Source organism: Pinus tabuliformis, chromosome 3_2 (assembly GCF_031772625.1).
Source record: "Pinus tabuliformis cultivar Carrire ecotype Pingquan chromosome 3_2, CPIR1, whole genome shotgun sequence".
Classification (NCBI taxonomy): domain Eukaryota; kingdom Viridiplantae; phylum Streptophyta; class Pinopsida; order Pinales; family Pinaceae; genus Pinus; species Pinus tabuliformis.
This window is the reverse complement of record NC_142302.1, coordinates 921746379-921890557: the sequence shown is the minus strand read 5'-3', so window position 1 is coordinate 921890557 and position 144179 is coordinate 921746379. Positions and strand designations below refer to the sequence as shown.

The 144179-nt window shown below is 37.7% G+C and overlaps 1 protein-coding gene and 3 pseudogenes across 3 annotated transcripts; 2 read left to right on the top strand and 2 right to left on the bottom strand.

The window, feature by feature from the left end:
* The first annotated feature begins 7858 nt into the window (after nucleotides 1-7858).
* On the top strand, nucleotides 7859-9752 carry LOC149183642 (thiol protease SEN102-like). The gene is made up of 4 exons (XM_089415023.1): nucleotides 7859-8198; nucleotides 8669-8904; nucleotides 9285-9416; nucleotides 9522-9752. The coding sequence occupies exons 1-4, from the start codon at nucleotides 7859-7861 to the stop codon at nucleotides 9750-9752; spliced, it is 939 nt and encodes a 312-aa protein (XP_089271149.1).
* A 49391-nt stretch (nucleotides 9753-59143) lies between these two features.
* Nucleotides 59144-69814, bottom strand: LOC149183641 (alpha-bisabolene synthase-like; annotated as a pseudogene). The gene is made up of 13 exons (XR_016257198.1): nucleotides 69680-69814; nucleotides 69286-69595; nucleotides 68726-68912; nucleotides 68540-68631; nucleotides 62106-62225; nucleotides 61897-62011; nucleotides 61702-61802; nucleotides 61043-61272; nucleotides 60837-60949; nucleotides 60590-60688; nucleotides 60208-60423; nucleotides 59989-60131; nucleotides 59144-59888 (listed from the first exon to the last, which is right to left on the bottom strand). The product of XR_016257198.1 is annotated as an alpha-bisabolene synthase-like (transcript).
* A 744-nt stretch (nucleotides 69815-70558) lies between these two features.
* On the top strand, nucleotides 70559-124197 carry LOC149183640 (benzaldehyde dehydrogenase, mitochondrial-like; annotated as a pseudogene). The gene is made up of 7 exons (XR_016256789.1): nucleotides 70559-70721; nucleotides 119992-121022; nucleotides 121107-121227; nucleotides 121895-122023; nucleotides 122340-122401; nucleotides 122518-122669; nucleotides 124142-124197. The product of XR_016256789.1 is annotated as a benzaldehyde dehydrogenase, mitochondrial-like (transcript).
* An 8928-nt stretch (nucleotides 124198-133125) lies between these two features.
* On the bottom strand, nucleotides 133126-133716 carry LOC149183639 (rac-like GTP-binding protein RAC2 pseudogene; annotated as a pseudogene).
* Between the last annotated feature and the right edge of the window lie 10463 nt (nucleotides 133717-144179).

Below are 144179 nucleotides of genomic sequence, written 5' to 3'. Positions count from 1 at the left end.
GACCTGTCATGAAAAACTGAATTCTCAGAGAGTTTAATACAATTATCGCAATCCCACTAGAATATTTTGCATCCAAATGGCCTCACATGCTGCTTGAATGACAATGATGTATTCAGCCTCTGGTGAGCTAAGTGCAACTGACCTTTGTTTCCTACTGTACCAAGAAATTGCAGTTGAACCAAGGTTGAAGATTCCTTTAGAAATTCTCTTCTGGTCTGATGTACTCCCTGCCCAATCAGCATCCATGAAGCCCTGAAGCTTCACTCCCTCTATCCATCTGTACCACAATCCATACTGAGATGTGCCTCTGAGGTATCTCAGCACATGCTTCGCTACCTTCCAAAACAACTTGGTAGGTTGAACAATAGCTTGACTCAGCTGGTTCACCGCAAAGCACAAATCTCGTCTTGTGTTCACTAGATACATTAGTGAACCCACAAGCTGTCGATAAAGAGTAGTAGCTGCTACCTCACCTGAAGTAGCATCCTCCTTCCTCCAGTTGCTAGCTAGAGGAGTCTGCATGGGCTTGTAATTCTCCATGTGGAAACGCCTGAGTATCTCATCGGCATACTTGCCTTGAGACACAAATACTTCCCCATCCTTTTGCTACACTTCCATGCCTAGAAAGTAGTGCATGAGGCCCATGTCTTTCATCTCAAACTCTCTTGCAAGGTCCTCCTTGCAAGACTTGATCAACTGATCATCACCTGTCAAAATCAGATCATCAACATAAATTACAATGATTAATGGCTTACCTTCTACCATGATGTGGTAAAGGTTCACATCTGCTTCACTCTTATTGAAGCCCAACCCAATGAAACAACTGTCGATCCTAGTGTACTAAGCACAAGGTTCTTACTTAAGCCCATACAATGCTCGCTTGAGTCGGCACACATGCGACTCATGATCGAAGGTCTCAAATCCTTCAGGCTGCTCAATGTACACCTCTTCCTCAATCTTGCCATTGAGGAATGCAGTCTTCACATCCATATGATGGATCTTCCAACCCATCTGAGCTGATAGTGCCAACATCGATCTGATAGATGAGTACCTTGGTACAGGAGAAAATGTGTCATTGTAGTTGATCCCCTTGACCTGTGAGAAACCATGGGCAACAAACCTTGCCTTATGTTTCTCAACATTGCCATCACCTACCTGCTTTACCTTGTAAAGCCATTGGGAACTCACCACTGACTTGTCCACTGGTCTTGGGACAACATCCCACACACTGTTCTGAATGATAGGGTCGTACTCCTCTACCATAACATCAACCTAGAATGGTTGCTGCATTGCTTCCTCGAAAGAAGAAGGTTCGATCGCTACACACTCCCCAATCAGGGCCATGTAACCAGTGTACCGCTTGGTTGATATCTTATGTCTGCGCTGAGAGGATGATTGTGCCACATTCTCTCGTGCATCTAGCATCAACCTGTGAGCTTCCCTTGAGCATTTCCGCCCATCTCTAGAAGACTCTGCATGAGTGGATGTCTCCACTACCAGATCCTCTCCATGCAGCTACTCCGCATCATTATGAGGCTTCGCCTCCTTTGGAACCAAACGTTCCTCCTCTGCATGCAACTTGAGCTCCCTCTCAAGTGATACTCGCATGGATTTCTGCTCGTCGAACTTCAAATCTCTGCGCAACATTGTCTTTTGACTGGTAGGCAAGAACACCTGATAGTTGTGGGGTGTATTAGTGTAGCCCACAAGTATCCCTAACTCAGCTGTTGGATATAGCTTCTTGTCGGTATCTTTGGTCACATGGCAATAAACCAATGATCCAAAGATCTTGAAGTGACTCACATCTAGTTGCTTCCCAGAAAAGGCCTACATTGGTGTCTTCATCCCCAGTATATGGTCCAGACTTCTATTCTACAATATACTGTTGTATTGCATGCCTCGTCCCACAAATGAAGTGGTAGGCTTTGGTCATGCAACATTGCTCAAGCTACTCCCACAATCGATCAGTTCTTCCTTTCAGCCACCCCATTCTGCTATGGGTTATGGGGTGACGTGAACTCATGTTTAATTCCTTCTGTTACGCAGAGGTCCTTAAACTGCTAGGAGATATACTCTCCACCCTTATCTCTTTGCAAGGCTCTTATTTCTTTCCAGATTCTTTCTCTGCCAAGGGTTTGAACTCACAAAACCTCAAGAAGGTCTGATCCTTCTTTTGCATAAAGTAGATCCAACATCTACGAGAAAAATCATCAATAAAAATAACATAGTAGTTAAGCGCGCTTGAGCCAGAGGAGTTCTGGGATGGGTGACCTCCTGGGAAGTCCTGGTTACCGGGTGCAAGCCCCGGAAGTGATGATTGATGCTATGTGATTCATTTCACTAGTTTCAATCCCACTTCTTCACCCCTGTGAGCATCACCCGATGCAATGAGTGTTAAGTGAACTATTCAAAAATTATGAGAAATTAGTCAGTTACGACTACCTCTCATGGAAATGGTCATACGTGAATGACTTACTTAACGCAGTTGAATCCCAAAATTATATCTAATAGTACCTTTCTTTAGTGGTGGAGGCTATAGAGAATGGGCCACATACATCGGTGTGAACTTGCTCTAGGATTGCTCCAGCTCTACTGTCTCAATCTTGAAAGGAATATTTCGCATACTTACCCAAGGTGCAACCTTTGCATGTATCCACTCGCTCTAGTTTTCCCTTGGGTAGTCCAGTAGAAATTTGTTGCATGATCTTCAAGGCCCCGTGGTGCAAGTGGCCTAATATTCTATGCCATATCTTGCCAACATATTGGCTTTGCACCACCTCTGCTTTGGAACTCAATGTAGCACAGTCATTTACGTCTAGCTTGTAGAGATTCTTTACTAGAATCCCAATTCACTTGGTCTGTCCAGTGCTGATATGCCTCAGGAATTCCTTTCCTTTACTAAAGACTACATCATAGCCTTTATCTTCTAGCATAGCAACAGACACAAGATTCTTCTTCAAACCCGGTGCATACTTTACATCAGTGAGAGAGAGAGGAGCTCCATGCTCCCTCTGAAACACAACTGTACCTTCACCTGAAACATGGTACTTTCCATCATTGCCCATCTCGATGCGCATCTGGAGATCCTTCTCCTCTAGGGTACTAAATAGATTCTTGTCACCTGACATGTGGAATGAAGCTCCATTATCCAGGTACCAAACACATCCCACCATGGATGAAACCATGCATGTGATGAGAGAGAAATCCAACTCAAACTATGAGGCCAGTGCCTCACCATATGATCCCTTCGAGGATCCTTTCTTGGATTTCTTTAGTGGACAATTCATAGCATAATGGCCCACCTCATGACAATGAAAGCATCGCACTTTTGATTTGTCAAACTTCTTCCCACCATGCGAAGAACTCGATTTGGGATGGGACGCCTTCCCTTGTCCTCTCTTAGATTTACTCGCTAAGCTAGATTTTCTTTATCATCTTGTTTTGATGAAGATCCATCTCTGGTGCTTCTTCTTATCTCCTTCTGCATCAGATCCAACCAAAGTAGTTCCCAATCTGGTAGTTTCTCTCTTCCATTTACCGAGTCTTGGTAGCTATGCTAGCTCTTAGGAAGACCGAGGAGAGCAAGACTCACCATGTCATTGTTAGCAGTCGTGATCCCTACACTTCCAAGCTCATCCCTACAGGTGGTGAGATTGGTCAGGTATGTTGAGATCGTGTCTCCCTTTTCACACTTGATTTTCTGAAGCTTGTCTTTCAGCGCCAGCTTCCTTTTATCGTTGTTGTTCTGATATAGATCCTTCAATGTTTTCCACATTGAATACGGTGTCTCCTTCCCATGGAGGCTCGAGACAATGTTGTCTCAAACTCCCTCCAGGAGGATTCTCCTTGCTCTAGCCACATATTTATTCCATTCTACCAATTCTTGGGCATTAGCTGCTTCGGGCTTGGGGACTTCTTGATCAATGAATTCCTTCAAACTATTTTCCTCTAATACCACTTCCATGCGATCCTTTCAGGCTATATAATTCGAGCTACCATCAATGGCATACTCGAGTCTCAAACTGATGAACGCCATTGGTGAAATTGAGATGTGATAAGAACTTGATTTCTATAATCAGGAACTTGAAACTTAGAACTTCTCCCTTCTTGTATATTGTTCTTTGCTTTGATCACCTATGCTCTGATACCATGTAGAAATTCCCACTGTAGATCACCTGATAATGCAATATACTAAAGCAAAATACTAGATCTACTTCTACAACAAACTTTGTGGAAGCTTAATAAATTTGAGCAAGATCAAATAGAACACATATAACAGAGAATGAGAAATCATATGCATGAAACACAGAAGAATACTCTGGGAAAGCCTCGACTAAAAACCCCAATTTTTGCATTATCATAAAAGTGAAAATAGTCTGGATTACACAAAGCCTTAGCTTCGAAGCTATCCAACTCTCAGTACAAAACCTCAATACAGCTCACAGACTGAATAGACACAACATATGCATTCCCTCAATCCTCCAAGCCTCCTATTTCCTTGCACAGTTTTTCTTGGGATTCAATGATGCCACCCGTGTGAAGTATGGCCTCATACAACTCATTGAACTCAAAAATAACTACACAATCCTTAAGGAATGAATTCCTTCTGCATGCAATAGATATTCACAATGGAATCTTCCTGCAACTGATAGTACATTGTCCCACCATTTGATCTCAACTAGGTCTCTGACAGAACTGACATGCATGCATGCATTAACTAATTGAACTCATAATTAGTTCCTCCAACTGTTGGAACTAATCTAACTGGACTTAGCTCAGTTAACTGAGCTAACTAATTACAACTTGAGATTACAACTCATCCTTATCTCTTTAACTAAGGGATAAATTCCTCAATCAAAGGAATAACTGTTGCATGTCCTCACACAGACTTCGTGTTTGGTTTTCCTCAACTAATTAACTCAATATGAATTAATTAATTATTTTACAAACAACTGCTAAGATCAAATTCAAATTTTAATTCACAATTTTAGTTCACGGATTAACTAAAATTGGAATGTATCCTGAAATGCTATTTATAGCAATGCTATTTTTAACACTTTTATATTTAGCATTTCTTGTTGCTATTTTCAACAAATTGCACTAACAATAAACATATTGACTTAGTTTCATTAAAAAAATTGATTTCTCTTAAGACATATCATTTAATCTCATGAACCTTTTTCCTAGGTATTGAGATCATGTTCTTATAGAATCATTCTGACATTTTGTTTTTCATAAGATCAAATTCTTGGACTTCTTTTATGTATTTTTCCTATGGAATCACCCTTTTGAAAGAAATATATCTTCCTTTAAGCTAATCTTTACTTTGTTTGAGCCTACCAAACACCATTATTTCTTACTCTCCTCTCATGAACTAACCTAAATTCCTTCTCCTTTTCCCTTTTAACCATCACAACTTTCAAAATTTGTTCAAATTTCAGTCCCCCAATGATCTTAACATAACAATCGATCATATTCTTTTATTGGTTGTACATGTTTTCTTCCTCAGTAGCTCCGCAACTTTTCACTTTGTTGTCATATGCCTAACTTCTTGTCTTCCTACACAAAAACGTTTATGTTTCCCACATACACAGTTATTTTATGCCTACTTTATCTATTCTTTCCCTTCTTACCATTATTCCTACTTCACTTCTACACACTCAATACCTATAAAATCTATATTTTCATGTACATATAGGTAATCCTACATAAATATGAATATATCAATAATCACCTATATGTGAATCACTTATATGTGTCTATCATGGGGACAGAGAAAAACAACATTATCAATACAACTTATTTGTGTTCTTTCTATTGGGCATGCATCGGATTTGTTATTGTGTGTTTATTAATATGTTTTCATTCACAAAAATGTGTGTTTTACGTGTCTCAACTCATTTTGCATATGCATGATTGGGTTATTTCATAGTTTTGTAATAATGTTATCATCCATATACTCAATTGCATGGATACTCTACTCATGTTAGCATTTATATTCCTTCTTTAATGCATTTTTTTTCCCTAGTCATATAGAACTATCAAGGATATGGAGAACATTGGTTTTTACCAAACATGGGTGGCTCATGTTAATTTTTAATGTAATTAAATTAACAAAATTATTTGTATTTTAGGAATCATGTGTGACTTATGGCTTTCATTTGAATAATTAATTAAATTCACCTTAATTAATTAGTTTGACATTTTAGATGTGAGATTCATGGTTTTTTTAAGTATCATTATTTATATTAAAATCTCATTATTAAACAACTTTATTGACCAAAAACCACTTCTTTTAAAATCAACATATATTCCATATTTCAAATATAATATCAATATACATTATATTTGATTTCTAAATCCAGAAAAATAAATAAGCTTTAGAATTATTTCATAAATGTATTTACTTTTATTTTATTACTAAAAGATACATCCTTCCTACTTAGAAAAGGAAGTTTTTAGAAAAACATACATTGTCTATCTACCTTCAAGTGGGACCCATTAAATTCAACTTTGCACTATTGTTGCAATGTGCCTAACTTCTTGTCCTCCTACACAAAAACTTTTCTATTTCACACACACACTTATTTATCCCCACTTTATCTATTCTTTCTCTTCTTACCTCTATTCCTACTTCACTTCTAGACACGAATTACCTATAACATCTACTTTTCACATACATGTAGATAATCCTTCATAAATATTAATAAATCCCTAATCACCTATATGTGAATCACTTATATGTGCTTTTTATAGGTCATCTCCTTAATCACATTTATGTGCATCACTTATATGATTTTTATATATGTCTATCACTAGAGAAAAACAACATTCTCAATTCATTTTGCATATATATGATTATGTTATTTCCTAGTTTTGTAATAGTGTTATCATCTGTTTACACACTTGCATGCATACTCTACTCATATTAGCACATTGGTTATTACTGAACATGTGCCCTTCTTGTTAATTTTTCTAATTAAGAATATTAATTAAATTAACTCTATTTTATAATCATGTGTGACTCATGGTGCTTCAATAGTTAATTAAAGTCATATTAATTAATTAAACCAATTTAATGGAGTCCCTAATTAATTCTATTTTATAATCATGTGTGAGTCATGGTGCTTCAATAGTTAATTAAAGTCATATTAATTAATTAAACTAGTTTAATAGAGTCCTTAATTAATGCTATTTTATAATCATGTGTGACTCATGGTCTTCAATAGTTAATTAAAGTCATATTAATTAATTAAACCAGTTTAATGGAGTCCTTAATTAATTCTGTTTTATAATCATGTGTGAATCATTGTGCTTCAATAGTTAATTAAAGTCATATTAATTAATTAAACTAGCTTAATGGAGCCCTTAATTAATTCTATTTTATAATCATGTGTGACTCATTGTGCTTCAATAGTTAATTAAAGTCATACTAATTAATTAAACTAATTTAATGGAGTCCTTTTGAATGTGAGATTCATAATTTTATTAAGTATTATTATTTGTATTAAAGTCTTATTAACTCCACTAACAACCACTTTTAAAAGAATTAAATTATATTCTATATTTTAAATATAAAATAAGAATATACTTGAATAAAAATAAATAAACTCATAGATATACTTACTTCATACTACATCCTTCCTAAAGTCAGGAAAAAAAGTTTAAAAAAATATACTATTTTCTGTCTACTTACAAGTGGGACCCATTAAAGTCGCATAATGGCACTACCAAATTTGGCTTTCAAAGCGTTTGTGTGATCCGCATTGAAACATGCTGAAACAAATTTGATACTGAAATTATTCACGCTTCCTTCTACCCTGAATAATATTTCACCATTGCTGCCGTGAGACGAGTTATGGCACGAGCGACCCTGTTTCTATTTCTGTTCGTGGCAGCCTTGTGGGCTTTATCGGTGAATGCCTCTCCTGCTGGATTCACAGACAAAGACCTGCAGTCTGAAGAAAGTCTGCGACTCCTTTATCATAAGTGGGTGCTTCAGCATGGCTCAACCAGAAATACATCGGATGAGCGATTCAAAATATTTGTAGAGACTGTGAAATACATCGACTCCGTGAATAAGAAGAATCTGACGTACCATCTTGGGTTGAATCAGTTTGCAGATATGACTGACCAAGAATTCGCTTCGGCCATGGGATGCCTTAAGATTAGGAATATCGCATACAGTGGAGACATGAGTAGAGTGAAGAATGGATCATCCATGTACCAGAACTTGCCACTAGCTTGGGATTGGAGATGGGGGGAGTAGTAACTCCAGTGAGGGATCAAGGGTATTATTGCGGTATGTATGATGAGAGAAACAATTTCAATTAAGATATTACTATTACTAGATAGAAACATTAGGTAAATGGTAGCTAAGGATCAGCGATCAGGTTCCATTTAGATACAATTGACAGAACATAGAAGTACTGAAAAATCTTATGTTTTTGAGGAAGCCAAAATTTGTACAGAACATAGAAGTACTGGAAAATCTTATGTTTTTGAGAAGCAAAAATTTGTATAGAAAGACAGACCAGGGGATCTGGTATTGAGTAAGTTTTTGAATTTAGAAACGGAAATGTGTGGCGATCAATACCAATATTCTTTTCTAAATTGCCTGCCGATATTCTTCACAACTCATATATTGTCCATTTTTTTGGCCTTGCAGGATGTTGTTGGGCCTTTGCAACTGCAGCTGCTATAGAGAGTCTCCACAAGATGAATACGGGAAGATTGTTGACCCTATCGCCGCAGCAATTGGTTGATTGCAGTGGCAATGGAAACGGTTGCGAGGGAGGGGACTTTCCCGCTGCCTTCAACTATGTCCGAAAGAGATGGAATGGAATAGGCGAAGAAGTATACTATCGTTACAAGGATGACCAGCAACCGTGCGATGACGCAGTGGTACTAAGATAGTTAGATCCCGTTGAGATGGAGTTTAAACGGGTTAGGATTTGTATAGTTAGATTCCGTTGAGATGGAGTTTAAATGGGTTAGGATTTGGATTGGTTTTATAATTTCTAATTATTTTAAATTTTGAAGGGCTTTTGGAATTATTAGAATCATTTCCTGTTATTTCTTTTAGGAGAGGTTTTAACTTTTCACAACCAACCATATTTAAAATATTAAATTGTATGGACTCTATATAATTAGGTAAATAAAATATTTTAGAAATTTTGTTAAAAAATTATTAGTTTTTATAAATAACCATATATTATTTATAATAATAACTTCATCTAATTTGTAAGACAATTAAATCATTGTTTTGTTTTATTTTGATATAGCTTCCTCTCGGAGCAACTATTAGGGGTTTTAAAGGGGTCTATGGTGAAAACAATCTCCGACGACAAGTATTTACGGGACCTGTAGGTGTAGCGCTAAAGTTTCTAATTAGAGATATCAAAAATTATCGTGGGGTAAGTGGTTATGATTCTTTATATTGTTATTTTTCCAGAAAAATAAGAAAGAGACGAATAATCTAACAAGTGTAACTAACAAAATTTTGTTTGTTTGTTGCGCAGGGAGTATATGATGGTAGATGCAGCGAAGATTTTGACCATGCAGCTGTAGTGATTGGATATGGAGAGGAAACAGAAATAATTGGGTGTTGCAGTCGGATAAAAAAATATTGGATAATAAAAAACTCTTGGGGATCCTATTGGGGAGAAAATGGATACATGAGAATTAAACGAGGCATTTCCACAGGAGAAGGACAATGCGGTATTGCTTACAGGGGCGTCTACCCATACTAATAATGCATTGGCATTGAATTAGGTGTGGTATATACCCATATTAATAATGCATTGGCATTGAATTAGGTGTTGATCACATTATCAAATAATGATAGCAATTGGGTTGACAAAAGTTTGACAAATTACTATACAATAGTGTGAAAATTTACCTTTTATTTTATTAAGCATAGGTAAAATAAATTCTTAATTTATTTTGTAGAAGTTTAATACTTCACTTATATTATTGTATTGCATTATTGGTAATATATTAAAATAATTTTAATTAGAAATTTTGTTGTGTTTTTGTAAACTTTAAATGGAAGTATGAAAAGAATAAAATGATGAAAACTATTCATGTCAGTTCTAAATTTAGATTTATTTTCAAAAACAAATTAATTTAGCTGTATATTTCATTTATGTATTTTTTTGTTATTTTGTTTTATTTTCAATTCATTTAAAAATATATTTATAATTTTATGACAAATAACTTGCTATTGCCTTTAGAGGTGCTCTACAGTATAGGGGTAAATAATATATGCATAATAGTTTGCAAAGAAGAATGTGGAAAACGTGTGGACGTAAAAGCTAAGAAAATATGTAGTTTTTCTTGTAAAGAAAATATGTAGTTTTTCTCTTAGAATGATTACATGTAAATCTTGTGTGTTAAATGTCAAGTCACTTGTCATTTTCTTGAAAATGGATATGTGCTTAATTGCATTGTGATACTAGTTAATTTCTAAGTTTCTTGTGAAATAATGATGTGCTTCTAGGCACATAGATATTCATTTCTAACTTTCTCAAAGAAAAGCGTATGTTTTATATACACATAAATATAGTTTCTTTTTAGAAAAAGTGTGCATACTTCATGTATGAAAATGATGGCTTTTATGAGAGATCTCTTGAAAATAAAAATAAAGATTCTTTCCTTAAAAGACACATATTAATAGTGTTCATACAAGAACAAGAATCCATACTTGTTTCATGAAACGATTATGTGCATTGAAGTAAAATTAATTTGTGTTAGGAAAAACACATGTTGCATGCACATAAGGGTAGCTATTGTGACATAGGAAATATGATTTGGTGTGTACATAGAGGAAGTATTATGTTGACTTTCTTGTAAATAATAATAAACGATGTTAACTTTAGATGTTAACTTTCTTGGAAATATTAATCTCTTGAAAAAAGTGTCTTGCTAGATGAGTTGGATTGATTTCCTGATTTTAGTGCATAAAGGGTTAAGATAACATTGTTATTGTTTTTTTATTTTTAAGCGTAAAGATGGGTATCTATAGTAATTTCTTGAAAGAGATGCATGAGAAACTTACATATAGTAAGATAGAGAAATGAGGTTATAATGATTTCCTTTAAGAAAGAAGTATGTAATTTGTTACATGAAATGAAGGTAGTATTCTAGAGAAGAGAATATAGCATACATCAAAGAAGCGTTATTATGATAAGTTATGGGATGCACTAAGGAGTAGCCATTGTGTTATAGAGGTATGTTCTTTGTATGGATAGAACTATTGAGCCATATTTCTTTAGGAAAATGATATGTGATTACTTTATGCTAACGTAACTATTATCTTAGTTTCTTGTTGAATAAAATGTGTAAGCACACGAGATTTGTGTTAGCTTTCATTAGAAAGGGTATACATACGCATGCAGGAAGAGACAACAAGTTGTGTTAGTTTGCTTTACATGTTTGCAGGCATCAAAAGTAATAGCTAAAGAACTAGCTCTTTTGATAAAGTTTATGTAAATTTCCATGTAAGGAGATTATAACTGATGTTGTAGTTAATCCCTTCAAAGGAATGCCTTACTGTTTTTCCCTCTAAGAATATGTGCTTATGCGAAGGGAAATATTAGTTAATATGATTATTTATAATTGTAATCATGATATCAATGTTGGCAGGAAAAGATTATATTTAACATTGTGGCAGGTATAGAATTAATGGTCCATGCAGATGAGTACGAGTTGCGGGATTGTACATAGATGGAACAATCATGCCATAAGGATGTAGCATGTCGCGATATGTAGTTAAAGGGTTTCATGGAAATTGTAATAGCCTTTAGCTAGTTATGAGACATTTTAATGATATTTCATTGTAATATTTTATAACAATGGATAAGGGATGGAATCTCTTATAATCCATTGAGTGAGGGGTGAAAACCCTCACGGGCGTTTAATAATAAGATTAAATGTTTGTTGGTTTTCACGCTACAGGGTTTCCAGGGTATATCGGTGTTCAATGGTGTGATTGCCTTTTGTGTTAGATTGATGGTGTTAAATTCTTGATGATGTTGATTCCTTATTAATGTGATAGTCATAATGCCAAGTATGTGATTAATTATTATGGTTAAGGAAATCATGTAATGGATGCAAGGTTCATCAGCTAATTTATGTTATTGTACTACAATAGAGAATGTTATTGTACTACAACTATTGTACTACAATAGAGAATGTTATTGTACTACAACAGAGGTTGACAATGGTTATGCAACTTATTGTCCTCTATTGAAAATTACTTTATGTACTAATAAACATTATATCTAATGGATAATGAGGTGGTTATGCAACTTATTATCCTCTATTGAAAATTACTTTATGTACTAATAAACATTATATCTAATGGATAATGAGGAATGTGGAGTTGTGATTTGGATAATTACTTGAGGGTAAATTGTATAAAAAAAAAAAATCTAACTCCCTGCTTTTACATGTGAGGTTACGGGGAATGTTACAATGTAATGTTTAACATTTAACATTTGGGTCCTATTGAGAAATCAATCTAATTATTATTATGTATAAACAAAATATAAATTTAAAATATGAAGAGGTTTGCAAACACTCAAAAAAGAGGTAATATGGTAAATACATAAAAATATATCAAATAGGATAAGAAATCAACATCTAATTGCCCCTAGAGGGGCTCAACAGCCTAGTATGGGTGTAGATCTCACATAAAAATGTAAATGTAAATGTAGATGTAGATGTAATGTTTAACATTTAGCATTTGTAATCTAATGTCTCCCCTATTTAAAAATCAATCTAATTATTGGTATGTACAAACACAATATAAATTAAAAATATAAAGAGGTTTACGAACACTCAAAAAAGATCTATGGTAAATAAATAAAATATAAATAAACTAGAGGTATGGTAAATAAATAAAAGCATAAATAAACTATAGGTATGGTAAATAAATAAAACATCCCTTTATATTTACAAAAATTCAAAATGTATGTTTTGTTTAGGTCAAGCCTTTGGGCCAAATACCATATTTATAAAAGAGGTATGGTAAATAAATAAATATAAAAGAGGTATAAAGAGGTATGATAAATAAATACAAATATATCAATTAGGATTAGAAATCAACAGCTAATTATATATCAAGCCTAAACTCAAAAAATATGTTTTATTTAGGTGAACCCTATGGGCCAAATACCATGGGTCAAATAATTATTAATACCATGGGCCAAATACCATATTTATAGAAAAGGAATAAGGAGACATAATAAATAAATAACAAAATAAATCAATTAGGATTAGAAATCAACAACTAATTATATATCAAGCCTAAACTCAAAAAATATGTTTTATTTAGGTGAACCCTATGGGCCAAATACCATGGGTCAAATAATTATTAATACCATGGGCCAAATACCATATTTATAAAAAAGGTATAAAGAGGCATAATAAATAAATAACAAAATAAATTAACTAGAGGCATGGTAAATAAATAAAACCTATTTATACATACTAATAGGTTTTATTGAGGTGACCTCTATGGCCAAATACCATGGGCCAAATTATTATTAATACCATACAGAAAAAACATTATTAACCCTGATATTAATACCAATATTAAATATATTATTATTAAATCTAATATTCATATTAATATATTATAATATTAATATTATTAAATTTAATAGCTTTGGATTAATGCAATATTAAATTTTTTATAGTATAATATATATTAAAATATCATGATATATATTAGCTCTAGATATATATGGGAAGGAAGAACAAAGACACAGAGTGATAGAGGTGGAGAGATAGGGGGAGTGACAAGGGAGAGATGGAGATAAACTTAAGGATAGGGGAGAGGAGAAATCAAGAGGGAGATGAGTGAAAGATGTAGAGAAGGGTAAGAGAGGGAGACACAAAGATGGAGGGCGAGAGAGAAGGAGAGAGAGAGGGAGATAGTGAGATGATTGAAGAGTGGAGAGAGAGAGAGAGAGAGATGGGGTAAGAGAGAGAGGAAGGTAGGAGAGAAAGGGAGAGAGAGGAAGGATTAGAGAGAGGAATTGCAAGAGAGGAGGAGAGAGGGAGGGAAGAAGAAATACATAAAGAGTGAGAAGTGGTGGGAGAGGGAGTGACAAGGGAGAGATAGAGAGAGAGAGAGTATGCTTATGGGTGAGATAAAGAGACAAAGAAAGAGAGATATAGAGAAGGGGGGCAAAGAAGGAGAGAGGGATGGATATAGTAACATAGTTGGAGAGAGAGAGAGAGGGAGGATTGGAGGGAAAATAGAGAGAGAGAGAGAGAGAGAGAGAGAGAGATAATGATAGACAAGAATTTAGAGAGAGGAGGAGAATCATGGGGGAAGAGAGAGGATTGGAGGGAAAAGAGACAGAGTGATGGGGGAAGAGAGAGGGAGGTAGGAGAGAAAGGGAGAGAGAGGATGTATGAGAGAGTGGACTTGAGAGAGAGGAGGAGAAAGGGAGGGAAGAATAAATACATAGAGAGAGAGAAAGGGAGTGACAAGGGAGAGATGGAGAAATAGTGTGTATGTTTGGAGGTGAGAGAAAGAGAAAATAAGGAGAGATGGCGCGAATGGGGGAGAGAAGGAGAGAGGAGAGAGGGAAGGATATAGTAACATATTTGAAGGGTGAAGAGAGAGAAAGAGATAAAGAGAGAGAGGATGTGAGAGAATGGAGAGAGGGAGGGAGAGAGAGATGGATTTGGAGGGGGGGAGAGGGAGGTAAGAATAAAGAAATACAAAGAGAAAGGTGGAAAGAGAGAGAGAGGGAGTGATAAGAAAAATGCATAGAAAGGGAGAGAGGACAACAAGAGGGAAGAGAGGTAGAAGTGGGGGAGAGGGAGAAAATGGGAAGAGAGAGAGAGAGAGAGGGAGGGAGAGATAGATAGATAGATTGGAGAAAGAGCATGTATGTTTTGGGGGTGATATAAAGAGACAAAGGGATATAGAGATATATATGGAAAGTGAAGAGAGGGAAGCGGAGAGAAATGGAGAGAGAGAGAGGGAGGGACAAAGTGATTGATAGATATTGAGTGAGAGACCACGTGTGTTGGGGGGAGTTGAGATAGAGAGACAAATAAGGAGAGATGGAGGAAGATATATATATGGAGGGGGAAGAGAGGGAAGAATATTTATTGCACTACATGCATTGATTTTAGTTTATATGGTGATTTCTAATGCTATTTCATTGCTTGCACTAGATGCATTGATTTTAATGTAGATGCTGATTTCTAATGATATTTGATTTCTTGCACTAGATGCATTGATTTGAATGTATATGATTTATAATCCTATTTGATTGCTTTGACTAAATGCATTGATTTCAGTGTAGATGGTGATTTCTAATCCTATTTGATTGCTTACTCTTGATGCATTGATTTCAATGTAGATGTTGATTTCTAATAATATTTGATTACTTGCACCAAATACATTGATTTAAATGTAGACGATTTCTATTACTATTTTATTGCTTGCACTAAATTCATTGATTTTAGTGGAGATAGTGATTTCTAATCCTATTTCATTGCTTTCACTATATGCTTTGATTTCAGCCTAGATGTTGATTTATAATCATATTTCGTTACTTGTACTAGATGCATTTATTTCAGTGTAGATGTTGGTTTATAAACCTATTTTTTGACTTGCACAAGATGCATTGATTTGAGTGTAAATGTTGATTTCTAATCATATTTGATTGTTTGTATTACCTGCATTGACTTCAGTGTAAATGTTGTTTTCTAATCTTATTTCCTTTCTTGCATTAGATGCATCGATTTTAGTGTAGATGTTGATTTCTGATTTGATGTAATTGGATGTATGATGGTACATTAACTTTAAGCTGATTGGATTAATATTGTGCATTGATTTCAATGTAAGCATAAAATATTATTGACAATGTACATTGATTTTTGTGTTATAGTAATTCAACCTATTAATATTCGAGAGAAAGAGGAACAAGGTATGATGTTTACTATAATATCTCGAGCTAAATATTTAAATGGTTTATGATTTAACCTGTCCTTTTCATATAATCGATATGGAAAGACGACAAAAGTAACAAGGGTGACAATAAAATTAGTAGAAGAAAATAGTTTGAGATTAATCACCTATTTGTAATTTACTATATTCTTATTATTCACATTTTCTATCATTCAACACTACATTCAAAGTTTTAATTTCATCATTTTTCATCATTAAAGTTAATCAAAATATTTATCATCTCAACAACCTAAGGTAACTAAGAAAATTTAAAATTAAAATGACTAGATTAATATGAGACATATTTAAAATATTTAAAATATTATATTAATATTAGATGATTTTACATATTATTGATTTTATTTGGCCTCACATGGCTGAAACCAGCTTAGATCCATGTTAACTCCAGATCTATCAAGTGCCAAGAGGGATAAAATCTCTCGAGGTGAAAACCTTTCCTCAAGTTTTGCACTCAAAAACGAGTTTTGCACCTCAAGGGATTTGATTCCTCTCATTGCTTGTTATTTAACAAGCCTATGGGCCAAATACCATGGACCAAATTATTATTAATACCATGCAAAAGAACATTATTAACCCTAATATTATTATTATTATTATTAAATTTAATAACTTTGCATTAATACAATATTAAATTTGTTATATTATAATATATATTCATATATTGTGATATATATATATATATATATATATATATATATATATATATATATATATATATATGGGAGGTAAGAACAAATACATATTGTGATAGAGGTCGAGAAATAGGGTGACTCACAAGGGAGAGATGGAGATAAATTGAAGGAGAGGGGAGAAAAGGAATGAAGAAACAGATAGAGGGGGAGAAGAGTGAGAGAGGTAGAGAAGGGTAAGAGAAGGAGAGGGAGACTTAAATATGGAGGTGGGAGAGAGAGAAGGAGGGAGGGAGAAGGAGAGAGGGAGGGAGATAGTGAGAGGATTAGAGGGAAGAGGGATATGGGGGAAGAGAGAGGGAGGTAGTAGAGAAAGGGAGAGAGACGAAGGATGAGAGAGAGGACTTCAGAGAGAAGAGGAGAGAGGGAGGGATAAATAGATGGATTTCGGGGGGGAGAGAGGGAGGGTAGAAGAAATACATAAAGAGCGATAAGTGGAGAGAGAAAGAGTGACAAGGGAGAGATGGAGAGAGAGTTTCTATGTTTAGGGTTGAGATAAAGAGAAATAGAAGGAGAGATGGATACAAGGGGGGAGAGAATAAGAGAGAAAGGGAAAGGAAGGAATATAGTAATATAGTTGGATAGAGAGAGAGAGAGATAGAGAGTAGGGGGCAGATTGATGGAGGCTAGAGAGAAAGGGAGAGAGAGGAAAGACGAGATAGAGGACTTCAGAGAGAGGGAGAGAGTAATGGGCCAAGAGAGAGGATTGTAGGGGAAAGACTAAAAGAGAGAAATAGAGAGAGAGATGGGGGAACAGAGAGGGAGGAAAGAGACAAAGAGAGAGAGAGGAAGGATGAGAGAGAGGACTTGAGAGAGAGGAGGAGAGAGGGAGGGATAGAGAGATGAAGTGGGAGGGGGAGAGAGGGATGGTAGAACAAATACATAGTGAGTGAGAAGTGGAGAGAGAGATGGAGTGAAAAGGGAGATATGGGGAGAGAATGTACGTGTTTGGGGGTGAGATAAAGAGGAAAATAAGGAGAGATGGAGAGAAGTGGGGGGGGGGCAGAGAGAGAGACAGGCATATAGTAACGGAGTTGGAAGGTGAAGAGAGAGAGAGAGAGAGAGAGAGAGAGAGAGAGAGAGAGAGAGGTGGGAGAGAAAGGGAGAGAGAGGACTTCATCACCTCTCAAAGGAAGGACTTCATCTACCTAAGACTTGCAGTTTCATAGAATAAGTACAAGATGATAGTACTATGACTTTACCACTATTTCCATTTGATAATTTACGAGCTCTTTCCTAACTTGTGTTTTTCTGAGTACATGGAATTGTTAAGTGTAATATTTGTTTTAAACTACTTGGTTGATAACTACTTTATATTATGAAAGTTATGGATCATTCAAGGTCTATAGAGAAAAATGATCTATCTCTAGATGGTGTTCCCTGAATGGTGCGTTGAGCACTAGAGTAGTATATTTTTGTTTCTCATATATATATATATATGGATCATTCAAGATCTATAGAGAGAAATGATCTATCTCTAGATGATGTTTTCTGAATAGTGCATTGACCACTAGAGTAGTATATTTTTGTTTCTCTCATACATACATACATACATACATACATACATACATATATATATATATATATATATATATATATATATATATATATATGATTCTCTCTCTCTCTCTCTCTCTCTCTCTCTCTCTCATTGTGTGTGTGCATTTTAGGAGTTTAATGCTATTATATTAATTGACGGGGTCATTTCCACCAAGCTTATTACATAGAAATTAATAAAATTATAGATACTACAAAATATGGAAAATAAACAACCCTATCACCTTCAATTGTCATTTTATTTGTAGGATATATGTTATTCATTTAGCCACTTGCTAAATTCGATTCAATCAACAAACATAGTGAAATTTATTTAATATTCAAATGTGATCTACTTACCACGGATATATTACTAGCGTTAATAAATGTTGCAAGGAATTGTGTAGAAATTCCCACTGTAGATAGCCTGATAATACAATATACTAAAGCAAAATACTAGATCTACTTCTGCAACAAACTTTGCAGAAGCTTAATCAATTTTAGCGAGATCAAATAGAACACATATAATAGAGAATGAGAAATCATACACATGAAACACAGGGGAATACTCTAGGGAAAGCCTCAGCTAAAACCTTGATCTCTGTATTATCATACAAGTGAAAATAGTCTGGATTACACAAAGCCTTAGCTCGGAAGCTCTCCAGCTCTCAGTAAAATCCCTCAATACATCTTACTGGACTTAACTCAGTTAATTGGGCTAACTAATTACAACTCAAAATTACAACTCATCCTTATCTCTTTAGCTAAGGGATAAATTCCTTAATCAAAGGAATAACTATTGCACGTCCTCACATAGACTTCATGTTTGATTTTCCTCAATTAATTAACTCAAGATGAATTAATTAATTATTTTACAAACAGTTGCTAAGATCAAATTCGAATTTTAATTCACAATTTTAGTTGAGGGACCAACTAAAATTGGAATGTATCCTGAAATGCTATTTATAGCAATGCCATTTTTAGCACTTCTATATTTAGCATTTCTTGTTGCTATTTTCAAAACTCCTTCTCAAAAAGAAAGGGATTATCGGTCACCCCAATCCTATCTCTATGGAACTCGAACTTGCATTTTGGCAATGCCTTAGTCAAAATATTTGCATCATGCTCCTCGGTCGAAACATACAGCAACAACATGATCCTCTTCACCACACAGTCTCAAAGATGATAGTAACATATATCAATGTGCTTGGACCTGTCATGAAACACTGGATTCTCAGAGAGTTTGATACATATATCGCAATAGATCATAGTTAGATCCATCATTTGACCAAACAATCCCACTAGAATCTTCTGCATCCAAATAGCCTCGCATGTTGCTTTATTAGCAACCATGTATTCAGCCTCCGCTGAGCTAAGTGCAACTGACCTTTGTTTCCTACTGTACCAGGAAACTGCCGTTGAAACAAGGTTGAAGAATCCTCTAGAAGTGCTCTTCCGATCTGATGTACTCCTTGCCCAATCAACATCCGTGAAGCCCTTAAGCTTCACTCCCTCTATTCGTCTATACCACAATCCATACTGAGATGTGCCTCTGAGGTATCTCAGCACATGCTTCGTTGCCTTCCAAAACAACTTGGTAGGTTGAACCATAGCTTGACTCGGCTAGTTCACCATAAAGCACAAATTTGGTCATGTGTTCAATAGATACATTAGTGAACCCACAAGCTATCAATCAAGAGTAGCAGCTGCTACCTCACCTGAAGTAACATCCTCCTTCCTCTTGTTACCAGTTAGATGAGTCTACATGGGCTTGCACTTCTCCATATGGAATCACCTGAGTATCTCATTGGCATACTTCCTTTGAGACACAAATACTTCCCCATCCTTCTGCTACACTTCCATGCCTAGAAAGTAGTGCATGAGGCCCATGTCTTTCATCTCAAACTCTCTTGCAAGGTCCTCCTTGCAAGACTTGATCAACTGATCATCACCTGTCAAAATCAAATCATCAACATAAAGTACAATGATCAATGGCTTACCTTCTACATGATGTGGTAAAGATTTGCAGCTGCTTCACTCTTATTGAAGACCTGTTAGCCTCCTGCTGCAGCAGGTATTCATTTTTCATGATTGACATTTTTACATGCCAAATATGTCATACTCTGCAAGCTGCAGCATTCCATATTTCCACAATAAGAAATGAAAGTGTGCTGGTCCAAATGCCACTGCTGTATTCTATATTTGAAGAGTTTTCATTTAAGGGAGTTCCAAACAGTCTAATCTTGGTCTCCCTAGGTTTCAATTTCCTGTTGTATAATATAGAGAATGCATCTGTCCAAACAGCTAAATCTTGGCAGATTTGTAGATAAGTAGAGAATCAAAGGGACCCAACTATTTAATCTTGGCCCTGGCAGAAATAAGTGTAGATTTAGATAGGAAAAATTGAAAAAAAGAAAAATTGTAAAGCTAGGTCTGCAAGTCTAAATGCACCCACCCATAAAAAGAAGAAAAAATGTTAGAAAAGTAGGCTGGGTAGGTAGCTGTGTGGTTGTAGAATGATAATGTGTGATCAGTTTTGTGGTACAAAGTATTTTATCTTTTCAGATCACAGTGCAGGCAATTTTATGCAAAAGGGCTCAAAGGTGAACATCACTAACTCCCCTTTCTTCTAAACTCCCCAAAGCCACTTACTAACTTCCCAAAGAGGTCAAGATCTGCTTGCCTCTTAGTCTCATCATACTCCATATCAGTTGCCTTGGTGAAGATCTGCTTCACTCAAGGATCTCAGTTCTCTACAAGTCCTTTTTCCCAAATTTAGCCTAAGGTCTCTGACCTTAGCGCTTGTTGGTCACCTTCATATTAACTACTAACAGTATTATATAAATCCCCATCAGTTTTCCCATTCCCCTATTAAACTATGCATATAAAACTCCCCTGTGTAAATATTCCCTCCCTGGCAATATAGCCATATTTTTATAAAGTCCGGGAAAAAATGGTCCATCTGGGGCTGTTTTTAGCCCATCCGAGTCACAGCAGGGATTAATCTGACCCCTGGTCAGACTAATAACCTCTTCCTTAAACTCAAAAACCCTCAGAAACCCACTTTTTATCCCTTTACCCCAAGTTTTGGGCATACATTGCTAACCCGTGCTCAAAAAACCCATAAACCCGCCATTTCCTAAGTCTAAACCCACCGCGTGATATATTTAAATGGGAATATTCCCGCGAATATCCCCGCCCGCTAACCCGCCGCCGCCTCGCATCTACCGCCAACCATTGGATCTTCTGCTCCGCAGATCGACGGTGGGCGAGCCGTCCCATCTCCAAAACACCTGAGCTTTAGTGTCCGAGAGATGGGCGGTATTGCCACCGTACCTCCCACCACGCGTCAAGCGTTGGGCCATGGCGGAGCCCTCTCCCCCGAAACCGCCTTTGTCCATAAGTGGTGCACCCAAAACCGGAAACCGCCCCTACCTGCGTCACCCGCCTACCCAGTAACGTCACCCCCCTGCCCAGTCACTATGTTGAGTCACCTGCCTGCGTGGCCTCCTCCCACGTCATTGCCACGTATCCCTGCCACCGTACCTGCCACGTCACCATCCGTACATGATGACGTCATTCTAAATTCATCCCGCCACGTCGTCCTGCTGACGTCACCCGCCGTACAATGTCACATCATGCTGATGTCATCAGCATCTTTTTGGCGCAAAGGCCCGAAAATCGCACTTCGGAGCCCCGGAATCTGATTCTGAGGCAGTTTTTGAGAATCTTTTCATTCTGCGGCCCCCAACAAGCGCGAAAGACGCCGAATGACCCATTTTTCCTCGCGAAGCTTGCTGGAAGGAGCATAAAACAGTTTTGAAAGAAACAGAGGCCGAACAGCGGCCATTTATTTGTGAATAAGACCCACATAACCTCAGAACAGCATCAATTTATTGCCGAAGGGTATCAGAGGAAGAAGGAGAGCCGAAGAGTATCAGTCGAAGATTTTTGAAGGGCTCGAAGCACTTAAACATTGATGAGCCCTCCAGAAAGTCAAATCAAGAGGAGTAAGCCCATCCTAGCTCTCAAATAACAGTCAGAGGCATTTAAAAACTGTTGAACAGCAAGGGTGCAAAGACCAATGCACAGTTATAACAGATGAAGAGCACAAAGCCACCAGGACAGATATTAACTCATTTTGATACAGCTGCCCCCAAGAAAGCTCAAAGATATTTTCTAGCATTTATTTCTAGATAGGATTAGGTTAAAATAATCAATTTTCTGTCAGACCTTTTAGGTCGGCTGTAATAGATAATTTTGGATAAATCTTCCCTATATATACCACCCTCTGTATTGTTTAAAGGGTCGCTTGGTTGATAGTTTTTCAGTGGAGACTCACACTGTATACCTGATATGTTTTCTGTAATCAAAGACTGCTGAAAAGCTTGGAGGAAAGACTGTCTGCTCTGTGTTTAATGGTTTCAAGAAGTGAATTTGGAATTCATGTGCTGCAACATGACTCAATAAGTTTTCCTATGTCTGTTTTTTCCATTGATATACCGTCTAAATAGCAGGAAGAAAGAATAGCTTAGAATTAGTTTAAATACTCTCTATGCTCAATTGCTGTTGTTTCTTTATGTTTTCCCCTGGATCAGTCATGAATATGAATTCCCTTCGGCTCATATTTCCCCTAATCCATTCATCTTTGACAGTTTTCTAGGAATTCTTAACTGCTCCTAGATAGAGCTCATTCAATTTCCCCCTTTAAGCATAGTGAGAGATCTTTGTTGCCTCTCATTCCTTATCCCTCATTCCATCCTTTTAAGCTTTAAGTGTTGTTTCATGAGCAGCTACCTTGCTCCTTATTTCTCTTGTGACCAAGAAAACGCACCAGTAGTCCAACTCCTTGACTCCACGCCCAATGGTTTGAAACTTCCAGACTATGCCTTGCCTCTCTGTCTGAAAACATCAATTTTCCCACCAAAAAACAAAACAAAAAACCCTCTGAACTTGAGACCTAGCCTAAAATCCTTTTTAAAAACAAAGCTAAATCTAAAAGAGAGAGCCCTCTCTGATTACAGGTTGGCTAGAACCTGCAGTCCAAAGTTGGTCTGTGGTTACCTCGTCCGTATCCTTTTTCGGAGCTTAAGGACAACCTGAGTGATAACATAATGGCGACTCCACTGGGGATCTTCCTCAGATAATTTCACAAAGTGTCACAAAGAAAGTTGGAAAGCTCCACCTGGAGGAACTAAACCTTCACAACCATTTTTCAAGTCTAGTTCTAGTCTTTGATGGTGGACAGAGATCAGGCACTCAAAGTTAATATATCCACCTGGCGACTCCACATCATCCTCATAATAAAGACTCCACCGGAGAAATGAACCCAAAAGAAATTTTTGAGCAGATCAGGCTTTTGACCTGGATTATTATCCAAGAGGTCATGTTCTTTCTCCTCCATAAAAATTTTTTGTACATATTGTTTGAGCTTGACTTTTATGTTTTTCCTGTAGAAAATGTCGAAGAAAGCCCTCCTTTCACATTAGAACAACAACCTCTAAATGCTGTTGATGCTCACCTTATAGTCAAGGGGGACACTACTGTCAAATCAAATCATCCTATCCCTGTTCACACCGAACCCAATCATTTAGCCCCTGTACACAATCCCCTGCCTCGTAAGGTTCCTGATAGATATAAGCCACTCATTTTGCCTCCTGTGCTTAATCCTTTGCCCAAAAATCATCCCACGTATCTCCTAAGATTTGATGGAGAGAATGGAGTTACTGCCCAAAAGCATATCCAGGCTTTTGACGATTATTTAAACATTTTTGAAGTAGAAGATGAGGATGTTAGTCTTAGGCTGTTTGCCATTTCTTTGCAAAGTGAAGTTTGGACTTGGTTTAAAGCATTGCCTGAGGCAAGCATCTCAAATCTCCAGCAGTTATTCAAACTCTTCCTTGATAGATGGATGATCAAAGTCAATTTACTTGCACTCATAGAAGAATATAATCAGTTAAAAAGGATTCCAAATGAATCTGTTCAGCAATTTTCTGACCGATTCAATCAAGTTTATCATTCTATACCATTGAATATAAGACCTCCCCCTGATTTGGCCCTATTACATTATCCAACAGCATTTGATCCAAAAATAGAATTCCATCTGAGAGAAAGGAGCCCCTCTACTATGCAACAGATGCAGAACATGGCAGTAGATGTAGAGGTCAATCTGAAAGTTAGGGAGGAGAAGTTGAAAGCAGAAAAAGGGGATGAACTTGATATCTTTGTAAAGAAAACAGAGGAATTAAAACAGATGTGCACAACAGAAGTTGAACATTTAGAGCACCAGAACAGATTTGTTTTGCAAAAGGAAAGTAATGATATACATGCACAAACCTGCCACAAAACAGATGACATATTCATACTGCCATACATAATGGAGCAGTCTGTTGATATAATGTACGAATATAACAGCTTCTCTTCCTTCAACTGTTTGCCCAAATATGATCGATATGATGATGACTGTGAACCTAACGACCAAATCAGCCTTACAGAGGAGTCAGACATTATTCTGGCAGAAAGCTCAGTTCAGGTTCAGCTGCCTGAACCCAAGGATCAGAATGCCCATCTCAGCCATGAAGAAAAGGAAGAAAGCGCAGAATGTGTTGATTTCAGTGAAGGAGCTTTACCATTTTGTTTCAAGTCTTTTCAGTTTATTAGGGGAAAATATCATGCCATTAATAATCAAGTGTCACCATGTTCTGGTAGTGATCAGCTAGAGGAAACTCCAGGCCCTACTCCTAAAGCATTAACACTATATTTGCATCCCCAAAGTGCCAGTGAATGTCAGATTGAGGAAGACTCAGAAATGGCAGCATGTGACCAGATAATCCAACTAGATTCCCTGCCATCGGGTTTGCAACCATCTCAGATATTTGAAGAAGAAAAGGAGCAGTCAGCACAAATTTACCAAGTGCCATCTGAGCCAGTTTTCAAAGGATTACAGCTACCATCCCATGTTTTGCAGAATTAATCTGATGGTAAACTGCGTGATGAGGTAAAACACTACTCTTCTCCGCTAGTAGTCTGCGAACCACGGTATCAAGTGGTTGATGATACCTCAATTCTAAAGCATGATAGCTCTCCCAAAATTTTTTACAGTTCTTTAGTTCAGTCCAACAATAATGTATATATGCTACAGGACCCTTTTGTACAGTTTCTTATTTCAGCAAAGAAGGTCAGTAGCTTCCTGATCTTCTCAAAGATTAATAAAGCCATATCAGATTGCAAGATCTCCATTTCAGGTAACAGCAAGCACAAGCAGCAGGGGCCATTCATATTTATAATGCTTAAGTGGCTGCATTGGCTGTTTCATTTCACCTAACGGCAAAGTAAGTACTGGTTAGGATAGGTAGGTAGGATTAATAAGGCAACCGGCCAAGCAAATTTTGTAGAATACAACAGCAATTGAAAACAAGGCAGTCTGACCTGTTGTTCTTGGCTTTTCACAAGGAAAAGCCATCCCCAAGTGGAGCCACTGTTAGCCTCCTGCTGCAGTAGGTATTCATTTTTCATGATTGACATTTTTACATGCCAAATATGTCATACTCTGCAAGCTGTAGTGTTCCATATTTCCATAATAAGCAATGAAAGTGTGCTGGTCCAAATGCCACTGCTGTATTCTATATTTGAAGAGTTTCCATTTAAGGGAGTTCCAAACAGTCTAATCTTGGTCTCGCTAGGTTTCAATTTACTGTTGTAGAATATAGAGAATGCATCTGTCCAAACAGCTAAATCTTGGCAGATTTGTAGATAAGTAGAGAATCAAAGGGACCCAACTGTTTAATCTGGGCCCTGACAGAAATAAGTGTAGATTTAGATAGGAAAAATTGAAAAAAAGAAAAATTGTAAAGCTGGGTCTGCAAATCTAAATGGACCCACCCATAAAAAGAAGAAAAAATGTTAGAAAATTAGGCTGGGTAGGTAGTTGTGTGGTTTTAGAATGATAATGTGTGATCAGTTTTGTGGTACAAAGTATTTTATCTTTTCAGATCACAGTGCAGGCAATTTTATGCAAAAGGGCTCAAAGGTGAACATCACTAACTCCCCTTTCTTCTAAACTCCCCAAAGCCACTTACTAACTTCCCAAAGAGGTCAAGATCTGCTTGCCTCTTAGTCTCATCATACTCCATATCAGTTGCCTTGGTGAAGATCTGCTTCACTCAAGGATCTCAGTTCTCTACAAGTCCTTTTTCCCAAATTTAGCCTAAGGTCCCTGACCTTAGCGCTTGCTGGTCACCTTCATATTAACTACTAACAGTATTATATAAATCCCCATCAATTTTCCCATTCCCCTATTAAACTATGCTGCATATAAAACTCTCCTGTGTAAATATTCCCTCCCTGGCAATATAACCATATTTTTATAAAGTCCGGGAAAAAATGGTCCATCTGGGGCTGTTTCTAGCCCATCCGAGTCACAGCAGGGATTAATATGACACCTGGTCAGACTAATAACCTCTTCCTTAAACTCAAAAACACTCAGAAACCCACTTTTTATCCCTTTACCCCAAGTTTTGGGCATAAATTGCTAACCCGCGCTCAAAAAACCCATAAACCCGCCATTTCCTAAGTCTAAACCCACCACGCGCTATATTTAAATGGGAATATTCCCGCGAATATCCTCCTCCGCTAACCTGCCACCGCCTCACATCTACCGCGAACCGTTGGATCTTCCGCTCCGCAGATCGACGATGGGCGGGCCGTCCCATCTCCAAAACGCCCAAGCTTTAGCGTCCCGGAGATGGGCGATATTGCCACCGTACCTCCCGCCACGTGTCAAGCGTTGGGCCGTGGCGGAGCCCTCTCCCCCGAAACCGCCTTTGTCCATAAGTGGTGCGCCCAAAACCGGAAACCGCCCCTACCTGCGTCACCCGCCTACCCAGTAACGTCACCCCCCTGCCCAGTCACTATGTTGAGTCACCTGCCTGCGTGGCCTCCTACCACGTCACTGCCACGTATCCCTGCCACCGTACTTGCCACATCACCATCTGTATATGATGACGTCATGCTGATGTCATCCCGCCATGTCGTCCTACTGATGTCATGCTGATGTCACCCACCGTACAATGTCACATCATGCTGACGTCATCAACATCTTTTTGCCGCAAAGGCACGAAAATCGCACTTCGGAGCCTCGAAATCCGATTCTGAGGCAGTTTTTGATGAGCGATTTGCGCCTGCAAATCGCTCATCGTTAGATTTTTTAGGCCTGAATGGGGAATCTTTTCATTCGTCGGCCCCCAGCAAGCCCGAAAGACGCCGAATGACCCATTTTTCCTCGCGAAGCTTGCCGGAAGGAGAAGAAAACAGTTTCGAAAGAAACAGAGGCCGAACAGCGGCCATTTATTTGTGAATAAGATCCACAACACCTCAGAACAACATCAATTTATTGTCGTAGGGTATTAGAGGAAGAAGGAGAGCCAAAGAGTATCAGTCGAAGATTTTTGAAGGGCTCGAAGCACTTAAACATTGATGAGCCCTCCAGAAAGTCAAATCAAGAGGAGTAAGCCCATCCTAGCTCTCAAATCACAGTTAGAGGCATTTAAAAACCGTTGAACAGCAAGGGTGCAAAGTCCAATGCACAGTTATAACAGATGAAGAGCACAAAGCCACCAGGACAGATATTAACTCATTTTGATACAGCTGCCCCCAGCAAAGCTCAAAGATATTTTATGGAATTTATTTCTAGATAGGATTAGGTTAAAGTAATCAATTTTCTGTCAGACCTGTTAGGTCAGCTGTAATAGATAATTTTGGATAAATCTTCCCCATATATACCACCCTCTGTATTGTTTAAAGGGTTGGTTGGTTGATAGTTTTTCAGTGGAGACTCACACTGTATACCTGATATGTTTTCTGTAATCAAAGACTGCTAAAAATCTTGGAGGAAACACTGTCTGCTCTGTGTTTAATGGTTTCAAGAAGTGAATTTGGAATTCATGTGCTGCAACATGACTCAATAAGTTTTCCTATCTCTATTTTTTCCATTGATATACCGTCTAAATAGCAGGAAGAAAGAATAGCTTAGAATTAGTTTAAATACTCTCGATGCTCAATTTCTGTTGTTTCTTTATGTTTTCCCCTGGATCAGTCATGAATATGAATTCCCTTCGGCTCATATTTCCCCTAATCCATTCATCTTTGACAGTTGTCTAGGAATTCTTAACTGCTCCTAGATAAAGCTCATTCACTTTCCCCCTTTAAGCATAGTGAGAGATTCTTGGTTGCCTCTCATTCCTTATCCCTCATTCCATCCTTTTAAGCTTTAAGTGTTGTTTCATGAGCAGCTACCTTGCTCCTTATTTCTCTTGTGACCAAGAAAACGCACCAGCAGTCTGACTCCTTGACTCCACGCCCAATGGTTTGAAACTTCCAGACTATGCCTTACCTCTCTGTTTGAAAACATCATTTTTCCCACCAAAAAACAAAACAAAAAACCCTCTGAACTCGAGACCTAGCCTAAAATCCTTTTTAAAAACAAAGCTAAATCTAAAAGAGAGAGCCCTCTCTGATTACAGGTTGGCTAGAACCTGCAGTCCAAAGTTGGTCTGTGGTTACCTCGGTCGTATCCTTTTCCGGAGCTTAAGGACAACTTGAGTGATAACAAGACCAACCCAATGAAATAGCTATCGATCCTGGTGTACTTAGCACGAGGTGCTTGCTTAAGCCCGTACAATGCCCACTTGAGTCGGCACACATGTGACTCACGATTGAAGGTCTCAAATCCTTCGGGCTGCTCAATGTACACATATTCCTCAATCTTCCCATTGAGGAATGCAGTCTTCACATCCATCTGATGGATCTTCCGACCCATCTGAGCTGATAGTGCCAACATCGATTTGATAGATGAGTACCTTGGTACAGGAGAAAATGTCTCATCGTAGTTGATCCCCTCAACCTGTGAGAAACCACCGGCAACAAACCTTGCCTTATGTTTCTCAACACTGCCATCACTTGCCTGATTTACCTTGTAAAGCCATCGAGAACTCACCACTGAATTGTCCGCTGGTCTTGCGACAACATCCCCCACACTATTTTGAATGATAGAGTCGTACTCCTCTACCATAGCATCAATCCAAACTGGTTTCTGCACTGCTTCCTTGAAATAAGAAGGTTCAATCTCTACACAATCCCCAATCAGGGCCATGTAACCAGTGTACCGCTCGGGTGATCTCCTCTGTCTGTGTTGAGAGGATGGTTGTGCCACATTCTCTCGTGCATCTAGCATCAACCTGTCAGCTTCCCTTGAGCATTTCCACTCATCTCTGGAAGACTCTGCATGAGTGGATGTCTCCACTACCGGATCCTCTACATGCAACTGCTCTGCATCAATATGAGGCTCCTCCTCCTTTGGAACCAAACATTCCTCCTCTGCATGCAACTTGAGCTCCCTCTCAAGTGATACTCACATGGATTTCTACTCGTTGAACTTCAGATCTCTGCGAACCACTGTCTTCTGACTGGTAGGCAGGAACACCCGATAGTTGTGGGGTGTATCAGTGTACCCCACAAGTATCCCCAACTCAGCTATTGGATCTAGCTTCTTGCCGGCATCTTTGGTCACATGGCAATAAACCAATGATACAAAGATCTTGAAGTGACTCACATCTGGTCGCTTCCCAGAAAAGGCCTACATTGGTGTCTTCATCCCCTGTATACAGTGCAAACTTCTATTCTGCAATATACTGCTTTATTGCATCCCTCAACCCATAAATGAAGTGGTAGGCTTTGGTCATGCAACATTGCTCGAGCTGCTCCCACAATAGATCACTTCTTCCTTTCAGCCACCCCATTCTGCTGTGGGTTATGGGGTGTCGTCAACTCCCGTTTAATTCCTTCTGTTATGCAGAAGTCCTTAAACTGTTGGGACACATACTCTCCACCCTTATCGCTTCGCAAGGCTCTTATTTCTTTCCAGATTTTTTCTCTGCCAAGGCTTTGAACTCACAAAACCTCAAGAAGGCCTGATCCTTCTTTTGCATAAAGTAGATTCAACATCTACAAGAAAAATCATCAATAAAAATAACATAGTACCTTTCTTTAGTGGTGGAGGCTATAGAGAATGGTCCACATACATCTGTGTGAACTCGCTCCAGGATTGCTCCAACTCTACTGTCTCAATCCTAAAAGGAATATTTCACATACTTACCCAAGGTGCAACCTTTGCATGTATCCACTCGCTCCAATTTTCCCTTGGGTAGTCCAGTAGAAATTTTCTGCATGATCTTCAAGGCCCCGTGGTGCAAGTGGCCCAATCTTCTATGCCATATCTCGCCAACATATTGGTTCTGCACCACCTCTGCTTTGGAACTCAATGGAGCACAGTCATTTACCTCCAGCTTGTAGAGATTCTTTACTCGAATTCCAATTCGCTTGGTCTGTCCAGTGCCGATATGCCTCAGGAATACCTTTCCTTTACTAAAGACTACATCATAGCTTTTATCTTCTAGCATAGCAACGAACACAAGATTCTTCTTTAGACCCAGTACATACTTTACACCAGTGAGGGTGAGAGGAGCTCCATGCTCCCTCTGAAACACAACCATACCTTCACCTAAAACACAATACTTTCCATCATCACCCATCTCAATGCGCATCTGGAGATCCTTCTCCTCCAGGGTACTGAATAGATTCTTGTCACCTGACATGTGGAATGAAGCTCCAATGTCCAGGTACCAAACACATCCCACCATGTATGAAACCATGCATGCGATGAGAGAGAAATCCAACTCAAACTATGAGGCCAGTGCCTCACCATTTGATCCCTTCGAGGATCCTTTCTTGGATTTCTTTTGTGGACAATTCGTAGCATAATGGCCCACCTCATGACAATGAAAGCATCGCACTTTCGATTTGTCAAACTTCTTCCCACCATGGGAAGAACTCGATTTGGGATGGGATGCCTTCCCTTTCCCTTTCCTAGCTTTACTCGCTAAAGCTAGATTTTCTTCATCATCTTGTTTTGATGAAGATCCATCTCTGGTGCTTCTTATTATCTCCTCCTGCATCAGATCCGACAAAAGTCGTTCCCAATTTGGCAGTTTCTCTCTTCCATTTACTGAGTCTTGGTAACTATGCCAGCTCTTAGGAAGACCGAGGAGAGCAAGACTCACCATGTCATTGTCCCCTGTCGTGATCCCTACACTTCCAAGCTCATCCCTATAGGTGGTGATATTGGTCAGGTATGTTGAGATCGTGTCTCCCTTTTCACACTTTATTTTCCGAGGCTTGTCTTTTAGCACCAGCTTCCTCTGATCGTTGTTCTTCTGATATAGATCCTTCAATGTTTTCCACATTGAATACGGTGTCTCCTTCCCATGGAGGCTCAAGACAATGTGGTCTCAAACTCCCTCCAGGAGGATTCTCCTCCCTCTAGCCATACATTTCTTCTATTCCACCAATTCTTGGGAATTAGCTGTTGTGGGCTTGGGGACTTCTTGATCAATGAATTCCTTCAAATTGTTTTCCTCTAATACCACTTCCATGTGATCCTTCCAGGCTATATAATTTGAGCTACCATTAAGGGCATACTCGAGTCTCAAACCGTTGAACACCATTGGTGAAATTGAGATGTGATAAGAACTCGATTTCTATAATCAGGAACTTGAAACTTAGAACTTCTCCCTTCTTGTATATTGTTCTTTGCTTTGATCACCTATGCTCCGATGCCATGTAGAAATTACCATTGTAGATCACTTGATAATGTAATATACTAAAGTAAAACACTAGATCTACTTCTACAACAAACTTTCTGGAAGCTTAATCAATTTGAGCAAAGATCAAATAGAACACATATAATAGAGAATGAGAAATCATATGCATGAAACACAGAAGAATACTCTAGGAAAGCCTCGACTAAAAACCCCAATTTCTGCATTATCATAAAAGTGAAAATAGTCTGGATTACAAAAAGCCTTAGCTCCGAAGCTATCCAAATCTCAGTACAATCCCTCAATACAGCTCACAGACTGAATAGACACAACATATGCATTCCCTGAATCCTCCAAGCCTCCTATTTCCTTGCACAGTTTTTCTTGGGGTTCAATGATTCCACCCGTGTGAAGTTTGGCCTCATACAAATCACTGAACTCAGAGATAACTGCACAATCCTTAAGGAATGGATTCCTTCTACATGCAATAGATATTCACAATGTAATATTCCTGCAACTAATAGGACATTGTCCCACCATTTTATCTCAACTGGGTCTCTGATAGAACTAACATGCATGCATGCATTAACTAACTGAACTCACAATCAGTTCCTCCAACTATTGGAATTAATCTAATTGGACTTAAATCAGTTAGCTGAGCTAACTAATTACAACTCAAGATTACAACTCATCCTTATCTCTTTAACTAAGGGATAAATTCCTCAATCAAAGGAATCACTGTTGCATGTCCTCACATAGACTTCATGTTTGATTTTCCTCAACTAATTAACTCAATATGAATTAATTAATTATTTTACAAACAACTGCTAAGATCAAATTCGAATTTTAATTCACAATTTTAGTTCACGAACTAACTAAAATTGGAATGTATCCCGAAATGCTATTTATAGCAATGTTATTTTTAACACTTTTATATTTAGCATTTCTTGCTGCTATTTTCAACAAATTGCACTAATAATAAACATATTAACTTAGTTTCATTAAAAAAATTGATTTCTCTTTAGACATATCATTGAATCTCATGAACCTCTTTCCTAGATATTGAGATCATGTTCTTATAGAATCATTCTGACATTCTGTTTTTCATAAGATCAAATTATTGGACTTCTTCTATATATTTTTCCTATGGAATCACCCTTTTGAAAGAAATATCTCTTCCTTTAAGCTAATATTTACTTTCTTTGAGCCTACCAAACACCATTATTTCTTACTCTCCTCTCATGAGCTAACCTAAATTCCTTCTCCTTTTCCCTTTTAACCATCACAAATTTCGAAATTTGTTCAACTTTAAGTCCTCCAACGATCTTAACATAACAATCAATCATATTCTTTTATTGGTTTTACATGTTTTCTTCCTTAATAGCTCCTCAACTTTTCACTTTGTTGTCATATGCCTAACTTCTTGTCTTCCTACACAAAAACGTTTATGTTTCCCACATACACAGTTATTTTATGCCTACTTTATCTATTATTTCCCTTCTTACCATTATTCTTACTTCACTTCTACACACTCAATACCTATAAAATCTATATTTTCACGTACATATAGGTAAGCCTACATAAATATGAATATATCAATAATCACCTATATGTGAATCACTTATATGTGCCTATCACGGGGACAGAGAAAAACAACATTATCAATACAAATTATTTGTGTTTTTCATATTTGCCATGCATCAGATTTGTTATTCTCTATTTGTTAATATGTTTTCATTCACAAAAATGTGTGTTTTACGTGTCTCAACTCATTTTGCATATGCATGATTGGGTTATTTCATAGTTTTGTAATAATGTTATCATCCATATATACAATTGCATGGATACTCTACTCATGTTAGCATTTATATTCCTTCTTTAATGCATTTTTTTCCTTAGTCACATATAACTATCAAGGATATGGAGAACAATGTTTTTTACCAAACATGGGTGGCTCATGTTAATTTTTAATGTAATTAAATTAATAAAAATATTTGTATTTTAGGAATCATGTGTGACTCATGGCTTTCGTTTGAATAATTAATTAAATTCACCTTAATTAATTAGTTTGACATTTTAGATGTGAGATTCATGGTTTTTTTTAAATATCATTATTTATATTAAAATCTCATTAATAAACACTTTATTGACCAAAAACCACTTCTTTTAAAATTAAGATATATTCCATATTTCAAATATAATATCAATATACATTATATTTGATTTCTAAATCCAAAAAAATAAATAAGTTTTAGAATTATTTCATAAATATATTTACTTTTATTTTATTACTAAAAGGTACATCCTTCCTACTCAAATGAAGTTTTTAGAAAAACATACATTGTCTATCAACTTTGCACTTTGTTGCAATGTACCTAACTTCTTGTCCTCCTACAAAACAATTGTTGACCCTATCACCGAAGCAATTGCTTGACTGCATTGGCCAAGGAAACGATCACAACGGAGGGAACATTATCGATGCCTTCAACTATATCAAAAAAAGAGGGCGAGGGATAACTGAAGAATTTTACTACACTTACAAGGCTGAGAGGAAAAAAAGTTGTGTTGCTCACAAAAATATTGGGAGGAAAAAAGTTGTGTTTCTCACAAAAATATTGGATAATAAAAAACTCTTGGGGAACCACATGGGGAGAAAATGAATACATGAGAATTAAATGGGGCATTTACACAGGAGGAGGAAAATGCGGTATTGCCTTGATGGGCACATACCCATACAATTAATGCATTGGCATTGAATTAGATGTTGATCACATTATCGAATAATGATAGCAATTGGCTTGACAAAAGTTTGGCAAATTACTATACAATAGTGTGAAAATTTACCCTTTATTTTATTAAGCATAGGTAAAATAAATTCTTAATTTATTTTGTAGAAGTTTAATACTTCATTTATATTATTGTATTGCATTATTGGTAATATATTAAAATAATTTTAATTAGAAATTTTGTTGTGTTTTTGTAAATTTTAAATGGAAGTATGAAAAGAATAAAATGATGAAAAATATTTATGTCAGTTCTAAATTTAGATTTATGTTCAAAAACAAATTAATTTAGCTATATATTTCATTTATGTATTTTTTTGTTATTTTGTTTTATTTTAAATTCATATATATATATATATATATATATATATATATATATATATATGTATATATAATTTTATGACAAATAACTTGCTACTACCCTTAGAGGTGCTCTATAGTATAAGGGTAGATCTCAGGTAAATGTAAATTGAACAACATGTAATGTTTAACATTTAACATTTGGGTCCTATTGAGAAATCAATCTAATTATTATTATGTACAAACAAAATATAGATTTAAAATATGAAGAGGTTTGCAAACACTAAAAAAAAAGGTATGGTAAATACATAAAAATATATCAAATAGGATAAGAAATCAACATCTAATTGTCCCTAAGCCTAGTATGGGTGTAGATCTCACATAAAAATGTAAATATAAATGTAATGTTTAACATTTAACATTTGTAATCTGATGTCTCCCCTATTTAAAAATCAATCTAATTGTTAGTATGTATAAACACAATATAAATTAAAAATATAAAGAGGTTTACGAACTCTAAAAAAGGATGTATGGTAAATAAATAAAATATAAATAAACTAGAAGTATGGTAAATAAATAAAACCTTTTTTTTTTATATTTACTCCACACGTATGGTAAATAAATAATAGTATAAATAAACTAGAGGTATGGTAAATAAATAAAACCTCCTTTATATTTTATATTTACAAAAACTCAAAAAATATGTTTTATTTAGGTGAAGCCTTTTGGCCAAATACCATGGAACAAATAATTATTAATACCATAGGCCAAATACCATATTCATAAAAGAGGTATGGTAAATAAATAAATATAAAAGAGGTATAAAGAGGTATGATAAATAAATATAAATATATCAATTAGGATTAGAAATCAACGTCTCATTATATATCAAGCCTAAAATCAAAAAATATGTTTTATTTAGGTGAACCCTATGGGCCAAATACCATGGGACAAATAATTATTAATACCATGGGCCAAATACCATATTTATAAAAGAGGTATGGTAAATAAATAAATATAAAAATGGTATAAAGAGGCATAATAAATAAATAACAAAATAAATTAACAAGAGGCATGGTAAATAAATAAAACCTATTTATACTTACTAACGATCAAAGAATAGGTTTTATTGAGGTGACGTCCCCAAATTATTATTGATGATGATGATGATGATGGTTAACGTCCATTGAGACCAACTTTCGTCTATCAGACCTAAAGACACAAATTATTTAGTTTGATTTAAGATTTTATTCCTATGCTCAAAAAGCTTGGAGAGAAGCCTCCCAAGCTCACTATAATTTTGACATCTTAAAAGGCTAGGAAGGTCAGTATTGCGACAAAGATTATGAAATTTGGATCTAATGTGGTTGTATGCAGGGCACTCTAAGGGAAGTGGTTTTCATCCTCAATGTTCCTATTCTCAAAGAGATGGCAATCCTTTTCATCCATGGTGTTTTAGGAATTGCCCAAACACCTGTTTCACTATGGAGCTCATGAAAAAACATTATTAACCTTGATATTAATATTACTATTATATATATATATATATATATATATATATATATATATATATATATATTATTGATAAATTTAATATTCATATTAATATATTATAATAGTAATATTATTAAATTTAATAGCTTTGGATTAATGCAATATTAATTTTTTTATAGTATATTATATATTAAAATATCATGATATATATTAACTCTAGATATACATGGGAGGGAAGAACAAAGACATAGAGTGATAGAGGTGGAGAGATAGGGGGAGTGACAAGGGAGAGATGGAGATAAACTAAAGGATATGGGAGAGGAGAAATCAAGAGGGAGATGAGTGAGAGATGTAGAGAAGGGTAAGAGAGGGAGACACAAAGATGGATGGGGAGAGAGAGAAGGAGAGAGGGAGGGAGATAGTGAGAGGATTGAAGAGTGGAGAGAGAGAGAGAGAGAGATGGGGGAAGAGAGAGGAAGGTAGGAGAGAAAGGGAGAGAGAGGAAGGATTAGAGAGAGGAATTGCAAGAGAGGAGGAGAGAGGGAGGGAAGAAGAAATACATAGAGAGTGAGAAGTGGTGAGAGAGGGAGTGACAACAGAGAGATGGAGAGAGAGAGAGTATGCTTAGAGGTGAGATAAAGAGACAAAGAAAGAGAGATATAGAGAAGGTGGGCAGAGAAGGAGAGAGGAATGGATATAGTAACATAGTTGGAGAGAGAGAGAGAGAGTGATGGGGGAAGAGATAAGATTCAAGGGAAGAAAGAGAGTGATGGCTAGCCAAAGGTATACTAACTGGTTTTGCATTATGCATATTAAAACTTTTCAACACCTTTTCTATGTACTCACTTTGATACAATGTTAATTTGCAATTCTTCCTGTCTCTATTTGTTCTCATACCAAGGATTTGTTTTGCAGCACCCAAATCCTTCATTGCAAATGAGTTCGCCAATTTTATTTTGAGCACATGTATTTCCTACATGTTAGAACCTGCAACAAGCATGTCATCTACATACAATAACAAAATAACATAACTGTCATCATTTTTCCTTTTGAGATAAACACAATGATCAGAGTGACATCTAGTATAACCTTGTTTAGACATAAACCTGTCAAATTTTAGACACTACTACCTTGGAGCCTGTTTTAAGCCATACAAGCTCTTCCTCAACCCGCACACTAGTTTCTCCTTCCCTTTTACCTCATATCCTTGTGGTCACTGCATATATATCTCTTCCTCTAAATCCCCATGGAGAAGGGTTGTCTTTACATCTAACTTCTCAAGATGCAAATCTTTAGTTGCTACTAGACTTAAAATAGTTCTGATTGAATTCATTTTAACAACAGGAGAAAATATCTCATCAAAGTATATACCCTTTTTCTGTGCAAACTATTTCACCACAAGTCTAGATTTATACCTTTTTCTACCTCCATCTTCTTCCTTCAACTTTTACTCTGCAATGTAGTTTTACCTGCAGGCAACCTGACTAAGTCTCAAGTTTGGTTATGTGCTAAGGAGTCCATCTCTTCTTTCATGGCTTTCTCCCACTTCCTCTTGGTTTCTACCTGCACTGCTTCTTCATAACATTCTGGTTCGCCAGAATCTGTCAACAGTACAAGTATCGTTCAAGGGGTCTACTTTTATGGGTAGATCTTATAACACCACTTTCAGGTGTTTGAGGCGCTTGCTTCTGTTGTGGTTGTTGTTCTGGCCATTGATCATTTTGATTTTCAGGCACCATCACTTTTTCTATGATCTCATCAAGCACTGTGTATTCTCTGTTTTCTTTTTCTTGTTTCTTTTCCTGTAGCTGATCCTTATACAAAACCTTTTCATTGAATATGACATCTTTGATCCTAATGATTTTGTGCTTTTCATAATCATAAAAGCGATGACCAAAATCATTAACACCATATCCAATAAAGGTACATTTCTTTGATTTTGCCTCAAGCTTTGTTCTATTTTCTTTATTAATATGGACAAAGGCTTCACAACCAAAAGTCTTTAAAAAAGAGTAGTTTACCTTTTTACTTGTCCATGCCTCCTCTGGAATACCACCATCAAAGGAACTTGAAGGCCCTCTGTTTATTAGATAAACAAAAGTATCTACAACATCTACCCAAAATTGTAAAGGCAATCCTGCATGCAATCTCATGCACCTTGCACGCTCCATGATTGTCATGTTCATCCTTTTTGACACACCATTTTCTTGGGGTGTTCCTGGAACTGTCTTCTCTCTGCGAATTCCATTCTCTGAGTAGTACCTATCAAAATATTTGTTGCAATATTCACCTCCATTTTTTGATCTGAGACACTTCGACCTTTTTCCTATCTCATTTTCAACCAAAGCTTTCCATTTCTTGAAAGTATTAAATACATTAGATTTAATTCGAATACAATAAATCCAGGTTTTTCTGGTTGCATCATCAATAAAAATAACATAATAATGAGAGCCACCAAGATATGATACCTGAGCAGGTCCCCATACATCTATATGCACAAGCTCTAATTTTTCTCTCTTATTTTATTTCCCAACTCTGAGGAATTTAACTCTCTTATGTTTTCCATAAACACAATGCTCACTGAATTTTAAATCAAAATGCTCCAAACCTGGCAAAAAATTTCTTGAGTGAAGAATCTACATCTCCTTCTCACTCATGTGCCCAAGCCTATGATGCCACAATTTCGTATCTTCTCCTATAGAGGTTAAATAATTAATAGAATTAGAAATACCATTGCATAAATACCATGTACCAACATTTTCTCCTTTTACTATTATCAGGTATCCTTTAGTGACCTTCAAGTTTTTATCTGTAAAATTAGTCACATAGCCTTCACCTCCCAACTACCCTGTTGAAATAAGATTTTCTTTAGATATAGAACATGCCTTACCTCCTTCAATAGCCATTGATTTCCATTCTGTTGTTTTATGAAAATTGTACCCATTCCAATGATTTTACAGGGTTTATCATCACCCAACCGAACCTACCCAAAATCTCCTTGAACATAATCATGAAAATGTTTCCTATTAGGTGTGGCATGGAATGGGGCCCCTGAATCTACCACCCAGGCATCAATAATATTTTATAAAGAAAGAATCAAAGAATCTTGCAACACATATTCAAAGCATGATTTTTTTCTTGCAACACATCTCCTTGTTTTCCCTTCTGAGACTTGTAGTCTTTCTTCAGGTGTCCTTTCTTCCCGCATTCCCAGTACACTATCCCCGATATGGACTTGGATCTGCCTTTCCTTGACTTACTGTGATATTCTAGGCTCTTTCCTATTTCCATTTTTCTTCCCCTACTCTCTGCAGTCAAAGCATTATATGATGTCTTAACAGAGCTTTTCCATCGCATTTCTTCGCCAAGGATTGCACCGACAACATCATCAAACTTTAAAGTACTAGATCTAGAGACAGAGTTACTAATAGCCATAACTAAACCATTCCAACTTTCTGGAAATGAGCACAGAAATAACGGAGCCCTAACTTCATCATCAAAAGTTACCCCTTCTGAACTTAACTGACTTGTAACTGTATTAAATTCATTTAAATGATCAGCAATAGATCCACATTCTGACATTTTCATTTTAAATAAACGCTTCATAAGAAATACCTTATTTGAGGCTAAGGGTTTCTCATACAGTTTGGCCAATGTCGACATTAAACCCTATGTCATCATTTCCTTTGAAATATTAAACACTACCGACACCACTTGGCATAGTCGTATTGTTCCAAGTGCCTTTCTGTCGAGAATATCCCATTTTGCGTCTGTCATACTCATCAGATTCTTTTCCTTTCCGCTCAATGGTTGGTATAGATCTCCCTAATACAAATAATCTTCCATCTACATCTTCCACAGCTGGTAGTTTTGGCTGTTAATTTTTTCGGCCCTAAACCTACCATCTTTGGCCATTGCTCCCACTCGAACCAGGAACCCTTCTCTCCTGCAAGTTTATCAACAAAATAGACCTTCGGATTTGATACCAGTTGCTAGAAAATTATATATTATAGAGCAATGGAACACATAAAATATTGCAGAAATATAAACATAAAAACTCATAAAACAAAAGAGACACAGATATATGTGGTTGACCCAGTTTGGGCTACGTCCATGGAGAAACAACCAGTCCTTCCTTTTATATTATCCAGCAAACTGAAGAGATACAACCTCCAATAGATCCGCTGTAATTCCCCTTTTCTCTCAATTGCCTCTCTCTTCCTCACTCAGAATACATATGTACATAGACGCAATACAATTCCCTCATATATAGCGAGGGGTTGCCTTCTAGGGCAAAAAACCTAAATTAAACATAACTTATATCGTCAGATCTCTGCGTAATGAACGGCCCATATTCACTACGAAATTACAACATTTTACAAGGCAATTTTACATCTATTTTTAGCTTCGGGGGGGTTGCCCCGATCCCCCTGCTAGCGGGGGCTCCCAAAGGTCGTAGCCTCCACCCCTGAACCCCCCTGTAGTGAATATTTTATGGATGGTGTTGCGGCCCTAATACGAACAGGGGTCCAATGTGGTGGTACATTTGAATACAAAAGATAATCAGTCTCCAGACCCAACATTCGTTAACCAAAAAGGCATAACCAACAATTCGAAAAGGCCCCCCTTGGCTTTGAAGGCAGCTTAAGCCTGGTTGTTGATGAAGTTGGTTGAAATATAAAGAAGGAAACAATGTTACATGTACAATGGGAAGCCATGATTCCTAAAGGTTGATTCAAGAGGGAAATGATAACCTCTCACTGAAGATAAGTAATTTTTCGATTTATTTTACTTTTTTATGTCTTTACTTTTGTTTAGATTTATTGATTTGATGATTGATTATACTTCCTTCTTGTGTATTTTTCTATTTGGATACTTCTAAACTCCTAATGAGAATGCATCCTTCTTGAGAATCATCCAAGGTGCGGGAAAATACATCTAGTGCAGGAAGAGAAGAACTATAGTTTCCCATGACACGTAAGTGATACAAAGTGCAAAGGTATTTGAATGTTATAAATATGTATTATAGATTGTTTCAATTGCAATATTGGATGGGAGGCTAAGCCCTAAGGTATTATGGGAATATCACCTTCACAAATGAATCATCTATGCATATGAAAGTAAGATTGATTTATGGTACATGTCATATATTGAGCACTTGATATTTGACAAGTATATTACATTTTAGACATGATGGATTTCTTGATATTATGAAACAAGCTAGATACATTATTTTTTATATATGGTGACTTGATACTATTTTTAATGATTGTGATAAGCATGATAACTTTCATTATAAAAGTGTAAGAATAAGGTTAATAATGAGGACCTTCTTATTAGGTTTTGATAATCTTAGTAAATTTGACATTGTGGTAAATCTCGATTCCATGTCTAGATGGATGGATAATGTAATAAAGAAGTGTTGTTGTGATTATGATCCTTGAACTATACTCCTATTAGTTGTTCTAATTATTTGACACTAACCATTGATGAATGTTTGATGTCATTTTCATATGTGATGGTGAAGTAGTTGATGTTGATATGCTATATGGAGCAGGCAATATAAAGTCCTATGAGCAGGGATGTTTTAATGTTTGACTTACTATAGACAATTTGAATGTGTTGACTAAATTTGTGCTTGCATGGGACTAGAATTTTCATTTCAATATGTTATTTTGATTTGATCATTGAAGTTATTATATCTAAGTATTTGATAATAGTTGCAAAGGTTTAACAATATTTGGCTTGTTCATTTAATATAGATGAGAAGCATTGGAATTTTGACATGATGCTTGATAGTTCATACATACATTTTGGCTTACGAATTGACTAAATTCATAGTGACAACAGGTTAGAGTTTTGATCATATTTGGTACTTGACAATGGTTATTTACCTTGATGTGACATGATAGTTTGGGCATAGTGACTCTTAATGATTAACATTGGTATTGGCACATTGGTTGAAGTGTAAACAATTGTGATTTAATATACAATGAACTCACAATGAATGTATGCATTTTCATATAGTGACAAAAGTGATTTATATTATAAATCATAATTGTTGACAAGGAAAATAGATAACATTGTTGTAACCTGGTATTTGGGTGTGAGCTCTTCATGGCACCTCATCCAAAGAGTTTGTGATATTGGCAAAAACTTTTATGGCTTCGATATTAGTTTAGATTTGGAATCTAAGGCTTGATAAGTTGACTTAGTTGATTTGATTGCATGGTATTAATTTGTGTGAGGCTGAGTATATTGTATTGGTCAGTATAATTTTTGTAGATAACATTGTATGCTTTGATAGCCTTCATGAGCATAGTATGTCTACATTGACAGTTACCTAGTGAAGCTAGGAAGACATGTTGATCCAAACATCTACTTCAAAGTGGTGCAAGGTATGAATTTGATTTTGGTTTTTCATGTCGATGGTCTATTCTTGACAAGTGATGAGGCTCTAGCAATCAAAGCAAGAGGGAGTTTTCCTCTAAAATTGAAAATGAATAAGATTGGCATGATGAACTAATTTTTGGAGTTTGGAATATATATATGTATAAGCTATTAAAGATTTTTTTTAAAGTAGAAATGCAAATCCTTGGACACTCTAATTGAATTCCAAGAAGTTATGCAGAGATATTGTTGAACTTGACTTGGTAACTTGACCTTTGATTCAAGAATTGATGTTCCTTGTAACATCCATCTAAATATTTGTGTTGAAAAGAACAACTTAATTTCAACAACTTAAGTTAATTCATAATTGATTTAATCCTAAACCTTTCTCAAATACCTTTAATGAGTTACTATTTTTCATAGTTAAAAAAACAATTACCTTAAATTTAATAATATTGGTTACTATATATATTTGGAAATGTTTATTGTATTGGATTTTTATTATATCATCACTACATACATCATCTCACAATCCTAATAACAAAACATTGAATTTGAAAAAAACTGAATTTTTTAACCAAATCAATTTAGGATCTTTTGTTTTCTTCACTATTTCATCATCATATTTTATAATATTTTCAGATCCAAGATATTAAAGGATTCACTCCATTATGTTCTCATAGTATGTAGTGATTTTGGTAGATTCATCAAAGAAATAAACCCATATCATACAAGATATATTTTTAAATAAAATAATATTTATGCCACTAAAACTCTATTATGCAATTTTGTTTCCATCTTTGAATATTTTACAGCTCAATAGATTTTTTTAATTATGCACTCTCCAATCTTATTTTATAAAAAAATTAAGTCTGAGATGAAGGATTCATTCCTAAAGTTATAATAGTACGTAATGATTTCAACATACTTTGACAAAGAACAAAACCAAACCATACAAATCATTTGGTGTCACGGTTTTAAATAAAAAAATGCTTACAATATTAAGCCTTATCAGGCAAAGTTCTAAATGGTAGAAATTATGCTTGGCCACGTGTAATTATCCCCATGATATTCTAAATATGTGATCCATGTATTTTTATTAGCTCTTTAATAATGCTACAAATTTATAAAAAAAATGGCATGTTTTGAATCGGTTGACTATCAAATTTATATATATATATAATATTGTTAGAATGATCAAATATATTTAAACATTATATTAAAAATTTCAAAATGAAAAGAAAATATTTTTTCTAGTTTCCAATGCTACTTTTCACTTTGGGTTTCACATCCCTCTCATTAGTTTGAATCGGTTATTTAATCATCACCCTAATCATGCATTGAATTCAATAACCAATGGTAAATACATACAAACACATAATAATCAAGGGATATGTGAATTTTGTACACAATAAATTTGTGAAAGGAAAATTGTGTTAAATGAGAACATTCTTTTATATATTTTTATTTTACTTATATCTTAATGTTTTTATATTTAGTATTAATAATAAGGGAAAGCGCTGCAATGTAGTTAGTCATTGTTTTTATACTATGTTTTTCTTTCAATATGATGAAATAAAACTATATTACAATTTTTTTTAATGTAATTATAGGGTTTAAAATTTTGATATAAGAATAAAATGATGCAAAAAATTATATTATATATGCAAATATGACATACAAAATGAACTAGTTATAAAATTTTTATGGACTTTATGCCTCTAAAACCTTGCAAAAGAAGCATAGCATATTACAAAAATGATTGTGTAATAAAAATAATTGATAAGGTGTAAAAATCCATCAAACAATGTTATATATTATACCATTAATAGGTGGAATACAAGAATTTAATAGTGCTAAGTAGGAAAGCGTGTAAGAAAGCAATTACCTGGAGCAGTACGTGGGTTGAACACGGGTTGTGGGGAATGGAGGTGTACAAAATGAATTAGTTAGAAACTTTTTTAGAGACTTTACACACCTAAATACATGCAAAAGGAAACATAGCATATGGATGAAAAGCATGGTGTACTAAACATGATTTATAAGGTGTAAAAAACCATCAAATAATGATAACTAGCATTTGCACCACATGTTGCAAAGGAAACGTCGTAAGGCAATGATATAAGAAACAATAGCATAAAAGAAAGAAGTCAAAATTTTATGCAATTTTGTTTCTTTACTGGTGTTTCTTTTTTATCATATGTTATGTTTTAGGGAGATTCCAACCAGGGTATGTTCAAAGTGAAGGATTTATGAAAATGCTCTTCATTAATATTCTAGAACCTTTATAAGTAAATGATTTAAATCAAACATTTCATAACAAAGTAAATGTTCTTAATTTAGTTCCTTGTTGCTTGTTATCCTTATTTCCCTAGTGTAAAATGTCCAAACTATAAAAGAATGGTATTATTTTTTGTCTCTTAAGACAATTGTATTTTATCTAACTCAATCATTTTCATAACCTCAACTAGGTGCCCATCATTCTCAATCATTTTCATAACCTCAACTAAGTGCCCATCGTTCTCAATCATTTTCATAACCTCAACTAGATGCTTACCATTCTCTTTCCATAGTGACTCAATGTTATGAACCAACTCAAGAAAAGATAGAAAAAATAGATCAACGCCTTAGAATTCAACCTCTTCGAGGGGGCAACCTCCTTTACATTACATAAATGAACAATTTTTGGATGATTCAAATGAAAAAACCTCCTTTCTATATATAGGAGTCTAAGGAGTCACAATATAATCCAGCCGACCTAACAATAATAATATAAAGCCACAAAAATAACAATAGAGGGATTCTATGGGGCACAGTAATAACAATATGGGGGCAATAGGGGCACAACAATATTAATAAGGGGTATAACTACAATAGTAATGGGGTAATCACTAGTATTATAGGGACCCAACATGCCCCTCTCCTTCAAAAAAGTGTTGTCCTCAACGCTTGAGTAGTTCTGGATACTTCTGCATAAAATTCTCATCCTCCCATGTGGAATCTTCAGCGGATAAGTTCTTCCACTTGATAAGATACTCTGAAATTGATCGATTTCGTAGCTGTCGAGTTCTTGTTTCTGTGACTGCTTCTGGTTCCAATATAATTTTTCCTTCCTCGTCAAGTTCTGGCAATATTGTTTGAACTGGGAGCTTGTCGCCTATAACCTTCTTTAAACATGAAACATGGAAAACTGGGTGCAATCGAGAAGCTGCAGGAAGCTCCAATTTGTATGCCATAGTACCAATCTTTTGCAACACCTTGTACGGACCATAATACTTTGGTGATAATTTATTATCCTTCTTAGCTTGCTTGAGGGACATTTGCTTATATGGTTGTAGCCGTAGGAATACCCAATCACCTACATCAAAACTTCTTTCACTGCGATGTTGATCTGCCTGTTGTTTCATTCTATTCTGTGCCAACACGAGGTTATCCTTTAAGAGTTGGAGGACTTGTTGTTGATGTTCGATGTGATGTTCCACTGCCTGAACCTTAGAATTTTCTCTTAAATATGATGTGATGGATGGTGGTTGATACCCATAAAGTGCCATAAATGGGGTCATTTTTGTTGTTGTATGGAAGGAAGTGTTATACCACCATTCAGCCAGAGGCAACCATTTGACCCATTGTGTCTGTTTATCAGATACAAAGCAACGAAGATATCCTTCCAAACATTTGTTTACTATCTCAGTTTTCCCATCAGATTGAGGATGATAAGATGAGCTATGAGCTAACTGAGTACCAAGACAAGAAAATAATTCTGTCCAAAAATTTCCAGTGAAAATGGGATCTCTGTCACTTACAATAATCTTTGGGTTTCCATGTAGCTTTTGAATTGTTTCCATAAATGCAGTAGAAACTGTACTGGCTTTAAATGGATGTGATAATGCACAAAAGTGTGCATACTTGGTAAGTCTGTCAACTACCACCATGATGACACTCTTTCCCTCAGACTTGGGTAAACCTGTGATAAAATCCATTGAAACCTCCTCCCAACGTTGGCTTGGAATGGATAAAGGTTGTAATAGACCCGGTGTCTTAATTGTTTCAACTTTATTTTGTTGGCAAACCAAACATTCTGCCACAAACTTTTGAATATCTGATTTAAGGCCATCCCAAAAAAATTCCTTCTTAACCCTGTGGTAAGTTTTTAAAAATCCTGAGTGCCCTCCTAAGGGAGAAGTGTGCAATTCCATAAGAATCTTTTGTTTTAGCTGGGAATTCTTACAGAGGTATAAGCGATCTTTGTACCATAACGAATCATTTTTTCAGCTAAATGTATCAGACGTACTGGAATCTTGTTGTAATTTTCGAATAAGTGCCCACACTTCTTCGTCATTCTTCCATTCCTCCCTTGCTTCGTTTATCCAATCTGGTTGGATAATAGAAATGGCGCACAACAATGCTTCCACATCCTCATCCTTTCTTGAGAGTGCATCTGCCACCACATTTTGCTTCCCTTTTTTGTAGATGATTTCAAAGTCATAACCCAACATCTTTGTGACCCACTTTTGTTGCTCTTCAGAGGATAATCTTTGTTCTAAAAAGTATTTAAGGCTATCATGATCCGTTTTTACCTTGAAGTGTCTTCCCATTAGGTAGGGTCGCCATTTCTTAAGTGCATGGAGTATTGCCAACATTTCCTTCTCATAAATAGCTTTGCTTAAAAACTTTCCCTTGATTGGACGACTTTCAAAAGCAATGGGTCTTTCATCTTGCATTAGAACAGCACCAATTCCATTTCCTGAAGCATCACATTCCACAATAAAGGTTTTTGTGAAGTCCGGTGTAGCTAAGACCGGTGCTTGGCACATTGCCTCTTTAAGATGTTCAAAGGCCTTTGTTGCTTCCGGAGTCCATGAAAATGCATCTTTCTTCAATAATGTTGTTAGAGGTGCTGCTATTCTCCCATAATTCTTAACAAACTTGCGATAATACCCTGTCAACCCAAGAAATCCTCGCAGATGCTTTATGGATGTGGGGATTTTCCATTCCTTAATGGCTTTAATTTTGCTAGGGTCTACCTTAACTCCTTCATGAGATACAATATGACCCAAATATTCCACCTCCTGGACTCCAAAGAAACATTTGGATCTTTTTGCATATAATTGTTTCTCCTCCAATAGTTGTAGCACCCTGTCAACATGTTCAACATGATCCTTCCAAGACTTGCTGTAGATTAGTATATCATCAAAAAATACTAACACAAATTTTCTAAGGAATGGTTTGAAAATTGAATTCATCAAACCTTGAAATGTTGAAGGTGCATTGGTAAGGCCAAAAGGCATGACCAAAAATTCATAATGACCCTCATGAGTTCTAAATGTTGTTTTCGGAATGTCTTCAATCTTCATTCTGATTTGATGATATCCTGAACGAAGATCCAACTTGGTGAAGTAAATTGATCCATGCAATTCATCCAGTAATTCATCAATGACAGGAATGGGGAACTTATCTTTAATAGTGAGCTTGTTGAGCTCCCTATAATCCGGACACATGCGCCATGATCCATCCTTCTTGTGCACCAATACTACTGGAGCAGAGAAAGAACTTTGACTCGGTTGAATTATACCAGCCTCTAGCATTTCTGCAACCATACGTTCAATTTCACTCTTTTGGACATAGGGATATCTGTACGGCCTGATGTTTGGAGGAACACTTCCTGGAATCAGATGAATAGCATGATCATGATCACGCATAGGTGGGAGACCTTTGGGAGTCTCAAATACCTTGGAATGATTGTCCAAGACTTTTTGGAGATCTGGAGAAATAGATGATTCCAATGTGGAAACATCTAGCGAACATAATTGTGCAATTACACCTCTTTGCTCCTTTTTTAGAAGCTTTGTCATACCATTAGAGCTGATTATCTTTCCTGGTTTCCCTGCAATACCCCTTAATTCAACTTCCTTTCCTTCCGTAGAAAATTTGATGAAAAGTTCTTGAAAATTAAAAGCTATTGTACCCAAGGATTGTAGCCATTGGACTCCTAGTACAACATCAACACCTCCCATTGGAATGGAAAGCATTGGGCTAGTCAATACATATTCTCCCATGGATAGCTTGATATTATGGCACTTTCCAGAGCAATTTATTGTTCCTCCATTTGCAATCATCACTTGACACTCTGGTGCTGGATATAGGAAGCAATTCAATTCTTTTGCTACCTTACAATGAATAAAATTGTGGGTGCTTCCTGAATCAATCAACACTATTACCTTTTTCTTCTTGATTTGTCCTTCTATCTTGATGGTTTGAGGAGTGGTAATTCCTGCCAATGCATTACAAGATATGGTCGGATTTATTTGTTCTTCATCTAGGCTTTGTTCCTGGAGTATATCCTCTTCTTTTGACCTTTCTTGCTCCTTTTCTTCTTCCTCTTCACAATCTATGTAGAATAATTTCTTCTCAGCACACTTATGACCTTTAGTGTATTTGCTATCACAACTGTAACAAAGCCCTTTTGCTTTTTTTTCTTCCAATTGTTGTGGTGTCAACCTTATAGGTTGTGGAAGACTAGGGGCAACAACACTTCCATCTTTATAGTTGTGAGTGGTATGCTTCCTGGTTGCCATAATTTTGCTTTCCATTTTTCTTGCTAACCTGAATGCCTTCTCTAATGAATCAGGTTCCCAAAGGCGAACATCATGTTGGATATTATCCTTTAAAGACCCTATGAACACATCAATCCTATGCTCCTCTGGAATATCTTTTACCCTTATGTTCAATTTTTGGAACTCCTCAATGTGCTCCATTATTGAACCCTTTTGTTTGAGACTTATCAATTGGCTAAAAAAAGTGTTGCTTTTTGTATCCTCATAATGTGCTATCAATTCTTCCGTAAAAATTGCCCAAGTGATAAATTTTTTACGAGAGCAAAGCCATTGATACCATACAAACTGATTTGGTTCCAAATATAAAGTTGCCATACGTACCTTTTGTGTGTTTTGCACATTATTGAGATCGAAGAATTGCTCCATCTGTAATATCCATGTGGCGGGATCCTTGCCATCAAACTTCCTCATATCGATTTTTGGAATATGGTGAGTCTTCGATCCAACATTAGAGTCTATGGAATCATGATTAACATTTCTTTTGTTCTCATCATGAGTTTCCTTTAGTACCCTTTCACCCTTAGTGACCATTTCTTGTAGCAACTTATTCATATTTATCTTCAATTCTTCCATCTTATCATCCATGCCATCAATTTTAGCGTCCATGCCATTCACCTTAGCTTCCATGCCATCCATCTTATCTTCTACGTCTTTCTTTAAACAGTCCATCTTAGATTATACACCTTTCTTTAAACCATCCATCTTAGCTTTTACATATTTCTTCAAACCATCCATCTTAGATTCTGTTCCTTTTTGTGCAAGGGACAGTTGTTGCACTTGGTCTTGTAATTTTGATATATCATGTTACATTTCTTCCTCTTCTTCATGAGTCATGCTAGAGCTTTCAGGTTCCTTACTAGGTGTTTGCATTTTCTTTCCTCGGGGCATCAGTTACCGATAATAATGCTCTACTATGCCCTTTGAAATCCTTCAAAATAAATTTTCAAACCAAGCTTAAGCAAAAATTTAAGAAAATCTACACACCTTTTTTCACTTTGTAGGAGCTCGATATTGCCTCTGATGTATCTCTGTACTTTCCAATCATCTAGTTCTGAATTTCTGAGCTGTAGTAGCCCTCTGTGTCCTCTTTCCAATGCCACAAGTCTGACCCAAATTGGATTCTCCAAGGAAGAGTTATGTGAAATCTCCCACAGTGACTTGCTTATAGACTAGTTCAGTAGAGCGAACTTGTAAAACGTGCCACGAGTCACTGTTTCGACCTTTGGATCTGAAACATGCATACAACAAACTACAGTCCGTCCTCTTTCTGTACCTTCTTATGAAATTTCAATCCGATCCCCAGAGAGAAAGTTATGACGATTTTCCCCAGGTCACCTGTTTTGAATGTAATTCAGGAGTCTGCAAAAAGACCAACTTCCTCAGATCATATCTCCGCAAATATCGCGCGAAAAGATCTGAAATTCAGACCAAAGGTTCAGCGCGATTTCTTCTCAAATGGGTTTTTTTTGCGACTTCTGAAACGTCACAGAAAAAAAATTTATAGCGAAAATGCCACGATGACCTGTTTGGAGCAGCGAAACCCTAGAATCCAAAGCTCTGATACCAAATGTTATGAAACCAGCTCAAGAAAAGATAGAAAAAATAGATCAACGCCTTAGAATTCAGCCTCTTCGAGGGGGCAACCTCCTTTACATTACATAAATGAACAATTCTTGGATGATTCAAATGACAAAACCTCCTTTCTATATATAGGAGTCTAAGGAGTCACAATATAATCCAGCCGACCTAACAATAATAATATAAAGCCACAAAAATAACAATAGAGGGATTCTATGGGGCACAGTAATAACAATATGGGGGCAATAGGGGCACAACAATATTAATAAGGGGTATAACTACAATAGTAATGGGGTAATCACTAGTATTATAGGGACCCAACACTCAATGTGTTTAAATGCATTTCATAAATTTGGTTTAATAAATGTTGGAAGAAAACCAATATATTTCACTTTGTAGAAAGGAGTGTACATTGGTTGGGGTAAAATTGTATTGCTCTTACCATCTGATGATGTCATCTAAATCTTGAATCTTTCTCGCCACTTATGAATTCCCCATTCTAATTGTTTTTTATCATGATGATATTGGCATCACAATCCTTGTTCGTGAGAATATCATTTAATAAGTCAATGATAAGTGGCACAATTGGTTCCTCACAATTGTGAAATTCCCCATTCTAATTTTTATTTGACCATGATGATATTGGCATCATAATCCTTGTTCGTGAGAATATCATTTAAGAAGCCAGTAATAAGTGGCACAATTGGTTCCTCACAATTTTGAAAGTAAAGGACAAATTCATTCACATTATGTTTGAAAACTTTATACTAAGAGTTTTGATTAATGAAATTTTGTATCCTCTCCTTTTGTTGTTTTAATTTGTGTCATCTCAAAAAAATGTTTCTCTAATAACCTATGTTATTCCTATCTTAATAGTGACATTTCCATTAGGTTTGCTTTCTTGAAATTAAGCACAACTAAGTTTGTAGTTTCAATTGCAAATTTCATGCATCCATTCCAATTTTGTTATAGAAGGAAAAGATTCCTAAAAACTATAAATGAATCCTCATCATGAAAGCTAGGAGGTAGCTCATTAATCAACTGTTCATCCAAGGTGTCATATCTATTTTGTTGGTAGCTTCACCAATGATGCCTAAGCCTCATGTTAATACATTAATACTTTACATGGGAAACGTGTGGGTACTTTTGTTTAAGGTTGATGTATATTGGCCTTGAATGATATTATATTGAGCCTACATGATGGTAAAAAATTTATATGCTAGAAATTAATAGAGAACATTTAGAACCAATTTGCCTCTTATTCGTATGTATATATAAATCCATATATGTTTGTTCCTCTTCGACTGATTTAGATCTAGGTGAGGGAATCCATAGAGGCAAACATGAGATCATGGCTAGGGGAATTTAAGTGGCAAAACAATATCCACTATGTAAACTCTTTCTTCCTAGAATCTAGGAAGACATTTTGGATATAGATATTTAGGGAGGATGAATAAAAATTAGCGTTGGTTAAATGGAGGTTGTATCGAGCTTCGCAACGAGCATCGCTCAAACATACCTACATCTTCTTCCGGGAAGATTTAATGCTCACTTCTTTCTTTCTAGAGATGCAGTCAATTTCATCTTTTTAATATCAGCATTAGCAGTTTCCTCCAGACTTAAATTCAGAGTCTCCGCAACAAAAGCGTGCAATTGTTCAATTTCAAAGTTCCCACAAACTATAAACCAAATGAAGAAATAAAAAAATGACTCACCTCTTTTTTGTAGGTATTGTAGATGATTTTAAGCAAGAAAGTTTTGCCCACACCCCCTCTACCAGATACACCAATTACACGAGCTTCATGACGAGCATCACCCAACCATCCTCATCATCATAGGTTGCAGTGAGTGGATTGTTTCTTTTAGCATTTGTATTTAATTTCATTTCATGTCAGCCTATTCTTTACTTCTAAATAGGATTTAGTTAGGCTACATTTCATATTGCACACTTGCATTGCATTATTAGTTTCATTTCATTTTTAACCCATCAATCCTAGATTATGGTAGTTGGTCCATAACCAACGGGCTTGCCATTTCAATAGTTGGGCCTTTTGCCCAATAATCCTATGAAGTTGACAAGGAACATTTTCCCATGTCAACAAGACCATAGAAGAAAATCAAAGCCTTGAGATATAAATCTTTTGAGATAATGGATAAGGTAAGAAATATCGCTTATAGAGTACATGCCCCATGTTATATGTGCATTTACTTAGTAATAAATGTATATAAGATAATATAAGTTTATTAATGTCTGCCAAATGACCAAACTAAGCAATGAGATTGTTTAGTACAAGAGTGGCAATAGAAAATGGGAGGTTTGTCTCACTGTCAAGGGTGAAACTCTATCTCGGTACAACAATGAGAAATTCAATGGGATTATAGTGATCAAGGTTCAGTATAATCACAAGAAGGGTCTCTCTCTGTCAAGGAGGTATATGATTAGAACAAGGCGCAAATAATTTATGGCCACATCGAGAAGCTTGCCATTGCTTTTGGTTATCAACAGATGCCTAAATCAGCTATCCAGATTACCAAGAACCTTCACGTTTGTGGGCACTGCCACAATGCCACAAAGCTCATTCTGATGATCACCAGGAAGGGAATTGTTGTGAGAGATGCAAATTGTTTCCATTGTTTCTCGAATGGACTCTGTTCTTGCACTGATTATTGTAACGCTAATTTCAAATCATCTCATACAAAACCATGTGACTGCAAGCATAAGAAATTACTTGCCTTTTGTGACAAGCATGTGTTTGATAGAGAAAAATGGACAAATGCAAAAGCAGAGGGGATTAGTAAAATATTTGATGTGTATCAGTTTTTGTTCGGTGTATCTAGGGTGCATACATAGCAAAAACAGACCTGGATAGTTAGTGACATTTTCATAAGACATATTGAATTTCTTCCTGATTCATTTCTTCATATCAGACATAATTTTACAAAAAATGTCAAATATACATTGAGTATAGTATTGTTAGCAATTTGCATAATGCAGTGTTGTTGGGTGGTATGCCAATGGTGACACATCATGTGATCATATGTCATTGATATAGACGGTATTTCTAGCATAGTTATTTAAGGTTGCATGTTGAAGATTTCAAGAGAAGTTATGCATGATATCTTCTACATGCCCTAATATAATTCACCCTAAAGATGCGAAATTTATTTGACAAACTGATTTACCTTGGACAATGTGATTTTATATGACAAGGAATGCATTAGGCTTAACATTGTAAAATATCTCATAACCTTTTCCAATATACTATAAATCAAGGCCAAGGAACACTAACATAGGAAATAATAAACATGCGTAGAAGCTAGGACATTCATATAAATTTGGTGTCTAACCACTGAGAACATATGCTTCATAATCCATTTGTCACATTTGGTTCATTTCAATGAATTAGAACTTGCCACAACTCTTTTGTCGAGGCCTAAAAAGAAAGGGATACCTAGAAATTTAAAGATCTACCTAAATTGAATCTACAACCAACTTACATTAATTAATTTAGAATCTCGTTAGCATTGTTTATATGATATAGTTTTGTTCCATGGAATCTTAAGACCCTAAGGATATATGAAAAATATCTAGGAATTTCATCACATTTTCTAAACACTCAATCTCCTTTTTCTTGTGAGGAAGGGGGATCATTTGCAAAGTGAGCATGACTTAGGTCTTTGACATTTGACCCAAGAAATAGATATTTTTTCACCTTACCTAGTGAACTTTCCAATCTAACAAGTATCCGAGAGCCTTTATTGAGAAAGGCCATGACCCGAAAAATTGAAACAAAACAACCCAATATTAAATAAAATAGTTCATTATTATTTTTTCAAAATGATAATAACGAGAATTGTTGATTTTTAAAATAACAAATTTTTAAAAACCAACAAGAAGCACAATTGATATGCAAAGATTATATGACTTCTAAACGTGCTTGAAATCTTTATTCCACTCAAAAAACCTTTTAATACCATTTAGTAAGTTTTGTATCAAATTTCTTAAATAAACACTTATAGACATAATATATAGAACGGTAATCCATTTCTATCTAAATTAGTAGGGGAGGAGCTCTTACTAATTAGGTAAGAATAAACTTGGGCCCTAAAAATAAATCTCTTGAGACATAATGTGGAGCTTCAACATATGAAACAAAACACTAAAATAAGAAGACAACATTGTTTGATTGATCTTCGAAGATAAACATTATTAGTAACTTGTCATTAATTTCCATATGAGTAGAAACATCTTTGAACAAAACACTAATCATTATTATAAAGTTTCTTCAAATCTTAAACCTTATATTTTAGATTCAATAAAGTCTATCCTTAAAGTAAATATGATCACGGTAAAATTTTCTCCAAATATTAAGTATATTGTATCCTAGCATTTAAAAAAAAACTTTATTTAATCCTATCAAAACGTTATTCAAAATCTATCAATATTAAAGCAACATTGTAATCAAAATTCTTCACCTAATACATTTCCTCTTAACTAGGAATGAGAGTTCCTAAAAGAATAATATCATAAAAACAAAGCCACTTTGATAAAAAATAATCACCGAGGGTTATACATTTAAAATTTGTTAGAAACATTAACTAATCCATCATATGGCTTGGGAGTATATCTATTAAGACTAAGACCTCTAGTCAAAGCGCCACCAAATATAGACTCTTCCTAGAATTTCAATATATCCTCTTTGGTAGAATACAAAATTTTTATAAGATGACATGAAGCAATGTAATGGCTATACAATTCACAGTAATTTATGATTTGGCTTTAGAACAAATTTATAAAATCTGTACTGCCAAATATAGCCTCTTCATAAAATTCTGCCAGACCATTTATAATTAGAACAAAATTAGTTCGATAAACCCCTGAGGAATACCATTGACAAACCAAAATTTCCCTAATAACCTGCTCCCTCTTCCAAAGAAAGAGAGTCAAACAAGGTCTTCAAATCAAAAGGCTATCATTTGGAAGAAAGCGACTCTAGAAGTTAGACAAATGTTGCCACTTTTTTGGGTTTTTTTTTTACAGAATCAAGAAATACTAATATTATAACATTGTTAATTAAATTGTGTTTTCAAATTTCAAAATGAATAGATTCAACAACTTGCAACTATAATTTTCCCAATTTCTAACTAAATTTCAAATAAAATCAAGTGAAAATTCAACCTAAGAAAAGGCGAAAAAATTACCTCTTTAGACTACAACCTATTTTATCTTGAGAGTTAGTGAATAATTCCTCGTCTCAAAAGATTGCATAAACCCCCTTTAGTGCTCATCCTTACGCACTAAGCCAAACTCTTAGTCTTCACCCATTTCAAATATCCTGGTGATGTGTCCTTAAATTGGCTTTAGCTCCATAGTGGTGGCTGTCCTCGAATTCCAATTATCAGGGTTATTTTGCAAAGAACTATACACCATATAAAACGAATTATTTTCGCTCTATGCGTTATGCATAGGGCAATGATTATTTCTCAGAAATGTCCAGTAAAAGTTCTGGTATCATTATGAAAAAGTTCATATTAGGTGTCTCCGTCAATTAAAATAAATTTATAACTGATTTATGTCTCTATTCAGGGTCTTGTTAAAGAAATCAAGTTTAGATAACAGTGATCTATAATAATTAGTGTGTTTGGGAGCATCTTGAAGTACCATTTTATCCTTTTTCTGTAATCTATGCAAAAATATTTTACTTTTAATTTCCTCTAGATTTTTTTGAGTGGAAAAATAGTGCTAATAAAGCTTTTGCCTAAAGTTAACTTGTTCATCAATGGACAGCTCAGAACTCTCACTGACATGCTTATGATTGTAATTGTGCTTTTGCAACTTTTGCAAAATATACGCCCCCTACTCACCACTTCTAAGTGGAAGGTCACGGAATTGAATGGTGCTAAAGGTAAATAAGAATGGTCAGCTCAGAACTCTCACTGACATGCTTATGATTGTAATTGTGCTTTCACAACTTTTGCAGAATATACACCCCCTATTCACCACTTCTAAGCAGAAGGTCACTAAATTGAATGGTGCTAAAGGTAAATAAGAGGAAGCCAGTTCAAAAAACATTTGTTTGAAATATTTTCCACCATTAAAGGATGGTGTAAACAATTCACCCATAAGAATATTCAGCCTTATTTCTATGAATAATGCATTAGCATTGCCTCAAACTCATGAAGAAAATTCACAATATAACGACTTTAAGTTAACCTTAGTTTTAAGGTTCTCACCTCTAGCGGATGGCAAATCTGTTAGAACCATTTACTTTGAGAGTTTAGAATTCTATCATATCTTAAGAGCTTGGAACAATTAGATGAATCCTATAGAAAATGAGGCTTCCAAACACATTATGTCAACACTAAAAGGGGGTGGGGTTTGACTGCAATCAAGTGGCCAAGCTAATACAAGAATTGTAGTTATAGCTAGACTTGAGATCTTTCTTCCCACGGTATTTGAAGAAGATTACCAGATCAACCGCCATCTAAATCATTCTAACCCTGCCACAAATATGTTGCCAACGAAAGGACATAAGCTCATTCTTGCACTACTCAATATCTTTGAAATAACATGTAGCTGTCATTTTTATCAACTCGATTCTGAGTTTCGAGAACAGACACTTCGATCTAATTTTGCCACAAAAAATGTCTTCACTGTCCATAGAAATGTTGTAGCTACACAGGCAGCATTTCCTGCTCACAACCTAACAGCACCACCACTGCCACAACTTGTTGTTAGGGTTATTCACAGATGTATCTCCTATCCAGTCTGTCACAGAAAGTTGAATAACCTACTACACTGAGGCAATATTCTCGACTTTTCTTTGTTAAATGAAATAGTTGACTGGTTGAAATAGCTGCCACAGTTAGACATATATTCGATCTATTATAACCGATGTTTCAGATGAGAGCAATGAATGATCAATCAAGTCAAGCATACTGCGGTATGAGTGATATTATGATTTCGAATGAGTGAGTGATAGATACATATATTTATTTATACATTTATTTTTTAGTTGTTGAAGTTTAGATTTAAATTTTTTTTCCACGCTATGTAGTGGTGGATGCATAATAGGGTACTTGACATTTGAAAGATTTTCACACACTTGTAAGCTATAACATGTACCATCTAATGTTTATATATCTCCTTTATTCTCAATGCAATAATAATTATTTTTATTATTAATAAAAATAATTAATATATAAATTTTTTACATATAAATATATATAAATATATTTAAAATTAAATTAGAATTTTTTAATTTATAAAAAAAATAGTTATAATTAAATTACTCATTAATATCATATAACCCAAAAATCATTTAGATCACCACCAAAAAAATCATAAAATTATAAAAAGTTTAATTTAAAAAAATAGTTAATCAATATCACGTAATCCAAAATGATCTTAAAACATTTCACATCAATCTCACATAATCCAAAAAAATAAAACATTTTACATTACATTTGATTATTGAATTTTTTTAATTAATAAATATAATTAAACAAAACAAAAATGATCTTGAAATAAATCTCAAATGAACTTCATTTGTATAGATAACGTAATTAAAAAAACAAAATCTAAAATAAAACATTTTAGATTACATTTGATTATATAATTTTTTTAATTAATAAATATAATTAAAACAAAACAAAAATGATCTTGAAATAAATCTCAAGTGAAATTCATTTGTATAGATAACGTAATTAAAAAAACAAACTCTAAAATAAATTATTGAAATCTGAAGGTCAATCTCAAATGAACTTCATTTGTATAGATATCGTAATTAAAAAAACAAAATCTAAAATAAATTATTGAAATATGAAGGTCATAGTGCTTATATTTTGTTTTTGCAGTTTTGTATGGGCTTCTTTCGCCCTCCTGATGTTTCTCCCTGATGTTTTTCTATGAGACAATGATGGACTAATCTTTTTCCTTTAATGGGATGCATCTGCTTTTATCCCAGAAGCCTTCCTGTCTCTTCTGGACAGACGGATGCTTCATGTGATCTTATCATGCATATGCTGTATATATTGCCTCAATATAAATATTAAAGCTTTTCTTTCTGAAAAATAAATAAATTTATAATTAAATTAAACATGCCGAGATTCTAAATTTCAAGCCTCCTCATTCAATCAATATATCTTAATTCCATTGAACGTCTGCGTCACTCTGTGAAAGCTCAGACTGAAACAATTCAGGGGGTGATGTATGCACATCTTCATATGGAAGGAAGGTGTTCAGACTCAAAGTCACATCACAGCAGGAAGGACCATATGAGTTACAGTGGCAAGGGTTCAATCAGACACTCTTTGATGTAGTCCTTGATTTTTGTTTTAGAGATGCCGAAACCGTCTCCTTCCTTGAATATCACCATCGTCACTCGAGTCTCTTCCATTAGCATCTTCTTGCACTCGAATGGGATGTCGACATCCGATGTGTCGTCGGGCTTCAGAAACTCCCACGTCAGCTCCTTCACTGCTGGCTCCAGAAGGCTGTACATGTAATTCACAGCCACTTCCTCTGTACTTCCAGGATGTTCTTTCATATAACATTCAATACTGGACGCCAATTCTCCACGAGCCTTCTCAGCCTTATATGTATGTATGTCGTCGGCCAGGCGAGTAATGATGCAGTTGAGCTCTGTGAGAACACACCTTCCTGGGTAATCTAATTGCTCCAATGCCTCTTACGAAAGGATTTGCCCTTCCATCAATAACACTCCACTCACCAGAAGTATACGTTGGCCGATGGAAATGATCCCATTCTTTATGTATTCCTCCAAGCTTGGCACGTACTCAGATGCTAACCATTCAGCTTCTTCTTAATACCCCATAAGATATTCCTCCCACTGATGAATTCAAGATTAAGATTATAAAAATAATTACAATATTGATGTCTGCACAGTAAGTCAGTTAAAAACAATTTACAAATTCATCCGTATTACTTACTCCTTCTCTGAAAAAGCTATTAAAGCAATTCGCGCCCCTGTAACTTCTCTGCCTCCCGAACCACTTCGTGAACAATTTCCTAAAATATTTTGTAGAAGAGTTTCATATAGTCTGGAAGGCTTTCTGTCAACTAGAGGTCCCATCTGAAGAGCCAACATAAGATAATTAGGATGATACACAATGTCAATGTAGATGAAGATGGTTGCAATAACATCCTACCTTCTGACAGCCTCAGTGAACAACATCAATTCATCAAGGGTTCCATATGTATCATACATATTATCCAGAACAGTATTCAAGCAGGCTACTTTTGAAAAGAGGAATCTGCATTTGGCATATTGGGGCTCATACGTGCCCGCCGCTACTATGAAGAAGAATTCCACGGGCCTCACTCGACCGAAGGGTAATAAAGGGAACTCCGAATGTTTAAACCAGCTGTGGAGAAGAATCAATCAAAGAAGGAATTAGAACAAGTTTCATCATTCAAAGAAAGAATTATAAGAAATTTGAAACTGAGTAAGTAATTTCTGAGTAATTAAAATAGAGTGGATATATACTACATTCTGGAATAATAGCATAAATAATTAGGTTGGTTTATTACGTAGTGACATGCTTCCTCTCTTTTTGATTAATTTCTTGGATAATGTTGAAGCCCAGTTTAGCCAATTCTAAAATCTTTTGGTTGTTTACTTTGGGCAGCCTGAAATTGGATAAAAATGGAGCACCTATTCAATCTTATTATTATTATCAGCCAGGCACTAAAGGAAAGAACCTGCAAATTATGCTAAATTTGGGAAAAAGGATGAAGAGGAATTATGAAGTGAAATTGAATCTGGGGTCTCACTTACTTATAAACACTTTTGGCTAAGCGTGCATAATCTGAACTATACCCTTGACAATATCTCTTTGCTTCTACTCTGGAAACACTGGCATGCCAAGAATTCTCCAACTCGTATTGAATCTGGCAATGGTAAACAAAATATTAGAAACTCATTCAATCTCTCCCGTGGAGAAAAACAAATAAGCGAGTCGACATGTCTGGACATTGGGTTACCTCTTGGCTTACGTTTTGCTTGTTGTTCCATGCAGTGAAAATCTCACTTTTCTCAAGAGCCTCTCTTAAATATTTTGTGGCAAAGTCTCTAGCTTCATCCAAAATAGTTTCTCCAGGGAATGCGAGTTAGGAAGCTCTATACAGGCTCAACATGCTTGCTACATTTTTGTTAAATTGACTGGTTGAGCAAAAGAAATGCCTATCAGCATCTTTGAAGTTGTCCAAAATAACTGTTAATACGACGTGCAAAGGTTAGAAGAGAGAACAGAAGATGATGTTGATTTAAAGGTTAAGTCATATTTTCCTAAATCTCTGGAGCACTGAATTCTCTATTGCCAATTTAGGGAATGTTCTCTATGGATAGGAGGATCATTTTTATGTTATTGTAGATTTCTCTTAATCGCCAGATTCCAAGATATTTTTGGAATCTGGAATAAATAAAAGTTTAGCATGAACAGAAATAATTCTAAAATCTGTCATGGATATAAGTTTAGCATGAACAGGAATAATTATGGAATTGTATAGACAGGAATGAGGTCAATTTTTGACATCATTCCTGTCCCTGCCATTCTAGAATCTTTCAGAAAAATATACATACTATACCCCTGGGGATTTGAACTTCTACCCTTTTGTAAAGAAACGCAATCCATAGTACCCACCTGGAGTTACACTGTACCGATGCAACAGAAGAAGTCGAAATACAAAAGCAGTGATCTCAAGATCTGCAATGGGCTTCAGACTTTTGTTCCAATGCCTGTATGCAGGACATGTCATAAATGTTACGTTGAAGGATTTTTCAGAGAAAATGGGGAAGGGAAGGTTAGTGAAATTAAAAATTTTATGATACCTGTAAAACACAATCGAGAATTTCCTTGATTTCCTTTTCAAAGTGTCTATCGATTCCAAGGCGTACAATATTATCCACCATTTAGAGGCCTTCCAGCAGATCCACAGGATACAGGAAGGGAACTGCAGTATGCGTAGTTAATTAAATTTATTGAATTTTAAAAAGTAAAGCAAGGATAGGGCCAAGATGCAAACAACATGAAACCTCCATACATACCAAAACTGCCCAACTTAGTGAGCAAGCTGTTCAGTAATTCAAGGCATTTGATGTCTCCAATGTGCATGAAGATGCAGGCAGTAGAAGCAGGTGAGCCTGAGAAAGACCCATCTTGGCTTTTGTTGGGAATTTATGAAAATTCCATAACAGACAGACAAAAAAAATGCTCTGTTTTTATACTCTGTTTTAACACAAAAAACTCAGAAAAACAGAAAAAAAATCGTTCTCTGCCCTGGTGTTGCAGCAACGTAGTTTGGTGTTGCAGCAACGTTGTAACTGGTGTTGCAACAACGCAAAAAAAATATTTTCTGAAAGCTGAATTTCGACAGTGCATAGCAAAAGGGTAGTTGTATTTATGTATAATACTTCCTCTAACATAGGGATTTCTACAAGGCTACTTTAAAGACAGTTCAAAACTTAAAAAAGACTTCAAGCTGTAAACAGAAAATACATTACTGTGTCTGCACTGCTGTGCATTACAGAAAACAAAATACTCTGTCTCCTCTGAAAAATCAACAGGCTGTTTTTCACTGCTGTGTCTGCACTCTGCATTGTTGTGACTGCACTCCTGTGCATCTACAAAACACTCTGTTTCTGGTCAGAACTAATGTTGCTGTAACACTCTGTTTCATCTCAGAACGCTGCTGTAACACGCTGTTTTTTTTTTAACATTTTACACTGCTGTGTGTAAATTACATTCATACATTCACGCTGCTGGATACAAAAAAAACTTCTGCATTGCTGTGCATTACAAAGAGAGCTCTGTCTCTGTTCAAAAAAAACTAACACACTGCTGTGTTTACACTACATTTTTCAGATTCAACAGAAAACTGAACTTTACATTTTTTTTTACTTGCCGTAAAAGCAAAGCTATACATGTGAATTAAAATAAAATAAAATTAAAAATCCTACCTACATTTACTGACTACAGCAATAAATTACCATCATTCCGTGAGTGACCACCATTCCGTAATAAATTGTTGTGTAATGGCTGATTTAGGAAAAGACTGGAGCTGCGGCTGTTTAATGGCAATTTCATCAATGTAGAGGTATGGCTGTTGATTCATCAGTACAGGAGTATGGCAAAGGACAGGCCCTGCAGTTGAAAATAATATTTCAACACTCCCCTTTAGTTTCAACTGCTGGGTTATCAGTCATACCCAGACATTTCCTTAAAAATTCAAAACTTTTCTGTCCCAAAGGCTTGGTTAGAATGTCTGCAACCTGCTCCTGAGTTTTGCAATGTAGTAAGACAATTTCTCCATTATTTACCAACTCTCTGATATAATGAAACCTTGTGTCAATGTGTTTCATTCTCTTATGAAACACATAATTTTTGGATAATGCAATAGCAGAACTGTTGTCACAATAAATCACAGTTCCTTTTACCTGCTCTTGGCCTAAGCTCCTTAACATCCTTCTCATCCAAACTGCTTGACATGTTGCTGATGTAGCTTCCACGTACTCTGCTTATGCTGTAGACAATGCCACAATTGGCTGTTTCTTGGAAGCCCATGAAATGGCTCCTGAACCCATATGAAAAACATAACCGGAAGTGCTTTTCCAATCATCTACACTTCCAGCCCAATCACTATCAGTGTATCAAACTAAATTTGAACATTCTGAAGTAGTATATAAAATTCCAAACCTTTTGGTACCTTTGACATACCTTAAAATTTTTTTTGCTGCCTGCCAATGTGCTTCCTTTGGCCTCTCCATGAATCTGGAAATTAAACTAACAGCAAACATAATGTCAGGCCTAGTAGTTGTTAAATACATAAGGCTGCCAACAATACTCTTGTACAAACTAGGATCAAAATCTTTGCTGCTGTCTTATCTGCTGCGTTTTAATCCCATTACTGTGGGAGTGATCGCTGCTTTGCATTCTTGCATGTTAAATCTGCCCAACACTTGATTTACATATCTAGCTTGTGAGATAAAAATTCCTTTTTCATTTTGATCTACTTCTATGCCTAAGAAGTATCTCAAGAAACCCATGTCAGTCATTTCAAATTCCTCTTTCATGACTGATTTAAAATTCTCAATGAGCTGATCATCATTACCTGTGAAAATAACATCATCAACATATAAGACAACAATTAAAATTTTACCATCCTTTTCTTTGATGTAGACGGTGGGTTCTCCTTCACACTTGTCAAATTCATTATCCAATAGATAGGAATCTATCCTGCTGTACCATGCTCTTGGCGCTTGCTTCAGCCCATAAAGAGCTTTCTTCAATCTTCACACTTTGTGCTCTTCACCTTTCTTCTCATAGCCTAGAGGTTGTTCAATGTAAACCTCTTCCTTTAACACTCCATTTAGGAATGCTGACTTCACGTCCATTTGGTAAACTTTCCACTTGTTTTGAGCTGCTATGGACAACACTGCTCTCACGGTCTCCATTCTTGCAACCGGTGCGAAAGTCTCCTCATAATCTCTCCCATATTGCTGCTTGTACCCTTTGACAACCAGCCTTGCCTTGTGTCTTTCTATTTTACCTTCAGCATTGCTCTTGGTCTTGTAAACCCATTTCACTCCAATGACTTCTTTGCCTTTTGGTAGCTCAACCAAATCCCATGTTTTGTTTCTCTCTATGGCATTCATCTCCTCATCCATAGCTTCTATCCATTTCTTATCTTTAATTGCATCTTTGAAATGAATAGGGTCTTCAACATGACAATATAAAGAAAATAAAGAATTCATACCTTCATTTGCTGCTTCTTGTTCATAAATTTCATTTAAATTTCTGAACTTCTTACCTCTTTCATTCGGTGTATAAGTGCTTGAAGAAGCACTTGAATTTCCTCCTTGTGGTGTGCTTGAAGAAGCACTTTCATTTCTTCTCAAGGGTGTCTCTTGCTGTTCTGTTGTTGGTGCTGCTGTTTGGAGTGTTTCAGCCACTTCCTCATCATCATCATCATGAGACAAACAGTTTTTAACATTCACTGTTTTCTCTATACTTCCATCCCAAGCTTCCTCCTCAATGAACTGAACATCTCTGCTGACAAAAAATTTCTTAGTAGATGGGATATATAACCTGTAAGCTTTGGATTCCTCACTATATCCAATGAAGATACATTTCTCCCCTTTGCTGTCCAAATTCCTCCTTAGCTGATCTGGTATGTGTGCATAGGCCACACATCCAAAAACTTTCAAGTGGGTGACACCTTGCTTTCTCCCACTCCATGCTTCTTCTGGCACTTTGTTCAACACTGCTTTTGTAGGACACCTGTTCAAAATATAAACTGCACAATTTACAGCTTCAGCCCAATAATCATTTGGCAAATGCTTTGCCTTCAGCATGCTCCTCGCCATATCCATGATGGTCCTATTCTTCCTTTCAGCAACTCCATTTTGATGTGGAGTGTACCTAGCTGTAAACTGTTTGTGAATTCCATTTTCTCTACAAAATCGTAGGAATTCCTTGGATATATACTCACCTCCTCTGTCAGTTCTCAAAACTTTTATATGCAGCCCGCTTTGGTTCTCCACAAGTGCTTTGAAATTTCGAAATTTCTCAAACACTTCACTTTTGTTCTTAAGGAAATATACCCAAGTTTTTCTTGTAAAGTCATCAATAAATGTTAGGAAATATTGGCTGCCTACTAATGATGGAGCTTGCATCGGTCCATATAAATCTGAGTGGATGATCTCTAAGGGTGCCTTTGCCCTTATGCTTTTACCTGATGGAAAACTTTCTCTATGTTGTTTCCCCAAAATGCAACCTTCACAAAGGCTGTCCGGTTTCTCTATCAATGGTAATCCTCTTACCATTCCTTTTCTGCTTAACAAGTTTAGACCTCCAAAATTGAGATGTCCAAATCTCAAGTGCCACAACCAATTTTCATCCTTTGGCACGCTTTGGAAAGCCTCTTGTGTCACTGCTGCAATTTCTTCTTTATTTTTCAAATCTGCTCTTATTCTAAGAGGGAACATTCTGTTCCTTGTCATCTTCACTTCAGAAACGCATCGCTTGCTGGGTGCTCTGTCCATGATGGTGCATACATCATTCTTAAAGAAAACATTGTACCCCTTATGGACAAGCTGTCCAATACTCAAGAGGTTACACCTCATTCCAGGGACATAGTAGACATCTGCTATGGTTTTCTTTTCTCCTTGCTTTGTAAATATTTTTACCTCTCCTTTTCCCATAACTGAAATTTTGCTATTAGTTCCTAGTGTGACTTCTGATTTCACATTTTTATCTAGGGCATAAAAGAAGGCCATGTTTCCTGTCATATGGTTGCTGCAACCTGAGTCTAAAAACCATATGTCTTCACTGTTTGTTTCAGCCATATTACAAGCTAACAACACATTATTTTGGCTGATATTTTCACTAGTAATGTTTGCATTAGATCTATTGATCATATCATGCTGCTTCTTTTTACATTCACTCGCATAATGCCCAAATTTTTTACAATAATAGCATTGGACATTGGATTTTTCATACCTTTGTCCTTGAGCATGATGTTGTCCTCTTTGCTGACTGTTGCCTTGGCCTTGGTTCTGATTTGGATTGCTGCCTCTTCCTTGAGCATTTGCTGGGCTGTTCCTTCCACCTCTGTTCTGGCTTCTGCCTCTTCCTCTCTTGTTTCCTCTGCCTTGACCTCTTCCTCTTCCAAAAGACATCTGGGTCTTGAAGGCTTGCTCTAGAGATGAGTTTTCATTTCTACTCAACCTCTGCTCATGTGTTATCAGTGATGCATGTAGCTCATCAACTGAAAAGTTTGAGAGATCCTTTGTCTCTTCAATGGTGGTGACAATCGCATCAAACTTTGAGGGTAAGACCATCAATATTTTCTCCACAATCCTCCTTTCTTCAATGGTTTCTCCATGAGTCCTCATCTGTGTGATCAGACCAATCACATGTGTGAAGAATGAGTCAATGTTCTCTGACTCCTTCATGTTCAGATTCTCAAAATCCTTCCTCAACAATTGTAGTTTTGTTGTCTTCACTCTCTCCATGCCTTGATAGGCTGTCTTGAGAGTTTGCCATGCTTCATTGGATGTCTTAGTTGCTGCTATTCTTGGAAATACACTCTGTTCCACTGCTTGATACAACAATACAATGGCTTTTTCATCCTTCTTCCTATTGCTCTTCAGCAAATCTTTCTCTCCCTGAGTTAAGTTGTTAAATTGATTTTCATCTACTGGTTCTGCAAACCCAGATTCAACTAATTCCCATAAATCTTGAGAGATAAACACGGCTCTCATGGTTATGGCCCAATAGTCATAGTTTTTCCCATTAAACTGTGGGAGCTGGGTGTTAAACATACCCATACTAGTGCTGGTGCTAGCCATTCTTTCAATACTTGACTGTGTAAAAAAAATTCACTGACTCTCTTCACTCTGCTAGTGAAGTTGCTATAGCAATAAACCCTTCCTTCAGCTTCTTTGACACTTCAAAGAGCCTGGGCTAGCTCTGATGCCATGTTGGGAATTTATGAAAATTCCATAACAGACAGACAACAAAAATGCTCTGTTTTTATACTCTGTTTTAACACAAAAAACTCAGAAAAACAGAAAAAAAAGGGTTCTCTGCCCTGGTGTTGCAGCAACGTAGTTTGGTGTTGCAGCAACGTTGTAACTAGTGTTGCAGCAACGCAAAAAAAATATTTTCTGAAAACTGAATTTCAACAGTGCACAGCAAAAGGGTAGTTGTATTTATGTATAATACTTCCTCTAACATAGGGATTTCTACAAGGCTACTTTAAAGACAGTTCAAAACTTAAAAAAGACTTCAAGCTGTAAACAGAAAATACATTACTGTGTCTGCACTGCTGTACATTACAGAAAACAAAATACTCTATCTCCTCTGAAAAATCAACAGGCTGTTTTTCACTGCTGTGTCTGCACTCCGCATTGCTATGACTGCACTCCTGTGCATCTACAAAACACTCTGTTTCTGGTCAGAACTAATGTTGTTGTAACACTCTGTTTCATCTCAGAACGCTGCTGTAACACGCTGTTTTTTTTTTAACATTTTACACTACTATGTGTAAATTACATTGATGCTGCTAGATACAAAAAAAACTTCTGCATTGCTGTGCATTACAAAGAGAGCTCTGTCTCTGTTAAAAAAAAACTAACACACTGCTGTGTCTACACTACATTTTTCAGATTCAACAGAAAACTGAACTTTACGTTTTTTTTTTACTTGCCGTAAAAGCAAAACTATACCTGTGAATTAAAATAAAATAAAATTAAAAATCCTACCTACATTTACCGACTTCAGCAATAAATTACCATCATTCCATGAGTGACCACCATTCCGTAATAAATTTCTGTGTAATGGCTGATTCAGGAAAAGACTGGAGCTGCGGCTGTTTAATGGAAATTTCATCAATGTAGAGGTATGGCTGTTGATTCATCAGTACAGGAGTATGGCAAAGGACAGGCCCTGCAGTTGAAAATAATATTTCAACAGCTTTGAACATCAACTATTGTTTCCCAGTCGACCATATCTTGTATGCCCTGCAAAGATGACAACAATGTTCCGCCATGAATTTTGTCCTTGGAGAGGCTGCAACATTCATTTATTAGAATTTGCATAACATTAAGTAATATGGTCTAATTCGGTTGTTGAATTGACAATATGTTAATTTGAATTCACATACTTGGCAAGTTTCTCCTGCCCTTTCATCTGGAGCATACGCACATAAGGCAAGTCGTAGGGAAGTCAGAGGTGCAGAGATTGGGCTTCTCTTATCAAGGAAGGAAATATGATCTCAAAGTCTGTTACACGGCTATCCTGATCGCTTTCATCCTTTATTGCTTCCAGATTGCTTTTTATGAATTCAATGCCTGTATATACAGATCAATGGCAATTGTCATTACAATTAATGACAATTACATGATCACGAGGTTACTGCAAGTTTTATATCCACAAAAATGGCTTTAGAGAAATATATCCACAACAATTGTTCAAAAATTGCTCTCTTGATGCAAGGAAATGAAATTTGAAGGATCAAAATTTTAGTAAATATTTTTTTAAGAAAAAACATGAAAAATTAACCCGATTACTAATATTAACCCTACATGATGACAATGATAAAAAATAAAAAAAACAACTCTCAAATCCCAATTTTAATTCTTGCCCTGCTCGACTCACACATCCCAACTTTCCATTTAAGGAGAATTAAAAAGACAACTCTCAAATCCCAATTTCAGTTCTTACCATGCTCTACTTGCACATGCCCAACTTTCCATTTAAGGAGCGCAAGAACACATGAAAGAGTGGCAAGCAGGCGGTCGAACAGGAGGAAGTGCGACTCAGTTCCCCATGAACCATCTTTTAACTTGTTTTTCAAAATCCAATCAACTGTTTGGGAAAATTGCGGTCGAGAAGAACCATCAATGGCAGGCACCCTAGCTACCCATGCTATGTCATAAGCAGATGGGGTGATCACTAAAGCATCTCCTTCACCTGTAAGCATCAGCTTAATCTCACTGATAAGTGTCTCCGCGCGTTCTGCATAGCAAAAATCCTGTTCAATTAACACAGTTAGTGATCATTATCAAAAGTGATATAAATACTTGATCTGATCAGAAGAAAGAATAGATTTACTCACAGTGTAAGGGGATTGAAGAGATTGCACAAAATCGTAATCCCAGACATTTGGATGAGGATTGGATGTCCTCCTGATCACGCTGCTGCTGCTGCTACCTATCGACAGAGTAGAAGAAGCAACAAAAACGCTAGCCATTACAGCAAATATTAGCTATATGCACTGGAATGGAATTTGGCAAACAAATTTTGCTTGCTTGATTGGCTTGCTTTGTATACAACTGAGTCACCTGCTGGTATTATGTAGGTATATATAGTGGCCTACGTCGATGGAAGGAAGGTCAGGCAGGGAAAAGTACGCAAAAATACTTGCACTACTCATTTCAGCTTGCCATGGATTCTTTCGCGACAATTCCTGGACTTTGTAAGGATGCTTTCTTGGGAAGCCAAAACCGTGCAAATCCGTGCAAATGGTTTACGTGATGAATGGCTTCGGCCCATCTCAACACCATACTGTAAGGATGCTTTCTTGGGAAGCCAAAACCATGCAAATCCGTGCAAATGGTTTACGTGATGAATGGCTTCAGACCATCTCAACACCATACTGTGTTTTTCCGAGGAAATCATTGAAATAATGAGTGCTAAAACCTCAACCATAACAACGAGTGCCATAACTGCTCTCCAGGAAACATCATCCTCGCAGAGAATCAATGCAGATATAATCTGGCTTTGCAGAGAAGGGCGAATGAAGGAGGCAATAGGAATCCTGAATTTTCCAGACCACCAAGGCATTCAACTAGAACCTCTTACCTATAATTCTTTATTACAGCTATGTACTGGAAACAAGGCTTTTTGAGAGGGAAAACAAGTCTACACCCACATGCTTTCGAGCGTATTTGAGCCTAATATTTTCTTTAGTACGAAACTCGTGAACCTATATGCCATGTGCGATAGTCTGCTGGATGAACGCTTACTGTTTGACAAAATTCCAACGAGAAATCTCTTTTATTGGAATGCAATGCTGAGAGAATATATGAGAAATGGAATGTTTCAAGAAACCCTAGTTCTTTACTATCAAATTCGATGGGAAGGTGTGCGGTTAATTGGTACAGTTTCCATAGAGTCACCACATTCCCAAACTCTAACAAGAATATACAACCCACATTCAATTGTTAGGGTTTTCGTGGTAAATTTTGATTGATTTGCTCATTCAAGGGTTCGAACAGTTTTCTGGATTTAAGAAAGTTTTCTGGATTTAAGAATTTTGGGTATTTGTTTTAGATAAATAAATTTTCATTTTGGGCCATGGAATTGCCGAGAGTTCAGTACTAATTCTGAGAAAAGACCGCATTAACGAAGAGGGTTGGTATACTTACAAGCACTCGAAGGTTTTCACAAGGTATCGCAAGAGAGGCTCCTGAAACTTCATGCTGGTTCGTATCTGTTGCTCCTAAGTATTATCAACCATTTCCCTGTTGTAGTTCAATGAATTATCTCTGCCCTTAGATGCCAGAGAGAGAGGGACGCGTGGATGTTGAAACTGAATAGAAAAACTACGCTAATAAAACCGCATAATTTGCAGACTAACAAAATACGGCATAATTCGATGGAAGACGAAAGTTCAATCGCCTAACACGCGATCTGATGGTGCAGAAAGGTACACCTGGCACATTAGAAAGTTCTTTTCATAGAGTAATGCCTTACGATGTAACACGCGATCTAATGGTGCAGAAAGGTACACCTGGTACATTAGAAAGTTCTTTTCATAGAGTAATGCCTTACGGTGTAAATATTATACTAGGAGATATTTGTAATCACAACATGTGGAATACAAGTAGTTAATAGCATAAGGTAGGAAAGCATCCAAGAATGGAAAAATGTAGGAAATAAATTGTGTGAAGCAGTACATGTGTAGAAGAAGTGCTCAATGGAATGAAGGTTGACGCATGAAGTGTGTGGAGGTGAGAATGGATGCGGACACATGGAATTATGGATGCAGGGAAGGGGAACTATTGTGTGGCAAAAGTATGTGTAGAGTTAAAAACTATGCAAGGCATCTGTGGAGCTAAAGACAATGTGGAAGCAAACTATGTGTGTGGAGGTGAGAATGGATGCAGACACATAGAATTATGGATGCGGGGAAGGGGAACTATTGTGTGGCAAAAGTATGTGTAGAGTTAAAAACTATGCAAGGCATCTGTGGAGCTAAAGACTATGTGGAAGCAAACTATGTGCGAAGGTAAAAGGGTAAGCACCATTTGACTCATCCCACAATATTGCAGAAGCATGAAGAAGTTATAATATTTTTTTTTGTTTTACTTGATTTTCTCTTACACCAAATATATTTGAAAATGTTAACACATATTATGAACTCTATGCTTGCAAAACAAACATGAAGCCAAAATTATTAAAATCACATTAATTATTGAATTGGAAGAATTTTTAAAATTTGTTATATTTCACCCATAAATATTTCTAATGGTATTTATATAAAAACTATGCGTAAAGTCAACAATGAGAGTCTCCCTCATTTGCTAATGTCTATAAGAATATGTTATAAGTCTCACTTCTTGAAAAATCTTACTAACTCTAAACTTGGTGAAAGTAAGGGATGTGTGGATTAAGTAATATGCAAAGTTAAATACTAGGTATCTTGGTTCCACTTTTCCTCTTTTTACCTTATTTGCATATGTTTAAACAATTTTTTTTCTTCAAAAAAGACACATTAAAACACACAATAATTCACTATTTTATTTCTTATTTTTAGTAATTAGCAAGTTAAAATATTGAAATTGTGGATTTTGTCAAATATTTTAGAAATAAATGCATTTTTGTAATTCTTTATTGATAGAACTAGTCATAGACATTTTCAAGAAAAACCCAAGATGCATTGCAAAACCCATATTCATGGAATAGTTTTGTTCCCCTTAGACACCAAAAAGGAAAATAAAAAAACCTTCTATCAACACTCTCGTTAACATGGATACCAACAAACTAAACAAACTAAATAATGCACCAATAGGGATTTGACTTGAAATTTTATACATTGCATGGGATCGAACTCGATATCGCACTCTTTAAGGATCAAATTTCCTATATTTAGAAGGTATATCACTATGTTGTTTCTCTAGGAAAGGGATCATAACTCCTTTCTTTATATTTTAGTTTGTACAAATAACAATACAAAATAGAAGAAATTGACCAGTGTATACAAGCAAATTTTAACTAAGCCCCATACAATTTTATTTTCCTTAATATATCACTGTGTTTAATCTAAGTTTTAAATTATAGTAGTTTTGTTTACATATGCCAAGTTTGGAGAGACCCCGTGATTTCAACATATGCATTGTTATCTTTATGTGAGTTATTACGTATAGATTTCTCTATTTCCATTGTATATATTTTTTCTTTATAAATATTTTAAATTATTTTTAGCTCCTTATTAGATGTTAGTTATTTATGTCTTCATTGAAATTTTATATCTTTCAATTAGTCATATATTCGTTTTATCTCAAGCTTGAATTTTCCTTCTACTAACAATTTGAAGTGGCCACTTGAGTACTATTACTAATGTTATCCAATCATAGTGTTGTGATAATGTGTTGTGCCATGCCTTTCTACTTCTAGAACCACAGTGGATGCTAGCTAGAAGATTCAATTTTGATTGCACATTTTCCATTTTTCTTAGTTAAATAGTCTACGAATGTTCATTAAATCTCCTTTTAGTCATTAACTATAGATTAAACACAATACTTTTGCATCAACCATTTACCCATAAAAGTAATGAAATATTGTAACCTCTACCAATGAAGTTGTATAGACTCATTTTTTACTATTAAGCCTTATTTATTTTAAATTTTTTAATTTCTAAATTAGCATTTATGTTTGTAGAAAATCCATAGCTACATTGCAGTAGTCTAATTTTTAGGAATATATTTTGCATTTATTTTCATTATAGTATTTGATTTAAAATTCATTTTCAACTCTACCATATTTAAATATTGGTACGGTACCAATATTTAAGTGACACCTTAGGCAAAAACCTAAACTAAATATTCACATATGGTGATTGTACTTCACCATCTTACTAACCTGGTTGTTAAATTAGTATCTCAACTTATGCAAATAGCATTGCTAACACTACATCAACATCATTAACCTCAAACCACCACATCATGATTCATGTCATCTAGCATGTAATACTTTAGGTTTATTTCAACCTTTCTACGATTTTTCCTACCCTACTAGCATATAGATCTACATTTTTCATAGAAACATATTTCAATTCAAGTATGGAATTCTCTAAATTCTACAAAAATGATCTCCATATATCTTGATTATGTCAACAAATATGAATAATCCAAGTAACTAGTGGAAATTAATTACTTCCAAGAGTTTAGATACTTAGGTTATTTATATTCAATCATATGTTGCAGAAATATGTGTTAACTGACAAAAAAATGTTATTTGTTGTATTTTGATTATAACCCGCATCCTCCCACATTTACCCACTCTAACTAGTTTGCACAGGTAAACATGACCTGAGGGACACTATTGTTATCACCTGGATTAAACCTCAGGCTGAAGGAAGGCAATGCCAGGGTAACCACAAACAACGCTTAGCCAAGTAGCTAGCCCTACTAGGCCGGGAGAGGGATCTCTCTGTAAAGATCTTAGCCAAGATGATTGGATCAGGAAAAGGATTTTAGGCTAGGTATAGTAGCACGGAGTTTTGATTGGATTTTGAAAGAGGTTTTGCCAATTTAGGAGGAGCTCGAAAGTTTAGGTCTAGGGAATTACGTCAAAATTGCAGGGTGTTCAATAGGGCAAGGTAGACATAAAGTTTAGCACTCTAGGGCTTGATGGGGTGAGATTTTTAAGACTGGTGAGAAGCTAAGAAGAGCATGTGAAAACCATGGATCCTTCCTAGACTGCAGAAAACATGAAATGGTGAATGTTTTCCCAAAGCAGAGCACTGATGTAATGAATTCTTCCTATTAACTTGAAAGCATTCAATTAGAAGAAATGAAATGATTAATGAAAGTATAAAAAACACATTAAAATATGATCACAAAAGAAGAAATTATACTAAAACTCCATACCAAATGGATCCCATTAAAAATAGCTCCAATTGTTATTAATCTCCTGCTAAACTGCTAGGAAATGGTGTACAATCAAGGTTTGAGCATCCAGTTGAGTCCAACCCTCTACAATGAGAAAGAAGAAGATGATATAGGCATTTTTTCAACCTCCTCCCATCCTCAGGGGTCGAATCCCTAATATGAGGAGCTAATCTAACCAACACTGAACAAGAAACAGGAATATAGACATCTCAACAACTTGCCTCTAAAAGTGAAAAACTGATTCATTTGAGCTCAAATTGAATTCTAATGTAATGAATCTACTCTCTAATACTATTTATTTATCATATCTACATGCCACATCATCATTTAAAATGGTAAAACATCCTCCATGAGGTAAAAGCCATGAACACAGTCAAAAAAATGGAAAAATAGCCATCGTGTGCAAAACTTGCCCTATGCGCAGCGCCATTGGCCCAACGCATAGCGCCACTTTCAGGTCTGTCTTGGAGGCCTTCCCGGCATCTAAATTGAGCCCAATATAGCTCATTGGAAATTTATTCAAGTCTACTTTCCAAAACACCTGGAATTTCTGCATTTGAATCTCATTTGACCCCTAAAATCTTGATTCTCCCAAGACTGCTTCTGTGTGTCCAAAAAGTGGCAGAATGGTCATTTTTAGGGTGTTTGTTGACCTTTTGGTGGACCTGTTCTACCCCAAAAACCTAGAAAATCCATAGGGTGCATGTCCTCATTGCTTTGAATCCAAAAATTCAAACCATTTATCCATTGGGTTCCCCTAGGAAAAGCAGAGTGTCAATGGTGCTACGCGTTTAGGCAGTTTTCCTATGTGTAGAATTTCAAAATTTGAAAATGAAAAAAATTCCTCCAAACTTACCTAAAATTGGTGATCAGCACCACCATCAAGCATCTTAATGAGTCATGGAAGCTTCAGCAAGCAACCTAAGCCTATCATCCTCCTTTTTGCCTTTCACAGCCCACATTAGCCTGGCTTTCATCTTTTTGACCCTCATGTTACAAATCTTGTTTCGGGTCCTGTAATGGTAGGCCATGTGCCTGATCATCTGATTGTCTCTATTGCCCTTCTAGAATAGCTTCTCAAGGTGAAAATTGACCCTCTCAAGCCAAGTCTCTCTATCATCTTCAATCTCCTTCTCAATAGGAGTCAAAGTGACTTGTGCCTCTTTGTCACTTTGTTGTTTTGCCTTGAGAAGTTCTAGCTCCATGAGGACTTGCTTGTCACTCAATTGCTTGTTTTCTTGTTCCAAATATGTGATGACATACTTGGATCTCTCCAAATTGTCCATAAATGCTTGGACTTGAGCCTCCTTTTCCCATATGATGATGTCCTTTATTGTTTCTTCATCCTAAGCCTCTAATTCAATTGTTTCCATGCCATGATCAGTATAATGTTGCTCCGGCTCATCATGCTCTGCCAAATCAAAGTCTCTTTCTTCCTCCTCATCATCAAAAATTTCCTTTGGAATCTTTTCTTTTCCTTTGTGCAGCTGTTGCACCTGTACCTGCTGTGTTGATGAAGAAACGAAAGCCCCTTCCACATCCTGTGGAGCAAGCATTTTCCTATGGGTTGATGAAGAAGGCAAGGTCCCTTCCACATTTCGTGGAGAAAACACTTGCCTATCGGCTGCAAATAATCTCCTTGTGCCCCTCTGATATGTCATGAAGGTCTCGGGCACCTTAGTAGCTCTATTCTGTTAGGCTTCCTCATCTGTTTTCACTTGATCACTGCTAGAAGGTCCCCCTGCTTCTTGAGACATTGGTGGAGGAATTTGAGGACCCCTGAAGATGTCATGATCAATAAATGTCTCCCAAGAGATGTCGAGCAGACTAATATGATGAAGCACAATCATCTTGATCAGGGACTAATGATAGAGACTGCTCATTTATTGAGGGTATGGCTTCTTCTACACAAAATGAGCCATCTTCTAAATATTCCTGAATAAGAAATAAGGGAGGTTTAACATCTTCACCCTGGTAAAATGCATGAGGAGCCTGATGTGATAGGTGTACAGCGGGGAAAATTTTCCCTCACAAGTGAAATATTTCATGATGATTTTCATCATGGGGACATACTTGTTTTCAAGGAATCTAAAGGGAAAAAGTCTTTTCACCTCTTTTCTATACCGGGGTTTGATATAAGGCTCATAGTAGTGTTCATCCAGGTCATGTGCCTTGTACCACTTCTCCCCTACATTCGGAATCCTGGTGGCATCTGCAATAATGGAGGGTGAGACGGTGAATGTTACCCCAAACAAGAGTCACCTTGTTATCCTGAAGATGAGCTACAAAAAGTCTGGTGAGCTCAGGGTGGTGTTGAAATCTCTCTACCTGCTCACAGAACTCATAGAAGCGAAGATATCTGAAACAAGTGACAAGCAACTGAGAGGCCTGCAATTCTCTAAGGTTTGATGCCTCCTCTCTGGTAATTTTGCCTCCCTTGTGTGGTTTTCTCTGATGCCTAGCTCTATTTGATGAAGTGTCACTGCCTGTGTTTTCCTCCTCCTCATAGTCTCAGTCCTCTTTGTCCATGTTTGCAAGGCTTGAGGTTGTATGAAGGGAATGAGTGAAAGGTTTTTAGTAGTGAGGGGATAGGAGATGAGCTTATGGGGTAGAAAATGAATGAGGGAGTAGGAATGATAAACATAAGAGGGAGGGCTTGGTTTGTTTGTGATATTGTCCTTGGGGAAAAGGGATAAATGGATAAAGGGATAGAGAAAGAGTTTAGAGTTGTAGTGATAGGTGATAGGAGGAACAATGGGGGTTTAGGGTTTTAGGCATAACTAGGGGCAAATTTAGGGTTTCATATTCACCATGGGGGATGATGTTTAAAAGTTTGAAATGCAAACCAAAACTGTAGTGAGGGAGGTCAACTTACTTGCAAGGAAGGTAAGAGAGAGAAATTTTGAAGTTTCTTGAAGTTTTGAGGGCTTTCTGGCCCTTCTACTCAACGCGTAGCACCAGTGCCCAGACATGCAGTGCCACCCATTAACGCACAACACAGTGTATTTTTACACCGTGGAAAACTCCAGACGTGCAGCGCTAAACTTGAACATGCAGAGCCAAGTTCTCAATGCGCAACACCAACACTTCCTACCTGAAACGCACAACACTAGTCTGCCTATGCGCAGCGCCACTCCACCATTGCTTCAGAAGCACAGCGCCACCCTCCAGAAGCGCAGCGTCAACTCTCCTTCACCAAAAAATCACTCAACCTTTCCTCTTCTCCTCACTTTTTGACTTCTTGCTTTCCAAATGAGAATGATGAACTTGAAAATGAAATGTGAGGCCTTATATAGGAGTAAATTTTGATTTTTCACTTGAAAAACCCACTTTCTAATTTTTGTTGACCTTCTTCAAAACTATGTTTTTAATGCCTTTTCTTCTTGGTTTTTTTAAGGTGGATAATGCTCAATTTGAACTAATTTTTGTAGTGTTTCTTTGTCTTGTATCAAGGAGAGATTCTTTGGTGCACCTGGGATCATTTATTACATAAAGTGACTTAAAATTACATAAGAAATACAAATTAACACAAAATACTCTATTTTCACCTCAAAAGCATGTTTTTGAGGTGAAAATTACATTAGGTTAAAAGATAATGATATAGTGACTATGACCCACAAGCCATCATGCTTGACTTATTTATCATCCTCATACCCTTGCTGACCTTTATTTACACTTTTAAATCATGCTCTTGACCTTGGAAATGAAACCCTAAGACCTAATGAAAACCCTAACGAAAACATGCCCTATGACCTAATGAAAGCATGATTGCAAATTGACCATGAAACCATAACTGAAGACAACCTAAAGAAGGGTCAGTAAGTAAACTCTATGAGGAAAAAATAGATTTTCTTAAGAGAAGACAACCATCAGTGGATCAGTTTGACATGACCTAATGAAATGATCTAAAAATTTCAGTATGGGACCCCTAAAATGAAAATGCAAAGAGAAAGTTTGATCCCTAATGGAAGTATGTAGATACCGACACTAACATTGGACTTATTGGGGATGGAAGCTCCTTGGAAGTGTCAAGAACACCGTAGACCAAGTGCCTCATCCATTGGGCAATACGGTCAAACTAACAAAAAGTGAAAAATGACTCAATACAATCTGAAAACTGACTCACAACAGACTCTAAACTTGACTATAAACCAAATCAACCAAACTTGACACTAATCATCCAAAATTTATAGCCTTCACTTCGAGAGACAATGTTTTTGATAGCTTTACAAGCTTGGGCTTGTCAGCTGTTCCGAGATTTACATCTTTGACTCCTTTGTGCGTAGGAGCTAAAGTCGGTTTTCTTTCCACATCATCCTGATCAAAAAGCTCCTCTAAAGGTATAAGACCTCTAGGAATAATATTATCCTTCAGCTATAAAACCTCCATCTAATTTACCTCAATCTCTTATTCATCGGAATCACAAACATCATCAATGGAAGAATTCTTAAACTTTCCTTCATTCTGCAAAAAGGCATTAATTTCATTATCATCCCAAAAAACTTGTCGATACCTCAAATTATCAGGAACAATAGGCCTATGTTTAACATGAATTTCAAATTTGTTGCTAGAATTCATTGGAATCTTCAAATTGCTAGCCGTAGTGGCAAGTGAATCTACAATGATGTTTTGAGTCCAGGGTGTTGTTGTCAAGGTATATTCTGGAGACATCCTCAACATATCTAGAACTGCATTTCTATAGGCTCTCATCTGCAGATGCTTTAATTGATATTCTCCTTTTACTTGTTTAATCACCAGCTCTGAATCATCATAAATATAAATCCTTTTCGCATTCAGTTTCTTCAAAATTTTAATACCTGTAATCAAAGCCTCATACTCTGCTTCATTATTAGAGAAATCAAAAGCAAACTTGTAGGAACATGCTCTAACATTACTTGGGACTTTGGTAGGCGGAAAGCAAGGCTTCGAATCCAAATTCCAATACCAGCACCATCCATACCCACAGCTCCATCAAAGTCCATGCTCCAAAGGCTGGCTTCATCTTCTAGATGCTGAAATTCTATTTCCTTATCTACCTTACCTTTGTTTATTACTTCATATTTCTGCTCTTCACTGACCCTTTGCTGCTGTGTAGGCCGCTATGTAAGTGGCTCAGAAGAACTTCCTATTTTTTCTTTTTCTTGATTAAGAACTGCTCTAAAATTCTCAGAAATTTCTGGTACATCATCTACTTCTACAAGATGAATATCTACATCATTCAATCCACTATCAACGTACAAAACAAAGGACTCTAAATCAGTATGTACATCGTTTATCGGATGATTCATAGGCTTCTCTTTACTAGTGATCATGTATTTCATTTTCTTTTCCTGATACAACTTCCTCAATCAGCTGAAAACAAGAATGGTAGCATAAGAGAAGTTAAATTGTAAAGTGCCTTTGAGTTTATCACCCCATGATCTAGATAAGAGCACACCAAATCAAGGCGGTATATCAACAACTACCACATCCATCAAGACATTTTTGGCTAGGATTTGATCTAAAGAAACCACCAAATCTTTGATGAGACCAATGCAGCGAACTCTAGCAGAGTCAAAGGAGTACAAATCATGATATTTTTGGGTGATATCCAGGCCTAACATTTCCATAATAGCTTTATGCATCAAATTGTGGGAAGCTTTGGAATCTAACATAGCATTATGGAGAATATACTCATGCAGTCTAACACTCAGATAAAAGGGAGGGACTTTACTCTTTTCAGGCTGACCTTCTATGGCTAGACCAAAAATGAGTTCGAGATGATCATCCTCAACATTCACCATGTCTGATAAAGGATCTATTTGCAATATTCTAGATACATGGTGTTTATAATTGCTATTCTTAACAAGCTCAGTCAAAGTAATGGACACTTTTAGTTTAGCAATTTCACTTTCTAAATTAAAGGATGAAACTTTTTCTACCTCTTTAACAAAAATGTCCTTCTTATCTACTTGCTCTTTTGTTGCACTATCTTTTTGCTGATTGTGCTTCTCGTTTGCAATGATACTTGTTGATGGTACCTTGCTGGTATTCGGATCAGCTAGCTCTTTCCCTTTCTAAATGTTTGAGGAATCATTCTTGGATTGCACATCTTTTCTTTTCTGAATGGGATTGACCGATACATCTCTACTCCTTAAATAATACTGCCTCTGCTGTGCAGTCAAAGCATTCATATAACCACGCTGATAATCATCAGATTCAGCCTCCAAAACCACATCATTTGCTAAGATGTAATCCTCATCCCTTTGAATGTCTGGAACTTATGCATATTCTTCATCTATTGTCAAAAATATGGGCATACCATCAGTAGTGAAAAAGTGATTTGCTTCAATTACTGGATCGTCCTCATCTTCTTCTTCCATTCCCTGAACATAATTTTGCTACAAGGGAGTTCTGATCTGTTGTTGTTGTGTTGGTTTCTCTGGTGCTTTTTGTTCTCTCTGCTTGATTTAGAATTGGGCTGCTGCTGTCCTCTAAAATTTGGATTCTGGATTGGTGGTTCAGGTCTATCTATGATGGTTAACTGGTCAACCATCCTCTCCACTATTCGAATCAATGTATCCATCTTTACTTCTGAAGTAGATGCTTCTTCTTTTATGGTCACTCTTTTCTCATATCTCATTCTTACTCTTTTGTCCAACAAATTTGCTTCTATAGTCACAACATTGTTTTGCATGTCTTCTAGTGTGGTAGGATAACGTTCCCACAACTGATATGCCATATTAGCATCGAAACCATCTGGAAAATTGAGCAAAGCCAATCCCTCCAGCGGTTTAATGTTTACAGGAATAGCATTTGTTATAGACATATTTGGGCACTACAACCCCAAACTCATATGTCCATAAACTAAGGGCTCCTTAAGTCCCTAAAAGTGTTGTTTCATACCCTAAAGGATCATGGTCAACTGATTACATCATTTCCCAGATGTTCCACCTAAAATAATACTTAGAACTAGCCAAAACTAGACCATACAAACTGCTCCATAGGCAAGGTGTGATTCATACTGACTGCCCAACTGGCCAGGTGCGATGCATACTGAAATGGCCTTTTGTGGGGTGCGATGAGTGAGAATAGACAAATGGTAGAGATAGTTTGCAAGGTGGATGATCATGGAATCTTCCAGAAACTTCTCCTGTGACACTTGCCTCTCTGAATTCGCCCAGGGACGAGTAAGAGATCATTGAAATCTCCAAGTGGAACCAAGAAATATCAGTGGAATGACACTAATCAAAAACCCAGAGCTGACTCACACCCTTGCAAGAGATCTATAAATGAATCCCTCATCTGAGAGATCTGGAGGCTGGAATTTTGTATTTTGTAAGGAAGTGTTGTTGGTTTGTTGGTGAGAAGAGACATTGCATTGTTGAGTGATTTGCTTGTTCATGAGGTGAAGAGGGCTTCTACAACTAGGAGGATGATGCTCGATTAGACAGTTGGGTTGTAATCCTCTCTTACATTACTATTAATAAAGTTCTTTGAGTTTTCCTTCATATAATCGTGTATTTGTAAATCATATTGTTTATGAATGCAATTGTATGGTCAATGTGTTTCTGATTCCACATTGGTTATGGTGTTTTAGATAGAGATGCTTTGATAGTTTGTTGTTACTTTGACTCTACAGGTACTCTTTGAAGCGGGACAAGCAGGAGAGCAGTGGCAAATTCTATCAAGGAAAGGAGAAATCAAGCTAGGATCAAAGCGGAAGATCCAGGTTGGTCCTCTTTTCTTCTCTTCTATCTATCACACTTAAAGGAACTCTTGAAAATATTTCATTGTTTGTTTATAAGATAGCTACCCGTCTTAGTGGGACTAGCAGTTCGAATTGACACTAGTTTTCCCTGAACAAAATGGCGACTCTCTTGGGGAACGAATAGTTTGTTTTGTTTGTTTATTGGTTTCTTTATAAACTACAGATGGAGCCTGAAGTTATCCAGCTAGCCTTCGAAACGCCTTTGCTATGCAATTGCGAAGTAGATAAATGCTACTTCAATCAATCTCCAGGTTAGTTTATGAACTGAACATCTGACTTACAAAGAATCCTAAGTGACCTTGTGGTAGCTCATAACCTCATCAGATCTTACCCTTATGCTTTGTTTTTACTGTTCATCATTACTCAGCCTAAATCACCGAACTTCGCTGCAAATTTTGAGCAAAAACCAAACTCAGTTTTGCTACCTGGCCCATCGCACTGTTTGTAACTGTGCAACCTGGATGCATCGCAACTCCCATGTGTTGCAGGTGAGATGCATCCCCGTTTCCCTGTGTTGCAGGTGCGATGATTAAGTGATACTATTTTTATTCTCTGAAATTTGGTTTTTCTCCTTGTTTTCAGCTTTATTCAGTAGTTTTGCTGTACATAATCAGTACCTTCTTGCTGTAACCTTCTTCCTTCACATTATTTCAACGTCCATCAGTTAAGAATTGTAAATGTTTTTGTGTATTTGTCAATCATTTACAGTCTTCCTTTGTTGAAAGTAGCCTAATCGAACTGTCGTTTTTGATACAAGTGTCGTAATTGTCATTCTGAATCAAAAGAAGAGTGTCGTAAAGTCTTCCTCTTCTAGATAGTTGATTGTACTTGATTTGAAATTATTAGTATTTAAAGTGTCGAAAACAGTTTTCAATTCGAAATCGAAAAGTGTCGTCTTAGTCTTCCTTTCATTTTGAAAAGAAAATTGTTAGTACTATCGCTTTGAAAGAAAATAGTTCAGATCTGTATTTAGCTTTCTTTTTTGGCATTCACACATTAAGAAAGCGGAAAACAAATACATGCATGTGCATCTGCATTTTGACTGCATGCGAAATTTGATTTAGGAAACTGCATTTAGTGTGTGCTCTATGTTCTCCGCTGAAAGAAAATCATAATCTTCTTTCCTGTGTAGCTAGGATTTTCATTGCTAAAAGAACATAAACGACTATTTATCATTTTAGATTGCATATTTAGGAATTTCACATCTACGTCACATGGTGAACCTTGAAAGACAAACTTCTAAGCAAGATCAACTCTAAAATAAACCTCAATGAACATAAAAACGCTTTGGAACCTAATGCAACACATCTAGAAGTCTATGCTAGAGACGTGTTCTGACGTCGTAAAACCTGGTAACTATCATTTTCATCGAAGGTTAGGTGATTCCTCTTCTTTGATACGACAAGTGCCAGTATGGACTTGTGCTCCCCGTACCGTCAAGTATATATTGGGAGACCACATTAGGATGATATCCTTTATCATTAGGAAGCCGTGTCTGCCGCCCTATCGATCGTAATGCACTGAACACAGCATTCAGGAAGATTCACTGTCGTACATAAGTCCTTGGTAATTTCTCTATCATTTATCACCAAGGTGTATTTTGTAGTTTTACGATCGGTTTGGTAAACCCTCTATCTAGACTTCCAGAGTAGTCACTTTAGTTCCTTTTTGACTCCTTAAAAGAAAAGGTCCATCTGAGCACTTGTCACTTCAGGCTCATTAAAAATCGAAGGCGACTAGAGTCACCTTTGGCTTTTTCTCGACTCTTAAAAATTGAAAAAGCAAGTTGTGTCAAAGTGTCTTAAAATTTATTTTAATCGAAATAACATCCCTATTATTTTGTTGATCTAAGGTTGAGATAATGGAGTCTACCAATCAAGGAATCCCTCTTGGAGGGAATCCTAGTCCTTTCTCCTCTTGGGGAGATATTGGTTCTCCATGTATGGCTACATTGTCCCTTCCAGGAATCACAATCAGCCTGCCAGTATTGCTTTTCTCGACCTCTGTCATTCAAAACACCGTAATTCCCCAACAATCTAATCAGCAACCAAATGATACTAAAGTTACCCCTTCGCCTTCTACTTCATTTATTTCTCCTTCCCTTTCTTCCTCTTCGCTTGGTGAAACTAGTGACACTAAAAACCAAGTAGCTGAGAAGAAAAAGAAAGGGAAGGAGAAGAAGGCGAAGCCAGCTAAACAAGGGAACGACCGGACATCATCTGGCGAAAATCCGCACACTAAAGTTTCCAAACCAAAAACTCCATGCATAATTTGCAAGGAGAGACATTACCATCGAGATTTCCCTTACATCCCACAGATCTTGAGAGAATGGTCTCCCCGTTTGCACCATTCGGTGTCATCAACCTCTGACAATTAGATTGACAACACACCATCAACTAGTGAAATCGAAGTCAATAGAAATAAAGGAAAAGTCAGAGTTCCATGTAGGTTATGTGAAGGTGATCATACTCTTCACCGTTGTCCTTTTTTGGATGAAGCCAAAGCATTTTGGATAACCATCCTGCTTCGTCACAGCAACTTCCACCTAGATACAAGAAACTCTTACCAAGTCCTTCGCTAGTTGAAAACCCGATTGACATAACTCAATTGTCGATCTAATCGCCTATCATTGAAAGTGAACCTTCTGAGTCCATACTAGACCAAATTCAACTGGTTGAGATGGCAGTCGACCCAGTCTTGCCTTCAGAAAATCCACCTTCAGATGATATAGTTCCCAAAGAGAATGAGAACGACACAGTTCAAATTCTTTTTGTCGATACAGAGTCTAACGAACTTGGGGGCAATCCGCCCATTCCTTCACAACAGGAAGAGACCCCCCAGTTCATGAAACTTATCTGGACATTTATCCAGTACCTCCTCTGAGTAGTCTAGTCATTTTCTTTGATTGGAATCAACTAGCAAAACCTCGCCTTCCATCTAATGTACCATTCCAAATCATAGTACAAGTTTACAAAATGATCGTGTCTGCCACTATCATAGATGAAGGGGCTTTGGTGAGTATCATTTCCTCAACTGCTTGGAAAGCGCTTGGTTCACCATCGCTTTTGCCTGAAAAACAAAATTTGTCAGGCTTCAACAAAGGGACCAGTCGACCATTAGGGATCCTTCCGAAGTTGCCTATAACTTTGAGGAAGAAAACCATTCATTTGAACGTGATGGTAGTCCAAGGTCCACTAGATTACAATCTACTCCTTGGACGTGACTATATATATAGCATGGAATCTATTGTTTCCACATTCTTCCGAGTGATGTGTTTTCCACATGAACGCAGACTGGTGCAACTTGTCGACCAGTTTTCATTTCCTGGTTCAAACACAGTTATAAATCAACCATCATCTCCTAAATAGTCTCTTCACTTCAACAACATCTCTTCAACCTTCATTTTATCCACCTAATTACAACAAGTAGTTTGGTGAGTGTGATGAAGTTTAGGGGGCATGCACCCTAGTCTGCTTCAGCAGGCGAACCCAGAGGAAAAGAGAGATTTTCTTGAAAGGTCATAATACTTGGACCAAATAACATTCCCGTATAGGTTATGTAATCAATCTGACACAATTATTTCCTTTGTATGATTGTGAATGGAAGCTCACAACATTCACCTTCATACGTTATGTGATTGGAAGCTCACAGCAATCACCTTTGTCTATTTCGATGGACAAAGTAAAGGAAGAGTTTTTGTCTCCCGACGAAAACAATCCTGCCTAACTGTAGGAACTTCCATTTGGTAACCTGGAAACTCTCCTTTTACTAAAAGACCTAGGGGCATGCAAACCTTTGCATGCAAGTGAAAAGCAACCTTTGATTTTCTTAGTTTGTAGGTTCTCAACCCTTTAACCTCGTAGCTCGGTCATTTCTAGCTTGCATAAAAAGGTCATGAGCACATGTTATAGTAGTGTTCAGGCTCATTAAAAAATAAATATACCAAGAGACATTATCAAAAGACTGGCAAGAGCAATGTTCCCAAAAGGTTCAAGCTCATTAAAAAATCAACCTACACTGAGCACATGTTAGCACAAGGTTCAAGCTCATTAAAAAATAAATCCGCCTTGGGTAAATAACCTTTGTGATCGCTTTACTATCAGCCCTTTTGAAATTTGGTTGTGTTCCTTCCGTCACCTCCATTCGTTTGGCCGACCATACACTTCCACTTGATTGTTTACCCTTTTGAGGAACATTTGCGACGAGTGATTCTGATTGCCACCCTCTTCACACTGCCATGTTTTGAGAAGTTCCAAAATTACTTGGAACCAGCTGACACCCAGAAATACCACTCGTTCCTCAAAAATGAGTCTCATTTAAACTCTTTTTAGACTCTTTAAAAATAAAAATATTGTTGAGTTATTGGCCTTTCCAGCTCGTTAAAGTAAGGGGAATGCCATCCTTCTCATATATTTTAATCTTTTTGGACTTGAGGGATTATTAAACAAAAATATCGAGCACTTGTCTTTGTCGGCTCATTAAAACTATCGAAAAGTCATCCCTTTCGTATTATTTTATACTTTTTTGGACTTAAGGGATTATACCACGAAAAAGGACTATTGGAGTCTCCTTTTCGTCCCTTTTCAAACTCTCTAAACATGAAAAGGACCGAGTTATCTCTGTCGTTGAACTCGTAAAAACAATAGCGACAAACTTGTCCACCTATACAAGAACAAGTCTCACTGACGCTAGGCTCGCTAAACACAAAGCGACAGGTTTGCCTGAAGGGAAAATTATAGACCAAGCATATGTTATCCTCCTCAAGCTTGTCAAAAATAAAGAGGTACTGGTTAGCAATGACTAGGGAAAAATGGGAAGAAAACTTGAAGAACTCTATTGGTAGCAGGTCATTTTTGAACATGATACTTTCACTCCATCACCGTGATTGAGTTAGGTTGGGATTTTCTGTTCACCGTCACCATTGGTCCGCCGTGCCATCCATGGGGTTAACGCTACCAGTCCATATCAGTGTCACCAATATGTTCAAGAGAATTCATTCAGAGAATTCACCATCCAACAAACGCCTCATCCACTGCATTGCATCCACTCTTCATTTTTCATGGCCGCCATTCCTGAACCTTATATCATCAGATTGTTTTCACCTCCACAAAAATCATTTGCTCTGTTTCACGTTGTAGATGTGGGATACATTAAGGCCCTCCTACGACAGGTCACTTCTTGTCGATGTCAGCTCATTATCCAAGAAGTTGACTTAGAAACAACCCTTTCAGTACTTTGAAGCTTACATGCCTCAATGGCAAGTTTCTCACTTCCGGCGACAGGTTTACATCAATGACCTTCGACCGAAAGACTTTGCGTGGTGTTCAACATCAGCTCATTTATCACACCACATGAATTGTACTGTAGCACCTTGAGGGTCATCATCATTATCAGTGACTCCTCTCGCGTTTGTTAATAGCTTACATCATTGGTTGGTAATCAGGCGATGTCTTCCCATGTTTGACTTCAGAACATATTTTCACATGGATCGACTGTACATGGGGCAAATATTGGGTGAGTTTTGAAGACCCCAGATCTAGTTTCATCCATCTGAGTTGTGATATATTCAAGAAAATAAAGACATCAATTTTACATAGAAGCTGCACAGATAGTCATCTAAGCCAGGGAAGATGACTCTTCATGCGAAGAATCACCAGTCTGCAACTGTAGACGATTGTCTGTCGTATGTACATGAAAATGATTTTATAAAGCTGAGCATGGGAATGCCCGCCTCAGATAGATCATGAAAATAATATGATGATGATGTATTGTATTGTATCTTATATAGGTCATCTTCCAATACGAATACCTCAGATCCTCATGAATAAAGCATTTCACCCGACATCAGAAGATTTATGACCTCATGCTTTAGGGGGAAGCTGTTATAGACATATTTGGGCATTGCAACCCCTAACTCATATGTCCATAAATTAAGGGCTCCTTAAGTCCCTAATAGTGTCGTTTCATACCCTAAAGGATCATGGTCAACTGATTACATCATTTCCCAGAAGTTCCACCTGAAAGACTACTCAAAACTGGCCAAAACTGGACCATACAGACTACTCCATGGGCAAGGTGCGATGCATACTTGTTGTAGGGAAAAGTATCCGACTCGGATGACCCTATCCCACTCTAAGGGTGACAATTCCTTAGCAACAACTGTAAAACAAACTACTGAAGGTTTACTTCTTTATGAAAGCAAAAGAGAATGGAGGAAGCACTAACCGTTGCCTTGCGCTTAATGTCGAACCCAAACTCTCCTCTTTGGCCGCTTGCTCCTAGCTCTTTGTCCTTCTGCTCGCCCAGCTACAATGAGATCCTGCAAAACAACAAAGAAGGAAACTACAAGAGGCATGCAATAATAACTGGTTCATGGATTAGTGTAAACCAAACATGCAATCATCACAATATATAATTGAAACAAGAGCACATAGAAGAACCTCAATAGCTTTTATTAATGAAGAAATAAAGGTTCTGAGAGGATTACAACCATTGCAGGCTCCAACCCAGCAACACCTCCCAGCAGAAAGAATTGCTCTTCTTCACCTCTCTCAAACAATCACCCAATAACTCAAGAATGAAACCAACAGCATATCATTACTTTGCACAAAATTCCAGCCTCGTGAGCTCATAGGAGAGAGATCAATATATAGATGAATTGAGAAAGGATGAGTCAGCTTGCAACTGATGTGTAGCTGCCTTGTGTCCTCTCTCTCTTCAGTTAATCTTTAGTTGATCTTCAGTTCTTGAGTCCACGTGGTGAACCTTGCTTCCACTTGGAGAAACAAAGCCTCTGACTCATCACAAGGCAAAATACATGATCCAAGTGTCATTTTTGGAAGATTCCAAAGCAATGACTCACTGTGCCACATGCCCAAACTCGCCCAACGCAGGTGGGCTTTGTTCTACTTGCTTTGCAATGCAGGTACACCATGGAGCAGTTGTGTTTCAGCGCAGAAGCCTAGTGGAGCACCTGCTTTGATTTCAGGATTGCTTGTTTTTGAGTGTTTTCAGGTGGAGAACTGATCTGAGAGCTGTTGGTTTGCTGACCTTGTTCCTCTAGGGGTAGGAACATCATGTTTAGGGAACTTTGGATCCCTTGGATTATTGACAATTCATGCTTGTTGCTGTAAGGCACAAAATTGTCTATAATAGATGCCCCCTAAAGTATGAGGTCGTTTATCGGGTGAAATGCTTTATTGAGAGGATCCGAAGTTCATTCAATCTGCTGAGAAGTGTCCTGTAATAAGATACAATACAATACATTATTTTTCATACATTTTTCATGATCTAGCTGAGGCGGGAATTCCCATGCTCAGCTTTATAAATACATTTTGGTACATAGAACAGACGATCGTCTGATTGTAGACTGATAATTCTCTGCCGAATTTATCATCCTTTGAAAAGGATGATCATCTGCTGTAATGATGTACATATCAAACGTCTTTATGTCCTGAATATATATCGCAGCCCGGATGGATGAAACTAGATCCGGGGTCTTCAATCTCTTCCGATCTTCACTCGATGTACAAGTTGATCCATGTGAGAATTTCTTGAAGTCGAACATGGAAAGACATCGCTTGATTACCGGTCAATGATGTAAACCGTTAACAAGCGCGAGAGGAATCACCGATAAGGATGATGACCCTCAAGGTATGACAGTACAATCTACATGGTGGGAATAAAGGACTTGGCGTCGACCACCATGCAAAATCTTCTGGTCGAAGGTCATTGATGTATACCTGTCGCCGGAAGTGAGAAACTTGCCATTGAGGCATGCAAGCTTCAAAGTACTGAGGGGGGTGTTCCTAGATCAACTCCTTGGATAATGAGCTGATGTCGACAAGGAGCGATCCGTCAAAGGAGAGCCTTAATGAATCCCACATCAGTTACACGGAACGGAGCTAGTGATTATGATGAGGTGAAAACAAACTGTGATGTATGATTCAGGGTGGCGGTCATGAACTGGATGAAGGATAATGTATGGCAGTGGGTGGAACACGGTTGACTCTTTACAGAACCACATCTCTTGAACATATAACGACATTGATGTGATGGATTGGTAGCATTACCCCAATTGTGGATGATGTGGCGAGGACCATGGTTCTGCGACCGGTGAATGAAACAACCCAACCCGATGCGGTACGGAGGATAGAGTGTCATGTTCAAGAGTGACTTGCTACCATTAACGCTGTGAGGTTCTCCCAATTTTTCCCCAGTCATTGCTGACCAGTACCTCTTTATTTTTGTCAAGCTTGAGGAGGATAACATATGCTTGTTCTATAACCTGCCCTTCGGGCAAGCCCATCGCTATGTTTTAACGAGCCTAGTGATAGGGAAACTCGTTCTCGTCTAAAGACAAGTTTGTCGCTATTTAATCATTTTAACGAATCTAATGACAAGGAAAACTCGGTCCTTTTCATTTTTAGAGAGTTTGAAAAGGTACGAAAAGTTAACTCCAAAATTCGTTTTTCGTCATCTAATCCCTTAAGTCCGAAAAAGTTTAAAACAATACAGAAGGGATGAATTTTCGGTTGCTTTAACGAGCCAAACAAAACAAGCGCTCGATCTTTTTGTGCAATAATCCCTCAGGTCCAAAAAGATTAAAATCTAGAGGAGGGATAGCTTTCCGGTCGCTTTAACGAGCTGGAAGGCCAAAACTCGGCAAACTTTTCATATTTTACGAGTCAGTGAAAAGAGCTCAAAGAAGACTCGTCTTTTGAGGAACGAGTGATGAACAGGGATAGCAGCAGATTCCAGGTACAGGTTGGAATTCTCCAATCACGGCAGTGTCACAAGGATGGCTAAGTGAAATCACTCTTCACAGCTGTTACTCAAAATGGGTAAACAAACATATGGAGGTGAACGATTGGCCAAATGAACGGATGAAGGTGATGGCATATAAACACGACCAAGGGCTTTTAATATGGCTTTCAAAGGTTACATTTCTCGAGGTTGTTTACCGGTTCATTTTTTTTGGATGAGCTTGAACTGCTAGGGAAAGATTGCTCACAATTTATGTTTATTTTTTAACGAGCATGAACTCTACACAAAAACTGCTCGATTCTTGCGTTTATTTTTTAACGAGCATGAACATTGCTAAAACTGCTCAATTATACCAGTCTTAATACAAGGAATGCCTTAGGTGAGGTAATCTTATTTAAGGAGCGATACCTCACTAATTACTCCAATTTGGCAGGTTTTAACTTTTTCCCTTCATCCTTTCTTTATGCAAGCTGGAAACGGCTAATCCTACGAGTTTAACGGGTTAGACCTACAGGTTTAGAGGGAGGACCTAAAAATTTAAAAAATAAATAGTCGTCCCGTGCTTGCACTCCAAAAGGTTTGCATGCCCCTAGGTATAAAGTATAATTTCGAGATTCTGCCATCTCTTACTTATTATCCGAAAAATGGTTTTGTCTGCTGCCACAAACTAAACTCTCTTTTCGGCGATGTCTATCATTAGGTTGCTAAGGATGGTGACTACTTGTCGCAGCAATTTCATCTCTTTCTTTGAAGACTGCCCCTACTTATCCTTCAAAACAACTTGTTTTAATGGGTGAGGCTTCACATTCAAAGATGGTGGCTTCTTGCTGCCACAAATAGACCCCCTCCTTAGGAGAGCCCACTTTTTTAGACAAAGGGAGACGATCTTTTCGTTCACATAACTTTGACAAAAGAATTTTATCCTAGAACAACCCTCTCTTCCATTGCCGGACGGGGTATGGACTAGTCCATCCTTCTGCGGAAATTAACTTTATACCTAAGGTTTTCTCTGCCCGAGGCAGGCCAGGGTGCATGCCCCCTGGGTCCTAGTTCTTTTCTTTCCGAATTACTCGCATTCATCGGGAAGTAGAGCCGGAGGCGGTGGCATTCCTTGAGTGAATAAACCGTTAAGGGATGGTATTTGACTATTTGCAATGCGTGATCCTGGAAATGAAAGTTGGTCTACGAGCTGGACCATTCTTCCTTCGTGCGGAAAACACATGACTCTAAAGAGCGAGGACACTATTGCCTCCATGCAATATATATAGTCTCGTCCAAGGAGTAAGTTATATGCCAAGGGTCCCTGGACAACCATGATGTTCATGCGAACCGTCTTCCCTTTCAATGTAACTGGAACATTGGGGAGAATCCCTAACGGGTGACTGGTTCCTTTATCAAAACCTGATAGATTTCTCATCTCAGGTAAAAGCGTCGGGCAACCCAGTGCTTTCCAAGCAACAGAGGAAAGGATACTCACAGATGCCCCTTCATCAATGATAGTTCCAGCCATCACCATTCTGTAGATTTGGACTATGATTCTGAATGGGATACTTGCTAGTAACCGGGGTCTTCCTAGTTGATTCCAATCAAAGGATACAACTAGGTTGCTTGGTGGTGGGACCGAATATACGGCCGGATACGACCCTGACGATGTTCCTTCCTGCGATAAAGGAATGGGCGCATTGCCCTGATGCTCATCAGAGTCTGTGTTGATGAAAAGAATATGGACGGTGTCATCCTTATCCTCTTCAGTGAGGGTGTCATTTGAAGATGGGTCTTTAATGACGGAGTCATTGGATGATGAAACCTCTGAAGGAAGAACCGGGTCAACTGCCGTTTTGACCTTTAGACTTTTGTCTGGTCTGGATTCAGTAGGTTCATTCTCAATGACCGACACTTCAGCTGACCACTTGGGCGGGTCAGCTGGATTTTCAACTATCGAGGGATTAGGCGCGAGTTTTTGGTATCCAGGAGGAAGTCGTAACGACGAAACCAGACGATCTTCTAAAACTCTCTTTGCCTCATCTAAGAATGGACATCTGTGGATGGCATGCTCGCCTTCACACAATATACAGGGTGATCTTGGTCTCCCTCTTCGTCCTTCACTCTCGCTAGTTGACAGACTGCAATCAACATGACTACCAGAGGTTGATGCTACCGGATTGTGCAACCTTAGGGACCAGTCCCTTAGTATCCGGGGAATACAAGGACAATCACGATGGAAGTGGGCCCCTTTGCAAATGACACATGGCGATTTAGGCCCGGTCGGTGCAGTGTGTGGGTTTTTGTCAGCTGTCTTTCGCTTGCCCCCAGTCGCCTTCGCCATAGGCTCCTTCTGCTTCTTTTCTCTCTTCTTCTTTTCCTTCTTCTCCCTGGAAGGCTGACTTTTGCCAGCTCTACCTTGCGAAGATGAAGGATCAGAGGAAGTATTGTAAGAAGTGGAAGGCTGGTGGGTAGTTCTAGACTGGTCTGACTGTTGATTCGACTGCTCAGGATTAGTGGCGATCTGGACTACATTAGTTGAAAAGAGCCATACAGGTAGGCCAATTGTCAATCCTGGAAGTGACAATGTTGCCATATGAGGCGCACCAACATCTCCCCAAGAGGAGAAGGGATTTGGACTTCCACCAAGGTTACTTCCTTGGTTGGTGGGCTCCATACTTTTCAACTGAAAGATCAACGTGGGAATAACAGGTGATTTTGTTCCGCTTAAAATAAATTTTATTAACGACGCTTTTAGACACAAACTTGCTTTTTCATGTTTTAAGAGTCGAGAAAAAGCTAAAGATGACTCTAGTCGCCTTCGATGTTTTAACGAGCCCGAAGTGACAAATGCTCGGATGGACTTTTTCAGTTATAGAGTTTGAAAAAGGCAAAAAGAAACTGCTCTGGAGTTCTAGGCAGAGGGTGTGCCAAACTTTTCGCGAAACCACAGAATACGTTTTACGGTACGGGTGGTCGATCTTCATGAATGCTGTGTTCACTGCATCGCGATCAGTAGGGCGGTCGACACGGCTTCCTATGGATAAAGGATAATTTCCTATAGGGGTCTCCCAATATATACGCGACGGTACGTGGGAGCATAAGTCCGTATTAGTGCCACCGACTCTCGGGAGGAATCACCCACCTTCGTAGAGATCGACAGTCACTATGTTTAACGACGCCGGAACATGTCTCTACCTAGACCTCTATGTGTTTGCGTTATGTTACAAAGCGTTGTTATGTAAATTGGATTTATTTTAATGTTGATCTTGCTTATCAGTTTGCCTTTAAGGATCACCACGAGATGTATATAACAAATTCTTGAATGCAGTCTAAGATGAGAAGCAAACTTTTCAATCTTTCAACTTTGAAAACCTTAACTACTGAGGGAAAAGAAAGGCAAATCTTTTCACACAGATCATAGAGCACACACTAAAATGCAAATTTTTCCTAAATCGTCAAGCACACAGTCAAATGCAAAATGCACAATGCATGTATTTTCTTTTCCCTTTCTTAATGTGGATGGATACAAAAAGAAAGTGGTTATATAACTTTGATTTCGATTTAAAGCGAAAGTAAACAAGTTTGTCCAAAATCAAAAGACACCTTAAGATTCACTTGCTTAATCACTGGAAATACATGAAATCAAACCATACTGACGAAAGTAAAATGACTAATCAGCTATGGACAGCAAACAAGCTAACTCTTTAGACCAACAAAATGCCTAACACAGGTTTAGATCTAAGAGGCCAAAAGCATGACTAGTTTACTTTTCGTTATGGGAAATCGTAAATGAATAAGAAATACAAAGAACAAGTACAATTTCGTTATATAACAGAGGAAGAATGATGGCAAGTAATATTGGTTTCAAAACAGGGCACAAGACTGACACCTAGCAGCAAAACTAAGTGAAAACAGGCAAGAGAAAGGAGGAAACCCCAAATGCACTAAGCAAATTTGGGCCAACGCAGGCTCTGCACAGCCAAACTGGCTCTCAGCGCAGGTAGCTAGTTCGGGACCTGCGTCGCAAAGCAGGTAGCCTGTGTACTACCTGCTTTGGAAAACGAGAGTTGCGTTTTCACAGTTTCCGGGTCATAAATTTCTCAAAAATGCACGGTTTTTGCTCAAATCAGAAGCAATCAGTCAAACACACTCAAAGGGATGATTTAGAAGGTGCAAAGCTATCACTAAGAGCTTACAAGGATCCTTGTAGATCAGCTCTTCAAATCATGAATTTGCTCAGAAAATGAGCAAGAGTAGCTGCCCTCTACTTTGCTTTTGATATAGTCAAAAGCTTTTCGATTTGGTACTCTTTTGTTCAGGAAATGAATAGCAAAATACTACAAACACAATCAAACGGATACGATCCCCAGCGGAGTCGCCAGTTTGTTGTAGGGAAAAGTATCCGACTCGGATGACCCTATCCCACTCTAAGGGTGACAGTTCCTTAGCAACAACTGTAAAACAAACTACTGAAGGTTTACTTCTTTATGAAAGAAAAAGAGAATGGAGGAAGCACTAACCGTTGCCTTGCGCTTAATGTCGAACCCAAACTCTCCTCTTTGGCCGCTTGCTCCTAGCTCTTTGTCCTTCTTCTCGCCCAGCGACAATGAGATCCTGCAAAACAACAAAGAAGGAAACTACAAGAGGCATGCAATCATAACTGGTTCATGGATTAGTGTAAACCAAACATGCAATCATCACAATATATAATTGAAACAAGAGCACATAGAAGAACCTCAATAGCTTTTATTAATGAAGAAATAAAGGTTCTGAGAGGATTACAACCATTGCAGGCTCCAACCCAGCAACACCTCCCAGCAGAAAGAATTGCTCTTCTTCACCTCTCTCAAACAATCACCCAATAACTCAAGAATGAAACCAACAGCATATCATTACTTTGCACAAAATTCCAGCCTCCTGAGCTCATAGGAGAGAGCTCAATATATAGATGAATTGAGAAAGGATGAGTCATCTTGCAACTGATGTGTAGCTGCCTTGTGTCCTCTCTCTCTTCAGTTAATCTTTAGTTGATCTTCAGTTCTTGAGTCCACTTGGTGAACCTTGCTTCCGCTTGGAGAAACAAAGCCTCTGACTCATCACAAGGCGAAATACCTGATCCAAGTGTCATTTTTGGAAGATTCCAAAGCAATGACTCACTGTGCCACATGCCCAAACTCGCCCAACGCAGGTGGGTTTTGTTCTACTTGCTTTGCAACGCAGGTACACCATGGAGCAGTTGTGTTTCAGCGCAGAAGCCTAGTGGAGCACCTGCTTTGATTTCAGGATTGCTTGTTTTTGAGTGTTTTCAAGTGGAGAACTGATCTGAGAGCTGTTGGTTTGCTGACCTTGTTCCTCTAGGGGTAGGAACATCATGTTTAGGGAACTTTGGATCCCTTGGATTATTGACAATTCATGCTTGTTGCTGTAAGGCACAAAATTGTCTATAACAATACTGACTGCCTAACTGGCCAGGTGCGATGCATACTAAAATGGCCTTCTGTGGGGTGTGATGAGTCAGAATAAACAAATGGCAGAGACAGTTTGCAACATGGATGATCATGGAATCTTCTAGAAACTTCTCCTGTGACACTTGCCTCTCTGAATTCGCCCGGGGATGAGTAAGAGATCATTGAAATCTCCAAGTGGAACCAAGAACTATCAGTGGAATGACACTAATAAAAAACCCAGAGATGACTCACACCCTTGCAAGACATCTATAAATGGATCCCTCATTTGAGAGATCTGGAGGCTGGAATTTTGTATTTTGTAAGGAAATGCTGTTGGTTTGTTGGTGAGAAGAGACACTGCATTGTTGGGTGATTTTCTTTTTCATGAGGTGAAGAGGGCTTCTACAACTGGGAGGATGATGCTGGATCAGACAGCTGGGTTGTAATCCTCTCTTACATTACTATTAATAAAGTTCTTTGAGTTTTCCTCCATATAATCGTGTATTTGTGAATCTTATTGTTTATGAATGCAATTGTATGGTCAATGTGTTTCTGATTCCGCATTGTTTATGGTGTTTTAGATAGAGATGCTTTGATAGTTTGTTGTTACTTTGACTCTATAGGTACTCTTTGAAGCGGGACAAGTAGGAGAGGAGTGGCAAATTCTATCAAGGAAAGGAGAAATCAAGCTAGGATCAAAGTGGAAGATCTAGGTTGGTCCTCTTTTCTTCTCTTCCATCTATCACACTTAAAGGAACTCTTGAAAAGCTTTCATTGTTTATTTCTAAGATAACTACCCGTCTTAGTGGGACTAGCAATTCGAATCGACACTAGTTTTCCCTAAAACAACATTGTGTACTGCATTAAACCTCACACAATAGTCTTGCACACTCTTGCCAACATTCCTTTTGATGTTCTCATACTCGGACAAAATCTGAAGTGGATTCTTCTTCACCTCCCATCGATCCAGGAACTGCGTATGGAGGATTGGTAAACTGGTGATAGAAGCTGTTGGTAAAGCTCCAAACCATTTTCAAACTTCACCTCCAAATATTTGTACAAACAATCTCATCATCACATCTTCAATCTCTACTTCCTAGAGGTCAAAGAAATCATTCATTTTATCAACATGTTTCTGAGCCATAATTGTTTGAGTGGCATCAAAGAAAGGTATTTTTCTTTGATAATCAGCGGGCATGGCACCAAGATTCTGAGGTAAAACAAGTGGTGCATACTAGGCAACCATAACTCGAGGTGGATTTAAAGCAAGGATCAGGCTACTAGGAGTTGATGCAATAGTTGATGGAGAACTAGAGTAATAGGTGATTGATGGGGAATGATAGGTTGACAGGGTATAAATGGAGGTGGGGAATGAACTTCAGAGGTTGAAGGGAATAATGATGAACTAATGTAGTGGACACTGGTTCAGAAAGCTTGGGGATCTTAGCAGTAGTATGGGATGATTGAGGGGAATTTAGAATATACTCATCAACTGAACGGTTCAGCTTTTGGACTTCGAGATCTACAATAAAATCTAGATCTAGAACTATGTCCTCAAGTGCACTTTCAGACCTGGTTCTATGTAGGGAAAGATCAAACGACAGATCAAATGGGAGGTCTTCTAAAAACAACCACTCATCAGGGCAAGAATCTACTTTTATTAAAGGTGTTGGACTGACTGAACTTTCTTGTCTTTTGAGTCTTCTCGAAATCAAGTTAAGATTATCCACTACTGGGGCAGGGTTTGGATCTGGATTGGCCCTAGTGTACTTTCTCGAAGCCAGTGTGCTTAAATTTCGAAGTTTTATATATTGCTTTACAACTTTCCAATTCAGCCTAGTAAATTCTAAAACTCATCATCCATAAGCTTAAGAATTTAAATGAAAGATATTACCAAGGTGATTAGTCTTTTGTTCCCCAGTATGGTCACCACTATGTTATCACCTAGAATTAACCTCAGGCTGAAGGAAGGAAATGCCATGGTAACCACAAACCACGCTTAGCCAAGTAGCTAGCCCTACTAGGCCGGGAGAGGGCTCTCTCCATAAAGATCTAAGCCAATATGAATAGATCAGGGAAAGGATTTTAGGCTAGGTATAGTAGCACAAAGTTTTGATTAGACTTTCAAAGAGGTTTTGTTGGATCAGGAGGAGATGGACAGTTTAGGTCTAGGGAATTAGGTGAAAATTGCAGGGTGTTCAATGGGGCAAGGTAGGCATAAGGTTTAGCACTATAGGGATTGATGGGGTGAGATTTTTAAGACTAGTGAGAAGCTAAGAAGAGCATTTGAAAACCATGGATCCTTCCTAGACTGCAGAAAACATGAAATGGTGAATGTTTTCCCAAAGCAGAGCACTAATGTAATGAATTCTGTCTATCAAATTGAAAGCATTCACTTAGAAGCATTGAAATGATTAATGAAAGTATACAAAACAAATTAACATATGATCACAAAAGAAGAAATTGTACTAAAACTCCATACCACATGGATCCCATAAAAATAGTTGCAATTCTTATTAGTCTCATGCTAAATTGCTACAAAATGGTGTATAATCAAGGTCTGAGCATCCAGTTGAGTCCAACCCTCTATAATGAGAAAGAAGAAAAAGATATAGGCATTGTTTCAACCTCCTCGCATCCTCAAGGGTCAAATCCATAAGATGATGAGCTAATCTAACCAACACTAAACAAGAAACAAGAATATAGGCATCTCAACAACTTGCCTCTAAAAGTGAAAAACTAATTCATTTGAGCTCAAATTGACTTCTAATGCAATGAATCTGCCCTCTATTACTATTTATCTATCATATATACATGCCAAGTCATCATTTACAATGGTAAAACATTCTTCATGAGGTAAAATCCATGAACATAATAAAAAAATTGGAAAAATAGCCATCTTGTGCAAAACTTACCCTACGGGCAGTGCCACTGGCCCAACGCGCAATGTCACTTTTAGGTCCCTTTTGGAGGCCTTTCTGACATCCAAATTGAGCCCATGATAGCTCATTGGACAAGTCTTCAAGTCTACGTTCTAGAAACAATGCAATTTATCCATTTGAAGCTCATTTGACCCCTCAAAACATGATTCTCCCAAGACTATTTCTGTGTGTCCAAAAAGTGGCAAAAAGGTCATGTTTAGGGTGTTTTTTGACTTTTGGGTGGACTAGTTCTGCCCATAAAACTTAGAAAATCCATAGGATGCATGTCCTCATCGCTTTGAATCCAAAAATTCAAACCATTTCTCCATTGGGTGGCCCTAGGAAAAGCGCAGCGCTTAGGTAGTTTTCCTGTGTGTAGAATTTCAAAATTTGCAAATGACAAAAATTCCTCCAAACTTGCCAAAAATTGGTGAGCAGAACCACCATCAAGTATCTTGATGAGCCAAGGACTCTTCAGCAAGAAACCTAATCCTATCATCCTCCTTTTTTCCTTTGAGATCCCGCCTTAGCGTAGCTTTCATTTTTTTGACCATCATGTTGCAAATCTTGTTTCGGTTCCTGTAATGGTAGGCCATGTACATGATCATATGATTGTCTCTATTGGCCTTCTGCAACAGCTTCTCAAGGTGCAAATTGACTCTCTCAAGCCAAGTATTTCTATCATCTTCAATCTCCTTCTCAATAAGAGTTAAAGTGACTTGTGCCTCTTTGTCACTTTGTCGTTTTGCCTTGAGAAGTTCTCGCTCCATGAGGGCTTGTTTGTCACTCAATTGCTTTTTTTCTTGTTCCAAATATGTGATGACATACTTAGTTCTCTCAAAATTATCCATCCATGCTTGGACTTGAGCCTCCTTTCCCCGTATGATGATGTCCTTTATTGTTTCTTCATCTTGAGCCTCTAAGTCAATTGTTTCCATGCCATGATCAGTATAATGCTACTCCGGCTCATCATGCTCTATCAAATGAAAGTCTCTTTCTTCATCCTAATCATCAAAACTTTCCTCCGACATATTTTCTTTTCCTTTGTGCAGCTGCTGCACCTGTACCTGCTGTGTTGATGAAGAAAGCAAAGCCCCTTCCACATCCTGTGGAGCAAGCATTTTCCTATGGGTTGATGAATAAGGCAAGGTCCCTTCCACATTGCATGGAGCAAACACTTGCCTATCACTTGCAAATAATCTCCTTGTGCCCCTCTGATATGTCATGAAGGTCCCAGGCACCTTAGTAGGTCTAGCCTCTTTGGTTTCCTCATCCATTTTCACTTGAGCACTGCTAGAAGGTCCCCCTGCTTCTTGAGACACTGGTGGAGGAATTTGAGGACCCCTAAAGATGTCATGAGCAATAAACACTACAAGAAAAAAGGTCATTGGTGAGGGTCATGCTTGTGACAAACCTTTAAGGTTCGTCACCAATGTCACATATGGTGACGGTCTTTAAAAAAACATTGTTGTAAGTGTATATAGTGATGGTCCTTTAAGGTTTGTCACCAAAGCTATTTTCAATTACACTTTTGGTGAGGGTCGTTAAAGGCCTATCATTAATTCTCTCTTTGGTGACACTTTTGGTGAGGGTCGTTAAAGGCCCATCACTAATTCTCTCTTTGGTGACACTTCTAGTGACAATATTTAATTGACCCTCACCAATGCTCTTTTTGGTTACTTTTGGTGACGGTCAAAAAATGTTCATCATCATTGATCATTCCAATGAGTTTTTGATGACGCTTCATGCCTGTGACGGACCTTTAAGGTCCGTCACCAATGTCGCATATGGTGACAGTCTTTAAAAAGCATTGTTGTAAGTGTATATAGTGATGGTCCTTTAAGGTTTGTCACCAAATCCATTTTCAATGACACTTTTGGTGAGGGTCGTTAAAGGACCGTCACTAATTCTCTCTTTGGTGACACTTTTGGTGAGCGTCGTTAAAGGCCCATCACTAATTCTCTCTTTGGTGACACTTCTAGTGACGATTTTTTATTGACCCTCACCAATGCTCTCTTTTGTTACTTTTGGTGATGGTAAAAAATGTTCGTCATCATTGATCATTCCAATGAGTTTTTGATGACGCTATGTACCTGTTACTATATTTTTTGTCAAAAGATAATGGTTTAAGACTATGGTTGTGGAGTCTTTTTCATTATCTGTTCAAGGTCATAGTGGTTATAGTCAGTCAATTTGTTAAGAAGTAATTAGTGTGTATCATTTCCCTCAAGTCATAAAAATATAGTTTTCCTATGAGTCAACACACGATTCATGTCTATTAGGTTTATTATCTAGAAAATTTCCTTTAAAGGAAGTTCAACTAGTGTGTGCAGGAACTATATTATTTAACACATAATCAAGCTTTGTCAATCTATTAATGAGATAGACATAGCACTCCTCAACACTCATGGCATACCTTAACATACTTTGGAATAGTACATTAACATTCCTTAGCACCTCTTATGTCTTGGAACATCTTTGTACCTGGAACATATTTGTACCTAGAACATCTTGATATGAGTAGGAGGTCGAAGCACATGTTGGCATGCCCCAGCATAGCATAGCACTCCCCTATCATGTCTTGGTGTTAGCTACCTATACCAATAGGTTTCATATTTCATGATTGGCAAAGAAAGTTCCAAATATGCTCTGCTTTGATGATGCAAAGATCCCATATTTTCAAGGAAAGGAAACATGTGTATATAGCTTGATGTTGTCTCAATTTTGATGGATGGTCCAACAGCCTAATCTGGATCATGCCATGTTTCAATTTTTTGTTGTAGAATAGAGAAAGAAGTCTGTCCAAACTGTTTAATCTTGGCAGACCAGTAGCTAGGTAGAGAAGTAAGGTTCCCAACTGCTTAATCTGGGACTTTGGAAGCAATAAGGGTAGCCTGCGGTAGAGAATCAAAAGAAAAAGCCAAAAGAAACGAAAAGGCACATAAGGGTCTGCAAGTCTAAGTGCACCCTCCATGAAGAAACAAAAAATGCTAGGCAAGTAGATGGGTAGGTAGATGGGGTTGCAGAAATGTCATTCATTTCAACTGAATTTTGCTGGTCTAGCATAAAGGAACATCAGTGGATAGAGAAGCTCCTCTTCTCCATCATGTTGCAGCAAAGCAAAGGAGCATGACTAACTCCCTTTCCTCCCCTTTCACATTCATTACTAACATCCCTTCATCAATTGTGTTCATGAAAGAATTTAAGGTTTTATGTTGGTTCTTATTCCTTTAAAAGCCACATTTCTTGTCTAAAATTCTTTTCATTTTGATCTACTCCCTAAGCTAAGTTGTTTTTATATAAACTTAGTGATATCACTCCTCATTCACCTCTTCCATTCATATTAACCCCTAAATTCTTATTATCTAAATCCCCTATGTTACCCTTTCCCTATTATTATAAACACTATGGTGTATAAACCCCAAGCATTCTATAAATATCCCTTCCCCCTTGGCATTATAGCCATATGTTCACAGTCAGGGATTAAATTGACATCTGGTCAGTTTAAAAACCCAAACCCTACCCTTCTTCCCCCTTCAGAAGTTATCTAAACCATTAACCCCTTCATTTGCTAAAGAACCTTGTAAAAAACCCCATTTTCACCCCTAACCCGCTTCATTTGCAAAATATACATAAAAACCCACTTTTCCCATTTTACCCAAAGTATTGGCGCAATGCGCGTTTTGATAAAATACATTGAAAAGTCATACAAATTCGCCAAAGTCCACAGTCCCGCTGGGTGCGCTTTTCAAACAAATATATTATTTTAATCCCCGCCCACGTCCGTATCAACCTGGCACCTTAACGATCCGTCGACCGTCGAATCTGGCCCTTTTCATCCGACGGCTCTCATGCATTTCGGACCGGGCCCGACGTCCGTAAGTTACCTTCCGAAATCTGTCAGAGGGTGACGTTAGGCCTCTGCCACGCGTCACCCCCAAATCGTATCGGAGCGCCCTCTGACAATTCCGCTTCCGTATAGAGAGCGGTGCGATATTATACCGCTTACCATTTCCGGTTTCTGTGAACCCGCCTTGCCAACGTCACTACCATGTCATTACCACGTCACTGCTACATCACCGCTGCGTCAGCGCCCCCGTCCGCCACTGCTCTGACCTGCCCGCCACCTCACCATCCCCGTGGACCACTCTCAAGCCGCCACGTCACTCGACGACGTCATGCTGACATCATCCGAACTTGAACCCACCTGATGATGTCATGCTAATGTCATCCAAAAAAAGCGCCAAATAACCCAAAAATCTATATTTTGGCCGAAAAATCGTGTTTTTCATTACTTTTGCAAAAACGCGACTGTGGCAGCTCTGCATGTATTTTACGACCAAACAAGCGTCAACCTACTGAATTCGACCCGAGGACCGTTGGTGTGCCTAATCCACCTGCATTTGTGACTATTGCCGACAGTTTACCAGGTATTTATCCCAGTCATTCCCTCTGCGCCTGGTTTTATCCTGCATTCTCCAACAATAGCTTAAAGAGTAAGAAAACACTGTGTTTACCGCTAAATCCCCTGTGGCTAGCCTCCATTTTCAGCTGTAAAGCCGAAATTAGCCTGCAGAGCCTTGTTTACCCAAGTTTTCACAAAACATACAGTTAGTTTGCGCATTCGTGAACTGAGAACCCAAGCTGCACCAATTCACCGTAAAGAGAGTTTTTAAGGCCAAGCATTTGCCCTATCAGTGCTTTGTGCAGTGTTTCAATTACTGCCATTGCCATTTTATCCTCTGTTCCTCAGTAAATCACCTCTCTTTCCAAGAAATACTCCTTTGTGTTGCTCTGCATAGTAACACCAGTGCATACAAACATAATCCTAAAGTAACCATGGATGCACCAGTAGCTCCTGTAGCCTTGAATATTGCTCCATTAAATGCCCCTCAGAGAGAATTGGAATGGCAACCATTAGCAGACCTGGATTATCAAATATCAGAAGAAATGCTAATGCACAGCAAGTACCACATCCACTTGTTAAACGAATTGAAGATTAAACACGAGACTGGAACAGATGTATTGGGCATTTGGGATTCTTTCCTCCCTATCTTCAAGCTCCCTCAGGTCAACCAGTTTCCTGACCTAATCCACCTATGTGCTGACTGCTACAACGCCACTCAGAGGGCTGTGATTGACCCTTCAGGCTCAGTTGTTTTCTATGTCACCCCTGAAGCCATCAGAGAGATGTTGCACTTCAAAACTGAGAAGAAATTAGTTCCTTTATCATTGATTGATCTGATAAAGCAAGGAGCTAAATTGACAGATGCTCAGGTCACCAAACTAAATCAATTGTACATTGACTCTGACACCGTGAAGTACCCTCCCATTTCTCATGTTTACCTCAACCAATTGGGCAGGGACCTTGTAGACATGATCAGTCCCATTCTGGGCTATAATTCAATTGAGTTTGGTGATGAAACTGTGCTGGTGATGATGCTCATGTTTTCCCCTGGCAAGTCTCCAATCTGCTATGACTATGCCACCTACATATCTGACAAAATACATGAGCAATTAATGAACTTGGCGAGAGAAAGGGTGTTCAGATACACCTCCTACATCTACCACTTAATTTTGTATTACCAACATGAGAAATTTCACTTTGTTGTGAAGAGAGTGGATGCACAAGGAAATCCAAGGTTAGTGGTTTATTGGTCCTCTGCCTTCCACTGCAGATCTTGTTCTCCGTACACTTATTATGAGTTTATAGACCTCTTCATCCACCCAGCCATGTCTTTGCTTATGAGCTCACCTCCTCCAAGACTAAATGATGAGATGCAGAGAGTCCTTCAATTATCTAAAGCATACAACATTGGGGATTGGTACTATTACCAAAACCACACAGTCATCAGAATATATGGGTGTGAGTTGCCCCCATACAGATTGCCCAAATATGTGCCCATGAGATTGTTTGCCCTTGAATACTTCAGGCAGTTTGGGAATTCTGATGTGCTACATTTTTCAGGCAAAGGCAAGAAAGCACAGCTCAATGTAAGAAACCAATTAGGCCACTTCATTTACAACAAAAGGGAGGAAGGTTGGCAAGAAGCAGACAGAATGCTAGAATCCCTTGGCCTACAGACCAGTTTCCTTTGGAAACCTTATGACCCCAATCACTTCATAACTTTAAGAAGGGTCAAGTATAGGCTGGCCAGTTATGACCACGTAAGGTTGCCTCATATAGAAAAATATGCAAATCAAATAAAGTGGAGGAGAGGCACCTTAGAGGAAGCTGTCACAAGAAGAATTAAATCAAAGAGCAGTTAAAAATCTCCAAAAGATGGCTGACTTAGAGCTTTGTGCACAGGTATTTTCTCTTCCAGGCACTCAAGTGGGAGCAACTGCCTCATCCTCCACAACACATCAGCAAGCAGCCAAAGCTACTGATCAAACCTCTAGCAAAGGTAAAGAGAAAGAGATGGAGCCAGAGCAGCCACCTCATGAACAGGTACAACAGCAACAAGGGGGGCAGCAAGAAAAGGAACAGCCAGTGCAACAAGAGCAAACATCACAGGCCCCAAAATCCACCAAGCAGCAAGTTCAGGACACTTTGCCTCCTAGGCAGGAGACAACAGTGGAGGCCTCAGTCCTCCAAACCCCACAAAAAGAAGACATAAGTAGAAAGAGGGACAGAGAGACTCCCCTCACAACATCAACAACTCAAGGGGAGAAAAGACACAGAATGAATCCCCTCTCAGAGGAAGAAATGCCTATAGGGCAATCTTTGGGCATGGGCCCACCTAGTATGGAGGCATCTGCAAGTTCCTTCCAGCAGGAACAAGAGAGGATTATTGGAGGAGAAGTCAGCTCCTCAAGCCAGTAAAGAGGAGGTGAACTGGGCATCAAGCAACAATTCATTGATATAAAGAAGAGGAATGAGCCCATAAGAATACAACTATATAATCATTTGTTGAAAATGGCTCCCACTAACCAGCAAAGACTAATGTCTGCATATGATGTCCAGGAGGGCAAAATGATCATGAGCCATTTTACGCCAGCAGTGTTGCAGCCGCAGTCAACTACAGATTACATAAGGACCAACCTTGAGGTCCTTGCCAGGGACATCCACCCAATGGATCAAATCGAATTACATAAGCAAACGGGTGAGATGGTGTATGCATCCTTGGCGGATAAGACATTGGTGAACTACAGGCTAGAAAATAGCCTAAATAATACAGCTGCCCAACTTGAGTTGGAGAGAGCATCCTCTCAAGCAAAGGACAACATAATCAAAGCCTTAGAGGAGATAATCATAGAACTTGGGCATGATCCCAAGGACATCAAGGCTGTACAAGCATTATTGAAGTTAAGAGATGCAGATATGGCAGCACTAAGGAAAATGGTAAAAGTCCCAGCAACCATTCACCCACAAACTGGAGAAGTTGCCCAGCTAAGACATGACCAAGATGCAGCAGCTATGCTGGTGTCATTATACAAACAGCTGATCCAGACACAGGAGAAATCGGGAGAATCAGAGGCTACACAGGCTGCACTGCAGGCAGCATTACAACAAAAAGAAGGAGGACAAACATCTCAGCCTCCTCCAGAGATAATTAACCTTGAGGAACCTCCTCAAACTACTGCTCCTCCCCCTGAAAAGACAGAACAAACAGCACCATCTACATCAGCACCAGAGCCAACAACAGAGCAGGCTCCAAGCCTGGACATGCAGAAGCTAAGGAGTGAAATCCAAGCCCTGGAAGCCCAAATGGCAGAATTAAATGAGGCTAGGGAAAATTTTGTCAAGTTGAATGAAAGATATGATAAATCAAAACAAAGTGTTGCTGAGAAAGGAAGAGAGATAAAGGCTCTCAAAGAAAAGATAAAGGAGCTGGAGAAGGAGCTCACACTTGATAAAGTAGTGGCTGAACCCAAGACAGTCCTATGGGCCAACATTGGCCAATCCATAACTGATCAATGGCAATACATTGAGACCATTCATGAGAAAATAGAGCTCATAGGGAAAGCACATAGAGAAATCCAAAGAGCAAGGGCATCTCTAGGCAATATGCTTGAGGTTGCAAATAGAATGATTAATGTGCTTGATAACAGAACAAGTGCTCAACTGGCAACAATGGGAATTTCCAACAGGATTGAGACCATTTTGCTAATAAAAAGAGTCCTAACACTAAGAAGCCTGGTGCAAACACTAGAAAGAAGAAGCCAGGATATGCAGATAGAGGTTAATAAGTTCATGGACAAATTTGTGGCATTGCAAAACAGAGGTCTTCCTAGCTTACTGAACAGCGCAGGAAGACTACTTTCCCATGAAAATTATGCCAAAAGGGTCAACGCATTTGCTACAAATCAGATTACAGAAAGACCCAGCACTTCAGAAGAATCAGGGCCAGCATCAGGGCAGAGTCTCTACAACAGGGTTGAGAACCTAATTTTCATCATGAATGAGATCAAACATTTGTTTGAAGTGCCTCCAAATTCTACAAATACACAGAGGCAGATGAGACTTTAGAGGCAATTCTAAGACATCAATTGCCCACACAAGAAGTCTAGACCAAAATGATACAGTTAATACTGTAAACCAGAGCCTGTATTCAAGTTTTTTCATTTAAGTATATAAGTTATCATGCACAGGAAAATTTTGATAAAATCAGCATGCATGGAGAAGAATGGGTTGTGCCAACTCAGCAAAACTATTCGGCCACTAAAGCAGCACTGACAGTCACAGGTGACAGGGCCGAAAAGCTATAGGAGGACAGAGCTACAAAGACATGTCATTCATCATTTATAACAGAACATTCAACTGACTCAGTGGCCTCCAAAGGTCAAAAAGTCTTCTGACATAATTGAAGAGCATTTATGTTGTATTCAAAGTTGTAATAACTTCTTATCTGTTGTTCTGTACAAGTTGGTGAACATATTTATTTCTCAGATGATTCAACGCTTCAGATATTTTGTATGACTGTTTATATATATTCCCCCTCGCATAAGTTTGCAGGGGTTGTTGTTGATTTCTCTTCTAGAGTTTCTTATGCTGTAAATTTTCAGAGTATTAATACAAAGGCTGATGGAATTTCCAAAGCTCTGCGTTATCTAAGTCATTGTGGTGTTTTGCTGAAAGTTACAGGATTCCTGCGTACTTCATGGCACAATAAGTTTTCCTTAAAAACTCTTCGTTATGTGTTTTTCTTTTGATATCCTTTCATAGCTCATTCATGTTTCTGTGTTTCATAGTTAATGGCAGAGAAAAAGAATAGTTCCAGGATTTATTCACAGAGTACCCTGAACTCAATCTATGTTGTTATAAATGTCTTTCTTCAGTTATAGTCATAAGGTGTAATTCTTAACTGTTGCACCTCCAAACTATATCTTTCACAGTGATTGTTGTTTCAGGAATTCAAGTTTGCTCCTGTGCAATATATCTCTTTCTTACACCCCCAGCTTAGTGGAGAATTCTTAATTGCTTTTCACTGGTTACACACACCTCATAATCACAATTTCAATTTTGTTTCATCATGTATTTAAATGGCCTTGCAGTTTCAGCAACTCAACTCAATCCCTCAGACAACCTGTAGCCACAGACTCCATTGCCCAATGGACTAGAATTATCTGAAGATTTCCACCTTAGGTACAGAAGACATCCCTCAACAAAAACACAAAACCAAACCCTGAATTCATAACTAGCCTAAAATCTTCACAAAACAGAGACAAACCTTAAAGAGAGAGCCCTCTCTGATTACAGTTTGGCTAGAAGCTGTAATCCAAAGATTGGTTAGTGGTTACCCCAACCGTATTCCCTTGGGAGTCAAAGGGAACAACCTGGGTGTTAACACTTGGCATGCCTTGGAACACCTTGGCATAATATTGCGTTGAAAAACATTAGAACTTAGCACACATTGGAACTTGGCATGTACTGGAACATATTATTAGCGTGCCTAGCATGCCCCTTTTTAAAAAGATAAAGTCATGACTTATTAACCCTATTATGTGTTAATTTCCTTACATTTTAGTTTTGTTATTCCTTTCGTTGCTTTTAAATTGGCATACTTTGGCACCCTGAACATCCTAGCATGTCTTAGCACCTGGCATGCCTTGGCACTATTTGGCACATGTTAGCACACCTCGGAACTACCTAGCACACTCTATCACTTCTTGACATGTCCTGATACTCCCTGGCATGCCTTACCCATGCTTAGCATACCTTGTCACTCCCTCCTTGGCATGATAGCTAGCACTCATTGACACTCCCCGACACACACTCATATTCATTCACTTCCATGCATTTTGACCTAGTGCTCACTTGTGTTTTCCTAGTACTCCCTAACACTCCTCAGCATGCATTGGCACTCTCTAGCACACCTTAGCACTCTTTGATATGCTCTTCCACTTCATAGCATGCATCACACTCCTTGACGCACATTGACACTTGGCACGTGTTGGCACTTGGCAAGTCTTTATAGCATGTTTGGCATGTGTTGAGATGGCTTGGTATGTTTTGGCATGGTTTAATATTAAAGTTATATTAGATCAATTATTGGAAACTAAATGAGAAGAAATAGAGGATGATTTGGTACTTAGAATGCATTGACACTTGGCACTTGGCACCTATTGGCACCTAGCTAGTGTTGGTGTGCCTAGCATGTCCCTCATGGAAAAGGTAAATTGATGACTTATTAACCCTATTATGTGCTCATTTCCTTGTAGTTTAACTTGTTCCTCCCTTTTTTTGCCTTGACAAACCTTGGCATGCATTTTCACACCCTTGTACATCTTGGCATGCCTAAGCACTTGGCACATCTTAGCTTGTTTGACATGTCTTCGTACTATCTGGAACGTGTTAGCATGCCCTACCATTCCCTAACACACCTTGGCAGTCATGACCTCACAACTAGCATTACATTTTTCCATGAATTGGGAACCTTACATTCACTAGAACACCTTGGCACTCCCTAGTTGTCATGCCCTTTGTTATCCTCCACAATGTCCCAGGCTAATGAGGAGATCGACGAAGGTAACCACATACCAAGATTTTAGTTTGGTAGCTAGCCCTACCAAACCAAAGAGGGATCTCTCTATGAAATAATAGCCAAGAGATGACTGGAATGTAAAGGATTTTAGGCTAGATAGCTAGGATCGGGTGGGTTTTGGAAAATTTAGGGTTTTGTTGCTAGATAAGGGAGAAAAACTAGGTAGCTAGGTCAGAGGATCAAAGGGTTACATTAGCAAATATATAAAGGAACAATGTAGCATTACTTTTGTGATGCATCTTAGGGTTTGTCGATTTAGTGTACTGTTTAGAAGAAGAAAAAGGTCTTAATGACCATGAAACATGAATTCATTAAGCAAGAAAGGAAGTAACACATAATGATTTTTCCATCAAAACAAAGCTTTATGCAAAGAATTCTTCTTATAAACTGTAAGGAAAACCATTGAAGAATTGATGAATGGAAAGATAAGATGAATATCTTTCATATAAATTTATAACAAAGAAAACAAAACATCACAAACTTACTGCACATGAATTCCTAGATAATAGCTGCAAATTGTGTCCTTTGATTTCCAAAAAATGTCCGAGTACAAGCTACAATAGTTCTCTCCTCTGAAATCCAACCCGTTCTATCATTGAGAAACTGATACATAAATACCAAAACAACATCTCCACACTCTCAGGGATTGAATCCATGACTCTAGGAACTGTTCCATGAGGTGTTCTAACCAAACCCTAATGTCTAATGTCATAAATGAGGTCAAATTTACATCAAAACAGATTACAAAGACTAACCACCCATTACTTACATTTACTTTTACCCCTCACATTCATATACTTCACCCTTTTTAATTTTACCAAAGTCAAACTAGGAATTCCAAAAAATTACACAGTGGAAATTTAAAAAAAACCTCAGAAATTTCCAAGTGCACAGCAAGCTGTTGGAGGCCATTTTTAAGTGCCCTTCTAAAGTCAAAATCTAGATCTGAAGCCTATTCTGGAAATTTGGGAGAGTTTATATATATATATATATATATATAGTATTTTTTCACTCAACAGGACCCATTTTTGGTTGATATATGGCCATTCCCCCAAGGTGTCTCCAGGTGCACAGCGAAATGGAAAAAGAGGGGCAAAAAGGTGATTTTTGGCCTCTTTTTTGGAAATTTATCAAAACCCGAGCCCCAAAATAGGAAAGTGGGAAAATGGGTTTTGAGAAGGGGTCATAAGCTTTCCAAAAATGCTCATTTTCCATCATCTGGAGCCCTGAGGAAGAAGCGCAGCGTGAGCTCGCTATGCTCCTAGACAAAAAATTGCTAAAAATTGCAAGTCTGCACCAAAACACAAAATTTCCTCCAAATACTCCAAAAATTTGTCCAAAGAAGCCTAATGAGGTATGTTATGCAATCATGGATGCATCAACAAGAAAATCTAACTTACCCTTCTCCTCTTGGCTGATTAGGGTTTCCTTGAGTTTTTCCTTCAACTACTTGATTTTGACCTTGGCAACTTGATTCCTTGTGTAATAATGGATGGTAATTTTATTTTGTAACTTGTTATCCCCATTTGCTTTTTCAAGGAGCTTCTCAAGGTGGAAATTGACTTTTTCAAGCCAAAATCCCTGTCCTCATTTATTTCCATGGAAAACCTATCTTCAAAGGTCAATTCTTCCATTGATGGATTTTGTTCTCTTTCCCTTTGAAGCACATTCCTAAGACCCATTTTCCTTGGTCTCTTCCTTGCAACATGTCTTTCATGCTTCTTAGTTTCCTCATGGTCCACCCTTTCTTTTCCTTTCATCTCTTATTTCTTGGTTTTGAATTTCTCTTTCTCCATGACTAGCTGTTTTGCCTTAAGTTGGTTGTTTTCTTGCTCAAGGAATGAAATGATGAATTTGGCCCTTTCCAAATTTTCCTTGAGCTCCATGATATAATAAGCCTTCTCTTTGATCACTTGTTGCGGGGTTTTATTCTCATCATGTGCCTCCAAAACAAATAGGTCAAAGTCATGCTCAATGGGCTCCTCATCATGCAAAGAGGCCTCATGATGTGATGGTGATCCTTGTTCTGTTGATGTAGTAGGTTTGGCCCCTTCCTCAATTTGAGGAGAAAATACAAGCCTTCTACCTCTTTGATATGTCTTTGTCACCTCATGCCTAGGTGCCTTGGAAACCTCATCATGTTTGCTTGATGAACCCACCTCCATGGGATGTACTGGCATGGTTTGGTGTTGGCTTGGTGAAGTGGTTATATGCGTTTTCATGGCTTCCTTAATGAAGGTGTCCCATGTCATTTTCCTCTCTGTGAACTGATGGAGTAATATAACCTTCATCAGGCTATGGTGAAAGAGGCTAGGATAATGCACTTTTCCTTTCAATTTCACCCTTTCAGACATTTTGGTTAGGCTATTATACAAGTAGCTGGACAAATTTAGAGACTTGGCAATTGTAAAGTGCATGAGCAGTCTTAGGTGGTATTGATATGGCCTAGAAAATATGCCCTCACATGTGAAGAACTTCATGACAACCTTCATCAATGGTGCATATCTCTCCAACAAGTATCTGAATGGGAAAACATGTGAGTGAGCTCCTTTGTATTGTGATTTCAAGTAGGGTTTGTACTCTTCTAGGTCTAGGTTCATGTCTTTGAACCAGTTTTCACCATGGTTTGGTATGCCTATATCTTGAGAGACGACATCCACTGAAAACATGAAAGCAGTCCTTACAATGGTGATCTTGTCTTCCTTCAAGGTGAGGGAAAATATACTTATGAGATGCTCATGGTAACCTACTTCATGCACTCTTTGACAAAACCGTAAACAATTGACATCTTCAAAGAATTTCATGACAAATGGGGAGGAGGTGACTTCATTGCCATTAGAGGGCTCAAACCTCAGTATCTTTCCCCCCTTGTTGTACTTCCTCTTATTTGATGGTGATGAGTCAGGCTCCATACTTCAAACCCTAGGTGAAAGGCAAGCAACAACAATGAAATTTGTTGCTATGAGGGAATGAGGTGGTATGATGGAATTAAGAGTTGCCTAAATTTGTAAGGAAATTTAGGAGGGTAGGGGGTGATGTCAGTGAGTAGGGGAAAAAGGAATTTTGGGAAATGAGTGAGGGGAGGGGGTGGAAAAGGCCAAAACACAGGCCCATCCTAGAAAGAGATATGGTAGATTAGGGTTTAGAGGAAAATGATGGAAAATGAGGGGATACGGATTTGTGATGGATGTAAATGGTGTATTAGCTGTAGACAAAGGTGTAGGGACAAGGAATTTAGGGTTTAGGGCAACAACTCATCATTTGAGGATCAAAACCATGAAAATCATGTAAACCCTAGTAGAAGAAGTATTTGATCATTTTCTTGACATATGAGGCAAAGGAGGGCATGAAAATGATTAAAATTACTTGTTATAGAGCCTGGAGGATGAAATGACTGACGAGGAGATTTGAAAAATGAATTTTGGTGGTTGAACAACAATTTTGGACAACTCTGTCCTGTGAGCAGTGAACGGTTCATGTGCATAACATGCTATCCAGGTGCACAGTGAAGACTCTCTGTGAGTAGCGAGAGTCAATTTTTGCTAGTGAGGGCTATGGAATCACAATTTTTTGCAAAGGATGGGGGAGATCAATGCTAGGATGGTATACGAGTGAAAATGAGTGTGAATGAGCTCCTCCATGTGCTTTTATAATTTGATTTTGTTGTCTAAGTTATTAATGAGGTAGGATGGCCCACCTCACCAAGTCACTTTCTTTTTGAGTTTTGTAGCCTTAGGACCTCTTCTTATAACTTTAGAACCTTAGGAACATTATTACATCTAAAAACATAAATTACATTTGAAATCAAGTGTTATTGAAAAAATTTACCTATTTCTACTCCTCATCTGTTGGATTTATACATGAAATGATTGATTTTGTGACCTTAATCCTAATGACGTAGTGGTGAAACTGAACTAAATGGAGACCATGATGATGTGACTGAAGTGAAATTAATGATGTTTCCATAATGGTCGACTCAACTGAGTGATGAAAGTGATCGGCATATGAAATTCTTGAGGGAGTGGAAATAGCCCTAAACACACTAGCCAATGACCAAATTTTTATTTGAAGACTCATTGAAATGACAAAAAATTGACTTGATACCCTAACAACACCTTGTAAGAGCATATTTGATCACTGGTGACAGGCTGAACTAACTGACACTAATACCCTCACATATAATTATATTTTTTGCAACTTGGGAACTCAAAAAATTCATTAGCAAAACAATATTGTGCCCAACCCAAAGTCTCCCTTTCTCCAACTTGAGGTCAACCATGCCAAGTTCGAGGTCCACCAAGTTGAATTTCAAAAAGTTCTAGAACCCTGTCAGCAATTCTGGCCTGGCAAAATTATGAAATATGGGTCTCAAAGTGCCACCTATAACTCCAAGATAATAACTGTTGTGTAAAAAATGGGAGAGGTTTTTGATTTTGTGTATGTTTTGAACAAAAACCTCCTCCCATTGTCAAAAATACTTTCCCATTTGCTCAGAATCCAAGCTTGAAGTTGGTCACACATAAACACAACAAATCTTGGCAGAGGCGCAAAAAATAGTTGACTTGAAATTTTGATGACTTGAATGAGGTTTTGAGTGTTGTTGAAGACCTGTGAAGAAACTTGGAGATGTCCACTACACCCTGGAGCCTTTAAACCATGCAAAAACATCATTTTAGCCTCTTCAAACTTGATTCCAAAACTGATCGTCCAGAAGCGCAACGAAAAGAGCAGCAAGGAAGACAAACTCATATCTCTTTAACCATAACACTTGTGCAAAAACTAAAGGAGGTTATTGTGATTGGTTCCATGTTTAACTAAAACCTCCTTTTGTTTTCCAAAATTCATCTCCATGGATAGATTAACATATTTTACCTTTAAAAATATTTTATTTATATTTTATCAAAACACATTAACCACCATATCTATTGTCCATAATTGTTGAATTAGGATGCATAGAATGGAGATTGCCAACTCAATTACCCAAATGAAAAAAGATGAAGCTCTATTACAGAAACTACACACCCATAATTTTACTAGTTGGTTAAAACAACAGGTAACGATATTATTTATATTATAAGTCTACTTAAAAATCAGTGTATGGGAATATTGTCATGTAAGGAATTAAATTTTTTTCAAAGGTTAAATGTATGAATTCTAACTACATTTAAAAATATAAAACTATACAGGTGAAAGGAGATGGAAAGGTCTCTGATACACTTAAATGACTAGCGCGTGGCCCCAGGAAATTCGTGAATAAGTACAAGGGATTCCTAATCAATGGTTATAGATTCCATATAAAAATCATAGAGAATGAGAGAACCACCCAAAATAGTGGCGTGTGTATGGAAGCTCAAACAATGATGAGGTAAAGTTCCAAATATGTAAACCCTTTACTTCAAAACACAACAGTTTATGGAGTGGTAGAAGAAATAATTACATTGGACTATTTTTGTATGGAGTACACATTGTTCAAATGTAATTGGATTGATGTATACAATAAGAGAGGGATCAAAACTAATGATTCGGGTTTTACAATGGTGAATATGAAGAAATGCTTAAGTCAAAATCATTGGAAAGATGATCCATTCATTCTAGCATTGCAAGCTAAACAAGTATTCTATGTACAAGATCTAGTTGAGACTGACCGGTATGTAGTGTTAACATGTCCTCCAAAAGGATTGAGAAATAATACATCATATGAAACCTAGTATGCAGATTTGTCATAGGTTGTAGACTTTCAAGAAGAAAAATGTGTAAGTGAAGAACATATCGATGATGTCGATGTCAACATTGACGTGAAGGTGGATTATGTCCATTCAGATTGTGAAGGAATATGGTTGAATATTAAGAAATAAAATATATCGATTTTGTTATTTTGTTTTGAGAACTCGAAAATTGATATTTGATTATGAAGAGAGATTCCTTTGTTTCTTATCTATAAAATGTTTTAGACCCATTTAGTAGATCTATTTTTAGTCCCTACCTACGACAGAGACTATTTTTTCCGGCTTGCACCATTAATATTGTCAAATTGAACACATAAAAAATTGATATGTGAGAAGTTTCTCTAACTTTTATATTTTTTATATTTTTTAAGATTGAAATGAGAATTTTCTATATTATTATTGGACCAAAGCCCTAAAATTTAGTCATTTAAAAGAACCCAGAAAAAATACAAATTTATTGGGCACATGCCATTTGTTTAGCCTTCTTCTGTGACTATTGGTTTCACACATTCAAACAAATAGAGGTAGGTCTTGGGAATGATGTGGGTGCGCTAAGGAGATCACCTACCTCTTGATTACATAGGAAACATTTTCTCATAATCTACTTAATCTATAAGTGGTAGGGCTTCAATTTTTTCCATTTACTGGGAAATCTCACCCAAAAAGTCAACCATTGAAGAATCAATCCTATGTTAAATCACACCTACCTTTTCATTTTTAAGATCTTCGTGAGCTTTCACCTATGAACCTTAAAGTCAATTCCCTTTAGCACCTTAAATGGTGGAATAAAAGGCATTGGAATAGGAGGTAAACTCCATTCCCCTTCACCTTTGTCAATATCTCTAGAGACACCTACAATCTCTACCCCTCCCTTGACTCAACATGATTCCACTTCCTTTATAAACCCTCCCTTCAAGGGCATCCTCATAGGAAGAGCTTGTGGTTGAAATATTATGATAAAAAAATGGGGCACATCATCCCTTTACAAGGTTTCAAGGGAAGGGTATTGGAAAATAACCGTCTTATCCTCTATAACCCTTCACACCTTCTCAATGCATAAGTGAAACAACATAGTGATAATTGGACCCAAAGATAGATCTCAACATTCAAGGCCAAACTCAAATAGAAAGAATCACACCATGGATTAAGAATTGGCATTTTGTTTTGGTAAAACCAAGGACCTCCTTTCAAGATCATGACCTTGCTTTTAGCATTCTCAAAAGGAAGGTTTAAAACCCACATTAAAAAGGGGAGATTTGCACCTTAGCCTTTGCAACCATTGCCCAAGACAAATTTATCTAATTAACTATTCTAGATATTTTAGGTCTTAGAATTCTAGAGTACCCAATCAATGCCTTTGAGAGGCCAACTCCCAAGCTCCAACTAAAATTTAGTCCTATTGAAGAGGCAACTTGAATAATCTTACTAAAAGGAGACATTTTTCTTTTCTTTTGATTAATTTACAACAAACTTCAATGCCTCTTCTTTCTTATCTTCCTCTTCCATTCCCAAACAAAAAAATCATTAATCTTATATCATAAACACTCTATATAGATAAGCATTGGAATCATTTTCCTCAACTCATGGGGTACCTTTGAACCTAAACCCATGCAAGTGGACCTAAGTCTATGGTACAACCCATCACACTCTAAGATGGTTCTAATTGTCTCCTCAAAACTAAGGCATATGAAACCTTACAATGCAAAAAGCTCAAGCCATCTCAAACTTATGGGATTTTTCCCTTCATGGAACACATTCTAGCTAGTGCTCATAAAAAATAATGCACTAACACCACTAACACACACCAAAAGTCCAAGATACTCGTAAGATGTGATCCACACCCAAGCGCTTAGACTACACCTTCATAAAATGCACCTTCAACTTTGGATGTCGAAAAACAGTAATATCCTAACCCAATATGGCCTATTTTTTTAGATTTGTGTAAGTCATTCCTTATCAAATCCTTGCACCTCCTTAAAACTCCATGATAAATCTACTTGAATGGCCACCTTCCAAGTTCCAACACTTCCTTTTGCAACACAAAAAAACCACCTATATATGTTGCAACAACCTTGCTAACTTCTTTAGTGGGTTGCACATATATTTAACATTTCTTCTTCACCTTGCAAAGTGGTAGTGCAAGGAGAGGGTATCAACTTCAATCAAGGAATGTTCACTTAGTACCACTACCAAGTTGCCTTCCCACAACTTGTCAAATGTCTTAAGTTAGCTTCACAACTTCTCGTGGTGCATAATGTGCTTGTCTACACCTCTAAGTGAGACCACAACCCCCAACCCCTCTAACTATTCCACCTCTTCAACCCTTGTTAGAGTCTTTTTGGATGTGCACCCATGCCTCAAGTAGAACATAACACTAGCATCCCAAACCTGCATGCTCGTTCCATCTTTATTGCCTTGTTGAAACCACATTATCACACTGCTTAAAATGAAATGTTTACATCTTAAGGCAAAAATATATTTTTCTTATGACAACCTAAACTATGCGAGTGATGTGGAGAGGACTCCATTTCCTCAAGATAAAAACATCGGGTCTTACAAACCCATTCACACAACAATTTGAATATATTTAACCTAAAGAAGGGTACATACCCTACTCCTTCCAAATTTGTCATATAATTTTTAAGAAACTAACACAAGTTTTTAATTATTAAATATTTACTATAGACTCTCTTTTGTTTACCCCCACCTAATATGCAAGAACATTTAAATATTTTCAATACAAAAAACTTGTTTCCTTCTAATAACATTCAAATTCCAATAATATAATATATGTACCTCCATAAATTTTAATAACCAAATAACATTCAAATTTTCCAAAAATACAATACATCTGTCTCCATAAACTTTAACAACAAAATGGTTACATAAAAACGATAATCTTAAAATTAAATTATTGTTAGGATGATCTTTCAAACCCAACCAAAAACACGCATGAGGGCAATGGTTTATCAAATGAAACTAAAATACTTAGTATGAAAGTGAAAATGGACTCTAGTTTATCAAGTGAAAATGGACTCTAGTTTATCAAATGAAACTAAAAACTTAGAGCGAAAGTGAAAATGGGCGCTACTTTATCAAATGAAACTAAAAGCTTAAAACTTAACACAAAAGTGAAAATGGGCGCTACTTTATCAAATGAAACTAAAAACTTAGCGCTAGTTTATCAAATGAAACTAAAAACCTCCCCTTCATTATGCTCTTACCTGAGTTTGAGTTATGGAGGAAAATTTTGGCATATTTAAAAAAAATTAAGTGTTAATTTTGCTTTACAAAACCCCTCCCAACCCCAATCTTCTTTTAATGTTCTAGAGTAGGTAGTGTGTGTTCACTTTTCAAGAGGCAGGAGTGAAAACTAGATTGAAGAGATCAAAGGCTGGAGTGAAAACTAGATTGAAGAGATTTACGAATGAGGGTTTTACCAGTAGCGAACCCCATCCGATCTTCAGTTCGTTGACGGTGCCAAGGTATGTTTCATATTTAACTTCACTGCATCTCCCTCATTTTCGCAGAGAGGAGTACACACATCTTAGGTCTCTAGTTCAACATCCACTATTTTTTGGCATTCACACTTGTATGTTTAGGCTTTAATCTCTGTGCTGCATTTTTTTTACTGTTTGCAGGCATGGCATTGGCATTTGATGAGTTTGAGAGGCCATTTATCATATTGAAGGAACAAGCGCAGAAAATCTGAATGAGAGACTTAAGTGCTCAGAGGGCCAACATTGCAGTGGTCAGGGCCATCGCGAGAATCCTCTGCACCTCACTCGGCTCCATGCTCCAGAGCCCCTATCTTCACTTCTAGCTCGAGTAGTCTTGTTGGTTGGTACAAGGTCACCCGCGGTTGGATTGGCAGCTTCATCACAAGAAGCATCCATAAATAATACTCGGATTCCAAGTTTAGGAACAACCACAAGTGCTTTGGAAGAACCTATAGCACCACCTGTCCCAGTAAAGTATACACACCTTCTTATCGATGGAAAATTTGTTAATGCAGCTTCTGGAAAAACATTTCCAAGATTGGATCCCAGAACAGGGGATTTGATTGTCAATGTGGCTGAAGGTGATGCAGAAGACGTGGACAGGGTTGTAAGGGCTGCACGAAAAGCCTTTGACGAGGGCCCATGGCCGAAAATGACTGCTTATGAGAGATCGTGTATTATGCTCCGGTTCGCTGACTTGCTTGAAAAGCATAATGATGAGATTGCAGCCTTGGAAACACGGGACAATGGGAAGCCTTATGAGCAAGCAGCCTTGGTTGAAGTGCCAATGGCAGTGCAACTATTTCGTTACTATGCAGGGTGGGCAGATAAAATACATGGTCTTACAGTTCCAGTTGATGGACCTTATCAGTCAAACATTACATGAGCCTATTCGAGTTGCAGATCAGATCATCCCTTGGAATTTTCCATTAACAACTCTTTATGCAACAAAACTTTTCCACGAGGCTGGACTGCCTTCAGGAGTTCTGACTATCATTTCGGGATATGGTCCAACTGCAGGAGGTGCAGTTGCAAGGCACATGAATATTGATAAGGTTGCTTTTACAGGTTCAACTGCTACAGGTTCAACCTTAAGCCAGTGACATTGGAACTTGGAGGAAAGTCCCCTTTTATTGTATGCGAAGATGTTGATGTCCACCAAGCCGTGGAGCTCGCTCACTTTGCATTATTTTTCAATCAGGTAAGGAGTTGAATCTCTCAAGTATTTAATCTGCATGGCACTCAATATTGTAAAATGTTAATCAAGCCACTGCTCTTTCTGCAGGGTCAATGCTGTTGTTCCAGGTCACGAACCTTTGTACATTTTTGTAGAAAAAGCAAAAGCTCGATGTTTAAGTCGGGTTGTCTGTGATCCGCTTAGAAAAGGTGTTGAGCAAGGTCCTCAGGTATGTTGTTTTTTGGTCATTACTTAAGTTGCTTATCTGCATGTAACTAATAGGCAACTGAAAGCGTGATAATCGAAATCCTGATACATAAATGGGTCTTTTTGAATAAGAAAGTCAGCTTCTTATTTGTGCTTTGAGGGGTATCATGGTTCACTACAAAAAGAGAAATATAGGTCACTACACTTGAGAAGGGAGTGTAGGGAGTTTGTTTTCTGAAAATGTTCTAGGAAATGCTATCTTGTGAAGAAAATGCTGAGCACTTTGATGTATAATTGCTGGTGGTCCCTGTCACACAAGTTTCTTTGTCTATTTATAAGTTGACTGTTGCAGGACCGGCAGATTAACTCTTAAATTGAGACCTTGGCTGGTCCTTTGTCCTTGAATTTGCATTGCACTTGCACCATGTTAATTCCCATCAGAACCATTTTGTCATTCTTTACTACGTTCTCCAGTTGGTAATTGACAAAGCTCGATTTGTGAAGTCCCCCTTCCATAAATGACAAAAGCATGACTACTTTACTACTAGCATGTTGGGAAGTATTGAGCTATTCAAAGGACGTTTTGCTTGTAGAAGTATTCTTTTTTAAATCTGAAGTGTCATCATGTTCTCGATGGCCTTATTTTGATATTGTTGAGAATTTCTTTTGAAATGCCGCTGATTGACCAGGATCAGTTTAACAAGGTTATGAGTTATATCAAGGCTGGGAGGGAGAGTGGTGCAAAACTTGTAACGGGGGGCGACCAAATTGGTACCAAGGGCTTCTATATTATGCCTACCATTTTCTTAGAAGTTAAGGTATGGGAATAACATTTTGGGGATAATTGCAATTCCGCAAATCTTTCCCCAATTAGTTATGGAAATGCTTACTTTTTATTGGTTTGGTTCTTCTTTTCCACTCTAAACTGGATTTTAACTTTCAAAGATGATTGAAATCCACACATATTCGAGATGACATTATTATGGATTTGTTTGCTACTACCTTTAACTGGTGGAACTAGACACAAGTAATAGGAGTGAGGGTATTGTCAGTTCGAGCACAAATTTTCCTTTACTGCTTAACATGAATGGGGTTGCAGTACTTATCTCACCTCTATTTATGTGACAAAAATAGGATGATATGGCCATAGCTATTGACGAAATATTTGGTCCAGTACAGTCAATTATAAAATTCAAGTAAGTATAGATGATGGCTGAATTGATTCCGAAGATATTGATTTCACAATGTCTCTTTGAATTTTGATTTAAGAACTGTATTTTTGGTGGATACTATTTGCTGCTATCTTGAACAGAACTATAGACAAAGTAATAAAGCGGTCGAATGCTACTCATTATGGGTTGGTAGTAGGAGTGTTTACAAAGAATATAGAGACCGCGAACACTCTTACTCGGGCATTATGTGTCGGAACAGTTTGGGTTAATTGCTTTGACATTTTTGATGTTGGTATACCTTTTTGTAGCATAAAATGAGTGGCACTGGAAGAGAGAAGGGTATCTACAGTCTCAATAACTACTTACAGATTAAAGCCGTTGTCTCTCCTTTAAAGAATCCACCATGTTTGTAGGCTGTTAGTTCCTACAAATGGTTCTATTGTGTGGGGGAACATATTCAGTTCCTGATGGTCTTGTCAAGTCAGTGTAATTTGAATTTAGCTTTCTCTGTCAATAATAATGTATATGACCTTCAGATAGGTGTGATGCTCTTGTTTTCCTGTGAACCTGCACAGTCGTGTCTCTGTAAGATTCTATAGTTTCAAAATTTGGAACTCAATTATCATGGCCATATCAAATGCGAAATGAAGGGTGTCATAGTTTCTGCCATGTTTTATGGTTCTTGTTTTTCTGTGAAGGTGCATAGTCATGTCTATGAAAGACTCTAGATTCAGAATTTGGAACTCAATTATCATGTTCATATCAAAAAACAAATTGATGTTAGTTTGGAGAAACACAACAAAAATAAAACTTTTCTGGCAACAGACAAACATCACAGGAAATGAAGGGTGTCATAGTTTCTGCCATGTTTTATGGTTCTTGTTTTTCTGTGAAGGTGCATAGTCATGTCTATGAAAGACTCTAGATTCAGAATTTGGAACTCAATTATCATGTTCATATTAAAAAAAAAAATTGATGTTAGTTTGAAGAAACACAACAAAAATAAAACTTTTCTGGAAACAGACAAACATCATAGGAAATGGAGCAATAGCAGCATTACTCGATCATATTTTGTACTCAATCATAGAAAACAGAAGAGATAAATTGACAGCAAAAAAGAAAAAAATAACTAGAGAACAAAAATCACTTCATATTATACAATAGGCCTAGGCCTTGGCTTGCCTTGCTCAAGCTGAGAAAATACAAATTTATAGAGGCTGATGTTCAAGCCGAGAAAATACAAATTTATAGAGGCTGAAGGAAGATCTAGAATCATGCATGTGATTCAGATGAAGATCTAGAATCAAATGGTGGTGTGGTAGGTTTGGCGCGAGTGTGGCGGTGACGGCTGGGATGGCAGAGTGTCGGGGAGTTGGTGCCGACATTAGCACAATGTGAGTCACTTTGACTTCACACTTAACAATAGTGTCTGTTCACTTTTCAACAGGTGGGAGGGAAAACTAGATTGAAGAGATCACAGGCGGGAGCGAAAACTAGAATGAAGAGATTTACAAATGAGGGTTTTACCAGTAGCAAACCTAATATCGAACCCCATCCGATCTTCAGTCCGTTGATGGTGCCAAGGTATGTTTCATATTTAACTTCACTGCATTTCCCTCATTTTCATTTCCCCCATTTTTAGTCTTCGACGCAGAGAGGAGTACACACATCTTAGGTCTCAGGTTCAACATCCACTGTTTTTCTGCATCCACACTTGTATGTTTAGGCTTTAATCTCTGTGCTTCATTTTGTCACTATTTGCAGGCGTGGTGTTGGCATTTGATGAGTTTGAGAGGCCATTTATCATATTGAAGGAGTAAGTGTTGTTGGGAAAAGTATCCAATACGGAATGACCCTATCCCACTCTAAGGGTGATAGTACCTCAGCAACAATCAAAGCAAAGCTATTCGAGATTACTTCTTTATGAGATGTACAAGAGGGGAGAAAGAGATCCACTAACCGATGTCTTTCGCTAATGATTGATGCAATATTCTCTCCTTGCTGCTTGCTCCCAGCTCCTTGCTCTTTCACTGGCCCAGCTACACCAAGATCCTGCAAAATGGCAAGAGAGGGAAACTACAAGAAGCATACATTCATAACTGATTCAAGGATTAGAATAAATCAAATACACAAGTATAACAATACACCATTGAGACACATGCATATAGGAGAACCTCAAATGCTTTATTAATGGAAGAAGTAAAGTTCAGGAAGTGATACAACCATAAAAGGCCCAATCCAGCATCACCTCCCAGCAGAAAGAAATCTCCTCTTCACCCCCTTCAAAGAAAATCACCCAATAGTTCTATACTCAAACCAACAGCACTTCCTTACATTCACAAGATTCCAGCCTCCCTAGACCTCATGAGAGAGATCTATATATAGGATTTTTGGAGAAAGGATGAGTCAGCCTGAGCTTGGCATGCAGCTGACTAGTGTCCTCTCTCACTTCAGTTATTCTTCAGTTCTTGAGTCCACTTGGAGGTTCTTGCTTCCACTTGGAGATCTAGACCCTCTTACTCATCACTAGTCGAATTCCTTGATCCAAGTGTCATTTTGGAAGCTTCCTGGGCATTGACACCTTGAGGAATGACTGTGCCACTTGTCCAAACTCGCCCAGCGCAGGTAGCCTTCTTTTCAGTTGACATTCAGCGCAGGTACACAGTGGAGCAGTTGACATTCAGCGCAGATGCTCAGTGGAGCAGTTGACATGATCCAGAATTAGCTTGTTTTTGAGTGTTTTCAGGTGGAGAACTGATATTCAGTGCTGTGGTTTGCTGACCTTGTTCCTCTAGGGGTAGGAAGAACATGTTTAGGGACTTTGGATCCCTTAGATTATGGACATTTCATGCTTCATGTTGTAAGGCACAAAAATGTCTATAACAGTTGCCCCCTAAAGTATGAGGTCGTTTATCGGGTGAAATGCTTTATTAGGAGGATCCGAAGTTCATTCAATCGCTGAGAGGTGACCTGTAATAAAATACAATACAATACATTATTTTTCATTCTGCTTTCATGATCTAGCTGAGGCGGGCATTCCCATGCTCAGCTTTATAAATTCATTTTGGTACATAGAACAGACGATCGTCTGATGGTAGACAGATAATTCTCTGTTGAAATTATCATCCTTTGAGTAGGATGATCATCTGCTACAATGATGTACATGTCAAATGTCTTTATATTTCCTGAATATATATCGCAGCCCGGATGGATGAAACTAGATCCGGGGTCTTCAAACTCGTTCGATCTTCACTCTAAGTACAAGTCGATCCATGTGAGAATTGTGCTAAAGTCGAACATGGAAAGACATCGCTTGATTACCGGTCAATGATGAAAACCGTTAACAAGCACGAGAGGAATCACCGATAATGATAATGACCCTCAAGGTACTGCAGTACAATTCACGTGGTGTGAATAAAGGACTTGGCGTCGAACACCACGCAAAATCTTCTGGTCGAAGGTCATTGATGTATACATGTCGCCGGAAGTGAGAAACTTGCCATTGAGGCATGCAAGCTTCAAAGTACTGAGGGGGGTGTTCCTAGATCAACTTCTTGGATAATGAGCTGAAGTCGACAAGAAGCGATCCGTCAAAGGAGGGCCTTAATGAATCCCACATCAGTGACACGGAACGGAGCTAATGACTTTAATGGAGGTGAAAACAATCTGTGACATATGATTCAGGGTGGCGATCATGGATGGATGAAGGATAATGTATGGTAGTGGATGGGACACAGTTGACTCTTTCTGAACAACATCTCTTGAACATATAACGACACTGATGCGATGGATCGGTAGCATTACCCCAAATGTGGATGGTTTGGCGAGACCATGGTGATGAGACCGGTGAATGAAACAACCCAACCCGATGTGATACGGAGGAAAAGTGTCATGTTCAAGAGCGACTTGCTACCATTAAAGCTCTGAGGTTCTCCCAATTTTTCCCCAGTCATTTCTGACCAGTACCTCTTTATTTTTGTCAAGCTTGAGGAGGATAACATATGCTTGTTCTATAACCTGCCCTTCGGGCAAGCCCATCACTATGTTTTAACAAGCCTAGCGATAGGGAAACTCGTTCTCGTCTAAAGACAAGTTTGTCGCTATTTAATCATTTTAATGAGTCTAACGACAAGGAAAACTCGGTCCTTTTCATTTTTAGAGAGTCTGAAAAGGTACATAAAGTTAACTCCAAAATTCCTTTTTCATCATCTAATCCCTTAAGTCCAAAAAAGTATAAAACAATACAGAAGGGATGAGTTTTCGATAACTTTAACGAGCCGAATAAAACAAGCGCTCGACCTTTTTGTGCAATAATCCCTCAGGTCCAAAAAGATTAAAATCTAGAGGAGGGATAGCTCTTCCGGTCCTTTTAACGAGCTGGAAGGCCAAAACTCGGCAAACTTTTCATATTTTACGAGTCAGTTGAAAAGAGCTCAAAGAAGACTCGTCTTTTGAGGAATGAGTGATAACCAGGGATAGCAATTGATTCCAGGTACAGGTTGGAATTTTCCAATCACGGCAGTGTCACAAGGATGGCTAGGTGAAATCACTCTTCGCAGCTGTTCCTCAAAATGGGTAAACAATCATATGGAGGTGAACGATCGGCCAAATGGAATGGAGGTGGCAGGTGCAAACACGACCAAGGCTTTTTATGGCTAATAAATTTACGATCACAGTGGTTATTTACCGGGATAGGTTCATTTTTTATTTAACGAGCTTGAATGTGCCAAAACACTACTCAATCTTATGTTTATTTTTTAACGAGCATGAACTATGTGCTAAAACTGCTCGGATCTCGCTTTTCTATTTTTTAACGAGCATAAATTCCGTGGTAAAACTACTCGAATATACCAGTCATAAGATAAGAAATGTCCCCTGTAAGATCCCATTTTTTATAGAGCTCGCGCCTTACCAAAGCTATGCTCCCTCTCATCCTTTCTTTATGCAAGTTCGGAAACGGCTAATCCTAAAAACAGATCAATAACCGCTCTTAGCTTGCACTCCAAAAGGTTTGCATGCCCCTAGGTATAAAATACAATTTCAAGGCTGCCCCTCCTCTCCCCCACCTGTGCTTTTCTTTGGGTGTTCACAGCTACTTGTCGTCTTGCTAGTCTAATGTTAACGATACTTGTCTTCTCGTTATTTTTAACGGGTCTTATGCGGTACTTGTCTTCCCGTCAGCCCAACTTTTAACAGATCTTTTGCAAGATCACAAGAGAACAACTACTTGCGACAAGAGAGCAGCTACTTGCGACAAGAGAAGAACACTACTCAAAGACAAAACATATGTGTTATTGAGGGAGGCTTGCCTCTTTCTGGTTACCCAAATATTGTCTTGTTAACTTCTTCAAACGAAAACATTTCCTCGGCACTGTCTACCGAAATAGACAAGGGTGAATGACCTTTGTCAAACACATAACCTTGACAAAATAATCTTATTCCAGAACAACCCCTCTTCCATCCACGGACGGGGTACGGACTAGTCATATTCTTTCGCGGAAATTCTACCTTATACCCAAGGTTTTCTCTACCCGAAGCAGACCAGGATGCATGCCCCCTGGGTTCCAGTCCCATCTTTCCGAATCACTCGCACTCATCGGGAAGAAGGACTGGGGGTGGAGACATTTCTTGATTGAATAGACCATTCAGGGTTGGTATATGACTATTTGCGATGCGTGATCCCGGAAATGAAAGTTCGTCTACGAGCTTGACCATCCTTCCTTCGTGTGGAAAACACATTACTCTAAAGAGTGAGGAGACTATTGCTCCCATGCAATATATATAGTCTCGTCCAAGGAGTAGGTTATAATCCAAGGGTCCTTGAACAACCATCACGTTCATTTGAACGGTCTTCCCTTTCAATGTAACAGGCACATTGGGGAGGATCCCTAATGGTCGACTGGTTCCTTTATCGAAACCCGAGAGATTTCTTATCTCAGGCAAAAGCGCCGGGGAACCCAGTGCTTTCCAAGCAATAGAGGAAAGGATACTCACAGACGCCCCTTCATCAATGATAGTTCCAACCATTACCATTCTATAAATTTGGACTATGATTCTGAATGGTATACTGGCTGGCAACCGGGGTCTGCCTAGTTGATTCCAATCAAAGGATACAACCAGGTTGCTTGGTGGTGGGACCGAATACACGGCCAGATATGACCCTGACGATGTTCCTTCCTGCGATAAAGGAATGGGCGCATTGCCCTGACGCTCATCAGAGTCTGTGTTGATGAAAAGAATATGGATGGTGTCATCCTTATTCTCTTCAGTGAGGGTGTCATTTGAAGATGAATCTTCAGTGACGGTGTCATTTGAGGATGAAACCTCTGAAGGGAGAACCGGGTCAACTGTCGTTTCGACCTTTGGACTTTCGTCCGGTCTGGATTCAGTAGGTTCATTTTCAATGACTGACGCTTCAGCTGACCACTTGAGTGGGCCAGCTGTATTTTCAACCAACGAAGGACTTAGCACGAGTTTTTTGTATCCAGGAGGAAGTCTCAACGGTGAAACCGGACGATCTTCCAAAAATCTCTTCGCTTCGTCTAAGAAGGGACAACGGTGGATGGTGTGATCGCCTTCACACAGTCTTCAGGGGGATCTTGCTCCCCCTCTTTGTCTTGAACCTTCACTTTCGCTGGTTGACGGTAAGCATTCAACATGGCCTTCAGAGGTTGATGCTCCCGAACTGTGCAAACGAGGGGACCAGTCCCTTAGTATCCGGGGAATACAGGGACAATCTCTATGGAAGTGGTCTCCTCTACATATGACACATGGTGATTTAGGCCTGGTCTGTGCTGTGTGTAGATTTTTGTCAGATGTCTTTTGCTTGCCCCCAGTCGCCTTAGGCTCCTTCTTCTTCTTCTCTTTCTTCTTCTTCTCCTTCTTCTCCATGGGAGCTTGGCTTTTGCTGGCTCTACCTTGCGAAGATGAAGGATTGGAGGAAGAGTTATAAGAAGTGGAAGGCTGGTGGGAAGCTCTAGAATGATCTAACTGTTGACTCGACTGTTCAGGAACCATGGTGTTTTGAACTACATTGGTTGAGAATAGCCAAATTGGCAGGCCAATTGTCAGTCCTGGAAGCGACAATGTGGCCATGTGGGGCGCACCAACTTCTCCCCAAGAGGAGAAAGGACTAGGATTTCCATCATGTGGAATTCCTTGGTTGGTGCGTTCCATGTTCTCAACCTACAGATCAACCCAGGAATAGGAGGTGATTATGTTCCATTTAAAATAAATTTTATAACGACGCTTTAGACACAACTTGCTTTTTCACTTTTTAAGAGTCGAGAAAAAGCTAAAGATGACTCTAGTCTCCTTCGATGTTTTAACGAGCCCGAAGTGACAAATGCTCGGATGGACTTTTTTAGTTATAGAGTTTGAAAAAGGCCAAAAGAAACTACTCTGGAGTTCTAGGCAGAGGGTGTGCCAAACTTTTCGCAAAACCACAGAATACGTTTTACGGTACGAGTGGTCGATCTTCGTGAATGCTGTGTTCACTGCATTGCGATCAGTAGGGCGGCCGACACGGCTTCCTATGAATAAAGGCTTTGTTCCTATAGGGGTCTCCCAATATATACGCGACGGTACGTGGGAGCACAAGTCCGTATTGATACTTATCGCTTCACTGTGGAGGAATCACCCAACCACTCAACGCTAAGATATCACGTTTAACGACGCCGGAACACGTCTCTAGCTTAGACCTCTATGTGTTTGCGTTATGTTTCAATGCGTTGTTATGTAAATTCAATTTATTTTAAGGTTGATCTTGTTTAGTAGTTTGCCTTTATGGATCACCACGAGATGTATGGTAACACTCCTAAATGTAGTCTAAGATGATAAGCAAGCTTTTCAATCTTTCAACTTTGAAAATCTTAACTACTGAGGGAAAAGAAAGACATCATCTTTTCACACAAATCATAGAGCACATACTAATGCACTTCTTCCTAAATCAACATGCAAACTGTCAAAATGCACATGCATAATGCAGGTATTTCTTTTCTCTTTCTTAATGTTGATGTAATACAAAAAGAAAGCTGTTGTATAACTTTGAATTCAATTTCAAGTGAAAACAAACAAGCTTGTCCAAAATCAAAAGACGCCTTAAGATTTACTTGTTTCGACACTAGAAATATATAAATTCAAACCATATGATGAAAGCAAAAGCTCAACCAGCTATGAGCAGCAAACAAACTAACTCTTAAGATCAAAACGTCACTTTTCACAGGTCTAGATCTAAGAGGTCACAGCAAGACTAGTTCACTTTTCGTTATGGGAAACCACAAATGATATAAGAAATACACAAAGAACAAATATAGTTTCTTTATACAACCGAGGCGGAATAGTGGCAAGGAAAGTTGGCTTCAGATAGGCACATTGACTGGTAACAGGCTGCAAAAACAAGGATGAAAACAGGGCAATAAACAACAGGGAACCCCAGTTTCACAAGGCAAAACTGGTTCAGCGCAGGTAGTACACTGTCAGTTTGACATTCAGCGCAGGTAGCCCCTTCGGGATCTGCGCTGAAATGCAGATTGCCTTCACAGTGCCTGCAATGAAGGGATAAAATTTCGTTTTTCCCAGTTTCCGGGTTACAGATTGCTCAAAAATCAACAGTTTTTGGCCAAATCAGAAGCTATCAATCAAGTACACACTAAGGGATGAAAAGGAGGATGAAAAGCTATCACTAAGAGCTGTTCAGAGTCCTTGTGGATCAGCTCTTCAAATCATAAACATGCCCAGAAACTGAGCTAGAGTAGTTGCCCTCTACTTTTCATTTGAAAGATCCAAATGCAGTTCGATTCGGTACTCCCTGTGTTTATGAAATGAATAGCAAAAACACAAACAACCAACAAGATACGATCCCCAGTGGAGTCGCCAATTTGTTGTTAGGAAAAGTATCCAATACGGAATGACCCTATCCCACTCTAAGGGTGATAGTACCTTAGCAACAATCAAAGCAAAGCTATTCGAGATTACTTCTTTATGAGATGTACAAGAGGGGAGAGAGAGATCCACTAACCGATGTCTTTCGTTAATGATTGATCCAATCTTCTCTCCTTGCTGCTTGCTCCCAGCTCCTTGCTCTTTCACTGGCCCAGCTACACCAAGATCCTGCAAAATGGCAAGAGAGGGAAACTACAAGAAGCATACATTCATAACTGATTCAAGGATTAGAATAAATCAAATACACAAGTATAACAATACACCATTGATACACATGCATATAAGAGAACCTCAAATGCTTTATTAATGGAAAAAGTAAAGTTCAGGAAGTGATACAACCATAAAAGGCCCAATCCAGCATCACCTCCCAGCAGAAATAAATCTCCTCTTCACCCCCTTCAAAGCAAATCACCCAATAGTTCTATACTCAAACCAACAACACTTCCTTACATTCACAAGATTCCAACCTCCCTAGACCTCATGAGAGAGATCTATATATAGGATTTTTGGAGAAAGGATGAGTCAGCTTGAGCTTGGCATGCAGCTGACTAGTGTCCTCTCTCACTTGAGTTATTCTTCAGTTCTTGAGTCCAGTTGGAGGTTCTTGCTTCCACTTGGAGATCTAGACCCTCTTACTCATCACCAGTCGAATTCCTTGATCCAAGTGTCATTTTGGAAGCTTCCTGGGCATTGACACCTTGAGGAATGACTGTGCCACTTGTCCAAACTCGCCCAGAGCAGGTAGCCTTCTTTGCAGTTGACATTCAGCGCAAGTACACAGTGGAGCAGTTGACATTCAGCGCAAATGCTCAGTGGAGCAGTTGACATGATCCAGAATTAGCTTGTTTTTGAGTGTTTTCAGGTGGAGAACTGATATTCAGTGCCGTGGTTTGCTGACCTTGTTCCTCTAGGGGTAGGAACAACATGTTTAGGGACTTTGGATCCCTTAGATTATGGACATTTCATGCTTCATGCTGTAAGGAACAAAAATGTCTATAACAGTAAGTGCAGAAAATCCGAATGAGAGACTTAGATGCTCAGAAGGCCAACATTGCAGCTGTTAGGGTCATCGTGAGAATCCTTTGCACCTCACTCGGCCCCATGCTCTAGAGCCCCAACGGTGATGTCACCCTTAGTAAGCTCCTGTTCCGTTTAATCGTTGTCTATTTTTGGATTGGTGACACCCATTAAGTTATGAAAATAAGTAGACTGTACTTAAAAAACCTATGAATTATAAGTAGAAATTACATAAAAAAAATTCTTTAGATATTTTGCAAGGAGTCGAATAACCAAATACTCTATGATCTTTTATATACTAAATTAAATCTTGCACATTGAGAAAATATAGCCAAACTCAGTAATAAAAATTACATGGATTTCTAACAGGGCAAAGCGCAGAGCACCTCCATGCCTTGAACACGATTCATAGCAATATGACTTCAACTGCAATTGAGAACTCACATGGTAAAAAACATATTTGACCACTCTCATCATAGTATCCTATGCATGTACACCCAACTTTCATTTACATTTCAAAATAGTCCTCCATAACCACAACAGGAAATGATATAAAATGAAAAAAATCAGGACCTTTCATTTACATTTCAAAATAGTCCTCCATAACAACACAAGTAATGATATAAAATGAAAAAAGAGGGACCTTTTGCCAGAGCATCTGGCTTTACAATAAATTCAACACACTAAACATATAGTAACAAATTAGAAATACTTGGGAAATATTATGCCAGCCTTTGATTAAATAATGCACTTTAAAGTTCTGCAGATGCCAACGATAGATAAAGCCCTTAAAGAATAAATTATGTTCTTTGCTTGTTTCTGTGTTTCTTTTGCTTTGGTGGTTGAAGAACCATTTTTATTACGACATCAAAAACAACCTTAACATTCTGTTGTGTTTTATAATTGCATTCAATGTATGCTGCAGCCCCCATTTTCCTCTTCTAATATTCACCTTGTGTTGTTGAGATTGGTGTTGCTCTGGGATGATCAACAAAAAACTGTTTGTCTTTTTGTAAATCTAATTTTGTCCCTGCCAAAATGATAGACACAAATGGTGCGTAGTGTCTCAATTTTGGAATCCACTTTTTGGAAATGTTTTTATAATTGGCCTTGTTGATTAAGGAGAAAGCCAGGAGGAAGACATTTGCACCTCTATAACTCAGGGACCTGATCCTGTTGTAATCCTCTTGTCCCTTCGTGTCCCAGAGGCCAAGATTCGTTGTACTTCCATCCACCACTACATTTGCACTGAAGTTAACAAACATTATTGGTACATAGTCTGTTCGAAATGTGTTGCTTGTGTAGGAAATAAGCATGCAAGTTTTTCCCACAACACCATCCCCCATAGTCACACACTTAATAAATCTAGCAATACTCATGGTTGCTTTGACTCTTCAGAAAAACTAACTATATTTGTTGGAACATTTCCTATCCAGTAGCTGAATTCACAAAGGCTTCTTAGCTCAGCTAACAACACATAACAAACAGCCAAAAGTTTTAAAGCACCCAGAGCGATTACAAACTAGAAAGAAAATTGTTTCTCAATTCAATATTTAAAAGGCTATCCCAGAGAGATTAACAACCATTAAAAAATGGAGCACATTTTGAAAAGAAACAAACAAACATCTCAATCTAGAACATCACAGTTAGGATCTGTACTCACAAAAACCAAATACTGACCTGCTCACTCTTCTCACACACTGCGAGGCCCACTGACTTCCTACAGAAAAAAAATCAATTTTGATAGTTAAAGGCCATTATATGATATTGTCACAGTCCATGATGTTATTTCCAAGTTCTTCTGTGGGAGGTTGTCTGCTGGATGAGGAACAAATTGTTATCATTACAAAAAGTCTTGTGTTAAGCACCTCCGAGCAACCTTCCAGAGGAGCAACCCAATGTCTCGAGGGGGGATGGGGACTACTTCTCTTGTGGGGCTTGGATCTAGGAAAGTGAAGACATAAACTATGCATGCTTCAGTTGCTTCGTGTTGGGTCCCTATAATACTAGTGATTACCCCATTACTATTGTAGTTATACCCCTTATTTATATTGTTGTACCCATGTAGTGCCCATATTGTTACTATTGTGCCACATAGAATCCCTCTATTGTTATTTTTGTGCCTTATAATATTATTGTTATGTAGGCTTTGATTATATTGTGACTCCTTAGACTCCTATATATAGAAAGGAGGTTTTTCATTTGTATCATCCAAGAATTGTTCATTTATGTAATGTAAAGGAGGTTTCCCCCTCGAAGAGGCTGAATTCTAAGGCGTGGATCTCTCTTTTCTATCTTTTTGTGAGCTGGTTTCATAACATTTGGTATCAGAGCTTTGGATTCTAGGGTTTCGCTGCTCCAAACAGGTCATCGTGGCATTTTCGCTATAACGTTTTTTCTGTGACGTTTCAGAAGTCACAAAAAAAACCCATTTGAGAAGAATTGGCGCTGAACCTTGGGTCCGAATTTCAGAGCTTTTCGCGTGATATTTGCGGAGATATGATCTGAGGAAGTTGGTCTTTTTGCAGACTCCTGAATTACATTCAAAACAGGTGACCTGGGGAAAATCGTCATAACTCTCTCTCTGAGGATCGGATTGAAATTTCGTAAAAAGGTACAGAAAGAGGACGGACTGTAGTTTCTTGTGGGTGAGTTTCAGATTCAAAGGTTGAAACAGTGACTCGTGGCACGTCGTACAAGTTCGCTCTACTGAACCAGTCTAAAAGCAAGTCACTGTGGGAGATTTCACATAACTCTTCCTTGGAGAATCCAATTTGGCTCAGACTTGTGGCATTGGAAAGAGGACACAGAAGGCTACTACAGATAGCAATTTCAGAACTGGATGATCCGAAATTACAGAGATACATCAGATTCAATATCAGGCTTCTATAAAGTGAAAAAAGGTGTGTAGTTTTTTTTTAAATTTTTGTGTAAGCTTGGTTTAACGGAATTCAAAGGGCATAGTAAAGCATTATTATCGGTAACTGATGCCCCGAGGAAAGAAAATGCAAACACCTAGTAAGGAACCTGAAAGCTCTAGCATGACTCATGAAGAAGAGGAAGAAATGCTACATGATATATCAAAATTACAAGAACAAGTGCAACAAATGTCACGCTCACAAAAGCTAACAGAAGCTAAGATAAGTGGCGTGGAATCTAAGATAAATGGCATGGAATCTAAGATAAAGGGCATGGAAGCTAAGATGGATGGCATGGAAGCTAAGATTGACGCTATATTTGATGGCATGGATGAATTGAAGAAGTTGCTACAAGAAAGGGTCACTAATGGTGAAAAGGTAGTAAAGGAAACTCATGATGAGAATAAAAGAAATGTTAATCATGATTCCATAGACTCTAATGTTGGATCGAAGACTCACCATGTTCCAAAAATCGATATGAGGAAGTTTGATGGCAAGGATCCCGCCACATGGATATTACAGATGGAGCAATTCTTCGATCTCAATAATGTGCAAAACACACAAAAGGTACGTATGGCAACTTTATATTTGGAACCAAATCAGTTTGTATGGTATCAATGGCTTTGTTCTCGTAAACAATTTATCACTTGGGCAATTTTTACGGAAGAATTGATAGCACATTATGAGGATACAAAAAGCAACACTTTTTTTAGCCAATTGATAAGTCTCAAACAAAAGGGTTCAATAATGGAGCACATTGAGGAGTTCCAAAAATTGAACATAAGGGTAAAAGATATTCCAGAGGAGCATAGGATTGATGTGTTCATAGGGTCTTTAAAGGATAATATCCAACATGATGTGCGCCTTTGGGAACCTGATTCATTAGAGAAGGCATTCAGGTTAGCAAGAAAAATGGAAAGCAAAATTATGGCAACTAGGAAGCATACCATTCACAACTATAAAGACGGAAGTGTTGTTGCCCATAGTCTTCCACAACCTACAAGGTTGACACCACAACAATTGGAAGAAAAAAGAGCAAAAGGGCTTTGTTACAATTGTGATAGCAAATACACAAAAGGTCATAAGTGTGCTGAGAAGAAATTATTCTACATAGATTGTGAAGAGGAAGAAGAAAAGGAGCAAGAAAGGTCAAAAGAAGAGGATATATTCCAGGAACAAAGCCTAGATGAAGAACAAATAAATCCGACCATATCTTGTAATGCATTGGCGGGAATTACCACTCCTCAAACCATCAAGATAGAAGGACAAATCAAGAAGAAAAAGGTAATAGTGTTGATTGATTCAGGAAGCACCCACAATTTTATTCATTGTAGGGTAGCAAAAGAATTGAATTGCTTCCTATATCCAGCACCAGAGTGTCAAGTGATGATTGCAAATGGAGGAACAATAAATTGCTCTGGAAAGTGCCATAATATCAAGCTATCCATGGGAGAATATGTATTGACTAGCCCAATGCTTTCCATTCCAATGGGAGGTGCTGATGTTGTACTAGGAGTCCAATGGCTACAATCCTTGGGTACAATAGCTTTTAATTTTCAAGAACTTTTCATGAAATTTTCTGTGGAAGGAAAGGAAGTTGAATTAAGGGGTATTGCAGGGAAACCAGGAAAGATAATCAGCTCTAATGGTATGACAAAGCTTCTAAAAAAGGAGCAAAGAGGTGTAATTGCACAATTATGTTCGCTAGATGTTTCCACATTGGAATCATCTATTTCTCCAGATCTCCAAAAAGTCCTGGACAATCATTCCAAGGTATTTGAGACTCCCAAAGGTCTCCCACCTATGCGTGATCATGATCATGCTATTCATCTGATTCCAGGAAGTGTTCCTCCAAACATCAGGCCGTACAGATATCCCTATGTCCAAAAAAGTGAAATTGAACGTATGGTTGCAGAAATGCTAGAGGCTGGTATAATTCAACCGAGTCAAAGTTCTTTCTCTGCTCCAGTAGTATTGGTGCACAAGAAGGATGGATCATGGCGCATGTGTCCGGATTATAGGGAGCTCAACAAGCTCACTATTAAAGATAAGTTCCCCATTCCTGTCATTGATGAATTACTGGATGAATTGCATGGATCAATTTACTTCACCAAGTTGGATCTTCGTTCAGGATATCATCAAATCAGAATGAAGATTGAAGACATTCCGAAAACAGCATTTAGAACTCATGAGGGTCATTATGAATTTTTGGTCATGCCTTTTGGCCTTACCAATGCACCTTCAACATTTCAAGGTTTGATGAATTCAATTTTCAAACCATTCCTTAGAAAATTTGTGTTAGTATTTTTTGATGATATACTAATCTACAGCAAGTCTTGGAAGGATCATGTTGAACATGTTGACAGGGTGCTACAACTATTGGAGGAGAAACAATTATATGCAAAAAGATCCAAATGTTTCTTTGGAGTCCAGGAGGTGGAATATTTGGGTCATATTGTATCTCATGAAGGAGTTAAGGTAGACCCTAGCAAAATTAAAGCCATTAAGGAATGGAAAATCCCCACATCCATAAAGCATCTGCGAGGATTTCTTGGGTTGACAGGGTATTATCGCAAGTTTGTTAAGAATTATGGGAGAATAGCAGCACCTCTAACAACATTATTGAAGAAAGATGCATTTTCATGGACTCCGGAAGCAACAAAGGCCTTTGAACATCTTAAAGAGGCAATGTGCCAAGCACCGGTCTTAGCTACACCGGACTTCACAAAAACCTTTATTGTGGAATGTGATGCTTCAGGAAATGGAATTGGTGTTGTTCTAATGCAAGATGAAAGACCCATTGCTTTTGAAAGTCGTCCAATCAAGGGAAAGTTTTTAAGCAAAGCTATTTATGAGAAGGAAATGTTGGCAATACTCCATGCACTTAAGAAATGGCGACCCTACCTAATGGGAAGACACTTCAAGGTAAAAACGGATCATGATAGCCTTAAATACTTTTTAGAACAAAGATTATCCTCTGAAGAGCAACAAAAGTGGGTCACAAAGATGTTGGGTTATGACTTTGAAATCATCTACAAAAAAGGGAAGCAAAATGTGGTGGCAGATGCACTCTCAAGAAAGGATGAGGATGTGGAAGCATTGTTGTGCGCCATTTCTATTATCCAACCAGATTGGATAAACGAAGCAAGGGAGGAATGGAAGAATGACGAAGAAGTGTGGGCACTTATTCGAAAGCTACAACAAGATTCCAGTACGTCTGATACATTTAGCTGGAAAAATGATTCGTTATGGTACAAAGATCGCTTATACCTCTGTAAGAATTCCCAGCTAAAACAAAAGATTCTTATGGAATTGCACACTTCTCCCTTAGGAGGGCACTCAGGATTTTTAAAAACTTACCACAGGGTTAAGAAGGAATTTTTTTGGGATGGCCTTAAATCAGATATTCAAAAGTTTGTGGCGGAATGTTTGGTTTGCCAACAAAATAAAGTTGAAACAATTAAGACACCGGGTCTATTACAACCTTTATCCATTCCAAGCCAACGTTGGGAGGAGGTTTCAATGGATTTTATCACAGGTTTACCCAAGTCTGAGGGAAAGAGTGTCATCATGGTGGTAGTTGACAGACTTACCAAGTATGCACACTTTTGTGCATTATCACATCCATTTAAAGCCAGTACAGTTTCTACTGCATTTATGGAAACAATTCAAAAGCTACATGGAAACCCAAAGATTATTGTAAGTGACAGAGATCCCATTTTCACTGGAAATTTTTGGACAGAATTATTTTCTTGTCTTGGTACTCAGTTAGCTCATAGCTCATCTTATCATCCTCAATCTGATGGGCAAACTGAGATAGTAAACAAATGTTTGGAAGGATATCTTCGTTGCTTTGTATCTGATAAACAGACACAATGGGTCAAATGGTTGCCTCTGGCTGAATGGTGGTATAACACTTCCTTCCATACAGCAACAAAAATGACCCCATTTATGGCACTTTATGGGTATCAACCACCATCCATCACATCATATTTAAGAGAAAATTCTAAGGTTCAGGCAGTGGAACATCACATCGAACATCAACAACAAGTCCTCCAACTCTTAAAGGATAACCTCGTGTTGGCACAAAATAGAATGAAACAACAGGCAGATCAACATCGCAGTGAAAGAAGTTTTGATGTAGGTGATTGGGTATTCCTACGGCTACAACCATATAAGCAAATGTCCCTCAAGCAAGCTAAGAAGGATAATAAATTATCACCAAAGTATTATGGTCCGTACAAGGTGTTGCAAAAGATTGGTACTATGGCATACAAATTGGAGCTTCCTGCAGCTTCTCGATTGCACCCAGTTTTCCATGTTTCATGTTTAAAGAAGGTTATAGGCGACAAGCTCCCAGTTCAAACAATATTGCCAGAACTTGACGAGGAAGGAAAAATTATATTGGAACCGGAAGCAGTCACAGAAACAAGAACTCGACAGCTACGAAATCGATCAATTTCAGAGTATCTTATCAAGTGGAAGAACTTATCCGCTGAAGATTCCACATGGGAGGATGAGAATTTTATGCAGAAGTATCCAGAACTACTCAAGCGTTGAGGACAACACTTTTTTGAAGGAGAGGGGCATGTTGGGTCCCTATAATACTAGTGATTACCCCATTACTATTGTAGTTATACCCCTTATTTATATTGTTGTGCCCATTAGTGCCCATATTGTTATTATTGTGCCCCATAGAATCCCTCTATTGTTATTTTTGTGCCTTATAATATTATTGTTAGGTAGGCTTTGATTATATTGTGACCCTTAGACTCCTATATATAGAAAGGAGGTTTTTCATTTGTATCATCCAAGAATTGTTCATTTATGTAATGTAAAGGAGGTTGCCCCCTCGAAGAGGCTGAATTCTAAGGCGTGGATCTCTCTTTTCTATCTTTTTGTGAGCTGGTTTCATAACACTTCGGTAGGATGGATGCTCTTGCGCTTAGGTTAAATTGAGGTTAGGAATATAAAGTGTCAAGGGAAGAGTGAACATGAATGAGCACAAGATGTTTCTAAAAGGAGGGAAGGGAAGCTAAAACTTGAGGCTCACAAAATGGTGAAATAGAGCCAAACTTAACACAAAATCTACAACTGGATCTAGAAAATGGAATCCAACACTGTTAGAACATGTAGAAAGCTACTTGAAGGGTGGCTCCTTCCTGACAACTCAAAACAAATTGTGGGAGAAATCCATACATGTCTAGTGGTCTTCGAAAAGTATAGTCTTAGCAACCCAATGGAAATGCACTTTCATGTATAACTTGCTCCCATGAAATCCCAAAATTATCTCAAAACTTGTAGCTTTGCTTCTTTTTTCTGTAATTCCTCAGTCACTTTTCCTTTCATGAAATAAGACCAATGTTCCCAAACCATAAATAAATGTATCAAGTCCTCCTCTATAAGGCATATTTGACGGCCACCAGCTCCATCCTCCCTAAATGGTGATGCAAGCATTTCTCACTTCCATTAATGGAGTGCTAAAATATGATATTCCACAATATATTTAACTGTAAATAGGGAAACCATCACAGGATGCATTTGTACAATTTGATGTGATCTATCAATAGGTTGGTTTTCAGTTGTTGGATTCCATCAAAGATCAAGTAGAAGAACATAACATGCAACAACCATGTTGAGACCAAGACTGGCAACTTTCAGTGACATTTCCATAACAATTACCTTAGGGATTGTCATGAAATCATTCACAGCTTTATCCCGTGCTATTACAGACATAGTTCCAACTTCTATCCAACCTTCTATGTTGTATGCATGATTTTTTTATAGGAACATGAAGCAAATATGGCATACTTGTCCACTGGGAGAAAACTATGGATTTCTCCGATGTCTCTATAATCTGCTACTTATAGTCCACGCTAAAAAATGGGTCATAAAACAACCATTAAATAAAGTGACCCAAACATAGGAGGAGGATGGTTTGCCTTAGAGATGCAACGTTCCATTTGGAATTGGCTTGAAGTGACTTGAAATAATTTTTAGATTCCTTAGGAGGCCCAACGACTTGCCTTCCTTGCTTAACATATCTCTTGAGATGTGCCAGGACTTGTCTTTTAAGGTTGATTTTGCCAATTTGGGCACATGGGTTTGCTTGGACAGAAAATGGTCGATGACTTTTAACATATCACTTGCCTCATTTGACCAAGGATTGACCTCAATATGCCTTCTTCAAGCCCACCTGTGTCACAAAAGGAGTACAACCACCTTTGATTGGGCATATCTCCTTGGTGTCTTGACATTTTAATAAAATTTCCATGTGGCATGGTAAGTAAAAATTATGTTGAACAATTTGAGTCTTTGTTGACTCTTGATCCTTGGGATCCTATGTGTTGGGATCTGTAAGCTGCCTTGGGAAAGGTGAAATGTTGTAAAATGTGAGTCTGCCATGTTGAGAACTGTAACATGAATGATACATCACAGCTAGAGATTGCTTACAGACTCTATGACACATGACCATGTGGATAGGACATAGGTGCGCTCAAGACATGGGCTATACTACAAATAGTGATCATTGCTACAAGACCAAAGGTTCCTCTAAAGCATGTGTCCAAGTATACCCTTCCTAATCCCTCCAATCCTATTCAGGATGAAAGAACCTAAAAGTGGAGTGTATGTCGATTGGGTATGTCAGACAGTAATAGGCATAGGACACCACAATATATAGCATCCATGACCTACAAGTCTATGATTTGGATTTTCTAGGACTACAATGATGCTTCCCAAAAGGAAAATTAACTATAGGTACCCTTGCTGAAATGAGGGGTAACAGTTCCATTGGAGGATCTGGAGGGCGATGACTTTTGTCCAATTAGTCTCACTATCTAGATTATGTTCTCAAGTCTTTTTTCCTAGACTCATGGAGCTTTCCAGATAATCTATTTTTTTGTTCTTTGAAGTTTTCAACTTTATCATTAACAGTTGAGATATTATGATATTTGCATTTCAATTTGATATTATTATGTGGGCCTTGGTTGATAGATATATAATTTACAAATACCTTGAGATGAAAATCTGAAATTTGATTTTAAATTACGAAATTTTAAATTTGATTTACGTAAGAAATCTGAAAATTCAATTTTATTTCATATCAGAAAATGATATGTATGATATTTGATATTTACTAGTTTAGTGTTTCTAATTTATTGTTTATCTCATTTACCAATATGTGTATGAAAGCTAAACAATTGATATACTTTAGTTCATATTTTATTTTTGTCTTTTTTTTTCTTCAATATATATATAATTGTTGAAAACATAATTTTAGGGAATATATTGCTGAAGTTTTGAAAAGAAAATTATTAGAAAACAAGCTTAGACCTCAACAGTTCTGGAAATATTGGACAAATTTGGCACCATGAAAAACTTGGGAGATCTCAAAGATATTTGCAAGAGATACTTGTAAAAAAAAAAGGATAGGGTGAGGGTTCTGATTCCCTGATTCATAAGTTTGGGATGAGTGCCGCAACCGCACCAAAATCTTCTGTTCGTTTTGGTCACACCCATGGTTTGTGTAACTTTGACGATAAGTCTAAGTAACTATTGGGTTTGTAGTCCTTTTTATGGAATATTTTATTTTCCTATACATGTATTATATGAAAGGAAAGATGCATAAAATCTCAATCTTCTTTTAATAAAATGGCACATAGTAATTAATAATGGAAGAATTACATGTCTGATCCCAATGTTGTTTATCATGTGATTTTCATTCATTAGGTAAAGTGGTTCAAAATTGAGTTATGTCAGGCTTTCGAGGAGAAGGAAGCCGCTATTCTGAGATCAAAAATGTTAAATAAAGGTCTATAGATAATTCTTTACAAGGGCTAATATATTGGAAATGGAACTTGTGCTTATATTTTTCTAGAGAAACTAATATTGAGAGAGTGATGGGGGAAGAGAGAGGGAGGTAGGAGAGAAAGGGAGAGAGAGGATGTATGAGAGAGCATAATTGAGAGAGAGGAGGAGAGAGGGAGGGAAGAATAAATACATAGAGAGTGAAAAGTGGAGAGAGAGAGGGAGTGACAAGGGAGAGATGGAGAAATAGTGTGTATGTTTGGAGGTGAAGGAAAGAGACAAAGAAGAAGAGGTGGAGTGAATGGGGGAGAGAAGGAGAGGGGAGAGAGGGAGGGATATAGTAACAGAGTTAAAGGGTGAAGAGAGAGAGAGGATGTGAGAGAGTGGAGAGAGGGAGGGAGAGAGAGATGGATTTGGAGGGGGAGAGAGGGAGGTAAGAATAAAGATATACAAAGAGAAAGGTGGAGAGAGAGAGGGAGAGGGAGTGATAAGAAAAATGCATAGAAAGGGAGAGAGGAAAACAAGAGGGAAGAGAGGTAGAAGCGGGGGAGAGGGAGAGAAGGGGAAGAGAGAGAGAGAGAGGGAGGGAGAGGAGGAGGGATGGAGAGATAGATAGATTGGAGAAAGAGCATGTCTGTTTTGGGGGTGATATAGAGAGACAAAGGGATATAGAGATATATATGGAAAGTGAAGAGAGGAAAGCAGAGAGAGATGGAGAGAGAGAGGGAGGGACAAAGTGATTGATAGATATCGAGTGAGAGACCACGTGTGTTGGAGGGGTTGAGATAGAGAGACAAAGAAGGAGAGATGGAGGAAGATATATATATATATATATATATATATATATATATATATATATATATATATAGAGAGAGAGAGAGAGAGAGAGAGAGAGAGAGAGAGAGAGAGAGAGAGAGAGAGATGGAGGGGGAAGAGAGGGAAGAATATTTATTGCACTACATGCATTGATTTTAGTGTAGATGTTGATTTCTAATGATATTTGATTGCTTGCACTATATGCATTGATTTCAATGTAGATGATTTCTAATCCTATTTGATTGCTTTGACTAAATGCATTGATTTTAGTGTAGATGGTGATTTCTAATCCTATTTGA

What these genes read in the sequence shown, in the direction of transcription:
- LOC149183642 (XM_089415023.1), top strand. Translation starts at nt 7,859, where the DNA reads ATGGCACGAGCGACCCTGTTTCTATTTCTGTTCGTGGCAGCCTTGTGG. An exon ending in CGCATACAGTGGAGACATGA is followed by an intron (nt 8,199 to 8,668) that starts GTAGAGTGAAGA and finishes TTGGCCTTGCAG; the next exon opens with GATGTTGTTGGGCCTTTGCA. An exon ending in ATATCAAAAATTATCGTGGG is followed by an intron (nt 9,417 to 9,521) that starts GTAAGTGGTTAT and finishes TTTGTTGCGCAG; the next exon opens with GGAGTATATGATGGTAGATG.